Source organism: Salvelinus alpinus, chromosome 24 (genome assembly GCF_045679555.1).
Source record: "Salvelinus alpinus chromosome 24, SLU_Salpinus.1, whole genome shotgun sequence".
NCBI lineage: Eukaryota > Metazoa > Chordata > Actinopteri > Salmoniformes > Salmonidae > Salvelinus > Salvelinus alpinus.
Genome location: NC_092109.1, coordinates 27,846,661 through 27,961,402, shown reverse-complemented (window position 1 = coordinate 27,961,402; position 114,742 = coordinate 27,846,661). Strand labels below are relative to the sequence as shown.

At 42.8% G+C, this 114,742-nt stretch overlaps 3 protein-coding genes across 4 annotated transcripts; 2 read left to right on the top strand and 1 right to left on the bottom strand.

The window, feature by feature from the left end:
* The first annotated feature begins 14,350 nt into the window (after positions 1-14,350).
* Positions 14,351-75,044, top strand: LOC139552476 (gamma-aminobutyric acid receptor subunit beta-4-like). Of its 2 annotated transcripts, XM_071364250.1 has the most exons (10): positions 14,352-15,526; positions 16,889-16,983; positions 48,560-48,627; positions 51,347-51,567; positions 59,451-59,533; positions 64,659-64,796; positions 66,047-66,199; positions 66,603-66,859; positions 67,463-67,552; positions 67,902-75,044. In XM_071364250.1, exons 1-10 carry the CDS (start codon positions 15,447-15,449, stop codon positions 68,253-68,255), a joined length of 1,539 nt encoding a protein of 512 aa, XP_071220351.1. In that variant the 5' UTR covers positions 14,352-15,446; the 3' UTR covers positions 68,256-75,044. The 2 variants fall into 2 exon arrangements, with proteins under 2 accessions (XP_071220352.1, XP_071220351.1); XM_071364251.1 differs by lacking the exon at positions 67,463-67,552 and having other exon boundaries at positions 14,351-15,526.
* Positions 75,045-82,260: 7,216 nt separating this feature from the next.
* On the top strand, positions 82,261-86,464 carry LOC139552475 (V-set and immunoglobulin domain-containing protein 1-like). Its single transcript, XM_071364249.1, has 7 exons — positions 82,261-82,503; positions 82,700-82,863; positions 84,091-84,298; positions 85,221-85,379; positions 85,471-85,587; positions 85,679-85,814; positions 85,915-86,464. The coding sequence occupies exons 1-7, from the start codon at positions 82,461-82,463 to the stop codon at positions 86,063-86,065; spliced, it is 978 nt and encodes a 325-aa protein (XP_071220350.1). The 5' UTR covers positions 82,261-82,460; the 3' UTR covers positions 86,066-86,464.
* A 4,141-nt stretch (positions 86,465-90,605) lies between these two features.
* On the bottom strand, positions 90,606-92,373 carry gpr34l (G protein-coupled receptor 34 like). The gene is made up of 2 exons (XM_071364248.1): positions 92,137-92,373; positions 90,606-91,881 (listed from the first exon to the last, which is right to left on the bottom strand). Exon 2 carries the CDS (start codon positions 91,792-91,794, stop codon positions 90,796-90,798), a length of 999 nt encoding a protein of 332 aa, XP_071220349.1. The 5' UTR covers positions 91,795-91,881; positions 92,137-92,373; the 3' UTR covers positions 90,606-90,795.
* Between the last annotated feature and the right edge of the window lie 22,369 nt (positions 92,374-114,742).

The window sequence follows — 114,742 nt, the reverse complement described above, 5'->3', positions numbered from 1 at the left end:
AACATATACATGATCAAATACAAATCCTAGAATCAACTATTAAAGACTACCAGAACCCACTGGATTCTCCAATTACCTTGAATGAGTTACAGGACAAAATAAAAACCCTCCAACCCAAAAAGGCCTGTGGTGTTGATGGTATCCTTAATGAAATGATCAAATATACAGACAACAAATTCCAATTGGCTATACTAAAACTCTTTAACATCGTCCTTAGCTCTGGCATCTTCCCCAATATTTGGAACCAAGGACTGATCACCCCAATCCACAAAAGTGGAGACAAATTTGACCCCAATAACTACCGTGGAATATGCGTCAACAGTAACCTTGGGAAAATCCTCTGCATTATCATTAACAGCAGACTCGTACATTTCCTCAATGAAAACAATGTACTGAGCAAATGTCAAATTGGCTTTTTACCAAATTACCGTACAACAGACCATGTATTCACCCTACACACCCTAATTGACAACCAAACAAACCAAAACAAAGGCAAAGTCTTCTCATGCTTTGTTGATTTCAAAAAAGCCTTCGACTCAATTTGGCATGAGGGTCTGCTATACAAATTGATGGAAAGTGGTGTTGGGGGTAAAACATACGACATTATAAAATCCATGTACACAAACAACAAGTGTGCGGTTAAAATTGGCAAAAAACACACACATTTCTTCACACAGGGTCGTGGGGTGAGACAGGGATGCAGCTTAAGCCCCACCCTCTTCAACATATATATCAACGAATTGGCGCGGGCACTAGAACAGTCTGCAGCACCCGGTCTCACCCTACTAGAATCCGAAGTCAAATGTCTACTGTTTGCTGATGATCTGGTGCTTCTGTCACCAACCAAGGAGGGCCTACAGCAGCACCTAGATCTTCTGCACAGATTCTGTCAGACCTGGGCCCTGACAGTAAATCTCAGTAAGACCAAAATAATGGTGTTCCAAAAAAGGTCCAGTCACCAGGACCACAAATTCCATCTAGACACCGTTGCCCTAGAGCACACAAAAAACTATACATACCTCGGCCTAAACATCAGCACCACAGGTAACTTCCACAAAGCTGTGAACGATCTGAGAGACAAGGCAAGAAGGGCCTTCTATGCCATCAAAAGGAACATAAATTTCAACATACCAATTAGGATCTGGCTAAAAATACTTGAATCAGTCATAGAGCCCATTGCCCTTTATGGTTGTGAGGTCTGGGGTCCGCTCACCAACCAAGATTTCACAAAATGGGACAAACACCAAATTGAGACTCTGCATGCAGAATTCTGCAAAAATATCCTCCGTGTACAACGTAGAACACCAAATAATGCATGCAGAGCAGAATTAGGCCTATACCCACTAATTATCAAAATCCAGAAAAGAGCCGTTAAATTCTACAAACACCTAAAAGGAAGCGATTCCCAAACCTTCCATAACAAAGCCATCACCTACAGAGAGATGAACCTGGAGAAGAGTCCCCTAAGCAAGCTGGTCCTAGGGCTCTGTTCACAAACACAAACACACCCCACAGAGCCCCAGGACAACAGCACAATTAGACCCAACCAAATCATGAGAAAACAAAAAGATAATTACTTGACACATTGGAAAGAATTAACAAAAAAACAGAGCAAACTAGAATGCTATTTGGCCCTAAACAGAGAGTACACAGTGGCAGAATACCTGACCACTGTGACTGACCCAAACTTAAGGAAAGCTTTGACTATGTACAGACTCAGTGAGCATAGCCTTGCTATTGAGAAAGGCCGCCGTAGGCAGACATGGCTCTCAAGAGAAGACAGGCTATGTGCACACTGCCCACAAAATGAGGTGGAAACTGAGCTGCACTTCCTAACCTCCTGCCCAATGTATGACCATATTAGAGAGACATATTTCCCTCAGATTACACAGATCCACAAAGAATTTGAAAACAAATCCAATTTTGATAAACTCCCATATCTACTCGGAGAAATTCCACAGTGTGCCATCACAGCAGCAAGATTTGTGACCTGTTGCCACAAGAAAAGGGCAACCAGTGAAGAACAAACACCATTGTAAATACAACCCATATTTATGCTTATTTATTTTAACTTGTGTGCTTTAACCATTTGTACATTGTTACAACACTGTGTATATATAATATAACATTTGTAATGTCTTTATTGTTTTGAAACTTCTGTATGTGTAATGTTTACTGTTAATTTGTATTGTTTATTTCACTTTTGTATAATATCTACCTCACTTGCTTTGGCAATGTTAACACATGTTTCCCATGCCAATAAAGCCCCTTGAATTGAATTGAATTGAATTGAGAGAGAGAGAGAGAGAGAGAGAGAGAGAGAGAGAGAGAGAGAGAGAGAGAGAGAGAGGGAGAGAAAAATATTTCCACAGAAATCACAGGCACCCACGCAGATAGGTATGTACCCCCACACACACACACATACACACCTGTCACTTCACTGATGATTGTGCAGCAGTCCACTGCCTGTTCATCTGGGTCAATAGCCAGTCAGGTGTGTGTGTGTGTGTGTGTGTGTGTGTGTGTGTGTGTGTGTGTGTGTGTGTGTGTGTGTGTGTGTGTGTGTGTGTGTGTGTGTGTGTGTGTGTGTGTGTGTGTGTGTGTGTGTGTGTGTGTGTGTGTGTGTGTGTGTGTGTGTGTGTGTGTGTGTGTGTGTGTGTGTGTGTGTGTGTGTACACATGAGATTTGGCGCTTGAGCCTGTGAAGTAACTTAACATTACTTGACTTTGTACTTATACCATTGTGCAAAAAATGTGCTCCATCGACACCACGTTGACTTTTCTGAACATGGTTAAATAATGATGGACCATTGCAAAGATTTTCCTTCTGTTTGCCCTTTACAAACACTTAATTATTTATGTATTTGAGTTAATGGGTATCATGTCTGTATAATGAAAGGTTAATACATTGATAGGTAACGGGTTGAGTAAAGGGAAGACCCCACAGACATACCATTCTGCACGTTTGCATTGTCTTACTCATTCTCTGTCACTAACAAGAATCAAGTGTTAGGCTGTCCCAGCTCATTTCTGGAGTAGGTCACATGTCACGTGATGCTGTGAGATGTGCAGTGTCCTGGCACAGAAGACAGCTGAGTGTTTGAGGCCAGGTAGTGAGTTGCTTGGAGAGAGCTGGGCCTGTGGTCAGGCAGGTATGGTACAGGTAGACTAAATGGTGTCTGGAGGGAGCTGGGCCTGTGGTCAGGCAGGTATGGTACAGGTAGACTAAATGGTGTCTGGAGGGAGCTGGGCCTGTGGTCAGGCAGGTATGGTACAGGTAGACTAAATGGTGTCTGGAGGGAGCTGGGCCTGTGGTCAGGCAGGTATGGTACAGGTAGACTAAATGGTGTCTGGAGGGAGCTGGGCCTGTGGTCAGGCAGGTATGGTACAGGTAGACTAAATGGTGTCTGGAGAGAGCTGGGCCTGTGGTCAGGCAGGTATGGTACAGGTAGACTAAATGGTGTCTGGAGGGAGCTGGGCCTGTGGTCAGGCAGGTATGGTACAGGTAGACTTAAAGTTAGATAGCATGGTAGTTGAATCAATTAATGAGTTAGATAGCATGGTAGTTGAATCAATTAATGAGTGAGATGGCATGGTAGTTGAATAAATGTATGAGTTATATAGAATGGTAGTTGAATAAATTAATGAGTTAGATAGCATGGTAGTTCAACAAACTAATGAGTGAGATAGCATGGTAGTTGAACAAATTAAGTAGATAGCATGGTAGTTGAATAAATGAATGAGTTAGATAGCATGGTAGTTGAATAAATGAATGAGTTAGATAGCATGGTAGTTGAATAAATTAATGAGTTAGATAGCATGGTAGTTGAATAAATGAATGAGTTAGATAGCATGGTAGTTGAATAAATGAATGAGTTAGATAGCATGGTAGTTGAATAAATTAATGAGTTAGATAGCCTGTTAGTTGAATAAATTAATGATTTAGATAGCATGGTAGTTTAATAAATTAATGAGTTAGATAGCATGGTAGTTGAATAAATTAATGAGTTAGATAGCATGGTAGTTGAATAAATTAATGAGTTAGATAGCCTGTTAGTTGAACAAACGAATGAGTTAGATAGCATGGTAATTGAACAAACGAATGAGTTAGTTACCATGGTAGTTGAATCAATTAATGAGTTAGATAGCCTGTTAATTGAACAAATTAATGAGTTAGATAGCATGGTAATTGAACAAATTAATGAGTTAGATAGCATGGTAATTGAACAAACGAATGAGTTAGTTACCATGGTAGTTGAATCAATTAATGAGTTAGATAGCCTGTTAATTGAACAAATTAATGAGTTAGATAGCATGGTAATTGAACAAACGAATGAGTTAGTTACCATGGTAGTTGAATCAATTAATGAGTTAGATAGCATGGTAATTGAACAAACGAATGAGTTAGTTACCATGGTAGTTGCACAAACTAATGCGGTGAGATCTGAAGGCCTCATAACGCATGATTGGCTGCACCCAGCGTTTTTATTTGTTGTTCTTGTCACGTTCTGACCATAGTTCTTTTGTGTTTTCTTTGTTTTAGTGTTGGTCAGGACGTGAGCTTAGTGGGCATTCTATGTTGTGTGTCTAGTTTTCCCGTTACTATGTTTGGCCTGATATGGTTCTCAATCAGTGGCAGGTGTTAGTCATTGTCTCTGATTGGGAACCATATTTAGGTAGCCTGTTTTGTGTTGGGTTTTGTGGGTGGTTGTCTTCTGTCTTCGTGTGTCTGCACCAGACAGAACTGTTTCGGTTTTTCACATTTGTTGATTTGTATTTTGTAGTGTTCACGTTTATTGTCTACATTAAACATGATGAACACTAACCACGCTGCGCTTTGGTACTCTCCTTCGTCCACAGAAGAAAGCCGTTACAGTTCTCCCTGGCGATTTCGTTCATTACCCTTTCTGTTCATGCTTTGTCAAAACTTGCTGATCCATTTGGTTCCGATCTACTGTATTTTCTTTAAACTGCCCCTTAAAACTTCTTATGGCTGCAATCCCGTTAACGGGATGATATGACAACAGCCAGTGAAAGTGCAGGGCGCCAAATTCAAACAACAGAAATCTCATAATTAAAATTCCTCAAACATACATGTATTTTATACCATTTTAAAGGTAATCTTGTTGTTAATCCCACCAAAGTGTCCGATTTCAAATAGGCTTTACAGCGAAAGCACCACAAACGATTATGTTAGGTCACCGCAAAATCACAGAAAAACACAGCAATTTTTCAGCCAAAGACAGGAGTCACAAAAAGCAGAAATAGAGATAAAATGAATCACTAACCTTTGATGATCTTCATCAGATGACACTCATAGGACTTCATGTTACACAATACATATATGTTTTGTTCGATAAAGTTAATATTTATATCCAAAAACCTCAGTTTACATTGGCGCTATGTTCAGAAATGCCTCTAAAATATACGGAGAAATTGCAGAGAGCCACGTCAAATAACATAAATACTCATCATAAACTTTGATGAAAGATACATGTTTTACATAGAATTAAAGATACACTTGTTCTTAATGCAACCGCTGTGTCATATTTCAAAAAACTTTACGGAAAAAGCAAACCATGCAATAATCTGAGACGGCGCTCAGAATCTTTTTTTTAATTATCCGCCATGTTGGAGTCAACAGAAATCAGAAATAACATTATAAATATTCCCTTACCTTTGATGATCTTCATCAGAATGCACTCCCAGGAATCCTAGTTCCACAATAACTGTTTGTTTTGTTCGATAATGTCCATTATTTATGTCCGAGTAGCTACTTTTGTTAGCGCGTTTAGTACACAAATCTAAACGCTCGTGCAGGTCCAGCCGAACGTCGGACAAAAACTTCAATAAGTTATATTACAGGTCGAAGAAACTTGTCAAACTAAGTATAGAATCAATCTTTAGGATGTTGTTATGATAAATATTCAATAACGTTCCAACCGGAGAATACCTTTGTCTGTAGAGAAGCAATGGAACGCAGGTCGCTATCATGTGAAATGCGCGTGACCAGGACCTGGCTCTCTGCCAGACCACTGACTCAAACAGCTCCCATCCGGCTCCACATCACAGTAGAAGCCTCATTCAAGGTTCTACAGACTGTTGACATCTTGTGGAAGCCGTAGGAAGTGCAAACAGATCCATATCCCACTGTGTATTCAATAGGGGCTGGGTTGAAAATCGACCAACCTCAGATTTCCCACTTCCTGTTTGGATTTCTTCTCAGGTTTTTGCCTGCCATATGAGTTCTGTTATACTCACAGACATCATTCAAACAGTTTTAGAAACTTCAGAGTGTTTTCTATCCAATACTACTACTAATAATATGCATATATTAGCAACTGGGACTGAGGAGCAGGCCGTTTACTCTGGGCACCTTTCATCCAAGCTACTCAATACTGCCCCTGCAGTATCTCTCTCTCTCTCTCTCTCTCTCTCTCTCTCTCTCTCTCTCTCTCTCTCTCTCTCTCTCTCTCTCTCTCTCTCTCTCTCTCTCTCTCTCTCTCTCTCTCTCTCTCTCTCTCTCTCTCTCTCTCTCTCTCTCTCTCTCTCTCTCTCTCTCTCTCTCTCTCTCCAACATTAGCCTAACATAATGACAGTAACAGCGTACCGACAATAACTATATGCAATCCAATGATGTGGCCTAAATGGCTGTGTTAAATGTTTGTCAACGCAACTTTTAATGGAAGTGGATCTACGTGGATGGGAACCCCCAAAACGAGTGACATTGTTTGGCTCATTAAGACTATTCACAGTACTGTACATGACACTTTATTTATTATATTTATTTATATCACCTATATTTAACCAGGTAGGCAAGTTGAGAACAAGTTCTCATTTACAATTGCGACCTGGCCAAGATAAAGCAAAGCAGTTCGACACATACAACAACACAGAGTTACACATGGAGTAAAACAAACATACAGTCAATAATACAGTAGAAAAATAAGTATATTTACAATGTGAGCAAATGAGGTGAGATAAGGGTAAATACAATATAGCAAGTAAAACACTGGAATGGTAGATTTGCAGTGGAGGAATGTGCAAAGTAGAAATAGAAATAATGGGGTGCAAAGGAGCAAAATAAATAAATACAGTAAGGCGGCCAAAGGAGGAATTGGCTTTGGGGGTGACCAGAGAGATATACCTGCTGGAGCGCGTGCTACAGGTGGGTGCTGCTATGGTGACCAGCGAGCTGAGATAAGGGGGGACTTTACCTAGCAGGGTCTTGTAGATGACCTGGAGCCAGTGGGTTTGGCGACGAGTATGAAGCGAGGGCCAGCCAACGAGAGTATACAGGTCGCAGTGGTGGGTAGTATATGGGGCTTTGGTGACAAAACGGATGGCACTGTGATAGACTGCATCCAATTTATTGAGTAGGGTATTGGAGGCTATTTTGTAAATGACATCGCCAAAGTCGAGGATTGGTAGGATGGTCAGTTTTACAAGGGTATGTTTGGCAGCATGAGTGAAGGATGCTTTGTTGCGAAATAGGAAGCCAATTCTAGATTTAACTTTGGATTGGAGATGTTTGATGTGAGTCTGGAAGGAGAGTTTACAGTCTAACCAGACACCTAGGTATTTGTAGTTGTCCACATATTCTAAGTCAGAACCGTCCAGGGTAGTGATGCTGGACGGGCGGGCAGGTGCAGGCAGCGATCGGTTGAAGAGCATGCATTTAGTTTTACTTGTATTTAAGAGCGGTTGGAGGCCACGGAAGGAGAGTTGTATGGCATTGATGCTCGTCTGGAGGGTTGTTAACACAGTGTCCAAAGAAGGGCCAGAAGTATACAGAATGGTGTCGTCTGCGTAAAGGTGGATCAGAGACTCACTGTCACACCCTGACCTTAGAGATCCTTATTATTCTCTATGTTTGGTTAGGTCAGGGTGTGACTCGGGTGGGAAAGTCTATGTTTTCTATTTCTTTGTTTTTGGCCGAGTGTGGTTCCCAATCAGAGGCAGCTGTCTATCGTTGTCTCTGATTGGGGATCATATACTGTATAAGTTGTCATTTTCCTTTTGGGTTTTGTGGGATCTTGTTTTCTGTTTAGTGTCTGTTCCTGACAGAGCTGTTCGCTTTCGTTTTTTGTCTTTGATATTTTGTTTTGGTGTCATCAATAAAAAGACGATGTACGCCTACCACGCTGCGCCTTGGTCCACTCTTCATTCTACAAACGAGAGCCGTAACACTCACCAACAGCAAGAGCGACATCATTGCTGTATACAGAGAAGAGAGTCGGCCCAAGAATTGAACCCTGTGGCACCCCCATAGAGACTGCCAGAGGCCCGGACAGCAGGCCCTCTGATTTGACACACTGAACTCTATCAGAGAAGTAGTTGGTGAACCAGGCGAGACAGTCATTTGAGAAGCTAAGGCTATTAAGTCTGCCGATAAGAATACGGTGATTGACAGAGTCAAAAGCCTGTCCAAGTAGCATCTCATAGCATGTATTAAATAACACTGTTAAAATATAGTGTGGAAATGTGTCACTGTGGTCATTTATTTTGAATTGTAATGTTATTATTCAGAATCAGTCCTCTCAAGGCATTTCATTTTGCAGCAGTCAAAGTACATACAGACAAGATCAAGTCTAAAGTAATTTCTCTCTATCATTTTGCTTCAGTTCCTCTTTATTCGCACTACACATTTTGCCGTACCATTGCATTTATAGCTCTCAAACAAATTACCTGATTCTAAACCTCTTCTAAGCAAGTTTTAAGGTCACAGTGAACAATGAACTCCCCTTTAGAGCAGAACCCTATGGGGGGATTCAGCTGGCTGTGGCTGTCACAGGGTTGGCCTACAGTACAACACATTGTTTATTACTGGCCTTTACGATGTCTGTTCTGTCTAAATAAAGTGAACTGAACCCCTCATGTCCCATCAGGCCTTGCAACAGGGACCAGGGAGAGACTAGCGGGGTCAGTGAGTGCATGTGGAAACTCATCAGTGAGATAATACCCTGAGCAGAAAGCCCAGAGCATACATCAATTATACAACCATTGATTTTCACATTACTCTCTTTCTTCCGCCCAGGCGCTAGTTGTCAGGTGTGACTTGAGAAAAAGCTGTGTTTTTCAATCCCTGTTTCAATCCCTGTTGCTCCATAGAGGTCTACTGGAACTCTCTGTTCCTTATGGAGGGGAGAAAACTGTAAGACAAATGACGGTCTAACCCTGGAGAGATGGACTAGAGCCCTTTACACAACAATGTGACCTTGCCTATCCCTCTATTGGGCCAATGTCACCCTGCCTATCCCGCTATCGGGCCAATGTAACCCTGCCTATTCCTCTATCGGGCCAATGTCACCCTGCCTATCACTCTATCAGGTCAATGTCACCCTGCCTATCCCGCTATCGGGCCAATGTAACCCTGCCTATTCCTCTATCAGGTCAATGTCACCCTGCCTATTGCTCTATCAGGTCAATGTCACCCTGACTATCCCTCTATGTATCCCTCTATCGGGCCAATGTCACCCTGCCTATCCCTCTATAGGGCAAATGTGGAATCACAGGAATCATTGAGTGGCTTGAAAGAGAAGATGAACAAAAGTTTATCTGTGCTGTTTGTTGGAAAGAGAAGAAAATTATAGCTTTTTAGCTAATCAAAGACAGTCTGTAGAAATGCCCCCTATTTTTATCAAGCATGATCAAGGAATGAGATGGAGTGGCATGTAGATGTTGCCTAGTTTAAAGGCACAGTGCAGTCAAAATTCGGTTATGCCTGTGTTATGTATCATACTATACAGTGTCATTTCCTCATAGTTGCTGGTTGAAAATACAATTTAGTTTACACAGGACCTTCTAATCAGCAGGTTTTGCATGGGTGGTGTTTTGGCTTGCCAGGTGACATACCACCAGGCGGTATAAGTTAATAGACCAATAACAAAGAGATAACATCTAGTTTTCAGGTTACTATCCATGTCACGTTCTGACCATAGTTCTTTTGTGTTTTCGTTGTTTTAGTGTTGGTCAGGACATGAGCTGAGTGGGCATTCTATGTTGTCTGTTTCTATGTGGGGTTTCTTGTTTGGCCTGATATGGTTCTCAATCAGAGACAGGTGTTTTGCGTTGTCTCTGATTGGGAACCATATTTAGGTAGCCTGTTTTGTGTTGGGGTCTTCTGTCTTTGTGTCTATGCACCAGATAGGACTGTTTCGGTTTTTTCACATTTGTTGTTTTGTAATTTTGTAGTGTTCACGTTTATCGTCTTTATTAAAACATGTTGATCACTAACCGCGCTGCGCTTTGGTCCTCTACTTCGTCCACAGAAGAAAGCCGTTACAATCCCTCCCGTTATTCCCCTCCAATTAGGTCACTCACTCAAACCACACCCAGAGAGTCCTAGCAAAATTCTTAATGAGTGTCACGTAGAGTAGGCCAGAAGGCTAAACTGGAAAACCTAACCTCTATCAAAATAAAAAGATGGCGGAGCCACAAAAGTTATTCTGTGCAAAGGTGTTTATTTACAAAGTGATTCCGGAACAAGAACAACAGTACTGCCATCAAACGTCTACCTTATGGGACAGCTTAAAACAATGCTGCCCCATCCACAGCTTGATCCAAAATGCCTCTCTCATGAACTGAAAGAGAGGCTCCTTTTGTAGGGCTAGCCCCTCCCCTCAGAACAATTACTACCCTAATTAATTAAGCAATTACCTAGTCAAACCTACATTTTCCATTAACTAAACATACTAAAGGATATACATTGCAACACGTTTTTAAACAATATCACAACATAACATTTACAACATTACATCACTACTGACAGTGTCTTTCAATATGCCCATTTACATTAATGAGCCATTTGGGACAGGCACTATAAAGTCAGCCCAATTCCCTTAGCTCGGGTCCTTTTCCAGCATACCCGGAAGCTACCGAGATGGAGAGAGAGAGGAACAGAACAAACAAAACAAAGCGCTCATCCACAACATTGATAAGTATAAAAAATATTGCATATCTTAAATATGAACACTGACAAGTGTGAAATGTATGTACTAAGACAGAAGTTAATTTGTGTGTCGACCCACATTGTTAACTTATCTTATAACGGAGCAGGGAGGAGTGATGAATGTGTGCGTGTGTTAAAGAACCAAATGCTGCCCGCGGCCAGTGACGGACTTCTATGTCACAATGAGAAATTGTTTTTACTAGAAAGCAATTTTTCTTGCAATTTGACCATTTTAATGTAAAACTATTACAGTAACGTACTTCATTGTTACCCAGAAACGATTTGATATTGACATGAAAACGGCTGCATTGGGCCTTTAAAAAATTATGGAGGAAATGTATTCCCTATTCTTTACAATTCAAAATATTAACGTTGGAAAGCAATATGGAAGACACAGGTGAGAAAACAGATCAAAGTTCATGGGAAGCCTTCCCCTTCGTTCTTCTTGCTTCTTCCTTCCTGATTAGGCGTTCCTATATTTATTTCCAGGGATTCTTGGGATGGGCTTAGACGTCGCTGTCCATTATCTTGTGGTGCTGAACTTTGAGAGCCCTATTGTGGCGCTGTCCATGGTGCTGAATCTCTGATCGCCGCAATAAATTGTTTGTTCCCTTCAGCACCATCGGACCTTTTTCTCTTGTGACAACGTCACCACCGCTAATCCCACAGAAACATTGCAATTTAATAGTTTATAGATGAACACACCACAGTAAAGAAGATGTTGAGAGAGAAGTGCAACGTGGTTTTATGTATGTCATTATGCCTAGGCAAAATTTTAAGTGCAATTAGTAAAACAGAGAGAGGAACATTACGTTCATTCCTCTCTCCACGGGGTGGTAAAAGCAGAAAACCGCCCATAATCTACTTACAGTAGTTAGGTGATTCCACAGCTTCAATATTTCATTAAGATGTTGTTTGTGTTGTTTTGGTATGATTTGAATGTTTGGAACAGATGAGAAAAAGAGAGAGCAAGTAACTGGAAGGCCGCAATGCATTAAGAATGTGATACTATTTATATCGGAGGACTGGGGTGACCCAGTAACTCACATGCCTTATGCAACATGTGAGAGAAGGAGAAAAAGAGCAGAGAGCATACATATCTCGAGGCTTGGATGGCCCTACCAGGTGCTGTGGTCAGGTGACCCCGGAGCCCAGGGTTCCAGCCTGCGTGGATGGGCTTGCGGGAAAAGACAAGTGGACAGAAGCGTTGATTTTGTGTCCCCCAGAGACGTTGCCCAGGGGGATCCGTCTGCCACATTGTGTGAGATGCTCTCTCGCTCTTTCAACATACTAGCGCTCCAGCGATGCTGACCCTCAACCTTCCTCTGCCACAGCACACAACCCAGCCTGCTGAAGACCTGTTAAGGGTTGTCTGAAAGGACATAAAAAGAAAATCAATTGAAATTAATTAAAAATAGTTATTTTCCACCTTTTCATATTTTTTGTTGGTTCAGGAACAATATAATTTTCAAATAACTAATCATCTCCTTGCAAGATATCATGGAATAGTGTGTAACAAAGTGACAAGAATATTTTATTTTTAACGCATATAGTCTACTATATGCCAACCCTAACCATATACCAGCACATACAGTAATAAGAAACTCAAAGGCCTAAATGTAATAAAACACTTGTTGAAAATGTTTGACATAAAAAATTTTGAGATTCAACAACCAAAATGTGTGATGTTTACAGTGAAAGTGAAAGTGTGTTGCCAACAATGCATTTCAGTGATGCATGCCTAAACAGCAGATTTGGCTTTGTTCATTGGGTCAGGAAAAATAAGTACCTTGCCTTCTTTCGCTCTCTCTCTCTTTTTTCTTCAAGAGTGCCTCTTAAGTTGATATTTTTACAATCATATAGGAAAATGAATGAATTAAATGGAATTATAAACAATATACATATTCAACATCTTGGTCTCTTCAAGACTGTATAGCTGAATTAAATTGTTCATGCAACAAATATAATTTACTTTTAAAATGTAAATGTAGGGGCTGAAATTAAAAGTTACTGAAATGTTTCCAGATATATTGCCATGGATTAAGGCGGCCTAAGTGTATAAAGGCTTGCTGCTAATTAAGATCTGCGTCAGCTATTGACACATCTGACAATGCGCCGTCCACCACAGGAGGCTGCTGAGGGGAGGACGGCTCATAATAATGTCCGAAACGGAGCAAATGGAATGGCATCAAACACCTGGAAACCATGTGTTTGATGTATTTGATACCCTTCCACCTATTCCGCTCCAGTCATTAGCACAAGCTCGTTCTCCCTAATGAAGGTGCCACCAGCCTCCTGTGCTGTCCACTGATATTGTTTAGCTGTTTTAACATTTGTACTTTATCATCTCAAATCAAGTTGATGATGCCGAGAAAGCCCAAATAGTTGCTGTTTGACCTCAATATCAATCAATCCATCACCACTGACAGAGTGTCTCGCCAGCACAGAGGTTCAATACAAACTCTTGTCCTACTTGGTGTGCACATAAGTTACAGTACGTTTGTTCTATTATTTGTGTTCTATTTCAAAGCTCCCCTCATGTATTACACCATGTTACTGTCATGATGATGATGAGGTGAGATGGGGAGTTACAAACTGTTTGGTAGCCATAACAGGGGAGGCCAACTAGTTTCATTATTGTGCAGTCAAATAACAAGTATGTCTCTGTTAAAACACTGACAAAACACAAAAGTGTGGTGAGGTTTGAAAACAAGCTGAGACAGAAAGGTGACTGAAACTGTAGCCATCGCAGTGTGTTCAGTCATCTGTAAAATGCAGGGGAGGACAAATAAGTGAATTACTGTGCAGTGGGAAAACAAGTTTGTCTCTGTTAAAACACTGACAAAGATAACAAGATGTAATTAAATGAAAACATCATTCATAAGGTATTCCTGACCCATCACATCACTGAACCCTAATTGTTAGTTCAGAAATATGTTAACATTTGGAAGTATGGTTCACACATGGTTCATACATCAGTCAGTCTCCCCCTCTGTCCCAGAGACCACACAGTAGTGGCAGAGGTCCTTTAAATGAGCCTTTGCACATAGCCTTCAAAACACCACAACTGCATCAGTGGTTGCTGGGTTGCTTAGCAACTGGACAGCACATAAGATCCCTGCAGAAAGCCTACTCTTCTGTATAAAATACATATCGTCTGATTGTAGCATGTGATGTGCATATGAGTAATGATATGATTATCATTCAAATAAATACTTTATAAAATTGTTTCATGCTATTAAAAGTATTGATGCTCAAGTGGCTGCACGAGTGTGTATGTGTGTGTGTTTCCTTCAGTGAGTAGCCTATGAGTGTTGCTGTGTGTTCAAATATGTGGTAAAGTGGTATAAATGCATGAAAACGCATCGGGACACACTCGCAGCATTCTAATGGGTTGCAGGGGGAATATAATCATATGGGCATCAAATCTCTTCATTCATTGGCGATTCAGTGGATAGGCTGCTGCTGAAATTTCTCCTTCGATTTCAGATTTGTTTAATTCATTAAACATGAGCATTTTATAGAATGCATTAGGCAGAACTTATTTCCCACGAAATAGTGTAGGCTACAAGGGAATTTCAACACTTGTTTTCACCAACAATGCTCTTGCGGGTGTTTCTCGATCTGTGTCATTATTTGCTCAGCGCTTCGAGGAGAAGATGAGCGAAACATGTTAAGGTATTCAATCGAGAGATAAGGTTGGAGAACGGAGATGACTGGGATTTTCAATAGGTTATCCTTTTTGACATTAAATCCGATGTTGTGATACATGCATTGGCCGATATATATGACGGGTCATCCATATTTCTCTGGATCTAATTTTTTCACCAGAGGGGTGATATAGCCTGCTCTGACGTCTGCATTAGATATTGCCCAGTGCATTTTTTTCTTCAGTGACTTTGAGTTGAGAGAAGCAACTCTACATCATCATCAACAAAAAGGGAATGAAGATTTCATTTGTCATTTTTTTACCCTCCGCTGCCCCTCACCCCCCAACGTTTACAGCTAAAACAAATCCTTAAACACATCATAGCCTATATTGTGGAACAATCTATAGAGCCGGAGCACCGCTGGAACCATGTTTATTCCGCAGGTTTGGACTGGGAAATTGCAACTAGCAATTTAATCAACAAGGCGCTACTGTTCTTTATAAATCGTCTCTCATTTTTGTCGGACTTTTTAGTTTTTAAGGAAAACGACTTGTTATCACTTTTTGAAAGTCTTCTGTAGGCAGTTTTGAGCAAGATGTCGGATCTTCTGGTGTTGGTTGAGGGGGTCTGTGACCTGCACGGATTTCCATAGCTTGGGAAAACAGCTGGGACCAATTACGAGGTTTAAACACACGCATGTTTTTTTATAAAGCCATTACATGACCAAATGTATCATATTTTTTTTTTCAGCAATTTCTTTGAATTGCTTTTTTAAAACTTTATTTTCACAATTTTCTTTGGACCACAGGCGGTTGGATTATTGAAACTATATAAGGATTTGTGGAAATGTTGGGTCCTCAAGAAGATAAATTATGTGGAATTTTCTCTACTTTGGCGGCTCTGTCCTTCGTTTGCTTTGCTCAAAGGTAAGAGAGCATTCCAAGATGTATTTCCATAAGAGCAAAGGCTTATCATAAAGCTGCCGTATAGGAAGCTAAAAACACACTGTAACCAGTTTTTCTCGGCACCGACATTAAGGCGACATTACTCATATTGCACTTATACGAAACCCTTTTCTGCGGCGCACACGTCTGTGTGTGGGAGCAAGGGATGCGCGTGCATGCTGTCTATTGTAAAATGCACTCCTTGATCCAAATTGTAAATAGCGGCTAATTGGCTAGGGCGAGTATCAATCCTATTAAATAGATAGTCATACTGAACATACCCGATAATTAGGCAGTATTAAGGCTGGGTCCATTAAATTAGCCATATCATTGATCAATCAGCATGACTAGCTGTTTAATGGATGTTGCCAGAGGAATGTAAGCCACGTCCTTACCTTCATTTAAGACATGGATATTAACTATAGACTGTATAGGCCTACTACCGATTCATAATTGATCAGGAGGAGAAAATCAAACCAAAACGCCTGTCAGTCATTTAAAGTAGGTCATCATCACTTCTAAATTAGATTAAACCTTTTAAATGCAATATTCACACTACTCTTCAGTCCTTCAATATTGCGTATTTTGAGCACCTGTAACCGCCCTAGGGGAGATGCTGAAGTAGGCTTAACTATAGATGGACGATTTCTTGACCAATATAGGCTTTGTCATGTTCAGTGTAAATGAAGACATCATGTAGGCCGATAAAAATAAGGTTTATATTCACCACGTTACCATGGTATATTCCCAGCTGGGCTACAATGCATTATTTTTAAAGAGACTGACAACATTCTCCCGCTAATCAAGTAGAGGGGGCCCCAAACTGGGTCTTCCATTTTGCCATTTCGATTTCATAGAGGCCTTTCGTGACAGGAAATATACGGGAAGTTCGCAAATTACACTTCACACGCGCATACAAGCATCGACAAATCTACTCTTTGATTTCATACTTGTTATTGCCTCATGAACCATGTGGTTAATTACATTGTTATTCATTGTTAACAACTAACATATCAGGCCGTTCGTTTAATTAGAGCTATTATCTCAAAATACTTATTTTTTCTCATGGTCCTACTGACACTGCCATGCATTTAGATCGGATAGAGGTGAATAAGAGTGGAATCTTTAGCATGCCAGGTGTAGCCGAATTCAGATCCCCTCAAGACAACAGGCTTACCAATTAGAAATGTTGAAATCATCTTTTAGGTTTGGTATTGAATATTGAGCACGTTGAAGGCTGCAAGTGTATTTTGAACATATTCAAAAGTAGGCTAACTGAGCTTCAAGTTGAGTTTCCACTCAAGGCTCCTGACAGGGTCTTAAAACCGTGATGTCTTTCCTCAGCACCTCCACTGGACAAACTGGAATATCTGTGGCCAAGGCCACCGTGGACAAGTTGCTGAAGGGGTATGACATCCGTCTAAGGCCTGATTTTGGAGGTATGTGAGATATACTGTACCTGTGCTGTGCTTGAAACTGAAACCCCACTCCCCCTTCATCAACAATGTAGGCTATTGGGTCCTTATTTTCCTGAATCCAGTTGAAATGTTAGCCTTTGGAACAGCAAAGGCAGATGCTTTGAGGTGACTGCAACCATCTCATTGCTATGCATCTATTCATCACCACATATGGAAGATGGATACTTCTCTAGAAGTGGGGCACACGCATAGAGAACCAGTCTAACACTATGTTTCTTGGCATGGAGCTATATTGAAGGATTGTGAACCAAGGGTTGAAAATGTACACAAAGTCTTTGGAATAGAAAATTACAACAAACTTCAGAAAGAGGCTTTGATGCAGCTTGTGCCAAAAGCAATTAATAGTAGGGTCTAGTATACTGTTAGAGAGTAGTATACTAGTATACTGTTAACCATAGAGTACAACATAATGGGTTGAAACACTAGTTTCTCTCTCTCTCTCTCCCTCTCTCTCTCACTCGCTCGCTCGCTCCCACTGTCTCTCTCGTTCTCTCTCTCTCTCGTTCTCTCTCTCTCTCTCTCTCTCTCTCTCTCACTCTCTCATTTAGCCTGCTGGTCATTAGTGGGAGCAGAACCTTTGAATGATGCTTTGCTTAATGGTCTACACTTGAGATCACCATAAAAACAGTGCAGGAAGCTTTTTTTCGTCCAGCTCTATCCCTGCTTTGCAGCCCTAGTCAGTTCCTATTGCTCCTCCACACTGCAGCACACTAAGTTGTTAGTCTGAGCGTCCCGGGCAGGCAGTGGCAGCGCCTCTTCCTCCAGCCACGGCTGCCTCGGGCCAGGGAGCTGTAGTCCATCACATCCTGATAACTCCATCATCAGTCAGCCACTTCTCTCCTGACACAACTGCTGATCAACTTCAGCTCCGGAGAGCCAAAAGAACTTGGCCTGCCTTCTAACTGGTGCCCCATGCTGGACTCTGACAGTGTGGCTATTGTGCTGTAAGTCTGAACCAGAATAGAGAACTCCCAGTCCGAACCAGAACAGAGAACTCCCAGCCCAAACCAGAATAGAGGAAATTGGCTTAGAACACTATCCTTGTTGAGGATAGAGGCTGTAGTTTAAATGGTTGCCCAGGGTGCTGCCGTGGGAACCAGTTGATGTGTGGTGGCCTTAACTCTGGTAGCTCCGCATGAAAAGCCCAGGCGGCACTCACTCCACACAGCCCCCTGTCCTCTCTCCTCTTCATTGATCTCTGAGCCAAACTGGAATTCAACTGACAGAGCCTTAAAATGGTCAACACAACCCAACGCCAGGCTTTCACACACTATCCCCCCAACAACCACCTCCCTCCACTACTCAGGGGGATCATATCAATGGGATTTCATTCTCTATGCTTTTGTTTAAGGACAAACTAGTAAACCATTACGTTGTAGCGTGAATGACAACTGTAGGGCTGAAGGGCTACTGTGACTTTTCTCTACCCGTATCTGGGTCCAATTTTGCAGTTTATTTACATACAGTACGATTAGCAAGGTAAGCTAAATGGTGAGACCACAGTATGCTAAGATAGTATTGTGACACAGCCTAGAAAAATCATACGGATGATATTGTACGTCTGTAATGAAACAATAAAGACGTAGCTTTTCCAACTCACTGTACTCTCCTCTGATATGTTCCTGTAGTATTCAGTGTTGGGTTAGCTGCCGATGGTGATGCCTTGTATTTCTCTCCTCTGACTTCCTGAGTGGCGCAGCTGTCTAAGGCACTACATCACAGTGCTAGAGGTGTCACTACAGACCTTGGTTCATTCCCAGGCTGTGTCACAACCGGCCGTGATCGGGAGTCCCATAGGGCGGCGCACAATTGGCCCAGCGGGTTTGTCCGCTGTAGGTCATCATTGTAAATAAGAATTTGTTCTTAACTCTACTTAATCACCCTCCCGGATCCGGGATCCTCCTCATCAGAAACACTGACTAGCATAGCCTAGCCTAGCACCACAGGGAATATCATATAATATAATTTCATGAAATCACAAGTCCAATACAGCAAATGAAAGATAAACATCTTGTGAATCCAGCCAACATGTCCGATTTTTAAAATGTTTTACAGCGAAAACACAACATATATTTATGTTAGCTCACCACAATAGCGCAACACACAACTCCATTTTGTCACCGCAAAGATAGCTTTCACAAAACCCACAAATAGAGATAAAATTAATCACTAACCTTTGAACAACTTCATCAGATGACAGTCTTATAACATCATGTTATACAATACATTTATGTTTTGTTCGAAAATGTGCATATTTATAGCTACAAATCCTGGTTTTACATTGGTGCCATGATCATAAATGGCACCAAAACAGCCAGAATAATTATAGAGCAACGTGAAATACATAAATACTCATCATAAAACTTTTATGAAAAATACATGTTGTACAGCAAATGAAAGATAAACATCTTGTGAATCCAGCCAATATTTCCGATTTTTTAAAGTGTTTTACAGCGAAAACACAACATATATTTATGTTAGCTCACCACAATAGCCCAAAACACAACGCCATTTTTTCACCGTAAAGATAGCTTTCACAAAACCCACAAATAGAGATAAAATTAATCACTAACCTTTGAACAACTTCATCAGATGACAGTCTTATGACATCATGTTATACAATACATTTATGTTTTGTTCGAAAATTTGCATATTTATAGCTACAAATCTGGGTTTACAACGCAGCCATCGTCACAAATAGCACCAAATTGTCCGGAGAAATTTTACACAGCCACGTAATCTAACCAAAAAACTAATCATAAACTTTGCTGAAAAATACATGTTGTACAGCAAATGAAAGATACACTGGTTCTTAATGCAACCGCTGTGTTAGATTTAAAAAAATAACTTTAGTACAAATCACAGCATGCAATAATCTGAGACAGCACTCAGCCATTCTCCGCCATGTTGGAGTCAACATATTCCACAAAAATACGAAATAACATCATAAATATTCTCTTACCTTTGATGATCTTTCATCAGAATGCAGTGCAAGGAGTCCTAGTTCCACAATAAATCGTTGTTTTGTTTTAGAATGTCCATTTCTTCTGTCGAATTAGCAACTTTGGCTAGCATAATGGTGCTCACGTGTCCATGAACGCTTGGCGCATGGAACGAAAAATTCCAAAAGTCATAATAAAAGTCGAATAAACTGGTCAAACTCAGTTGAAAATCCATCTTTATGATGTTTTTCTCATATGTATCCAATAACGTCCCAGACGGAGCATTTCTTCTTGTCTACCTAACGCATTGCAGAAAATGATATGGTGCTCCCAGGTGCGCAGCAAAATACTGCCAATATGGCGGACCTGTCACTCCAAAAGCTCTCATTCGGTCCCACATCAGGCTAGACACCTCATTCAACATTCTACTGCCTGTTGACATCTAGTGGAAGGCGTATGAAGTGCATACATATCCATAAATACAAGGCAATTGAATAGGCGAGGCCTGTCACAGAGACCCATTTCAGAATTTTCACTTCCTGTTTGGAACTTTGCCTTCCAAATGAGTTCTGTTTTACTCACAGATATAATTCAAACAGTTTTAGAAACTTCAGAGTGTTTTCTACCCAATAGTAATAATAATATGCATATCGTATGATCTAGAACAGAGTACGAGGCCGTTTAATTTGGGCACTATTTTTTCCCAAAGTGAAAAGGGCGCCCCCTATTTGCAAGAGGTTTTAACTGACTTGCCTAGTTAAATAAATAAAACAATTGTACTCCTTTATTTTTTTGTGTAGATGATTGGCTTTGGCTCTTACTTCTCAACAAATAGCCCATGGATGTCGTGTACTGTCTGACTGAGAAAGAGCCTTTGCTAAGAATCGAAACCACCCTGGTGCTCTGTTGAATCTGATTATGCATTGAGGTAACTAGACAGACAAACAGCACAGGAAAATAATACATTAAAGTGCTTGATGATGAGGATGGCTATGGTGGTAAGGTCAGTGGTTGGTTTATAGATGGCATTAAATTCATTGTATTGCTATATTTCTGTAATATTTTCTTGATTTGGCTTTGGCTAATGTTACTTGACAATAGGAAGAAATATGTAGAGAAATAAATGAAATAAAGCGATAGAGAGAGAGAGTTTATGATGGTAATCATCTCTTGTCTCTGTCCCTTCTTAGAGTAGAAAGTGAAGTGCATTTTAGAAATGTTGTTTATTTGTGTTGTTTCAAGCCTCTTCATTGCCTTTTTAAAATGCTACCGAGTCCATGGGCTATTTGTTTTCACTCAACCGTAAATGCTGTTGTGTAGTCAATATGCAAATGTAGGCCATTGTCAACTGCTGTTTTACATTTAGACAAGAATCTCTTAAATCATAAAGTACACTGCCATCTCTAATTGAACACATGTTTTTATGCACTTATGGACAGATATTGTATGGATTTATATAAAATTCTCACCATAAAAATTAAATGGAATCAGCTATTGTCTCAGCGATGCTGCCACTAAAGTGATTACCTTCTATAAAGGCTTGATTTACAACCTCTATTATCATGTCAGCTTTCAACAACCTTGATTTTTATGAGATTGTGGTTTGTCATTTGGAGCCAGGCCTTTCAACAAAGACAGGCCCATGTGACCCCACACACGGGCGGTCTCATGATGACAGAGACCATTTAAGGTCATCTCATACAGAACATGTCCCAAAGTTTAATTAGTCAAACTGAAAAGGGAAGCAGTTGCCTGGATACGCAACATGTCACACCCAAGGCCAGGATACACAAAGTGGAATTTTCACCCTTTTAGTTTTGTGGTTTGATAATAGGGTCTGTGAGAAAGATGTGGTGTGGTTTCAACAGTGACTAATGTGTTGCACTTTAATTTGTTTTAATTTCAACGATGTGAGGACACGTCACCATCCCTCTGTCACTGTAGGGAAGTCACAGCGCTGGGAGCATGTGGACACTACTAAAGCCCCTCCCACATAAATGCAGGCACGCTCTCTCTCTCTCTCTCTCTCTCTCTCTCTCTCTCTCTCTCTCTCTCTCTCTCTCTCTCTCTCTCTCTCTCTCTCTCTCTCTCTCTCTCTCTTTCTCTCTCTCTCTCTCTTTCATTCTCTCTCTCTCATTCTCTCTCTCTCATTCTCTCTCTCCCTCTTACCCTCTTTCTCTCTCTCTCTCGCTCTCTCTCTCTCTCTCTCTCTCTCTCTCTCTCTCTCTCTCTCTCTCTCTCTCTCTCTCTCTCTCTCTCTCTCTCTCTCTCTCTCTCTCTCTCTCTCTCTCTCTCTCCCTCTTTCCCTCTTTCTCTCTCTCTCTCTCTCTCTCTCTGCATGCTGGGAGTGTTTGGTGCATGCTGGGAATTGAATGATTGATTGAGTGAGTGCGTGTGTTGTGTAGAGTATAGGATATTCAGAACTTTCCTTCGGTTTTTTCTTTCTTGGTGGCATTCTTTGGTTTCTTCTGTGCATGATTAAGATTATTATATATTTTTTTTTTGTTGTGTGGTAGAATTAAGTATTTAGGTTTTTTCGTATCGAAATTACCTTGATTTTGGCGGGGATGGCTTCCACAATTGGAATGCCGTCCCTGTCACTTCGGCACGGCTTTAGGTGTGGAGCGCCTTGTTGATCGTATGGTTGAGCAGGGCGTACTTCTTAAGGGAATGTTTATTCAAGTTACCCCGCTTTTTTCTCCGTCAACAAGGGTAACGATTTCAAATGTACCACCGTTTATTCCAAATGAGCTATTGGAGCGCGAGTTATTGCGCTTTGGGAAGTTTGCAAGCTCAATTAAGGTTGTTCCGTTGGGTTGCAAACATCCGGCGTTGAAACAGGTTATGTCGTTTCGGCGACAGGTGTTTATGTTTTTGGACTCACCGGAGCAGACTTTAGAGATATCGTTTAAAGTCAAGTATGACAATAGAATGTATATGGCGTATGCTAGTACGGGTAGTCAACGGTGTTTTGAGTGTGGGGATGTTGGCCATAAGCGACATGCTTGCCCGAAAAGGGAGAAGGCAGAGGGAGGGGCGCAGGTGGTCATCGTAACGCCTGGGCCCACTGATGTAGGGAGAGGTGGGCTGACAGTGGTTGAGCAGCCACAAGCACCTGTTGCCGAGGAACAAGTTATCCGTGTTGAAGAGCCAGTTCCTCAGACTGGTGAGGAGGTGCCCAGTACGAGTACTGGGGCACAGGAGGGGGTTCATATGGAGTTAATCTCAAAGGTAGTGGAGGAGATGCCCACTACGAGTAATGGAGTACAGGAGGGGGTTCATGTGGAGCTAATCTCACAGGTAGTGGAGGAGATGCCCACTACGAGTAATGGAGTACAGGAGGGGGTTCATGTGGAGCTAGACTCCAAGGGAGTGGAGGAGATGCCCACTACGAGTAATGGAGTACAGGAGGGGTTTCATGTGGAGTTAGGCTCCCAGGTAGTAGAGGAAATGCCCACTACGAGTAATGGGGTACAGGAGGGGGTTCATGTGGAGCTGGGCTCTCATGTAGTGGAGGAGATGCCCACCACGGGTAATGGGGTTCAGGTGGGGCTAGTCTCCCAGGTAGTGGAGGAGATGCCTGGTACGAGTGATGGGGTGCAAGTGGGGAGTGTTGAAAGGGATGTGGTAGAGGGGAGTCAGTGGTCTGTGGCCTCAGCTGAGGAGGATCAGGAGAAGGATATGGATATCTCTTCTGATATGACAGCAGCTGGTGAGGACTCAATTTATGATCTAGAGGAGGTAAATGGGTTTCTGGATCAGACTTTTGGGAAATCTGTAAAATTGGCAGAATATTTTGATGTTGATAAGTTTGTGAGGTCAGCTGTGATGTTACAGAAGACGGTGGGGTTAGACCAGTTGAGTGAGAAGAAGCGGTTTCGCTTGAGGAAATTTGTTACTGCTGTTACAGCAGCAAAAGGTGGTGGGAAACGTGGTCAGGTTAATAAGAAAATATTTAAATAATGATGATGATCATGCTTCATAGGGTGTCTTTTTTCTCTTTGGTTTCTCTGTGGTATCTTCTGCTTTTCCTTTCTCTTTTCTACATGGAGGTACTAAGGGTGGGCTCTCTCAATATTAATGGGGGAAGGGACAGAAATAAGAGGGCTTGGGTTTTAGAAGAAATAAAACAGAAAAGGCTTAATGTAGTTTTCCTTCAGGAGACACATAGTGATGAGGATAATGAGGTTGACTGGGGAATGTGGTGGGAGGGGCAGCATATACTCAGTCATGGTACTAATTTCAGTGCTGGGGTGGCCATCTTGTTTTCCTCAGGTTTAGGGGTGACTGTGATATCTACAACAGAGATTGTCAAGGGTCGGGTTTTATTGGTCAAGGTGGATGTTATGGGGTTTTTGTTTGTTTTTTTGAATGTTTATGCTCCTAATGAGGGTACCGAGCGTCTTGTTGTGTTTGATAAAATAAAAGAAACCTTAAGACAGTGTGACCAAGAGGGGTGTATGGTTGTAGGGGGGGACTGGAACTGTACTGTGGATTTTACTGTTGATCGCAACGCTGAAGAACCTCACCTGCGGTCAGCCACTTTCCTGTCTGGCTTACTAACTGAGTTAGAGCTTTCTGATGTGTGGAGAGTAAGGAATGCAAAAGTTAGGCAATACACATGGTTGAAAGTGAATGAAGGTCGTGTCAGTGCAGCAAGGTTAGATAGGTTGTACGTATCTGATCAATACTGTAGTAGGGTTGGAAGGTGTGCCATTACTCCTGTGGGTTTCTCTGATCATCACATTATAACTGTTGATATTCATTTGTCCTGTCCACGAAGGTCATCACCTTACTGGTATTTTAATGTTAAATTGTTACATGATGTCAAGTTTTGTGAAAGGTTTTTGTTGTTTTGGGAAAAATGGAGGGTTACAAAAGGGAATTTTGAGTCCTTGAGACAATGGTGGGATGTTGGGAAGGCCCAAATACGAGTATTTTGTCAACAGTATACTGCTTTGTCTCAAATTGAAGTTAAAGAGACTATCAATGCCCTTGAACAGGACATCAAATCAATTGAATTGAAGCTGCTCACTCAGAATGACCCTGGACTAGTCATGAACTTACAGGACAAGAGACATGAACTGAGGTCGTTTCTGCATGAAAGAGTGAAAGGTGCCTTGATTAGGTCTCGTTTCGCTTCCCTCAAGGATATGGATGCTCCTAGTGCCTTTTTTTTTAACCTTGGACAGTCGACATTACAACGTAAACAGATGGTCTGCCTTCGTCTCCCTGATGGGAAGGTGACCACGGATGACAGTGAAATGCGTCAACATGCCGTGGATTTCTACTCTGCCCTCTATAAGGCGGAGGATTGTGACTCTCTGTGTACTGAACAGTTGTTACATGGTCTTCCTAAATTGGGACCTGAACAGAGAGTCGCATTGGACTCTGACATTACACTGCAAGAGCTGTCCACAGCAGTTATGCAGCTCTCAACAGGCCGAGCCCCTGGCATTGATGGTTTACCATCTGAGTTCTATAAGCACTTTTGGGGGTCTATTGGGGAGGATTTTTATGAAGTGGTGTGTGAATCTTTTCATGAGGGTTCTCTTCCTGTATCCTGTCAACGTGCGGTGCTTTCACTGTTGCCAAAAAAGGGGGATTTGGCTCTCATAAAAAATTGGAGACCTGTTGCTTTGCTGTGTGCAGAATATAAAATAGTTTCAAAATGTCTCTCAAACAGGTTGAAAGAGTATCTGGGATTGTTGGTCCACAAGGACCAGTCCTACTGTGTACCTGATCGCTCAATTGTTGACAACTTGTTTCTGATAAGAGATGTTCTAGACATTTGTAAACTGTCTGATGTAAATGTGGGTTTACTTTCTTTGGATCAGGAGAAGGCTTTTGACCGAGTGGACCACCAGTATTTGTTCAAAACGATGAAAGCCTTTGGGTTTGGGGATGTTTTTTTGTCTTGGATGAATTGAATGCCCAATTTCAGGGCAGTTATATAGTCTGGCGATTGAATCAATGCTTTGTTTTTTAAGAGCGAAGCTTACTGGTTTCTCTGTGCCAGGTGTAATGAAGGGTCCCACGATAGCACTGTCTGCGTATGCAGATGATGTGACAGTTTTTATTACAGGGGCTGAGGATGTTAAGGTTCTCTCAGACGCTTTAATGGTGTATGAGGGTGCCTCCTCAGCTAGAGTCAATTGGGGAAAGAGTGAAGCGCTGTGGGCAGGTCAGCTTCAGATAGGGTCCGCTCCACGGTTACCAGGGGGGCTTCAGTGGGGCAGAGATGGGATGAAGACATTGGGTGTTTTTCTAGGCTCTGATGTCTTTCAGAAAAAGAACTGGGAGGGTGTAGTGGAGAAAGTGTGTGCCAGACTGTCAAGATGGAAATGGGTGCTACCCCAGTTGTCTTATAGGGGAAGGGTACTGGTAATTAATAATCTTGCTGCCTCTACCCTGTGGCACAGACTAATGATTTTGCAGCCACCAAAGGGTCTGATACAAGAGCTTCAGAGGACCCTTGTCAATTTCTTCTGGTCTGGACAACACTGGATCAAAGCTGCAGCTTTGTACCTGCCACTGCACGAGGGGGGGCAAGGCCTGGTGGACATTTCCTCTAGGATCATGGCTTTCCGGCTTCAAGCAGCCCAGAGACTGTTGTACAGTGACGGTTCTAGCTGGGTCGACACAGCCTACGCACTGATGAGGAGAGCAGGCTGTTTGGGCTTAGACAAGCACCTTTTCCTCTTAAAGCTGGAGGGGGGTGAGTTGAATGGCCTGACTCCATTCTATGAGTCTGTTATGCAGGCTTGGAGGATTCTGGTCAAGTCCCGTAAGGCCGGCACGCTACCAGGGATGTGGCTTTTTGAAGAGCCTCTTTTTTATAACACTGCCATCCAGTCCAGTGCTCTGGGTTCAGCCAGCCTGCGTTCATGCCTGTTAGGTGTCGGGTGCACCAAGCTGGGTCATCTGATGCAGAGCAGGAGCAGATCGTTGGAGGAGCTGGGAGAAAGAGCGGGGATCCGATCATCTCGCCTACTGAGGAAGGTCGTCGCTGAGGTCTGTGACTCCTTGCCAGTTCTTCATCGTCAGTATGTGACTGACATTTCCAATTCTGATCGGTGGAAGGAGGGTCTGGATTATGTGTTCCCTGCACTGATTGTTAGTGCTGCGGTGGGGGCATTTGAGGAGGACGTGGGGATGCTGCTTTCCTTCGATACCCCGGAGCTGGGGGATTTCAAGGAGGTGGGAAAGAAGGCCGTGTACAGAATATGTGTAAAGGTGTCCCATGCCTCTTCCCTGGAAGGGGTAAAATCGACGAGGTGGGCGGGTGTGCTTGGTCCAGGTGCTTCCCCAAAAGGCTGTTGGCGATCATTATACAAACTGCCAATTGATAAGAGGACAGCTGACCTCCAATGGAGGATCATACATGGAGCTATAGCCACCAACATGCATCTGGTACACCTGGACCCTACTGTTGGGGAGGGGTGTCCATTCTGTGCAGAGTCTGAAACTCTGGCACACCTGTTTTTACTGTGTCCCAGGTTGGTCGGGATGATTGACCTGATCACTGACTGGTTCTCAACGTTGGGAGAGGTTTTCTCTTCCCAACTGTATATATTTGGGCCAAAGTACAGGTTCAGTCAAAAGGGTGTCGTTGTGTTGCTTAATTTTGTGTTAGGGGCAGCAAAATTAGCGATATGGAAGACCCGAAAGAACAGTATTCGGGGACAAGGGTCTGTGGATGTGGTGGGAATGCTGGAGGGAATGGTGGCAGCGAGACTAAGGGTTGAGTTTGCCTATTATAAACTTGTCAACAATATTGATCTGTTTTTGAGTATATGGGGTATTCAGAGGCTGTTGTGTTTAGTTACTGTGGAGGAGGAGTTGGAGTTGTGTTATTAATTGATGTGTAACTGTGGTTTTGTATGAGTATTTATTGTGTGGTGGGCTCCCAGACCCAATAAAGATTATTTCAAACTCAAACTCTCTCTCTCTCTCTCTCCCTCTCCCTCTCCCTCTCCCTCTCTCTCTCTCTCTCTCTCTCTCTCTCTCTCTCTCTCTCTCTCTCTCTCTCTCTCTCTCTCTCTCTCTCTCTCTCTCTCTCTCCTCTCTCTCTCTCTCTCTCTCTCTCTCTCTCTCTCTCTCTCTCTCTCTCTCTCTCTCTCTCTCTCTCTCTCTCTCTCTCTCTCTCTCTCTCTCTCTCTCTCTCTCTCTCTCTCTCTCTCTCTCTCTCTCTCTCTCTCTCTCTCTCTCTCTCTCTCTCTCTCTCTCTCTCACACACACAGAACTAACAGTCTAATTCTAACCCTTTTCATCCCCATCTTAGTCACCATACCGTCTTGTTCCCTCTCTCACATAAATACATGCATGCATACACACTCCCTCATACTGTCACGTTCCTGACCTGTTTTCTGTTGTTTTGTATGTGTGTGATGGTCAGGGCGTGAGTTTTGGGTGGGCAGTCTATGTTTGCTGTTTCTATGTTGGTTTTGGGTTGCCTGGTATGGCTCTTAATTAGAGGCAGGTGTTTTGCGTTTTCCTCTAATTGAGAGTCATATTAAGGTAGGTTGTTCTCACTGTTTGTTTGTGGGTGATTGTCGCTGTGTCTGTGTATTTTGCACCACACGGTACTGTCTCGTCTCGTTCGTTCGGTCGTTCCTGTTTATGTGTTCCTCGTTTCATGTAAGTTCATAGTTTAGGTCTGTCTAGTTCGTTTTGTTATTTTGTTAATCATTCAAGTGTATTTCGTTTCGTGTTTTTCCGTCTTGTCAAATAAACATTATGTATTCATCACCCGCTGCGCCTTGGTCTACTCACTCACCGAGGGACGGCCGTTACACATACACACTCTTGACCACTCTCTCCGTCACACACACGTCACTCATGCAGGGAAGCACACACATGCATACACGTATGCACACATGCACACAGACACACGCACATGCACGCACGCACACTCACGTACACACACACAAGCAAGCTCTGACTGAAGGAGAGGCTGCCTATCTCTTTGCATCAGAGGATCATTTTGTACTGAGATCTCTATCCTAGTCGGCTACCACCAAGATTAGAATCTAAAGTGTACATCCCAGATGGCTATATCTCACTTTTCAGTCAACCTTAATCAGGGAGATAGAATGCTACTGTAGCTGCTGAAGTACAGTACATGTTGTCTTTTGGTGGTTTTAAAATATGTTATGATAAGACACAATGCAAGTTCAATACTGTTAGGCAGCCATGACTTCTGACAAACCATTAGGCCTGTAGTATTTTTTAAATGCTGTGATCTTCATTGAAGATAAAATAAAATAATCATTCAAAGTCCATCCAAATTCGAAGCTTGACATTGTCTCATAGTCAATTATAACATGATGACCACTTATTAGTTCATTATAATCATTTTGTCTTAAAAAACATTTCAAACAAGGTTGTCCAGTCTGCCAAACCATCATGTGATCACAGTGGTCAGGTGGTCATATCAGGAAATAAGTGCTGAATAATTAATGCGATGGTTAAATAGGGAGAGCCCATAGAAATGACACCATGAACTGAAAACCGCTAATTACATTATCTTTGAGCTGCTCACCATTGGGAGTTTTAAGTGGCCTCAACGGACTGTGTGAAATCTAATAAAAACCAGTGGTCTGTAAATGTACCAGTAAGTGTTTTTCTCTATGTTAGCTACATCCTCTACCATTTGAGCGCCATTGGCAGTTACTTTTAAAAGCTTTGTCGAGTAATTTATAGGCAAATTTGTTTTAAAAGGGGGAATTATCGCAATTGTATCTCACTCTGTCTACATGTCCATCTTCAATATCATTACATGTAGACAGCCTTCTGTGTAACTGTATGTTGGAATGGATATGGTATTTCTCTACTGTAGCATGTTTTGTCAACTTGATTCTGCTGCAGGGTTTAGCTGGAGGTTGTTGAACAGCTTAGTCTGTTGTAGTAATATGTGTGTGTTCATAGAAATGTGTTGTCGTACTATACTTCATGCTTCCATATACTGTAGATAACTGTGTACTATTATCTCAAGGTTGAATTAAGAACTTAAACAAGGTGGGCCTTACGCATCTGATTTATATGGCAATTTCCATTGCAGGACCTATATATAAGTGGAATGGACCTGCGTGTCTCAGACAAATGGCAGCCTGAGGGGAGCGGAACTCGTTAGAGATGTGATTTAACAGCCCTAGCCACAGACAGGGGCGGCCAGTCCACAGAACAACACTGACCCAGGGCTTCTGGGTCCTCCTGGTGCCTTCCCACCATGCATCTGTAACACATATGAGACACCATTATAAAGCACATGGATGTATTCGTATTGTATTCATATTTATTGTGCATTATACATGCCAAATGCAACCGATATAGCATTTATATTATACAATGTAACAAAATGGAGGGTATTGTGTAATGTTGTCATAGTCAGGGAGATGACTGCTCCAATGAGCCCTGTTTTGTAGTATGAGGGCATCACACATTGTTCTCTATCCTCTGGTGATTGTTGTTTCGTGGGTTGACTAAACCACAATACCTGTTCTCCCAATACTATACTTCCAAGAAGTAATTTTCTTTATCACTTTGCTAAATGCTAGTTGACCTCTCAGTGAATACTTGATTTTGTTAAAGACCATGCTGCTATGCTGCCACACATGGATATTGTGGGTTGCTTTGAGATAAATTGTTTCTCTCATGTTGTGTTATCTCTTTCTGTTGTGAATCTCTGTTTAGACTGCTAGTTTGTTCTCTACAGCTGTGTAATGATGCTGTTGGATGTCCTGGCTGCTGCTCTCTCCTTTCTGTGGGCCGTGTTGGTGCTTGGCTGTGGATGGGGGGCGGGGAGACCGGAGCATGGCTCTGCCTCTTGTCTCTCCCACCGTCATTGATTTTGGTAGGTGTGCAGTGCTCTGGATCTTACAGTGGGGAATTCAGTGTAATGATCTCTCACAAGAGTCGCAAAACAAAAAGCGAAGCCCCGGCCGAGTCAGTGCCAAGCGGCGAGAGTGCCCAGCTTAGCAGTCCCCTTCGTCCCACACCCCTCCCCCCAAGAGAACGTACTTTAAATCTAGCTGTCATCACCGCTCGTCCAGGCTTCCACCGCTAACAAAGCTTGAAATGGAGGTGACATATCACTGGTGCTGTGAACATGCCCCTCTCACCCCTGGGCCCAGAGCTAGGTGTGTGTGTGTGTGTGTGTGTGTGTGTGTGTGTGTGTGTGTGTGTGTGTGTGTGTGTGTGTGTGTGTGTGTGTGTGTGTGTGTGTGTGTGTGTGTGTGTGTGTGTGTGTGTGTGTGTGTGTGTGTGTGTGTGTGTGTGTGTGTGTGTGTGTTGGTGGGGGAGGTAGGTAGGTTACCTTCATATATGAGAGCAGACATTGGAATTAAAGTTATATAAAATGGAGTAGCATTGTCTTTAGACAAATAATGACAATATGGCATGAAAGACTGTGATATTTAGTAGAAGTTCAGTACAGGCCCAAGGGGGTTACTATGTCGTATTTGTCAGCATGCCCATCCTTAGTTTTCATCCCTACAACTGAAAGGTTGTGGGGATGACACGCTCTCTTCTTGTGTAGGTGCCTCTGTTGCCCTGCTGGCCCTCTTGTGGAGCCAGATTCACAAACTGCCATGTGACAAACCTTCTTTGATGACTCCCCTAAGCCTGTACTGGGGGTTGGTCTAAGTCTACTGTAAAACTCCTGTTCTGGGGGGTGGTCCCAGTCTACTGTAAAGCTCCTGTCCTGGGGGTTGGTCTCAGTCTACTGTAGAGCTCCTGTCCTGGGGGGTGGTCCCAGTCTACTGTAAAGCTCCTGTCCTGGGGGTGGTCCCAGTCTACTGTAAAGCTCTTGTCCTGGGGGTTGGTCCCAGTCTACTGTAAAGCTCCTGCCCTGGGGGGTGGTCCCAGTCTACTGTAAAGCTCCTGCCCTGGGGGGTGGTCCCAGTCTACTGTAAAGCTCCTGCCCTGGGAGGTGGTCTCAGTCTACTGTAAAGCTCCTGAATTGGGGGTTGGTCCCAGTCTACTATAAAGCTTCTGTCCTGGGGGTTGGTCCCAGTCTACTGTAAAGCTCCTGAATTGGGGATTGGTCTCAGTCTACCGTAAAGCTCCTGAATTGGGGGTTGGTCTCAGTCTACTATAAAGCTTCTGTCCTGGGGGTTGGTCCCAGTCTACTGTAAAGCTCCTGAATTGGGGGTTGGTCCCAGTCTACTGTAAAGCTCCTGTCCTGGGGGTTGGTCCCAGTCTACTGTAAAGCTCCTGCCCTGGGGGTTGGTCTAAGTCTATTGTAAAACTCCTGTTCTGGGGGGTGGTCCCAGTCTACTGTAAAGCTCCTGTCCTGGGGGTTGGTCTCAGTCTACTGTAAAGCTCCTGTCCTGGGGGGTGGTCCCAGTCTACTGTAAAGCTCCTGTCCTGGGGGTGGTCCCAGTCTACTGTAAAGCTCTTGTCCTGGGGGTTGGTCCCAGTCTACTGTAAAGCTCCTGCCCTGGGGGGTGGTCCCAGTCTACTGTAAAGCTCCTGTCCTGGGGGTTGGTCCCAGTCTACTGTAAAGCTCCTGAATTGGGGGTTGGTCTCAGTCTACTATAAAGCTTCTGTCCTGGGGGTTGGTCCCAGTCTACTGTAAAGCTCCTGAATTGGGGGTTGGTCCCAGTCTACTGTAAAGCTCCTGTCCTGGGGGTTGGTCCCAGTCTACTGTAAAGCTCCTGCCCTGGGGGGTGGTCTCAGTCTACTGTAAAGCTCCTGAATTGGGGGTTGGTCTCAGTCTACTATAAAGCTTCTGTCCTGGGGGTTGGTCCCAGTCTACTGTAAAGCTCCTGTCCTGGGAGTGGTCCCAGTCTATTGTAAAGCTCCTGTCCTGGGGCTTGGTCCCAGTCTACTGTAAAGCTCCTGTCCTGGGGGTTGGTCTCAGTCTTCTGTAAAGCTCCTATCCTGGGGGTTGGTCTCAGTCTACTGTAAAGCTCCAGTCCTGGGGGGTGGTCCCAGTCTACTGTAAAGCGCCTGTCCTGGGGGTTGGTCTCAGTCTACTGTAAAGCTCCTGAATTGGGGGTTGGTCCCAGTCTACTGTAAAGCTCCTGTCCTGGGGGTTGGTCTCAGTCTACTGTAAAGCTCCTGTCCTGGGGGGTGGTCCCAGTCTACTGTAAAGCTCCTGTCCTGGGGGTGGTCCCAGTCTACTGTAAAGCTCTTGTCCTGGGGGTTGGTCCCAGTCTACTGTAAAGCTCCTGCCCTGGGGGGTGGTCCCAGTCTACTGTAAAGCTCCTGTCCTGGGGGTTGGTCCCAGTCTACTGTAAAGCTCCTGAATTGGGGGTTGGTCTCAGTCTACTATAAAGCTTCTGTACTGGGGGTTGGTCCCAGTCTACTGTAAAGCTCCTGAATTGGGGGTTGGTCCCAGTCTACTGTAAAGCTCCTGTCCTGGGGGTTGGTCCCAGTCTACTGTAAAGCTCCTGCCCTGGGGGGTGGTCTCAGTCTACTGTAAAGCTCCTGAATTGGGGGTTGGTCTCAGTCTACTATAAAGCTTCTGTCCTGGGGGTTGGTCCCAGTCTACTGTAAAGCTCCTGTCCTGGGAGTGGTCCCAGTCTATTGTAAAGCTCCTGTCCTGGGGCTTGGTCCCAGTCTACTGTAAAGCTCCTGTCCTGGGGGTTGGTCTCAGTCTTCTGTAAAGCTCCTATCCTGGGGGTTGGTCTCAGTCTACTGTAAAGCTCCAGTCCTGGGGGGTGGTCCCAGTCTACTGTAAAGCGCCTGTCCTGGGGGTTGGTCTCAGTCTACTGTAAAGCTCCTGAATTGGGGGTTGGTCCCAGTCTACTGTAAAGCTCCTGTCCTGGGGGTTGGTCCCAGTCTACTGTAAAGCTCCTGAATTGGGGGTTGGTCCCAGTCTGCTGTAAAGCTCCTGCCCTGGGGGGTGGTCCCAGTCTACTGTAAAGCTCCTGAATTGGGGGGTAGTCCCAGTCTACTGTAAAGCTCCTGAATTGGGGGTTGGTCCAGTCTACTGTAAAGCTCCTGTCCTGGGGGTTGGTCTCAGTCTACTGTAAAGCTCCTGAATTGGGAGTTGGTCCCAGTCTACTGTAAAGCTCCTGTCCTGGGGGTTGGTCCCAGTCTACTGTAAAGCTCCTGCCCTGGGAGGTGGTCTCAGTCTACTGTAAAGCTCCTGAATTGGGGGTTGGTCCCAGTCTACTGTAAAGCTCCTGAATTGGGGGTTGGTCCCAGTCTACTGTAAAGCTCCTGTCCTGGGGGTTGGTCCCAGTCTACTGTAAAGCTCCTGCCCTGGGGGGTGGTCTCAGTCTACTGTAAAGCTCCTGAATTGGGGGTTGGTCTCAGTCTACTATAAAGCTTCTGTCCTGGGGGTTGGTCCCAGTCTACTGTAAAGCTCCTGTCCTGGGAGTGGTCCCAGTCTATTGTAAAGCTCCTGTCCTGGGGCTTGGTCCCAGTCTACTGTAAAGCTCCTATCCTGGGGGTTGGTCTCAGTCTACTGTAAAGCTCCAGTCCTGGGGGGTGGTCTCAGTCTACTGTAAAGCTCCAGTCCTGGGGGGTGGTCCCAGTCTACTGTAAAGCGCCTGTCCTGGGGGTTGGTCTCAGTCTACTGTAAAGCTCCTGAATTGGGGGTTGGTCCCAGTCTACTGTAAAGCTCCTGCCCTGGGGGGTGGTCCCAGTCTACTGTAAAGCTCCTGCCCTGGGGGGTGGTCCCAGTCTACTGTAAAGCTCCTGCCCTGGGAGGTGGTCTCAGTCTACTGTAAAGCTCCTGAATTGGGGGTTGGTCCCAGTCTACTATAAAGCTTCTGTCCTGGGGGTTGGTCCCAGTCTACTGTAAAGCTCCTGAATTGGGGATTGGTCTCAGTCTACCGTAAAGCTCCTGAATTGGGGGTTGGTCTCAGTCTACTATAAAGCTTCTGTCCTGGGGGTTGGTCCCAGTCTACTGTAAAGCTCCTGAATTGGGGGTTGGTCCCAGTCTACTGTAAAGCTCCTGTCCTGGGGGTTGGTCCCAGTCTACTGTAAAGCTCCTGCCATGGGGGTTGGTCTAAGTCTATTGTAAAACTCCTGTTCTGGGGGGTGGTCCCAGTCTACTGTAAAGCTCCTGTCCTGGGGGTTGGTCTCAGTCTACTGTAAAGCTCCTGTCCTGGGGGGTGGTCCCAGTCTACTGTAAAGCTCCTGTCCTGGGGGTGGTCCCAGTCTACTGTAAAGCTCTTGTCCTGGGGGTTGGTCCCAGTCTACTGTAAAGCTCCTGCCCTGGGGGGTGGTCCCAGTCTACTGTAAAGCTCCTGTCCTGGGGGTTGGTCCCAGTCTACTGTAAAGCTCCTGAATTGGGGGTTGGTCTCAGTCTACTATAAAGCTTCTGTCCTGGGGGTTGGTCCCAGTCTACTGTAAAGCTCCTGAATTGGGGGTTGGTCCCAGTCTACTGTAAAGCTCCTGTCCTGGGGGTTGGTCCCAGTCTACTGTAAAGCTCCTGCCCTGGGGGGTGGTCTCAGTCTACTGTAAAGCTCCTGAATTGGGGGTTGGTCTCAGTCTACTATAAAGCTTCTGTCCTGGGGGTTGGTCCCAGTCTACTGTAAAGCTCCTGTCCTGGGAGTGGTCCCAGTCTATTGTAAAGCTCCTGTCCTGGGGCTTGGTCCCAGTCTACTGTAAAGCTCCTGTCCTGGGGGTTGGTCTCAGTCTTCTGTAAAGCTCCTATCCTGGGGGTTGGTCTCAGTCTACTGTAAAGCTCCAGTCCTGGGGGGTGGTCCCAGTCTACTGTAAAGCGCCTGTCCTGGGGGTTGGTCTCAGTCTACTGTAAAGCTCCTGAATTGGGGGTTGGTCCCAGTCTACTGTAAAGCTCCTGTCCTGGGGGTTGGTCCCAGTCTACTGTAAAGCTCCTGAATTGGGGGTTGGTCCCAGTCTGCTGTAAAGCTCCTGCCCTGGGGGGTGGTCCCAGTCTACTGTAAAGCTCCTGAATTGGGGGGTAGTCCCAGTCTACTGTAAAGCTCCTGAATTGGGGGTTGGTCCAGTCTACTGTAAAGCTCCTGTCCTGGGGGTTGGTCTCAGTCTACTGTAAAGCTCCTGAATTGGGAGTTGGTCCCAGTCTACTGTAAAGCTCCTGTCCTGGGGGTTGGTCCCAGTCTACTGTAAAGCTCCTGCCCTGGGAGGTGGTCTCAGTCTACTATAAAGCTTCTGTCCTGGGGGTTGGTCCCAGTCTACTGTAAAGGTCCTGTCCTGGGAGTGGTCCCAGTCTATTGTAAAGCTCCTGTCCTGGGGCTTGGTCCCAGTCTACTGTAAAGCTCCTATCCTGGGGGTTGGTCTCAGTCTACTGTAAAGCTCCAGTCCTGGGGGGTGGTCTCAGTCTACTGTAAAGCTCCAGTCCTGGGGGGTGGTCCCAGTCTACTGTAAAGCGCCTGTCCTGGGGGTTGGTCTCAGTCTACTGTAAAGCTCCTGAATTGGGGGTTGGTCCCAGTCTACTGTAAAGCTCCTGTCCTGGGGGTTGGTCCCAGTCTACTGTAAAGCTCCTGAATTGGGGGTTGGTCCCAGTCTGCTGTAAAGCTCCTGCCCTGGGGGGTGGTCCCAGTCTACTGTAAAGCTCCTGAATTGGGGGGTAGTCCCAGTCTACTGTAAAGCTCCTGAATTGGGGGTTGGTCCAGTCTACTGTAAAGCTCCTGTCCTGGGGCTTGGTCCCAGTCTACTGTAAAGCTCCTATCCTGGGGGTTGGTCTCAGTCTACTGTAAAGCTCCAGTCCTGGGGGGTGGTCTCAGTCTACTGTAAAGCTCCAGTCCTGGGGGGTGGTCCCAGTCTACTGTAAAGCGCCTGTCCTGGGGGTTGGTCTCAGTCTACTGTAAAGCTCCTGAATTGGGGGTTGGTCCCAGTCTACTGTAAAGCTCCTGTCCTGGGGGTTGGTCCCAGTCTACTGTAAAGCTCCTGAATTGGGGGTTGGTCCCAGTCTGCTGTAAAGCTCCTGCCCTGGGGGGTGGTCCCAGTCTACTGTAAAGCTCCTGAATTGGGGGGTAGTCCCAGTCTACTGTAAAGCTCCTGAATTGGGGGTTGGTCCAGTCTACTGTAAAGCTCCTGTCCTGGGGGTTGGTCTCAGTCTACTGTAAAGCTCCTGAATTGGGAGTTGGTCCCAGTCTACTGTAAAGCTCCTGAATTGGGGGTTGGTCTCAGTCTACTGTAAAGCTCCTGAATTGGGGGTTGGTCTCAGTCTACTGTAAAGCTCCTGAATTGTGGGTTGGTCTCAGTCTACTGTAAAGCTCCTGAATTGTGGGTTGGTCTCAGTCTACTGTAAAGTTCCTGAATTGTGGGTTGGTCTCAGTCTACTGTAAAGCTCCTGGCCATTAGTTTTATTGGTTCCAGTCCAAGGACCAGTTCCATGATCCTGTACAGTGTGGAGCGCAGTGAGGGCCTCCAGCCATGTGGAGTAGGAGTCTGAGACGCATCATTCAGCCATAACCATAAGCACCTGGGCTCCCACTATGGGTGACCCAGGCACACACTCCAACACTGTCAGTGCCAGTTCACCCCTCGGCCATGGCATCAGAGCACGGCCACCAGTCAGTCCCCCTCCTCCACACGCAACCCTCTTTTTACTGATCTCATTCCCCATTTAGCACAAATGAGTCCCAGCTGCAGCCTGATCTCATTTGTAATGGCAGAGCAGTAAATGTAGTAATGAAACAGCACAGTCATTGCAGTGACATTGATGCTCAGTACAGTACAGTATTTATGTACATCTCACTGACCGAATGCAAAAGTTGTTTATGAGATTCAATCGTGTCTTCCATCTGAGAAGGTGAGGCCTAGCTATCATAATAGCTGCTGTTCATCTTCTTTGCTATATTATCTGTAACAGTATCCAATAAAACACGCCCCCTCAAGTCTGTTTATGAAAGCAGAATGGCTCCCACAGAACATTTATTCTTTACATATAGTGTGTAGAGAGAGTTATTCCCGTGCTTTGCAGTGTGTTCATTATAAACATGACTCGTATTTAATGCATACGAGCCCATCCGTACGAACTTCATATATCGGCAACAGCCCTTAAATGTTTTTTACAGATTTTCCCATGATGATCCGATCTAAATTTCACCCAACACCTCTAGCATGTTGGAGGCAATCTGTTCTTGGTGTGTCTCCACATGTTAAATGATGGGCCGACTGTAACAGTGCAGAATGAATTCCCATTCAGCACAAAACAGGAGTGAGTTGTCAGAACAGCAGGATGGACGTTTGTGTGTGCAGGATTGATATCTATCCTGATGACGAGAGAACAGCAAATTATTTATTGCAGAGGGAGTAGAAGGTGAAAAGGGGTGTGGGGGGCATTGATGGGGGGCATGGGTGGGGAGCAGGGATGTGGCCAGGGTGTGGGGGGCAGGGATGGGGGGCAGGGTGTGAGGGAAGGCATGCAGGCGATCAGAGTTGCTTCATCTTCAAATTCAGCAACTTTGAACTGGAGAGAGGAAAAAAAGCGCTGATGGAAATTACATCCAAATGCATCCCAGCGTACTGCGAACTACAGAAACCAAAAGTCGCACACTGTCAAGGCATCTTGCACGCAGGGCATTTTTCCCCTTTTCGCCTCCCCTCCTCATGCCCCCAGTGACGCCCTTTTTGCACCCCCAGTGATTGATGGGAGATGTGTACTTGAGCGGGCCGGGAGGGACCGGCCAAGGGCGGGATGCGGCTATCCAATTGTTTAGATAGATAAACAAGGAAAGAAATGTCATTTACGGCACCCAGAGATTGATGCCACCAGCCCCAATGCCAGGAAGCATGTTTAAAAGCCCATCTCATTACTGAAACTCAGCTTTCTGGAGTCATTGGATAGTTTTGTTGGATGGGGCCGGTGTCCTTCTGCATGCTCTGTCCCTCTTTCTCTCTCTCCCTCTCTCTTTCTCATGTACTCTGTCTTCACTGTGCCCTCTATGTCTGACGTCACTATATAACTAGTGGAATGATCTCCCTTCATCCATCCACGATCATGTCAACTCAGAAGGCTATTTCATTAGCATTAGTTACGTTAATTGTATGTCTGATCTCTGTGGCTCTGATGAGACAATGTAGTATTTTGGTTTACTAATGCAGTCATTGGTCTGCTTTCCCAGACCCAGATTAAAGTACAGATGCAGGATCTTAATTTGGCCTGTTTCACACAGCAGGAAAATAATACTGCAGCAACAGGAAATGTGAATTATTGTGTGGATTATTATTAATGGACATTTTAGTAGAGGTTGATACATTTTTGGTTTTTAGGCAAATCAAGTCTGAAATTTGTAAGTAGAAATTACAAGCTTTAGAAACCTTGAAAGCACTACAAGTTTGCATTTCCTGCTGTGCAGGACATTTCCTGAAACAACAGGGTAATCTAATTAAGATCCTACACCTGTAGCTTGCAGATCAGGGGCTTCTCAACGACAGGTGTGTTGGTGATGGAGGTTCTATTACCATAAGTGGTTGAGGAAAGCAATGAATGTATGAGGGAGAGTCATTTGAAGACATGCTTTCCAGCGTGTAAATAGGAATACATTGAGAACTCCACTTATGTAGCACAGTTGTCAATACTAATACACCTCTGCTTTCACTACTGCATCGACTGTCACTACTGCTACTACTAATAATATTAACCAATATATCATGGTAATAAGCACAATGAAAAAAGACGATGTGGACTAATTATATAGGATTCCGTTGTTCGTCTCCACAGTGGTCTTGATAGTGTGGCTGTTTCTGATGACTATTAAAGCGTAACGAGCCAAACCTTAATTATGACTCATAGCTTCCAGCTACACATGTTGGAAATGTCAACAATCTATTGATGATGACAAATATCAGGTATGATGGATATTCAATCCCTTGGCCTATGTCTCGGGAAGAGTATGCATCAGTGGAGGCTGCTGAGGGGAGGATGGCTAATAATAATGGCTGGAATGGAGTCAATAGAATGGCATCAAACTCATCAAACACGTGGTTTCCATGTGGTTGATACCTTTCCATTGACTCCATTCCAGCCATTATTATGAGCCATTCCTCCCCTCAGCAGCCTCCACTGGTATGCATGTTGGCACACAACTTTAAAGTCATACATTTGATGCATAAAAAGCATTGCATGGCAACACAGCATGGAGGTTTATTGGTTTATTGTCTCAAGAAGGAGCTTTTATGACAGCAGTGGCCATTGAACACAAAAGTGAGTGCAAATTCAACACAATGTATGTAAAGCACCATGCTTCCCTTGTAATGTTATAGTGAGAATGCTTCGCAGTTGCCATGGAACCCTCTGTTGCTAAGCAATGAGTCAATTATTCGTTTTTTATATCAGAGGCAGAGTGGTATTTTTTGTGCAATGGCGTTATCCAGCAAATGTGTTTTCAGTGTTCAATTGACTGCATTCATGGAATAACATGATCGACACAAACCTCACAAGTAATGCAATTACACCAGAGTAACATGAAATGGGCACAAAGCCAAAGTGCAACAACATCAACATCCTGATCATCTCGAAAGACTACTACTGCAGACACCACCTGACAAATAGCAGTGAGATGACACCTTTCAAAGTAATCCCCTATGTATAGTTGTATTCCTTGTAAGGCATAATACAACACAGTCCTTTTCTGGTGATCAACAGCAAAACAGATGGTAGAAAGGTAGAAGCCAGTAGAAGGCACTTCATGGTGTGTACTGTATGTGTACTGTATGTGTACTGTATGTGTACTGTATGTGTATGTACCCATGGACTCCTGACTTTGTGGGGGTGCCAACAGTAATTATTGATATATTTTTAACCATTTCCTTCAATTCTACACTGTTTCTTCACACGGAATTTATATTTATGGTTTTGCAACAATCATTTTTGCACAGAAGGCCAGAAAAAAATTGCACATTTATCTATATGCCAACAGTGCGCCACAATGCCTAATTTATCATAACCATTACAGATAACAAATCCTAATTGCTAAATTGCCCCATATACGGTATATTCACTCCCCCAAAAAATTGTGCAATTTAAGATTGATTCATTGAAACTGTAATATCAACTGGTGATATTATGGAACACAGTCTTCAAACAGGCAGTGGATCTTGCTTAAAGCCCATGTCTGTGCAATGGCATAGCCTTGTTTTGTTCATTTTGCAGACAAGACGCTCTTATTTCCTGAGCCCCTATCGCAGTCAAGACACTCCTATTTTATATTAAAAAACATGATGTAATATAACAGAATAAAATATAACAAAATATTTCAACGTTGCTAGTGGCGAGTGATGCGCATCTCGCGAGTCTGGAACAGTTATTCTCAGAATGATCATTTGAAACGTGGCTCAATTTGGCGAGTTGAAAGACAATTTTTTCAGGGTTATTTTCCATATACAGACGTTTCATTTAATTTATTCTGCCTATTCTTTGGAATTGTGTAAATGGAGAATTCCACATTGGACACTGCATGATGATGAATTATGGCCACAACATCTATTTGGTGACTAGGCCTAGGCTTCATGATTCTAATGAAAATAAGCTCTTTGTCTTTATCAAACAAATGTTTTTTCATATATTCAGTGAACTTTTCAAACTGCTAGTGTCTATGTTTAGGAGGGTTATAGCCTAGCCCTAGGCTAACCAATTCTAAATGGCACTAGCAGTTCGCAAAGTAGCCTAAGCGGAAAATAGACGGGATCCAATAATTCCCTACTTCGATCAACCAGTCCATTTTGCATTTGTCATGAACTGTCGTCATTTGGCAAGGAATGTAGTTGTGTGTCCCATCAGTCAGATATGTTTTTCTAGGCATTTATTTCTGTAGGCCTAATGGGAGCTTGTGTATCCCATCAGTCAGATATGTTTCTATAAGCATTTATTTCTGTAGGCCTAATGGGAGCTTGTGTGTCCCATCAGTCAGATATGTTTATATAGGCATTTATTTCTGTAGGCCTAATGGGAGCTTGTGTGTCCCATCAGTCAGATATGTTTCTATAGGCATTTATTTCTGTAGGCCTAATGGGAGCTTGTGTGTCCCATCAGTCAGATATGTTTCTATAGGCATTTATTTCTGTAGGCCTAATGGGAGCTTGTGTGTCCCATCAGTCAGATATGTTTTTATAGGCATTTATTTCTGTAGGCCTAATGGGAGCTTGTGTATCCCATCAGTCAGATATGTTTCTATAAGCATTTATTTCTGTAGGCCTAATGGGAGCTTGTGTGTCCCATCAGTCAGATATGTTTCTATAAGCATTTATTTCTGTAGGCCTAATGGGAGCTTGTGTATCCCATCAGTCAGATATGTTTTTATAGGCATTTATTTCTGTAGGCCTAATGGGAGCTTGTGTGCGCACTCATTGTAGAGGGAGCGGTCAGAATGCAATTGAGTGAGTGAGACACAGAGGAGAAAGGGAATTTAGGGAGCAGTACTGCTTGACGCTTGGCTTGGTTTCTTTTTTGTTGTTTCCCCGCAAATGCACATATCGACCTACAAATGTAGTCAAAGCAAATTAACGTTGTGAGCGTATTCAGGGCGTAGTGGGAGGTGTGGGCTTTGTACTGACACGTTTAGGTCCTGACGTTCTAATTTCTTATCACCAACATGCATTCCAGCTTCACCACTGGCCCCAGCCTACTTAGATAATTAGGATCATAAATCTTACCTGAGCTACTGCGAAACCAGCACTTTTTCTAGCATGCAGATATACTGTACCTACTGCAAGTGATTCCTTCTCCGTCCCCAACCTCCTACTGTTATGCAATTTGAGATCATTATTATCGTCTTTACCTGTATGACAGAAAACACTGCCGCATCAGGGATAAAAACATACTGTGAAGGGATTGTTGGCCCTGAAGAGGGAGCCAGTCTAAACGGCCCCATCCACCTGAGGTATTCCAGGGACGGAGCCCTCTGTTTAACCCTTTACACTCCTACCCATATTCAGGTTGAAAATTTTAGATTTGGGCACTGATAATATCCTAAATTGGAACGTTGTGGCTGTACAGTATCATCCTATACATGACGTCAGAGCTCTGGCTCTGCGCTTCACAGCTCTGTATGGATATTGACTGACAGCTGTTAAAGAGTAGTAATTAAAGAGTAATTAAGTAATTAAAGAGCAGCAGTAAAATAATAATAGCGAGACTGTATACAGGGGGGTACCGGTACAGAGTCAATGTGGGGGGGGGGGGGGGGGCACCGGTTAGTTGAGGTAATATGTACATGTTGGTAGAGTTATTAAAGTGACTTAGCTCGTCATGTTGGCAATAGAACAAGCTTTCAAATCATGCCCACCTGACCCAGATTGCGATTTATAATGGAGCGTTTTTGGATTGTGTAAACAACAACAGTAATTGTGTGATGGCGGGGATGTGTTCCAAATTTAACAACTACAAGTGTGCTTGCTCTAGTTTCTCAACAGCACAGCTAGGAAAGCTCAAAAAACCACTTTATAGTTGAAGACTCTTCTTTTAGTCGAAAAAGTGCATTGAAATTACTTAGGAACTGTGTGGCCACAATCCATTTTATTTGTCACCTACCCCATATTTTCTAGGAATAGTCTCATTAAGTTACCGAACGTAAGTTACCGAGAGTCTTTTGAGATTTTGTTATCAGAAAATGTGGCAAAATGTATCCCACATGTAAAATGAAAATCAAATCAACAGTGTAATGTTTGGATTCAGTCTTGTGTCAGGTGAACTGTTGTGTCCTCACCTTTAGTCTAAAACTTTTCCCATTATCTCCAAACTCTTTCCTTTCAATTGCTACCGTGGTTTTGCATATGTTTTGCACATTTCTTCCATAAGAAACATTTCAATTTAGTCCTATCCATATAGGTCAATTCCCACGAGAGTAAAGGGTTAATAAAGCCCAGGCACTCCATGGTGCCACCTGCTTCACCTTTGGCATTTAAATATGGACAAAGATGATGGGGCCATCAGGCTGCTGAGTGTAAAAATGTAGGAAAATAACTGAGGTTTTGAGGAAGCAGTGGATCTGCTCAGAGAAGCCCAAGAGCACAACCTAAGTAGAGAGTGTAGAGGCAAAATGTCAAACAGAGAAAGGCAGAGAGGTGTGAGGAATCTGTGTGCTATGGCTTGGAGTGGTCTACAATGCAGCAGCTCCATTGACAAACAAACAGGTTTTTCTCATTCACTGGTGCTGTCCATAGATGATTCCTGTTCAGGGGCAGACACAGGAATTGAGTGCTAATATTTTCTTCCTGTTTTATCATTGTATGTTAGTGAACTGCAGATGCGTTATAGAAATATTTTTGAAAGTACTCATGCTTTTTTTAATGTTGCTGACAGGATTGGTAAATATTTTAATGTTGTTGTCTGTGTCTGCCTTCACATCGATACTAACCTCAGTGCTGACGAATTTAAACTGAGTTACAGGCTGTGCACTTACTATGCTTCTTGCCATAGGGACCCCACCCACCTATGCCAATAGCTGCATCAGATACTCACAGCCACTATCAAAGACTCTGGGATAAACAACTGTAAACCACGGATTAAAAATATCCATTGTTCTTCTGTTCAAAATTTAAATTAAGACTATGGCCAAGTGGTAGAATTTGTTTGGTTCCTCAGAGGGCTGTGCCCTCCTTGGCAGGGGGAATGTGCTGAGATCAGAGGGGAGAGAGGAGACTGGCAGACAATCAAAGATCAGGAGATGAAGTGCCTGGATGCTGGACGCGGAGTTGGATTCAAGCCTGACTTTTTTAAAGGCTCTTTTCTATACTCCACATTCCTTTAATGTGCCACGTCAATACCCGGCAAGTTATGAGACTCAGCTGGAAGTAGTCCCTACTCTGGGAGATCAGGTCAGAGTTTGATGTCGGCGAACAGCATCAGGTCACAGCAGTCAGTGGCTTAGATGCGGCTTATTGGGAAAGCAGTGGAAAGTGCTGACACACTCTGATGGGATAATTGCTAATAGTAGTTTGGGTTTGGCTCTGGACATTGTTATATCCCCATTTCACTCACACACACACATTAGCACACACAGACACACAAGCACGCACAAATGGATGCGCACACCCACACACTAACACATAATTATCTGATTTAATATCCTGCTTGTTCTATTTTAAGATACCACATTTTCTGAAATGTGTTCCAATGAGAACACGTGAATTGATAAAAGCAGACATATCTGAGCCTCTCGGGCTGCTGTTGCTGAAGCGATATTTCCTTACAGCTCGCAAAAGTGCATCTGCAGGTAAGTGCTTTTATTTTGAGAAAGCCACGGTGGCAAAGTGGATCCCTCTGTTTCATTGAAGCAGGGTACAACATATGCAGTAAGAGAGAGAGATCCTGGTGCTTTCTGTTTACAACCAGCGAACGAATGTACTTTGACATCTCTGGGGAAAATTGTTACTGGTTGCCTTCACAAAGCGCAATGGAAAATGGCCCCACATTTTCAGATTTTTTTTTCTCAGAAAGAGATGGGTCAGGGAATATGACAAAGCTGCAGGGCATTGAAGAGAGATGTGGACTGCCTTGTCATGGCAGCTGGAGTTGGAGGAGAGGGGGAAAGAAAATAGGATTACAAAAAAAGAGGAGAGATGTGCACTCTAAGTCAAGTGCTGTGCTGGTTAATATTTCAGTGCCAGTATTTTGAGAAACATGGTAATTGTCGGATTGTTCCATAGTAGGCTGGACCGGGAGTCATCTGCAGATTATTTGAAGGAAGGAAAGAGAGTACACATAAACAACAATAAGGGATTTTACACAGACTCTGAAAATCACTGTTTTCAAGATTAATTTCACTCCCTTGAAAAATGAGCACAAATTGAAAGGCAATGAATTGAATGGCATTCTGACATGCAGTTACAGTAGCCATATTTTTAGGTACATCTTTCCCACAGTCCTCTCTCTGTTTCTTTGTCTGTGTGTTGTTTCTCTGGAGGGAAGATGGAACACCTTGTGCTGGATGGGTCTCCTTTGCCTGGCGTAGTTTGAGAGATTATTTTGTTAAATGCCCAACATTGCAGCACTTGTCCTGTTGTGTGTAAACCCCCTCTGAAATATTAATGCAACTAAAAAAACATTGCTGTTGGTGGCAAGCCAGCCATTTCAAAAGCCTGCAGGGAGCTTGTTTCTCATAAGCAAATCTGTGACTGTGAGCAAAACACACCTGATGAAGTAGACAATGCCCAGGTAACTGTTCAAGCAACTCTCCCAAGCACTGGTCTGTGGGAAAAAATTATTTTATCAAAGAATGAATTTACTGGACCATATTGGCTACTTTGGAAGCTCTAACGATAACGAAGACCATTGAAACAGATGTTGAAGTAAAAAAAAAATGCTTCAATTGATTGTTTAGGTCCTTACTGTAACAGCTTATCTGCCTATTTGTAAATGCACGGTACATGACATGTACATAGCTACACACACTAGCTGTAGGCCTCTTTTACTTACATCACTTTTAGCTCAAGGAAATAGTAGTTTACCTAAATCATACTGTTGTAATAACTTGCATTGAACCCAGTGGTTGAGATGGCTCTTCCCAGGCCACTACTAGAAAAAAGGGGAAGCTTTGGAGAAGTTCCGCAACAAAAGGTTGGATGTTACTCTCAGCTTTTTCCGTGTGCATCTGGTCAATGTTTTTGTGCTTACACTTCATTTCTCCTTCACCTGATCATCATGATTCAGTGGTCTGCTAATTAGGAAATGGCTAATGAATTCATTTTGAGGGTGACACATTTCCCTTGTGCAGAGATTTAGGATTTTTTTTACAGATCAAGGAGTGAACATTTGGGGTGAGGGGAGGGGGGTGTCCTTGCTTTGACCCATAAAGTTGGCGCTGCATGAATTATCGGCAGATGTCATGAACGTGAAAAACCTACAGTATGAAATAGCCCAACTTCTAGAACGTTTAAAATGCCTTTTTTATTTACATTTTTTACATGTGTAGGCCTATCCATTTTCATGGTTACAGATTTAGCTACATTCTGTTTCTAACACCAACTTACTGTATGCAGATAAACTGTATCCTCATGTATGTTCATTGATTAAGCAGATGCTCCTATCCAGAGATATTCACAAGTGAAGTGACATTCAGAATATATTTTTAGTGTCAGTACTGTCAGTATGTTTCTGCAGTTTTCCAAAACAATTGCCTGCACATGCCCACATCTTCTAGACAGAGAGCTCTTAAAGTACAATTTAGTCATTGAGCAGGCACACTTATCCAGAGAAATTAGGGTTAAGTGCCTTGCTTAAGCATACATTGACAGACTTTTCACCTAGTCAGCTCGGGGATTCGAACCAGCGACCTTTTGGCCCAAAGCTCTTAACCGCTAGGCTATCTGCCACCTGTGGCACATTGACCATGGCACTATTTCAGCATCACTCTTTGACACAACCTATGAACCTTTTAGATGGTGCATAAACAGTATATGGACAGGTGAATTTATGTTAAATATGCACACATTTTCAAATCAATTATTAATTGAACACAAGATTATACACAAGATGCGCACTCTTCTCGCGCCCTGCAGTCACATGTTCAGCACAGCACTTCTTAAAACCAAAGATTCAACATTAGCTTTGACGAATACACAATGACAACTGCTATTTCTTATGGGAGCAAAGGTCTCTCAACCGGTTTCTTCTAATATCCTTGATTTTAACGAAGGTTAACGCACTCCCCGGGGCAAGGCTCTGTACAGGGCTGACTAACTCCTCACTACTAAGACAAAGGCCAAATTGAGTAAATGAGTCATACACAGTAGTTGAGTATACAGTATATGTGGATAATTGTAAGCCTTGTTTTTTGACCTGCCATTTACTATGACTAGGCCCACAGGTGCACGCACATAATGCCGTTTTAATTTGTTATTTTAACCGACTCAACACAGATCTACAGTCCGTTATAGAATCCAGGCCACTTTATACTGAAGGCCAGTTATATCTGAATGTAACTAAAACTGAAGTAACATTTCCTTTAATTATTCTCTTTGACATTGCTGAATATCAACACACTTTGACATCCCTTTCACTTTAATGTTTCAGTTTCTTGTAAGGAGAAAGCGGTAGGATGAGATAATACGATTACATGATTTGAGGGGGCGAGAATATTGAGCGTGAAATTAGCATGGTGTACCTGAATGTCATATAGATTCAAATTTTATGAAGATTAAAGAAAGATTTAGTCCGATTTGATATGGCTGTTTAAACACAGTGACCCTAAAGAGACACTCTTTCCTCCCAAAAAATGGATGTTACAATTAATTTGCCTCCTCTGCATTTTAGACTTTTTGTGCCACTTTATTCTGCCACCCTTTTGGTCACTTTGCACATACTGTATGAGAAAGGTAAATGGGTTCAAGGTTTAAGTAATGCTGGTCTGTTTCCTTCATGTTTTCCTCCTGTGTCTCCTCTTGTCTATCTCGCTACCATCAATGGCCTACTCCTGCTCATATGAGGCTTGTTCCCACAGTTTTCAGAGAATGTTTGATTCAGTGATACTCTCTCCCACATCAGAAATGTCCAGTTCTAGTTTAATGCATAATGCATCCCAAAAAAATTGTTATATCATGGTACATGCAGTAATATCATGATAATTCACTGAGATAGCCCACCATGTGAAGAGAATTTGTTTTCCTACGTTATTTTTTAAAACAGATGCCAAAAGTGTATTTCTGGCTCAGTGTAAATAATCTGTGTAAGTTTGTGTGTGACTGCACGGCCTCCTGTGTTCCCTCAGGTGCCCCAGTCATCGTAGGAATGAGCATCAACATCGCTAGCATTGACTCCATCTCAGAGGTGAACATGGTGAGTTACAAAACCCCTTCTCTTACAGTAGCACTGTCTATACAGTACATCGACTCAATGTGTCAATTCTTATTTATAAGGGTACTGTAATGAATACTCAGGGAGAAAGAGGTGTAGATTGACACGCAGAGCGCGGCAGATGTTTATTAAGCCTTCGCAGAAGGCAGGAATCGTGGTCACAGGCAGGCAATGGTCAAACACAGGTAGGCAGTCAAAAACAAACAATACCTCACAACCATATAAGCAGAAAGAACTGAACTAAATAGGGAGCTGATGAGACCAGGTGAGAAACGAACACAGGTGAAATAAATGAACAAAAATGAAAGACAGGGCTACGTTCAAGAACACAAAGAAAAAGGACACAAGGTTGACAAAGAAAAGAAAAGCTGAACCTTACAGGTACCTAGTTACAAACACTCAAATTGAACTAATTAAATGACCCTTGGACCCTTCTTGATTTCTTGATTATTCACAAAATAATATAATAATATAATCTGACCACATGAAGATGATCTAACAATGTGCAAGAGACTATAGTCGAGTTATAGTAATATCAAGAAATCAAGAAAGGATCCAAGGGTCTTTGAGTGTTTGCAACACAATACCATTTCAATCAGTCATATTTGCCCTTGCCAACATTAGATAACCATAGACATGTTGTGCATCTGTTTTGCTTGATTATATTATGCGTTAACTTGTGTTCATTAGAGAGCGGTGAGAAATCAGGCACAGTCTTGTACATCCTTAAAGAAGACAATATGGCTGGTGTCTCAGCAATGACATCATTCTGTCGCTCTCCTCTCCCTTGTATTTAAAAAATATATAATTGTATTTAGTGGGGCACAGTCACACTCAGAGTTCACTCCACCCACAAGCCAGAAGAGCTTTGCTGTTGGGTTTGTTCTCCCTACAACATTGCCATTTGGGGTCACTAGAGGATTTTCATCCAGTTTCAAGAGACAGCAGATATCATGTTTAATTTGTTAGAGGTAGTCACTAATGTATCTAGCTGTTTTCTTTATTTTTAAGCACATGCAAGTGAGGCCCTTTGATTTATTAATCTTGATTTTTTTTTATTTTGTACTCCTGTGTTTTTAAAGACACAGCTAGTTTTAGCTTATGTTGTATGTTATTTTGGTTTCCCTGGACATTTGAGAAGGCAGCATCAAGTGCAAAGCTGAAAGGTTGAACAAACTTCTGGTGAACAAAGACAGAGTGAAAACAATATGACATTTCTCAACTTGGAAAACTCTTGATAATCTCAACATGTGTGTTATGTCTAACACCATAACTTGTCTATTTTAGCTGTTCATTTTTGTACTTTGTCAGCAAGCCAACATAGTCATAGCAAAAGAATAACAAATTCCACCCCAAAAAATTGCAATCAGACAAAAGCCATGTAAAAACAAATATTTCATTAAAAAAAACATTTCATTTAATTATATTTTTTCAGGATGCTGCAAATATATATATTTTTATGGAAAATATGGACTAGCCTTTTCATAGGGTAAGACTGAGAGAATGTAGGTCATGTCCATCTGAATAACCACTCAGATTAGCTCTCAGTCCGCTTATAATATGTGACGTACATTATGGTTCACTTGTATTTTAAGACAATTATATTGAGATTTCGGGACACTGAGGTTCCCAGAATAATTGGCAGCATTTATCATGCAAAATTCAGAAGGACTGTACTGTCATCGGAGGACGTATTAATCTTAACTTGGCCTTTAAATCACTTCCCTGTAAGTCTTTCCTTTCATTATGGTTCCATTGTATCCTAGAAAATCACTGTTAGCGCTTTCTGATATTCTGTGCACATAATGATTATGATAATACATGTAATGGTAGTATGTGTATGGTGTTGGATAGGGCAAGTACAGTAGAGGTAACTTGTACTTTCCATAGTTGGAGCTTGGAGTTGGATAGGGCAAGTACAGTAGAGGTAACTTGTACTTTCCATAGTTGGAGCTTAGAGTTGGATAGGGCAAGTACAGTAGAGGTAACTTGTACTTTCCATAGTTGGAGCTTGGAGTTGGATAGGGCAAGTACAGTAGAGGTAACTTGTACTTTCCATAGTTGGAGCTTGGAGTTGGATAGGGCAAGTACAGTAGAGGTAACTTGTACTTTCCATAGTTGGAGCTTGGAGTTGGATAGGGCAAGTACAGTAGAGGTAACTTGTACTTCCCATAGTTGGAGCTTAGAGTTGGATAGGGCAAGTACAGTAGAGGTAACTTGTACTTTCCATAGTTGGAGCTTGGAGTTGGATAGGGCAAGTACAGTAGAGGTAACTTGTACTTTCCATAGTTGGAGCTTGGAGTTGGATAGGGCAAGTACAGTAGGTGTAACTTGTACTTTCCATAGTTGGAGCTTGGAGTTGGATAGGGCAAGTACAGTAGGTGTAACTTGTACTTCCCATAGTTGGAGCTTGGAGTTGGATAGGGCAAGTACAGCAGGTGTAACTTGGACTTCCCATAGTTGGAGCTTGGAGTTGGATAGGGCAAGTACAGTAGGTGTAACTTGTACTTCCCATAGTTGGAGCTTGGAGTTGGATAGGGCAAGTACAGTAGGTGTAACTTGGACTTCCCATAGTTGGAGCTTGGAGTTGGATAGGGCAAGTACAGTAGGGGTAACTTGTACTTCGCATAGTTTGAGTTTTTTTTCATGCATAACAACTAGTTCTTCTCAATCTGACAGTGCTGTCTCCCCTTTTTCACAGGATTATACCATCACAATGTATTTCCAGCAAAGTTGGCGAGACAAGCGTTTGGCATACGCTGAGCTGCCCCTCAACCTGACTCTGGATAACCGCGTGGCGGACCAGCTGTGGCTCCCAGACACCTACTTCCTTAACGACAAGAAGTCCTTTCTGCATGGCGTGACAGTAAAGAACCGTATGATTCGACTGCATCCTGATGGCACCGTGTTATATGGACTCAGGTAAAGCTAACTTTCATTGGAATTCTACTGTACCTAAAGTGGTTAAAGCCTGGCCTGTAAGACAGAACTGGAAGATACCTTGGGAACAGTGAGGCATGGGAGGAAATAGGTCTGTGTCTAAATAGTATCACGACCCTCCCGCCTTTTAACGTTCCTTCCTTCCTTCCCAGAAATAAACAGTCTAGAGAATCACAGATGAAAACACAACCAACTTGAATTATTTTGCTGAATTGCTGAAGCCAGAATTCAATTTTAAGTAGTTATAGCCTGCCTTGACAATGACATGACATGCTAATACCTGACATACTGTATACAGTCAGGTCCATAAAGATGAGCAAAAAATACTGTATAAAATAAATTATACAAATACTGAGCTATATTGTATGCTCAAAGAATTGGGATATTATATTATTTTATACTAATACAATTGCTCAGAGAAAGGGATTTTGTTTAACAAGTAATACAAAAAAATCTAAAAAAGATAAGGGGCAAAATGATTGCTACCCGTTTACAGTACTCTAGCGTTCTTCCCTTGTGAGGATAACGACACTGAGCCTTTTTCTAAAATGTTTTGGGAGATTGGAGAACACGTTGGGAGGGATCTCAGACCATTCTGCCATTTTTTGAGCATACAATATTGCTCAGTATTTGTATACTTTATTCTTTACAGTCTTTTTTGCACATCTTTATCAAGGGTGTCAATAATTATGGACCTGACTGTACATATGGTGCACATGTTTGGGTTTTTAAATCAATGAATTTCCATTAAGTCTATTTCTGGTGCATCATTTGTCTCTGGTGAATGGTGGCCTTGGAGGACAAGACAGAGAGTCAGTGCTCTTTGGGTTATGTAATGCTGATGTTTGTTGATTTGTTCCACAGGGCAGTCCCATTTTGAAATGTTTCAACGCTAAAATCAAATTCAGCTGCAAATGTTAATTATAGGAAGCTTACAGCTAAATGCACAGATGCTGCTGAAATGGCAACATGACTATGTTATGCCACTGCTATTACCTCATTCCACTCCACAATCAGTGGAGATGGCATTTGGCTCTTATCATGGGCTTTCCTTATTGTCTAGAATATTAAATATATCTTAGATAAGCCTCTGGAAAAGGATTTTGCTATTTTCAAGAATGGGGGACTTTGCACATGCCCATTGATATGAAATATAATGAGTGTCTGTAAGATATGACAGTCGTCTCCATTCCCACATGAACAAATACTTTAGCATACAATGGTATAAATACTCTAGTATTCACTGTAGTGTTTTTGCAGACTTTACTAAAGTCCGCAAAAACACTGTAGTGGATACTTTTGTATTTACTGTAGTATAGTGTAGTATTTACAGTTAACTATTGTATAAATACTGTAGTAACAGAAAATGGTAGTATATATTGTAGTAATTAATATAGTGTATATGCGGAATGTACTATACTATAGTATTTACTGTAGTGTTTTTGCGGACTGTGGTATAATATTGGATTTACTGTAGTCTTTTGGCAGACATCACTGTAGTATTTGCTATAGTGTTTTAGTTATATTATCTTTGACATAGAAGTGGAGGCTTTCTCCTTGAGGAAACTTACTGAAGAAATACTAAAAGAGCAAATTTTCCATAACCTGTAGGTAGGAAGGTAGGTAGGTAGGACTGGGGTCTGAACGGATAGTTCAGAGCTTCTGCTCTTTTCTATAACCTGTAACAAACACAATCTATACTTGGCATGTAGGATTCTCACTTATGTGTGGCACAAATTGGTATATTGGGGAGTGGGATGGGCGGGCTATATGCAAATTAAATACTGTAGTATATACAGTGTCTTCAGAAAGTATTCACACCCCTTGATTTATTCCCAAAAAATGTGTGTTACAAGGTGGGATGAAAATGTATTTAATAGTAATTCTCTGTCAATGATCTACACAAAATACTCTGTACTGCCAAAGTGGAAGAAGAATTCTAACATAAAATTTTAATAAAAACACTAATATAAACACTAATATATCTTGATTACATATGTATTCACTCCCTGAGTCAAAACATGTTAGAATCACCTTTGGCAGCGATTACAGCTGTGAGTCTATCTGGGTAAATCTTTAAGAGCTTTGCGCCCCTGGATTGTACAATATTTGCACATTATTCTTTTAAAAATTCTTCATGCTCTGTCAAGTTGGTTGTTTACCATAAATTTTCAAGACGATTTAAGTCAAACTGCAACTAGGCCACTCAGGAACATTCAATGACATCTTGGTAAGCAACAGTGTATATTTAGCCTTGTGTTTTAGGTTATTGTCCTGCTGAAAGTTGAATTTGTCTCCCAGTGTCTGTAGGAAAGCAGAGTGAACCAGGCGTTTCCTCTAGGATTGTGCCTGTGCTTAGCTCTATTCTGTTTATTTTTAGCCCCCCAATAACTCCCTAGTCCTTGCCGATGACAAGCATACCCATTACATGATGCAGCCATCACCATTCTTAAAAATATGACGAGTGGTGCTCAGTGATATATTGTGCTGGATTTGCCCCAAACATAATGCTTTGTAATCAGGACATAAACTTTTCACTACATAAAGTTAATTTCTTTGCCATAACTTTTTGCAGTTTTACTTTTGTGCCTTATTGCAAACAGGATGCATGTTTTGGAATATTTCCTTATTTTCAATCTGTCATTCAGGCTAGAATTGTGGAGTAACTACAGTGTTGTTGATCCATCATCAGTTTTCTCCTATCACAGCCATTAAACTCTGTAACTGATTTAAAGTCACCATTGGCCTCATTCATGGAGAAATCCCTGAGTGGTTTAATTTCTCTCCGGCAAGTTAGGAAGGACGCCTGTATATTTGTAGTGACTGGGTGTATTGATTGTATGAATACACCATCCAAAGTTGAATTAATGACTTCACCATATTCAATGTCTGCTTTTTTTACCCATCTACCAAAAGGTTCTTTGCAAGGCATTGGAAAACCTCCCTGGTCTTTGTGGTTGAATCTGTGTTTGAAATTCACTGCTCGACTGAGTGACCTTGCAGACAATTGTATGTGTGGGGTACAGAGATGAGGTAGTCATTCAAAAATCATGTTAAACACTGTTGCTGCACACAGACCATGCAATTTATTATTGACTCGTTAAGCACATTTTAACTCCTGAACTTATTTAGGCTTGCCATAACAAAGAGGTTGAATACTTATTGACTCAAGACATTTCCGCTTATCATTTTTTATGAATTTGTAAAAAAAATATATATATATAAAATATTAAAATATAATTCCACTTTGGCATTATTGGGTATTGTGTGTAGCCCAGTGACAATTTAAATCTAAATTGAATTAATTCTAAATTCAGACTGTAGCACAACAAAATGTGGAAAAAGTCAAGGGGTGTGAATACTTTCTGAAGGCGCTGTACTATAGTAATTACTGTCGTGTTTTTGCGGAGTATAGTGTTTTTGCAGACATTTCTGTATTATTTACTGTACTGTTTTTGTGGTCTGTAGTATATTGTAGTGTTTACTATAGTATTCTTCAGTTTACTACATAATTCTATAGTAAGTACTGTTTGTATTCTATATACACTGCTCAAAAAAATAAAGGGAACACTTAAACAACACAATGTAACTCCAAGTCAATCACACTTCTGTGAAATCAAACTGTCCACTTAGGAAGCAACACTGATTGACAATAAATTTCACATGCTGTTGTGCAAATGGAATAGACAAAAGGTGGAAATTATAGGCAATTAGCAAGACACCCCCAATAAAGGAGTGGTTCTGCAGGTGGTGACCACAGACCACTTCTCAGTTCCTATGCTTCCTGGCTGATGTTTTGGTCACTTTTGAATGCTGGCGGTGCTTTCACTCTAGTGGTAGCATGAGACGGAGTCTACAACCCACACAAGTGGCTCAGGTAGTGCAGCTCATCCAGGATGGCACATCAGTGCGAGCTGTGGCAAGAAGGTTTGCTGTGTCTGCCAGCGTAGTGTCCAGAGCATGGAGGCGCTACCAGGAGACAGGCCAGTACATCAGGAGACGTGGAGGAGGCCGTAGGAGGGCAACAACCCAGCAGCAGGACCGCTACCTCCGCCTTTGTGCAAGGAGGAGCACTGCCAGAGCCCTGCAAAATGACCTCCAGCAGGCCACAAATGTGCATGTGTCTGCTCAAACGGTCAGAAACAGATTCCATGAGGGTGGTATGAGGGCCCGACATCCACAGGTGGGGGTTGTGCTTACAGCCCAACACCGTGCAGGACGTTTGGCATTTGCCAGAGAACACCAAGATTGGCAAATTCGCCACTGGCGCCCTGTGCTCTTCACAGATGAAAGCAGGTTCACACTGAGCACATGAGCACATGTGACAGACGTGACAGAGTCTGGAGACGCCGTGGAGAACGTTCTGCTGCCTGCAACATCCTCCAGCATGACCGGTTTGGCGGTGGGTCAGTCATGGTGTGGGGTGGCATTTCTTTGTGGGGCCGCACAGCCCTCCATGTGCTCGCCAGAGGTAGCCTGACTGCCATTAGGTACCGAGATGAGATCCTTAGACCCCTTGTGAGACCATATGCTGACACATGCACATTTGTGGCCTGCTGGAGGTCATTTTGCAGGGCTCTGGCAGTGCTCCTCCTTGCACAAAGGTGGAGGTAGCGGTCCTGCTGCTGGGTTGTTGCCCTCCTACGGCCTCCTCCACGTCTCCTGATGTACTGGCCTGTCTCCTGGTAGCGCCTCCATGCTCTGGACACTACGCTGGCAGACACAGCAAACCTTCTTGCCACAGCTCGCACTGATGTGCCATCCTGGATGAGCTGCACTACCTGAGCCACTTGTGTGGGTTGTAGACTCCGTCTCATGCTACCACTAGAGTGAAAGCACCGCCAGCATTCAAAAGTGACCAAAACATCAGCCAGGAAGCATAGGAACTGAGAAGTGGTCTGTGGTCACCACCTGCAGAACCACTCCTTTATTGGGGGTGTCTTGCTAATTGCCTATAATTTCCACCTTTTGTCTATTCCATTTGCACAACAGCATGTGAAATTTATTGTCAATCAGTGTTGCTTCCTAAGTGGACAGTTTGATTTCACAGAAGTGTGATTGACTTGGAGTTACATTGTGTTGTTTAAGTGTTTCCTTTATTTTTTTGAGCAGTGTATATAAAACTGTAGTATTTTTTAATGTGCGGACTTTCGTATTAATGAGAGAGTTTGATGATGTTTGGAAGTGAGAGGGGGAACTAATGGGCTGGTAAATGCTTACTTAATATGTCTCTTGGTGGAATCAGCTGTGGGTGCAGGGGAGGGAGGGGTGGAGGGGTGGAGGTGGTAGCAGCTTCTCCTGCTGCCCAGAGGGAGTTGGTGAAAAGGTGGAGGAATGAATTGAGGACAGAATCATAAAGTGAGGACAAAATCCTGTGTAGAGTACAGAGGGACTGTAGGGCAGTGCTATTCAAAGCTGGGGTCATGGGGAATTGCAAGTGGGATTGCCAATTTTTTTAATTCAAATCAACAAAATAAAGGGGGTGGGGTGGGGAGGTATTAAGAGTACAGATTATTTTATGGGACTATATACAAACTTTTTGAGAAAGATAATTTGAAAAATAAAATGTTATTGAGTAAATGTATTTATTGGTTCTCTTAATTTTGATAAAAGAGATGAACATGTAATGAATTGAAGGTTATTTGTTAATGTGAAAATATAATTTTACTGATTTTAAGATTGTGCCATTAGATTTGGGGTGAGGTGAGCCTCTATGACTTATCGTAAAGACCATGACCCCTTTACCATTCACAGGAAGACATAAAAATTCATACTTTCCTGTTAATTTGATTGATTGACATGTGAGCTTCTCTTACAGTATAAGCCTGGAGTGTTTTCAGCAGGCATGACACAGGGACACAACATTGTTTTTATTGTCCAACAGAACGAACGTAGTAGTCACTATTGTACTGCACGAGACAAACAAATATAGCACACCACTTATTCCTGGCTATTTTGTTTTGCTGGGATGTGAGGAGGAGGAGGAGGTGGCGCACTTCCCATCCAGAATTCTGTGCCCCAGAAAAAGGCAACAAAAAACCTTCTAATCCCTTATCACCACAATGTCCCAGTTTCATCAATGAACCAGCCCAGACAGTGAGTCTGCAGTGAGGTTCTCGCAGGGACCCACCCAGATGACTGGGGGGCTGCTGGGGGGAGAGGAGCATCTTGGGGCCCTTTCAAAGCAACACAGCAGCCGGAGCCCCAGGGGTCACAGGCTTTGTTTCTTCACCCAACATGTTGCAGCTTTGCTTTTCAGGAGTCATGTACAGTAAAGCTGTGAGATAGAAAACAATATGCAGTGCAGAGTGAAATGCCCTTCGTCTATGATATAGCCGGAGGGGAGTGATGATGAGGTTATGGTGTGTTGGGCCTTGGGGAGAGTCAGAATACCTTTGCTACGGCATCATGCCTTAACACAACAAAGTGAAGATAGTCAAAAAGTACGTCGTCACAAAAGGTGACTTACTGTATGGAACTGTGTTCTGTTTTCATCATGGTTGTATAGCCGCTGCAGAAAACACTCCACATTGTTTTTCTTTTGCACTCTATACACTTGTGTTTGACAGTAGTTGTAGTGGCTTGTATTAGCCTGCACACTATAAACCTCTTGCTATATGCAGAATCGTCCAGCAACCTGGAAGACAGCATGGACTTAGGCATCTTAAATTATGGATCCCAAATGTAAAACAGGCTGTTGTAAAGGGTGAACTTCCCCACCACTCTCTCTCGCCTCCTAAAACACACAAACACACAAACTGTGTACCTATCAAACTCTCTCTGTGAATGGGCAGTCCATCTGACACATAGGGGTGATGAGTTGTAACTCAGTTACTTTTTCCATTCAGGCAAACCAGTGAGCTCCGTATTTCATTTAAACCAGAAGCCTGAAAACAGGCGAAAGCTGGTATGATTTAACAGAGCAGATGTAATTATTAAAATGTGCTGCACTGGTAAATATATCATACACAAATCATCTGTAACCCGTGGGATTTTCCTAGGCTTCTGGATTTATTGGAATTGAATTTAATGAATATATTTATATATAGCAGTCAATCACAATTTAGTGTGAGAATAAAGCCCATACTCAATGCACAGGTGCTAACATTTTGCTAAATTTTTCAACTGATTCAATGTATCCCAAGGGAATAAAACAAGCTTGCTATATTTGACTTTCTGCATTTGGTTGTTGGCTTTGGGGCTTGATTGAATTAGATGTTTACATGAAACACTTAGGATGTACCTATGGTTTTGTTTGAAGTTAGTGGTTTAACAGTTTGAATTCATTCATGGTGTTTCTTCTATGGGTGGAAGTGTAAATATGAAGCTAATATCTCCAGTGCATGAGGTTGCTGTCACAACATAGATTAGGGCTGTCATAAGACCTCTGTGAGCACAAAAATGCTACTCACTGAGACACATTCGTTTTGTATTACAACTTCTCTCTATTTGGAATCCACTTGCCTCAGTCAGAACACATTCCCAACAACCTCACCTTCTGCTATTTCATTCATTTAAAATTCATAAAGAGCTGACCACAGCTATTATGGAAGGTCTCAAACAGTTGGCCAGATTATGAGAAATGAACCCACATGTATCTTTCTCTCCTTCTCCCTTCTTTTCTCATCCCTCGCTCCTAAGAAATAGACCTTGGACAGGTCTGTATGCAACACTAGACTGCCAATGATTGCATTTCCTTTTTTATTTTTTTCAATACGAGACAACTGCCTAACATTACTCATTTAAAGATTCACATCGTGCAGTCAAGGCTAAGCTACAATTTCTTAAAGGTTACCAAGGTAACAGCGGTTCTCTCTACCCCCTTTTCTCTCACACTCTATGTCTCTGCTCTCCTTTTCTTCCAGAATAACCACCACAGCAGCTTGCATGATGGACTTGAGGAGGTACCCGCTCGACGAACAGAACTGCACCCTGGAAATCGAAAGCTGTAGGTGGACTTAATACAAACGTCTTCACCCCCATTCCTCCCCACTCTGGCTAAGTAACACCCCCTCCCCCTCTCACAACTGCCTGCCTGGGCTGGTAGGTAGGGACAGTGGGAATCTCGTTCATCCATTCATGCGCGTCACTAATTAGATGACGAGGCATTTGGCTACCTTAAGAGAGTCATAGTTAGGGACAGCCCATGATCCCAGACAGTTAGTGTTTTTTAAAATTCATCTCAAGTCTCTCTATACATTTAAAATAAAAGCCAACCTTTAGACCTGTCATACGGTACTGTATGTCTCTAGTAGCCTATTGAATTTCATGTTGTTTACTTCATGTTGTTTCTGTCAATATTTACAAAACATATTTGGAATTTAACCTTTTGCAGTATGGTTTGCATGAGTGTAATTCACATATTTTCTGAAACGAGAAGTCTTACAATGCATTTTAACTGCATTATAATGTGTTATGCCTGCAGGCTTGAGGTGTTAATGAGAGATGAAACCCAAGTAATTCGACCAAAATTCTCCATACAGTCTAACTTCACCCTCTAGCTTAGACTCCCTGGTGATTCTGATGTAGCTTAGACTCCCGGGTGATTCTGATGTAGCTTAGACTCCCGGGTGATTCTGATGTAGCTTAGACTCCCGGGTGATTCTGATGTAGCTTTGACTCCCGGGTGATTCTGATGTAGCTTAGACTCCCTGGTGATTCTGATGAAGCTTAGACTCCCTTGTCATTCTGATGTAGCTTAGACTCCCTGGTGATTCTGATGTAGCTTAGACTCCCAGGTCATTCTGATGTTTCTTTGACTCCCGGGTGATTCTGATGTAGCTTTGACTCCCTGGTCATTCTGATGTTTCTTTGACTCCCGGGTGATTCTGATGTAGCTCAGACTCCCGGTTGATTCTGATGTAGCTTAGACTCCTGGGTCATTCTGATGTAGCTTAGACTCCCTGGTGATTCTGACGTAGCTTAGACTCGCTGGTGATTCTGATGTAGCTTTGACTCCCAGGTGATTCTGATGTAGCTTTTCTTGTGTAGTTTTCATTCAATAGAGTTTTCAGTACAATTATCTTAAGCCATCCCTTTAAATACGGTGTACCTTTAATTAGAATTTTGTCAACAAACTCACTAGAATACACCTAATATGATCCACTAATGCTAGCGACCCTCAGGAACAACGACACAGACATGCCAGAGGAAAGAAAGGTAAACGGAATGGAATGATACAAAATGTAGGCAACAAATTGAAGGAAACTATCACAAAAGTGACAGTTATAAATGTATGTGGGTATTACTTACGGTGACTCCCGATAGTGGCTGATATTAAACATGATACAAATTGTACAGAAGCCTGTAGCTTGGGTTTCCAAATTTCATCAACGCAAATTATGAGGGCATACAATTAAAATTCAGGATAACGGTACAGCTGTTTATAGCCTACTTCACTGTGGTAAAGGGTCCACAATACATGCCATGTTGATATGATTTTCAGTATGCTTCTAAATATGTGGTACATTCAATTGATTGGACATGATTTGGAAAGTACCACATTTGACAGTGCATGTCAGAGCAAAAACCAAGCCATGAGGTTGAAGGAATTGTCCGTAGAGCTCAGAGACAGGATTGTGTCGAGGCACAGATCTGGGGAATGGTACCAAAAAATGTCTGCAGCATTGAAGGTCCCCAAGATTGAAGGTCCCCAAGCTTCCTAGAGCTTCCTAGAGCTGGCCGCCCGAGCAATCGGGGGAGAATGGCCTTGGTCAGGGAGGTGACCAAAAATCCGATGGTCACTCTGATAGAGCTCTAGAGTTCCTCTGTGAAGATGGGAGAAACTTTCAGAAGGACAACCATCTCTGCAGCTCTCCACCAATCAGACCGTTATTGTAGAGTGGCCAGACGGAAGCCACTCCTCAGTAAAAGGCACATGACAGCCCACTTGGAGTTTGTCAAAAGGCACCTAAAGACTCTCAGACCATGAGAAACAAGATTCTCTGAATGCCAAGCATCACGTCTGGAGGAAACCTGGCACCATCCCTATGGTGAAGCATGGTGGTGGCAGCATCATGCTGTGGGGATGTTTCTCAGTGGCAGGGACTGGGAGACTAGTCAGGATCGAGGCAAAGATGAAAGGAGCAAAGCACAGAGAGATCTTTGATGAAAACCTGCTCCAGAGTGCTCAGGCCCTCAGACTGGGACGAAGGTTCACCTTCCAACAGAACAACGACCCTAAGCGCACAGCCAAGACAATGCAGGAGTGGCTTCAGGACAAGTCTCTGAATGTCCTTGAGTGGCCTAACTTGAACCCGATCGAACATCTCTGGAGATACCTGAGAATAGCTGTGCAGCAACACTCCCAATCCAACCTGACAGAGCTTGACACGATGTGCAGAGAAAAATGGGAGAAACTCCCCAAATACAGGTATGCAAAGCTTATAGCGTCATACTCAAGAAGACTCGATGCTGTAATCGCTGCCTAAGGTGCTTGAACAAAGTACTGAGTAAAGGATCTGAATTCTTATTTAAATGTGGTATTTACCTTTTTTATTGGTAATAAATGTGCAAACATTTCTAAAAACCTATTTTGCTGCTTTGCCATTACGGAGTATTGTGTGTAGATTGATGAGGGGGGAAAACGATTTAAGCAAATTTAAGAATAACGCTGTAACATAACAAAATGTGGAATAAGTCAAGGGGTCTGAATACTTCCGAAGGCACTGTAAATCTATCTCATACTTCTCACTTTGATTCCACTGGCATTGTGATGGAGCCCTGGAGACACTGGTGGACTCTTCAGGCCCCCCCCCCCCCATGCTCCGTTCGAGGCATAATAAATCAAATAAACCCACGTCAAAGTCTGTCTCTTTAAGCTAGAGGTATCTGTTTTGCATGGGCTGTGTCTCAATCAACCACATCCACAAATGTCAGCCTTCCACATCTCCGGTGGAAGGTGGAAGAGCTACAACGGTGTTTGTCATACCAGGAGACATCTCAAAAATCAGTCTTCTCATGGTAACATCTTGTCACGTTCTGACCTTAGTTTCTTTTTTATGTCTTTGTGTTAGGTTGGTCAGGGCGTGCGTTGGGGTGGGCAGTCTATGTTCTTTTTTCTAGGTTGTTTGTTTTCTATGTGTTTGGCCTGGTGTGGTTCCCAATCAGAGGCAGCTGTTTATCGTTGTCTCTGATTGGGAGCCATATTTAGGTAGCCTGTTTTCCATTGTGTGTTGTGGGTGGTTATTTTCCATTTCAGTGTTTGCACCATACGGGACTGTTTCGGTTGTTTGTTCGTGTTTTTGTTATTTTGTTCTGTGTTCATTTGATTTTATTAAAAATCTAATTATGGACACTTACCACGCTGCACATTGGTCCGATCCTTGGTACTCCTCCTCAGACGAAGAGGAAATCCGTTACACATGTGTAGCGTCCAAACGGTCTTGAAATTAAAATGACCACTATGGAAAGATGGGACTCTCATGGACACGATGGAGGTAATCCGTTACTGGGCCAAAAAATGAATGGAAGTGAATAGGATATTTTCACGTCAAAATTCTACAGGTAATTCCACAGTAAAAAAATAAAACATAAAAATCTGAGTTTTTTTATATCTCTCAGAAATAGGACACACACTTCAAAACATACTTCCTTTTGATTAAATGTTTTACTGTCTGTTTTTCAATGGATTCATCTGTTATTCAGTGTGTTTCTATGGGCTAATGAAAAACTCAAACAGGAAGTACCAGTGACTTACTCAATACGAAAGTGGACCGATAAAGCGAATGCCTAGCTACAGGATTGTTTTGCTTGCACAAACTGGAATATGTTCTGTGATTCATCCGATGGTATTGAGGAGTTTACCACATTAACAAGTGCTTCGACGACGTCGTCCCCACAGTGACCGTACATACACATCCCAACCAGAAGCCATGGATTACAGGCAACATCCGCACTGTGCTAAAGAGCTGCCGCTTTCAAGGAGTGGGACACTAATCCGGACGATTATAAGAAATCCCGCTACGGCCTCTGACAAACCATCAAACAGGAAAAGCATCAATACATGACTAAGATCGAATCCTACTACACCAGCTCTGACACTCATTGGATGTGGCAGGGCTTGCAAACTATCACGGATTAGGGAAACCCAGCCGCGAGCTGCCCACTGATGAGAGCCGCAAACGAATACATCACCATTGTTAAATTTGCCGACGACACGACGGTGTGTAGGCCTGATCACCAACGACAATAATACCGCCTACAGGGAGGAAGTCAGAGACCTAGGAGTGTGGTGCCAGGACAACAACCTCTACCTCAACGTCAGCAAGACAAAAGAGCTGATCGTGGATTATAGGAAACGGAGACTGCTGAACAGTTAATCAAATGGCTACCCTGACTATTTGCATTGACCCCCTTTTTATTTGCACTGACTCTCTTGCACCAGCTCTATGCACAATCACAGGACTACCCACACACTCACAACATATTACACTAACACTCCAACACACACATACTCACACACACACACACACACACACATACACTACATATGCTCACACAAAACACACACACACATGCACATTGACGCCACAGACAAACACACTCACACATAGACACACTTTCCCACTCTTTCACACTGTTCACATACGCTGCTGCTACTCTGTTTATTATCTATCCTGATTACCTAGTCACTTTTACCCCTACCTACATGTGCATATTATCTCAATTACCTCAACTACCTTGTAACCCTGCACATTGACTCGGTACCGGTACTCCTTGTATGTAGCCCTGTGTTTGTTATTTTATTGTGTTACTATTTCATTTTTTAGCAAATTATTCTTGCTTTTCAACTCTGCATTGTTGGGAACGGGCTCATAAGTAAGCATTTCAAAGTAAAGTCTATACCTGTTCTATTCGGCACATGTGACAAATAAATGTTGATTTGATTTGTTGTCATACAGTTTAGCTAAGTGGGTGACCATGTTATATACAGTACCAAGGGACTGAAGGCCTATTCTCCTCTGCTTTGGTCCATTCTGCTTCCCTAATGTCAAAGGTGAGATATTCTACCAGTACTGAACCTGTTCATTCTCCTCAAATCCCCTCCACCCATTCTCTGTAACCTGAGACAGATGGGTACACCACAGATGACATTGTTTTCTACTGGCACGGAGGTGACACTGCGGTGACGGGGGTGGATAAGCTGGAGCTTCCTCAGTTCTCCATCGTAGCACTTCGCCTGGTGTCCAGGGAGGTCAGGTTTACCACAGGTAAGGCCTCCACACCTCATATCTGTGCTGAAGGGGTAGTAATGCCATAAGAATACATTCTAAGAAATATGCAGAAATACATTTTGATGGTCCTGTATGTACATGTTAGTTATTTTTCAACTTAACAATGATAGAATGTAGGCTTGCTTGTAGGATTAGTTAAACTGTCAGTCCAGTTCCACTCACTGTTTTGTGTTATTAATGTTATTCCAATGGGTAGCACTTCCAACTAGCTGCTTAACAGTTCAGAGAACGTTTCCTGCAGAATATTTAAAGTAATCTCCATGTGACAGTTAACTTGAGTTCATTTAGTAGTCTAGTCTTTAAGTAGTCTTGCCCTTGTGTGTGCACTTGTTTATTTATATTCACGAGGTATAGCAGAAAGGAATAAAATATGTATGCCCGGATATTGATTCATTAAAAGATTTACCAGACCAGGGAGATGAAAGGGTCATTTTTCATTGTGTGTAGCACACAGTCGATTGCCTTTTAAATTAAAACCATCATGACTATCTTAGGCCCTTTCTCTCATTTTGATAAAGTGGTCATACAAACTCCCTTGAGGGAATTAGTTATGCATTCATAGCGGTAAACATTTCTCTCTAGCTGAAGTAGGGGAAAGTCAAAGCCACAGGGGAATCTATCTTTCTCATTAACATCTTGTTGTTGAGCTTGTTTGAATAATCAATACATTCAATGCAACCAATTAATGTCTCATCATAACGAGCTGACATTTTTCTCTGCAACATGCATTAATGTTAAGCGCCATAGGTTCACCCCACCAGCTACATCACAGTCTCATGTGGGTTCCTCCTCCTCACTTAAGTAGTGAGAAGACGTGCTCTCCAATTACGGGCCTTTTTAAATCCCCTTTTGGTGATATTTAGAGGACAGAGAAAGTGCTAAACAGAGAAAAACACAGCAGCTCTCCATGACAATTCTCAGAGGGATGCTGGAGCTGCCTGCTGAGATGGGGGGCTTGCAGAAAAATCTGCTGTGCTTGCGACTTTCTGCCATGTTTAATTGGAATCGAACTTGTCCCTGGAAAGGAATCCATTGCTTTGGGGAAATGAAGTGCTCAGTCTGAACGAATGGAGAAATGACTACCCCGCGCATTGTCAAAGTGCAGACTTAGGAACTCATAAATTGTGCCAGCGGTTCTTCCTTTTCTGCACTGATGTGTTTCCTCTGCCCCTCTCAATCCCTCCATCACTCCATCCTCTCTCCTTCTCTCTTGTTCTCTGTGAAAGGTTCCTATCCCAGGCTATCGTTGAGTTTCAGGATTAAAAGGAACATAGGCTACTTCATCCTGCAGACATACATGCCCTCCATCCTGATCACCATCCTCTCCTGGGTCTCCTTCTGGATCAACTACGATGCCTCTGCAGCTCGGGTGGCCCTGGGTAAGACTCCATCTCCACGGCAGTGTTTCAGCAACACAATTTATTCTCAGTGAACACAGTGGGCAAGGTTGTCTTCAACTTTTCTCACAAGTTTGCTCTAACATGTTGCCTTACAAAATGCTACGCAAAGCACAATTTTGAATCGCCATAAACAGATTAGTGACCATCTCCCACTTACAAAAAGGAGCCATTACTACCACTCATAGTTTGCACTTTCCATTGAAAACAGAAAGCTATAAATCTACCCAGCAGGAGCAACTTGTCAAACAACGTTTAGAGGCGCACAAACTTCCCACTCAAAATCATTACCTTGCACTTTGGACCAAATATTTTACTTTAATGGTGATGACTACTAATCTATATCTAATAATAATCTATTTATGTTTGTGTTTGCAATTTCCAGGTGTTACAACGGTGCTCACCATGACAACCATTAACACCCACCTTAGGGAGACCCTCCCAAAGATCCCGTACGTGAAAGCCATCGACGTCTACCTCATGGGCTGTTTTGTGTTTGTGTTCCTGGCCCTGCTCGAATATGCCTTCGTAAACTACGTGTTCTTTGGCCGGGGCCCCCAGCAACAGAAGAAAATCCACGAGCGGCTGAACAAAACCAACAACGAGCGCCCGCGATACGAAGAGAAGCGCCTGAGGGAACAGGTTTGCATCTTCAGCTTCCTTTTTCTCTCTGCATCAGAATCAGAATCCTAGCGTAAAACAATCCCGAGCACAGACATCACAAGACTGCAAAATACGCATTCCTTTATGTTGGTTTGACGTAAGACATACTTTCACAAACCTGAAGATGCTACTCCACCAGATACATATACAACAGCCATCCTCCATTGCTTTTTCTCCAGCACTGACTCTTTGATTTTAATGAACATAGTTTTTTTGGCATTGAGATATACTGTAGCTGTTCATTTAACTACATTCCCATTCTCCTCTCAGGTTGTTGTCTTTGTTTTGGCTGTTGATTTGATTCAGTCTGTGCTGTCCTGGGAGTTGCATCTTCACCAACATTCACCCACTTTTGACAAATTTGAATGGGTATGCAGGCAGAAACATTAGTATTCAGAGGGAAATGCTAAAACGGCCCGACTGAATGAAGCCCCTTGTCTCTGTGTCTGAAATATGACATGCCATGCTTATGCAAAGTTGTTCTTGTTAACCTTATGTTTATGCATTCTGTATTTTTAAGATGTGCTTAATTGTCAGTGTTTTATAGGCGTTTAATGTTGAATAATTGTTTTTCATTGCAAGGACTCCATCGCCACGCCGTTTCAAACCAACACCCTCAGGTCATATACACAGAGAAGAAATCTGTACCTCGAGGAGCAAAGAAAAGTTGGGGTACATGCATTTAGAAATCATATGAGCTGTGGGACTGCAGTCTAATAGAGGTCTGATAAAATGGTTGATAGAGTGATGGCAATTAATTTGTGTCAATTTACTCTCAGTGAAAAAGCACCGTAAGGCATCAGCTATAAGGGAGAAAATGGGAAAAGTGCATAAATTCAGAATTCTTTAAAGAGGCATGAAAAGATTACATTTCCTTCCACATCATCATTACATTTGCTTTAGCTTGAAAATTGGAAATGAAAATGAAATGGGTGGGTGTAGATTATTATTAGGGCAGTTTGGGGTAATGTCACCGTGTTCTGCTTCTCCTTGACATTTTTTCTCCCCTCTGTCCTCCAAGGTGGACGCTTATGGGAACATCCTGCTCACCACATTGGAGATGAATAATGAGGTGATGCCGTCAGATGTGGGAAGTAGTGTCAGTGACTCCCGGAATTCAGTGATGTCATTCGACAGCTCCGGGGTCCAGTTCAGGAAGCCCATGGCTCCCCGCGATGGCTTCAGCCACCACTCACTGGACCGCAGCGCCATGCGCAGCAGGGCCAACTGTCGGCTACGACGGCGCTCCTCCAAGCTCAAGCTGAAAATCCCTAATCTGGCAGATGTCAGCACCATTGACAAATGGTCCCGGGTCCTTTTCCCCATCATGTTTGGATTTTTCAACCTAATCTACTGGTTGTACTATGTGAATTGATGTGCATCCCACTAGGAATCATGGGCCATATTTTGAGAGCACATTAAATTGGCTTTGATACAGTTGAAAATATGTATACACATGTACAAGTTGATACATATGTATATGCATATTTCTATATATTATATTTCTATATACACGTGTGTGTGTGTAAATCTGAAGGACGTTTCTCCTGTATAAAGCATTAGAATGACTTGAATGTTTAAGAATAATTGCGAGAGAAACATTTCAAGCCTTTGAAATTTCTCCTGAAACAAACAAACAAACTAACTAACTAACAACCATCAAATCCCTTTGGGGGATTTTGGAACTAAAGACTGCATGATATTTTTGCTAAAAAGAAAGCGAAAGCTCTTGAGAGAAGAGATGTCTCAGAGTCTCATTGGCTTTTTATTGATACTCTGTAATCAGCGTCCTCTACTGCAGCTCATCAAATCAGAGGTGGATTGTGTGTTCAGGCATCGGCAGAGTCCCTTATATCCAGCTTTAACCCCCATCTCCCATGGATAACATGCAGGAATTCACCAGTTCTACTCTGTACAGCAACCTTGTTTGGATTATGTGTCGTTCCTTGGATTTTTTCGAGTGACATTGTTCTCTTTATGGGACATCAGCTCTGGTACAATGCTGGTCTACATTGGGGCCCATCAGGATGGGATGTTAGATCACTGTGTTCCTGTCCAGAGTCAGTGCAAACTTATCTTCATTTCTCTTCTCATGTTTGTTTTTAGAGCAGTTCTTTGGGGTGTTTTCATTATGGTTACAAAGATGATGATTATTGTAAAAAAAAATTTTACTTGGAAATATTGTGTTTTTGGGAGAGTGTCACTTGTTCTAGAGTTAGTGCATTATTATAAAAATAGTCACAGGTATGAATTACTCATTTTGTTTGAGAAATAGACATATACAGTAAATTTTGTCATCCAGTATCCTCAAGGACATAGTTGGCAAATATAATTGTACTCTTTCTTTAACTTCCTGTGCTTGATTCCTCTGTAGATACAGTATTCATTGCCTCATATCCAGCTTTGTGTTCTGTGAGGAAGGAAGGACAACTATAGTGAATTATTTAAAGTTATTCCACTATAAAGATGTGAGAGAACAAATATTGTGCATTAAAAAGAGATATTGCCATTGTTTATTTGTTTGATATTGAAATCAACATTTCATCGCATTGTGTGACCTGTTGTTGTACTATTCTCTCACTGTAAAAAATAATAATAATTCACCCTTAGAATGTTGGGTACTGATATTATAGTTCCTATGAAACATGCCTGTCTTAAATTCAAATTTACTCTATTTATTTAAGGGTTGTAGCAGAGGGGCGGGATTAGAAAAAAACTCAACCTCTCACACTCAGTACCTCTGAAAACACTGCAGACCCACCCACCCTTCAAATGTCACGGAGGATCAAACCCAGAAGATCAGAAACATCATTAGAATCTGAAGAAAGGGGTTTAAGTTTCTAGAGGCAAGACAAGATGTGTGATAAATAGCCATGAACTAAAGAGACAACCAAAAAGGCCTATAATCCCCATTTTCTTTTTTGATTTTGCTCTTAAAGTCACTAATTTCCATTGGCTCAGATCTACTAACCAATGATATGTCCACTGCAGGGTTGATGCCATGTTGATCCAAACTGTACCTTTACAGGAGAAAAACAATACCTTTTTTTTCGTTATTTGGTTCTGTCTAGAGTGAAGAGGAGAGCAAATGCATTCATACATTAAAACAGGCATTTACAGACTATCTCCATGTTCAAACTAGTATCGCTTTGATTCAACAATGCAATGAGGTGCAGTGCATTTGATATTCATGCTAGGGAATGACAAATTCCTTTAAGATTCCTCCAAGATATAAATGAGAGAGCAGAAGACACATTTCCGTTGTTGGCTGTAACTATGGACATTAAAGTTGTATTGTAAACGTGGTTATGACTGAAACATCTAGAGCATTGTTAAATCAGAACCTACTGGGTTTGCATGATAATCAAATGGCACTGGATGACCGAGGGAAGCAAAGTCACAGATCAGATACAGAGGTAGCCAAAAAAAAGAGATGGGGGGTCCTTTGGACATTCCAGAGGATAGGAGAGGAGAAAATGTTGAGAGCATCACAGTTACTGCCTTGCACATTGCAGTGACTAATCTCCTCAGAGCTCACTGATGGGCTCCCCTAAGTTCCAAGAGCTTCTCTCTCCAACGTCTCCATCCCCTGGCCGGGCTGGCACCAGACAGGCAGGATACGGACCTCTAATTGGGAGCGCCAAGCCCCATGGAAGGCTAGCACAGGACAGGATGCACCATGTGGCCGAGAGAGAGAGAGAGATGCAGAAAATACAGAAAAAGAGAGAGAGCGTACAGATGTAGGATCTTCATTTGAGTCTGTTTGCTACAGCAGGAAAATAATCCTGCAGCAACAGGAAATGTGAATTATAATGTGGATTATAATTCATGGACATTTTTGTAGGAGTTGATACATTTTTCAGAAGGGAAAATCAAGTCTGAAATTTCTAAATGGAAATTACAAACTTCAGGAGCCTTTTTAAACCTCAAATACACTACAAGCACTGCAGGAAAGTTCTCCTGCAACAAAGTGATCAAATTAAGATCCTATATCTGTAGTATGGAGCAGAGACGAGATCTTGGATCTTGGATATTGAAATTTTTCACCCCAGTAAGTTGGATGCATAGAATTAGGAATTATAAAACTTTAATAGGATCTATATGGTTGGATGCCACTCCAATATTCTACCTGTCACAGTGGTAGTTGTGCCACCGATGACGATTAGCCTCTGCAACACATTTGAGAGAAAGAAACCAGAGTTTGCACTAAATCTCACCTGCAGTGCCAGGTTATACTTCAGCAGAAAATGAAGCAGTACAGGGACTAAAGGTTAAAAAGGGGAGTTTCTGTTTAATCTGAAGCAGAATCAGTGGATGATACTAATCTTTAGGGGGCCGAAGTATGACGTCACTCGCCGTTACTCAGGAACCTGGCGTCAGATTTGAAGGAGCTTCTGCACCCTATTGATCTATGTCAGATTAGTCTACATAACACTTCATAAACATGACATAACTGTTGTTGTAACCATACATCTCCTTTTGGCAAACGACCCCTGTGGTGTCACATATAAGGATGTAGGTTTGATAGTGTAATTAGGATTCCCATGAATGGTTTTAACATGGATTGTGTCATGGTTAAGATGGCATTATATGGGCTTTAGCCTTCAGAATTCAGAATGAACCCAGTGCCATGTTGCATTTACTGTAAGATATTGTTCACTTTGTCCTTAATTTCTCATTGGAGACATCGAATGATCTGATCATATCGTCAGAGTAGCCTCAGATGTCCAAACAGATCTTAGACAGAAAGCATCTAGATCTGGCACCATCTTGCGGTTTTTGTTATTTTGTTATTGTCCACAGCCTGTAGATAAAATGTTGAGCTCTATTGATTTTCATCTCTCAGTGGTCAATACGAGCACTACACATTTTTCCCACCTATGGTGTGTTAAGGGCTGGATAGATGGAGCCCACTGAATATCAAACGTCATGTTATACTGGACACAAATATAAACCCAACATGCAACAATTTCTAAGATTTTACTGAGTTACATTCATATAAGGAAATCAGTCAATTGAAATAAATGCATTAGGCCCTAATCTATCTCCTGGAAATACAGATATACATCTGTTAGTCACAGATACCTTAAAAAAGGATCTCGTCACGTTAACTCTGTGCATTCAAATTGCCATCTATAAAATGCAATTGTGTTCATTGTCCATAGCTTATGCCTGGCCATACTATAACCCCACCACCACTATGGGGCACTCTGTTCACAATGTTAACATCAGCAAACCGCTCGCCCGAACAACGCCATACACGTGGTCTGCATTTGTGAGGCCAGCTGGACCTACTGCCAAATTCTCTAAAACAACGTTGGAGGCGGCTTATAGTAGAGAAATGAACATTAAATTATCTGCCAACAGCTCTGGTGGACATTCCTGCAGGCAGCATGCCAAATGCATGCTCCCTCAAAACTTGAGACATCTGTGGCATTGTGTTGTGTAACAAAACTGCACATTTTAGAGTGTCCTTTTATTGTCCCCAGCACAAGGTGCACCTGTGTAATGATCATGCTGTTAAATCAGCATCTTGATATGCTACACCTGTCAGGTGGATGGATTATCTTGGCAAAAAAGAAATGCTCACTAAAAGGGATGTAAACAAATTTGTGCACAACATTTGAGAGAAATACATTTTTTGTACGTATGAAACATTTCTGGAATTTTTTATTTCAGTTCATGAAATGTGTTATTTCAGCTCATGAAACATGGGACAAACACTTTATTTGTTACATTTATATTTTTGTTCAGTGTAGATAAACCTCCCCACCCCCAATTGGCCAAGTAAGTCTTGAGCAAAATAACAAATCAACCTGGCCTACATTGCCTCAAGATGGAGTTCACCAAAACATTTTGTGAAAATGTTCAATGGCAATACAATGAATACAATTATTTAAAGTGCCAAACAAGTCTTACAAAAGCATACTATACAAAGCTTTGAAAAACAAAAAGAAAATACATAAAGCTATCCAACTCAACAAACAATTTAGGGGAAGATGTACTAGCTTAGCATTTGCATTTAAACAGCATAGTGAACATATCAAGTAAAAGTAGAAGATTTTGCCCTTTTGATTGGAAATAATCCAAATAATCCATTTGATCTGAATTTCACTTAAATGCACTAGATAGCTCATGCATTTCTTTTTTTTCACACATAATGACAGATATTCTTTCCTGTAACATACAGTAAAACATAACTTCCTTAATTTTACAAAAAAGAACTAATGATTGGTCCGTATGGAAACCCTTGCATGCTTGCAGTAAATATCCTCATTACATTGAACTCACACCTACTATATATGGAAATGTAAACCACGTTCATGTTTTTTGACAGCTGTGAGGAAACACATTTTTCATGTGATGATTTATTTTGGTTATGCCACATCTATTTTGTTGACACATTAATGTACAAGGAGTAGTGGAGGTAAAAAGAAACTGTTGAACTCATTCCAATGGGAATTTTCTTGCCTCTTGTGTATATGTGTAATTACACGTGAATTGTACTGTAAATATGTTATCTTTCGCTTAATATTTCTTAATGCATGAAAAAAAAACAGGGAAGTTCATAATAGCAGCTAGCTTCACTGCTAATGGCATGGACAGCTTCTATAGCATTGGCATATTTCTGCAAACAAAACCTAAAAAAATTACATTTTAAGAAGAGAATATAAAGGTTTTGTTTTGCATGACCTAAGTTTGGAAAGGTTTATTTTCATATTTTTCTATTCCACACTATTCATCAGTTTCATTCTCACAGCCAGGAAAGGAAGGACCCAGTGTTTACATGCTCTAGTTGCACTTGTTTTACAGCCAGCTTGACAAAACACTGTAAAGCAAACTATACATTCAATAAAACTGGAGAAAAACGAAAAAATAGAATGTACATTATATGATTCATGGTTAACATGAATAATATGTACCTATCTATCCTTTTTACTTAATGTGTAGCACATACAATTTGGAATCGATACACCAAGTACAAACTGTAGTTTTATCAAGTTTAGCTTTAGCACTAACATCAATCACCCTCCAGCTACAAAGGATGTAAAGGAAGCTCACCAGTAGCATCTGAATTGAAGCCATGGGATTGCATGCTGAGTGTGTATTCCCAGCCGTTTCTCTTAAATGAGTTGCCTCTGGACTGGGGGGTTCTGGTCTGCTGCTGATTATGATGATACTTGCAGGAGGTTGTGCTGAGTCCCAATTATACATCAGTATAACTCCCTCTTTCAAGGAGATTTTACCAGTGAAAACATACTTGCAAAACAAAAAGCTAGAGAAAAAATTCTGTAAAAATTGGCTAAACAAATTTAAAGGCCAACGACCCTGATCTATTTTAAAGATTTTAATCAGTATTATTATTGTTATTTTTTATATATCTTTTTTTGTAATTGGCTGTATTTTGTTGCATTTTGTTATGGATTGTTATTATTACTGTAGTTGTGGTTTTCTCATAAAAAGGAAATGTATTTCTACTTGCAACCTGCCCTGGAAGTAAAATGCATTTAGTTTTTGTACTGTAATTGTTTTGTTCTCATTGAGCGCTTTATTTTGGTCAGTTATCTAATGAGGTGTTTTATTTCATTTGGGGTATGAGTTTTCTATCAACATTTCTATAATATGAAGTCGTATTTCCTTTTTTTGTCTATGCCAATTAATGTTATAGTGTCAATCAGCTTTTTTAGGTGTTTGAGCGAAATGTGTTTTTTTTTACAAATACAAGGTGTTAAAGTATGTGGTATAAAAAGGGTTATCATTCAAACAACTGACTTTTGACTAATAAAGGCTTATACACTAAAGAATGACAATGTCTTTTCGTTTGCCCTTTGAGGACTAATATCTATTGTTGAATTTACATTTTGATGAATTTATTTTATTGTGTTAGTCCCCAAAAGGTAAACAAAATACTCAGTTGAAAAAAAATCTATGTAGTAAGTTCTTTACCGTTGCAATTCCAAGCTGTCGTGGGAGGTTTCACCTATTTGTTGGTGTGTTGCTTTCACATAAGGGCTGTTGGGATATGAAGACAGACTTGAGTACAAGTAAAAGAAAAGACAAGAGAGACTTCTTGTGCCAGATTTTAATTAGATTACAACCGACACAAATAATGAGAGGATACCTCCATTCATGGCCTATTTCCTGAATAAAGACACAAAGTGACTCCTGCTGAGAAGTGTAATGTTTGCCCCTTATTCAACTCAAGCCATAGCACTGCTTAACCCTCATACCCAATGTTGGCCAAACATCAAACTCTGTGTGAAGAGAGGTGGAGACTTTTTTAAGGTTGACACCTAGCACTAACTGTTGTCTACGATCCTTAAGATCATTTTGTGTTCTCTGGTTCATTTTCCAAATCAAGTTTTATTTGTCACATGCGCCGAATACAACAGGTATAGTAGACCTTACAGTGAAATGCTTACTTACATGTCCTTAACCAACAATGCTTTAAGAAGTTAAGAAGAAAAATATAAAAAATAAATAATATAAAATAAAAGTTACAAATAATTAAACAGCAGCAAAGTCCTGTTCCCTGTATTGGTGTATCTGGAGTGGTGAAGATATTTGGAGAGATTGTTGAGGACAAAGAGCATGTGGCCAGTGTCATCTATCTGGTCTTGTGAAGCTAGCACATTGATACTTACATGAGTCAAAGATTCTCATTCACAAACACACAGAGCCTCTAAACTTTGAAAATGGCCCCAGTAGAGGAGAAGCACTCAGAGGATTGGAGTGCATTGCTCTGTTAAGAATATGGATGCAGAGCCATTGAACTAGATCGACAAAATGTGCCCTCCATTTCCATGTTCTATTGTCAGCACTCCATATAAAAACATCAAATATTGAAAGGGTGCATTAACATGGGCCAGAAATTGATGACTGCTCCACTGAGGGGGAAAAAGCAGAAAAGGGTCAGAAAGCAGAGGATGCTTTAGCTTCATGGCTTACACTTTCTACTGCAGTGATGTATTTTGATCTATTGTGTCATAACCAAAGCTAACCATAACCCTGCACGGTCTGTGGTCGAGTGGTAATATCCTATTTTTACAAAAGTATATGTAAAAAACTCTTGTTCTACCATTGGTGGACACACATACACAGAGCATACAAAACATTAAGAACACCAGTTCTTTCCATGACACAGACTGACCAGGTGAATCCAGGTGAAAAGCTATGATCCCTTGTTGATGTCACTTGTCAAATCCACTTCAATCAGTGTAGATGAAGGGGAGGAGACGGGTTAAAGAAGGATTTTTAAGCCTTGAGACAATTGTGACATGGGTTGTGTATGTGTGCCATTCAGAGGGTGAATGGGCAAGACAACAAAATGTAAGTGCCTTTGAATGGGTTATGGTAGTAGGTGCCAGACGCACCGGTTTGTGTCAAGAAGTGCAACGCTGCTGGGTTTTTCACGCTCAACAGTTTCTCATGTGTATAAAGAATGGTCCACCACCCAAAGGACATCCAGCCAACTTGACACTACTGTTGGTAGCATTGGAATTGACATGGGCCAGCATCCCTGTGGAATGCTTTCAACACCTTATAGACTCCATGCCCCGACGAATGCAACTCAATATTAGGAAGGTGTTCCTAATGTTTGGTATACTCAGTGTTAGTTGTATACATGATGATGATATCATGACAATGGATTAAAAACTGTGGTCATCATTGGCCTGACACTATCATGCGATCATATGTGATGAATGGAGCTGTTTGCTTAAAATGTAAAGCTGGGGCGGACTGGCCATCTGGCATTTCGGACAAATGCCAAATGGGCTGGTCTGTTTTTAGCCCAGTGGGCCTGTCAAACGTTGTTTTCTTCCCCGCAAAATTATAATAATCTGTCTGATGATGTGGGCTTTGAGGAGTATTGAGGTGTCGAGGCCTCAACAAAAAAAATGGTCCGGTGTGTTAGAAATGCCAGGGCCGAGTTTTGGTCCCAGTCTACCCCTGATGTAAAGCACACCTGCATTGTTGTAAAGCACAAAGCACAAGGCAAGTAGTCCTCACAATTTGCTTGAAAAAGCCACCGAGCATCATCTATTCAAATGTCTCATGGAGACAGATCTTTGCTATCCTTTTGAGTTGACTTAAAAATAGACTTGGAAAACTGCTCCAGGGAATGACATATCTTGTTAGAGGCCAGAAATATTCAAGACTTCCAAAGGACTCATCATGCTTCTCTGGAATGTGCTATAGTAGTGGGAGCGAAAATTACGACTTCATATCTACAGTCGTATCCCCAACTCCCAATTATTGATAACACACGTTGGTAACTATGGTCTTTCAAATAACCTTCGTATAAAATTAGAGATCAAAATGTTCTCAGTAAAAACCTATTTTCTAACTTGTGACTTTATGAATACATGTCCTTGTTGCTTTTTCCTTTGGAGAATCAGTGTTCTGATTTTGGCCGTGGTGTATCTTGTCTCTCAGAGGGAGAGGTCACTTCACTCAGGGATGTCCATCCATTTTGAAATGTTTTGCCTTTGGAGTTCCTGTGTTGGGGTTGAGCAGAGAGAGTAGAGAAATGAGGGGGAGTGGAGACTGAATATGTCTAATAAAATATTAAGACACAGCTCTTTTATCCAATACAATGTGACCATCGCTGCACTGTTGGATCTATGTGTTTCTCTTCCCATTTCCCTAGCTCTCTCTCTCTCTTCCTCTCTCTCTATTTCTCTATATCTCTCTCCTTTTCTCATGCTCCCTTCCTTATTTATTCAGCATATACAAAGAGACCTCTACAAATACACTTGGAATAGCAGAGATGGGAAAAAGACTAGAAAGGCTGACTCTGTCTCTGTTTATGTTCCTCTTATTTTATCTTGCTTCAAACTAAATAACTACAACAATCCCAGTAGAACAGTATTGCACCCTGCAGATGACAGCAATGCAGGACGATGTTTCAGTGGCATTTGGCTTTCAGTAGGGGGGGAGGGGGGGGGGGGGGGGTCCTGAAGGTTTATTTTTAACAATCTAGTGAGAGTTTGTACATGGTTGTGTGTAGTTGTGTGTTGTCACAAATGTGAATTTGCAATGTGTCTCGTCTCTATTTTGTGTCGATGGTATTTTCAGTGGCTGTGGGAACAGTGTGAAGTCATGCTAAATGTCTGGCCTGTTTTCCCCAGGCTGCTGGGAAGATGGGAGGAGGGGCAAGGAGTGAGCCATGTTGAGGACAGAGAGGCGCTCTTGTCTCTGTTGTCATCGCTTGCTTCAAGCTCCCCGCACCTCCATCTCCCAAATGGCCTTCCCTCTCACTCATCATCCAGCAGCTAACACTGCTCTCTGCTGGCAGATTATCTAACTACACCGCCGCTAAATCAAATCTCTTACCAGCCGCTCTGGATGAACAACAACAGCAGCCAAAATCAACGTCTTTGTTACCTAATCAAATCTAATATGAGATGATTATAAGTAATTACGGGCAGACCTGCACACTGTGTCCTCCAGGCTACTATTCTCATCAAAGCACAGTAAGAGTCAGGCCCTTCTGCTCTCTGCGTTTCAGGGAGCCAGCATAGTTTATCATATCACTAAACATTGACACTTAGTTGATTGGGATCATAAAAATCAATGAGTGCAAGAGAGCAGTTTCAAATATGAACAGAGGCCACGTTGGAATTTAAGACCACGTCACGACTCCTGAAAGAGTTAAGGGCCTCTTTTTATGGCGTGATTAATGGACAGAGAGAGAGAGGAGAGGTCACAAGCAGAGTTTTAATAGATAGCTTTATTAAACTAGTTAAATATGCTGCATCAGCCAAACAGGGCCTCTCCCAGCGTTTCTTGGGGTGTAGGACCAGCGTGCAGGGGTCTTCCTCTGGATCCACATTGGCTGGTACCACTGGTAAGGACATCTTCACAGCCAGGCTCGGCATGACAGTAGGACTGCCGCTGTAACCACTCAGACTGGTTACCAAGTAGTAAATATTACCACAGTCTTTCTCCGCTTCCATCACTGATTGGGCAAAGCCACGGGCTCTCTTCAGGATTCGGTGACTGAAACACATAGCTAGTTTGATCTGCTATACCTTATTTGGTATGTTATTTACATGAAGCTCTGTCATATTTGTGTGGCTAAACTAAGTATCTGTGAGGAGTTTTTCATGTGAGGCTGTTGTCTTTGGAATGTTTCCTCTTCATTATCATACTCATCGTGGCGTCTTTTGATTGATGACCTGTCAATCACCTTATACCCAGGCACGAATGCATAGGAGAGGTTATTGATTCCCTGGACGGGATGGGAGGGCTCTGCAGGTAACATGGTAACTGGGCCCAGTATTCTCTGGCTGGGAGGCCCCAGAAGTTTCTAGCTGAGAGGGGCCTGCAGTCTCTAGCTGGTAAGGCCCTGCAACCTCTGTGGGGAAATTGTGAGTACCAACTCAGAGTATGCAAATTCCTTGCATTTGAGAATTTGGGATTCTCTCAGATTCCATTGGATTCCTGACCATGGTCTGAAAAGACAAAGAACGATGATAAGAACAGAGAAGTCAGAACACAGATGGGGCAAAACATTTTTGAAGGATGCAGCTCTGAGTTCTTTGATTTTATTGGTGACAAACAGTTCTTGTAATTATAACAGGGATCCAGTCTTTGTTGGGCATTAAAAAGTGACCTCCAACAAGAACATTAAACAACAACAACAACATTCTCTTCGTTCCTCACTCTCTCCATGCCTTTGCAGGTAATCATACTGTATGGCACATTCAGTGCAAAGCAACGTGTATGCATACTCCTGAGTTTCAGTTTGCATAGACTAGAGGAGGAGCTAGCAGGGACACACCAGTAAGGCCCTTGAGATGTCAATGATTAACCTTTTTGTTTTCTTTTCGTTCAGCGTACCTACTGTGTGTGTTTAGTCATGCTGTTTGATAAGGTTTCATTCACGATGGTCAAAATCCATTTTCATACAACCCAGCAGAACTGTAACATGGTAACATAGTAACATAGTAACATGGTAACTGTAACATAGTAAAATGGTAACATGGTAACTGTAGCATGGTAACTGTAACATAGTAACATGGTAACATGGTAACTGTAACATAGTAACATGGAAACATGATAACTGTAACACAGTAACATGGTAACATGGTAACATGGTAACATGGTAACTGTAACACAGTAACATGGTAACATGGTAACTGTAACATGGTAACATGGTAACATGGTAACTGTAACATAGTAGCATGGTAACATGGTAACATGATAACTGTAACATAGTAACATGGTAACATGGTAACTGTAACATGGTAACATGGTAACATGGTAACATGGTAACTGTAACATAGTAACATGGTAACATGGTAACATGGTAACTGTAACATAGTAACATGGTAACATGGTAACATGGTAACTGTAACATAGTAACATGGTAACATGGTAACATGGTAACTGTAACACAGTAACATGGTAACATGGTAACTGTAACATGGTAACATGGTAACATGGTAACTGTAACATAGTAACATGGTAACATGGTAACATGGTAACATGATAACTGTAACATAGTAACATGGTAACATAGTAACATGGTAACTGTAACACAGTAACACGGTAACATGGTAACTGTAACATGGTAACATGGTAACATGGTAACTGTAACATAGTAACATGGTAACATGATAACTGTAACATAGTAACATGGTAACTGTAATATAGTAACATGGTAACCTTAACATAGTAACATGGTAACGTGGTAACTGTAACATAGTAACATGTTAACATGGTAACATGGTAACTGTAACATAGTAACATGGTAACTGTAACATGGTAACTGTAACATGGTAACATGGTAACATGGTAACATGGTAACATGGTAACATGGTAACTGTAACATAGTAACATGGTAACTGTGACACAGTAACATGGTAACAAGGTAACTGTAACATAGTAACATGGTAACATAGTAACATGGTAACTGTAACATAGTAACATGGTAACTGTAACATAGTAACATGGTAACTGTAACATAGTAACATGGTAACTGTGACACAGTAACATGGTAACAAGGTAACTGTAACATAGTAACATGGTAACATAGTAACATGGTAACTGTAACATAGTAACATGGTAACATAGTAACATGGTAACTGTGACACAGTAACATGGTAACAAGGTAACTGTAACATAGTAACATGGTAACATAGTAACATGGTAACTGTAACATAGTAACATGGTAACTGTAACATAGTAACATGGTAACAAGGTAACTGTAATATTGTAACATGGTAACATAGTAACATGGTAACTGTAACATAGTAACATGGTAACTGTAACATGGTAACATGGTAACAGTAACATAGTAACATGGTAACATGGTAACTGTAACATAGTAACATGGTAACATGGTAACTGTAACATAGTAACATGGTAACATGGTAACTGTAACATGGACACGCTTTGCTCTAACATTTCTGGTGCTGTTTATGATGATCCTTTTCATACATCCTGATGATGGTCATGGTATGACACCTTGGCAGACGTATATGAGCTCTGTGCCTAATGAGCTGATTCCCTCCCACTCCCTCCATTCTTCACATCACCCTCTACATCCCCCTTCCCCTTTTTCACTGCTGATCAACATTTTCCACATCGTTCATTTCTTATGTCACTTTATTATAATTATTCACAATTAACCCTTTGGGGTTCCATGTAGAACCCTCTGTATGAAGGGTTCTTTATGGATCCCAAAACGGTACTACCTAGAACCAAAAAGGGTTCTCCTATGGGGACAGCTGAATAACCCTTTTAGGTTCTAGGTAGCACCTTTTTTTCTAAGAGTGTACCGCCGTGTCGAGCTCTTAGCATGAGCAGAGTGACGGGCGAAACTGGCATTAATAACTCAGTGCCAACGGCAGGGAGTAAACTCCCCAGAGATAAGCAGCGTATTGTAGTGCTCTGGCTCACTCCCTCTCAGGGCAGGAGATAAAGGCCAGGTGGAGATTACATTACATTAATTCCTTTGTCAGAAGCCCTGACCCAGAATGACTTACAAGGTACATTTAGAGCATAGAAGAGGGAGAGATGAGCATCAGCCCAAGTACTGAATAATTGTCAATGTCACTGTCAATAACTAGTGGGCCACTGCAATAAGGTTAACAGACTAAAAGGAGAAAACAGAACAAATATATACTGTACTGTGTAGAGTACAACTGATAATGTAAAGTGCAGAAACATACACTTAATTGTGTCCTATATTCTTTAGCACGGACATCATGGCCTCCCTGTAAGTCTAAAGATTGAAGCAGGAACAAATGGCGCTAATTTGGAAATGCAAATCCACAGTTTGAAAAATAACAGTCGGAGAGTATTCCCACCCAGTCTAGGTGATATGGCAAACAAGGCTGTGCACACACCTTGAACACCCCCATGATGTCTACAGGCACAAGATTTGCTTGTACACTACCACAGAGTCCCCACAAGCTTGTACAGTACGCTCTACCTAGGCGTTGCCCATTACAACTTAGTTGATAGGTAAGAACTGGGAAAGGTGAGGGATTTTGAGGTAGTGTGAGCAATACTGATCTTGACTGGCTTATTGAAGGAGACAGAAATAAGCGCCAACATTTCTTTTAAAATGTCCTCCACACTGAAAATGGTGCTGCTGCTCGGCATGATGGGTGAGTTACATGTTCATGTATTATGAAATAAATAACAATAATGATATTTCAGTAATGTGAAAGGATTTGGTACCCATATCTCTTGCTCTTACAAATGGGACTCTGGGCAAGTTTTAGATTGTTTGGGGTCTGATATTAAAGAATAACATTCAAACTGAATAAAAGTACATAAATATATTTATTAACCCTTTTTTAGGTTGTGGGCATTTGATCACAGTGACGGTTCCCCAGAAGTTTGAGAACGTGACAAAGGGTGAAAGTGCTCTTCTCCAGTGCACCTTTGTTACCACTGAGCAGAAAACCAGTGACCTCATCATCCAGTGGAATTTTGTTTCCAAAACCTCCATGGTGCCACAGCAGGTACGTAGACTGATGTTACTTTGTGGTCTTATGTTGCCACATTGTCACACTCCCTGTGCAGTGTGGGTTCTTCAAAGTGTTTTCCTATGGGGACAGCCAAAGAAACCTTTAAGATATAACATTTTTTTCTAAGAGAAGAGGATTGGTGCTTCGGTATTTTAATAAAAGGCAGGTAGGCTACTAGTTCAATATGGCGGTAGCTCTTGAGTTCCCATTTTGTGAAACACCCTGTTAAGACAACAAAGAGCCCAGTCACCAGAGCACCAGTGGCTCCCTGCCCTCCAAACACACACTACTAGTGAATTATTCGATATGGTGTCAAATAAGGGTTCTTTGGCTTGTAACCATAGCATAACCCTTTTTGGTGGTATATGGAATATTTTTTGGAAGGTTCTATAAAGAACCATGCTTATAAGTTTTTAAATGGAACATGTATGGTGCTATAAATAACTATTTCCTAAGGTTCTACAAAGAACCTTTAAAAAAAGGTTATATATATCCCCAAAAAAGGCTTCTGCTATGGTTACAACCCTTTTTGAGGCTATATAGAACCCTTTTTTAAGGTACTTTATGGAACCTTTATGGAGAATGGTTCTATAAATAACTTTTCTCAATGTCAATTGTTCTTTGTAGGACCATAAAGGCTTTTTAGTTGTGGTTTAAAAGCCATATTATATTGTTAAATAGGTTTTATTATTGTGTTCATTAACTAATTGAATCAGGTGTGCTAGCTCTGGAACAGCTGGAGGTCCCTGAGTAGAAAATGTAGAACTACTGACTTAATCTACCATTCTCAATTCACACATGACCATACATGAGTCTTTTAATAGACACTGTTACTGACCATAGTCACAAAGTGTAGTAGCGTAACACAGCAGATTAGATAAACTGGTTGCACAAAAAGAGCTGAGCTCAAACCACGCCCCAAAATCTTCTAATGAGCCACAGCCCCTACATTTTAATTATCACAAAAAGAGGAAATAACCCTTTTTTGAACTGCAAAGAACCATTGAAGGGCTCAAAGTATGTTCAGTATGGTTCCACATAGAACCATCACCCTTCTCAAAGAACCCTTGAGGAACCCTCATTTTTTTGTGTGCAGAAGCCGTCTCTGAAATATCAACACGAAATCTGTCAATCAGTGCACAAATTGTTGTGTTTCTGGTAAGAAGTGGTTTTCCAGTGGATTTATGTAGGCTCTAAGACATTCTTGCTGTTACTTTTTAGGTGTATTACTCTCAGTCAGGAGAGGACGTGATTTCCAAACCATATGAAGGCAGGTTGAAGCCTTCCATCTCTCCAGCTTCTACCAACAATGCCTCAATAACAATAAGCAACATGAAAGTGTCCGATGCAGGGGCCTACACCTGCGAAGTCCGCAACTTCCCTGATGTCAGTGGGAAGACTGAGGCAACTATCATTGTCAACATTCTTGGTAAGTTCTGTTTTAGGTAAGTCACATATAATAATTGAATAGTAACGTATATCCTTCTTCCTATGTTAGTGTCAACACAACACACAACCAGACCTATGAAGCAGTGATCCTGTTTTTCCTAATCTGAGTTTTGTGATCAGTGAATTACATGCCGCCTGTGATTCCATTCATTCACAGAGTTACCAGGACAACCTTGCTGGCCTCAGTATCCACAGTAGTTTCCATGGGAACTGGAGCAGACTAGTATCTTCATTGTCAGTGTCAGAAATTAGAACAGAAACACCTCCCGACATGTCTCGTACTCCTCAGGAATAGAATGGAGAAACACATGACTCTATTTTCGATTTAATTAATGATTCCCAGTTCGATAAAGTAGAGGGGTTGTAGTGAAGCATTATGGGGAAGGTAGTACACTGTATTCAGTCCTAACATGGAAATGGTATTTTCTTTTTTATTGTTTATACATTTGATTGTACCAATTCACAATGGCTGCTCATCTTACAAATAATATACTTGCCTATAATTGGTCATGTCTGTTGTATAAATGTGTAATTTTAGTCACCGTAAACACTGCAAGTACCATGATGTACAACGTCACCATTGTAACCATAGCAAAGCATGAGAGACACTCAGGGGGATGACATTATCTTTGCTAGACTGCTCATGTTTGATTGAATATATCACTGTAATGACTGGTATCAAGCGCTGGCATTCAGTGTTCTGCATTCCAACGTCAAACGTACCTACTACTAGACCAAATAGCTAGCTACTGGTCCAGGGCAAGTGTTGATTTTTTATGTCTAACTTGGCTGTACCCTTTGGAAACTTTCTCTGATTACCGGTAGTTGGATCAACTGGGTCCAGATTGCAGCATATTACATAAAGTTAACACATGCTCTCTCTCTATCACATGGTCTGTAAGAGATGCCCTCTGTGCCGTTCTGTGCTGTCCATGGTGATGTGGAGTCTGGTCACCTGGTTACCCTCACCTGCCACAGTGAGCAGGGAAGCCCCACCCCCTCCTATACCTGGACAAGACTGGACCAGGACAAGACCAAGAAACCTGTGCTGGGGTACACCGGTGGGTTGTTATACTGTTCCTCCATTCTCCATCACTCCTTTGTGCTCTGATTCATTTTTGCTAGACTTTTATTCTTTCTTTTTCTTTTCAGATCCGAAAATAGGATCCTTGTATATTAGAAACATATCCCAGTTTGAGTTTGGAGAGTACCAGTGCAGTGCCTCTAATGATGTGGGATCTGCCACTTGCACTATGGAGCTCAATCATGGTACGGGTAACATATGTGATGTTGTTTTTCCTTGTTTATATGATCTGCACACTGCTGTAACTAATCTTACCAATAACCCGCACTTTAACAGAGCTAGGTGACGGGGCCATTGCTGGTGCAGTCATTGGAGCACTTCTTGGAGCTCTCCTAATCATCCTTATTGTCTTGTACATGACACACTCCATGAAGAAGCAGAAATACAAGGATACCAAGGAAACAGAGATGCAGTGAGTGGTTATGATTTGGGCTGCACTATGAACTCATTGACAATAATACAATTGAAATGTGTGGTGCAGTGTTTCACCTATAATTCCTCTCTCCCTCCAGGGCCAAACCTGAGAGTTCGACCACGGTGGCGTATGAAGGCGTCCCTACCATGGGGAGCAGCCACCAGGCCTCTGTAACCTCCGGAGGGGTTCCCATGGCAACATACAGCAACGTCCATGCTGACGCTGATGGAGAAGAGGCCGAGGCTTAGGAGAACCCTGACACACACGTCTGGGGTGACATCACTGATCTGAAAAACACTGCTGCACTGAAGGTTACCAATGCCTGTGTGTTTGGAGAGTGCATCCATAGAATTTTTTTTTTCTGAGTTTGTGTTTTTGTATCATGTGTGTTTTATTGACACATTTAAATAATGCTTCGTATTTGTTTTGTCATTTTAAGAAACTTAAAGTTATTGTATTCCGAATATCTTTATTTCACACGCAAAAAATACTAATCACTCTACAGCCTGATTAATTATAATATGTGGTAATCCATCCATTCCCTGACTAGATTTCATGATCTAATGCCAATTGCATATTCATTGTGACATTCTAACCAATGATGACTCATCCCGGTTTTCTGGAAAAAATAAATAATTTTGCATAAACTGTTTCATTACTAATGTGGATATTCACATGCTTTGGAATGACATGGGGTAAATCCTGAGCCTGAGGAGAGTTCTATACTGTATGTTTGGGCTGTAAGGACTGTGATGACTCCCTGAGTCCCTGTGGACTTTCCAGGCACCCTGAGGAGAGCAACATGAGATGAGCACAGCCAATCAGAGGTGGACTCCGCCATTTGACGTTAACGCCTCGCTGCTGTCTCCAATAAATACATTTCTAAGAAATAGAATGGAATATAAGACTAGTGCTCTTTGTTAATGTTGGGTTAACCCTTTTTTTCATTTTAGGGAGATGGAGAGAGCTGTGTGAGTGCGGAGTCCATCTGATCCCGAAGTACGATTCAGATAAGCATGAAAACAGAGAAGGTTAGTGGGCCTATGTCTCTGGTGTGGACAGATTAATACTCCAGACAATTGGCCCGAACAGAAATGAAAAAAATGGTGGTAAAATATTATGCCACATGCTGATTCAAAGACAGTATGAATGACCAGTAGGGGGAGCTGAAAGTCCAGAACTGGTGTTACTGTTAACAAAAACACAGGAAACAACCAAGATTAGTGCTGTGTCTGATTAAACAGAAGATAAGAACGGGTTTTAATTTACAGGTTATATTATATACAAATGACAGAAAATAAGATTGTTATTAGATATTGTACTCCAAAGTCAACTCATCCGAAATGCAAATATCCTAAATATGCACCAATCAGTATTTATCCAAGATTTGAAATGTCTTTGTTCTCTGTAATGAAAAGCTGCTGATCATCTGGCAGAGATATCATCAATGTGAATGTCTGGCTTTGAACAGCGGGTATATCACTCTTTCCTCTGCTCCTCCATTTCAACTAATAAGTCTCTGTGATCAATCTATGCTGTCAGTCGAAGCCGAGCCTTTTGAGCAGTAGGTAATAAAACAAACTAATTCAACCCATAATTGACTTGATAAATCAGTGAATAACGGAGTGATCCTAACAGTGATTGGATAGGACTACTTAAAACGTAGATAATGTAATGCCTCTACTATACAGACTACTCACATACTTACTTAAATTGATCAGTACTGTCTTATCATTTAATATCAATGTACTTTAATATAAATGTTTTGAAAGCAAGAGAACAATGATTCCATAATAATTACAGAATCTCAAAGTGTTTTCTGAGGAGATAATCCATCATGAACATCAAATTAAGTTTAATTCCAAAACACTATATAGTCATTTTCAGGATTGTTGGAAAATTAGCTTTTATTGTTTAAAGAAATTCTGAAAGAGATTGGTGTGTTTTTTCCCTATCTAGTCATTACATGGGGTTGTTCAATGACAGATATGTATTTGTTTTAAATCTGTCACTTGATGGTTCCATTTCAGAGCGACAAATAATTATAATAGAAAAATGCTATATGTCCACCTCACTGTCAGAGAAATAAGTAGTACTGCTAGGTTTTACACAGTCAAATGTAACAAATAACAACTTTTTTAAAGAAATATACAAATTATACACAACATTAAAATGATGATATACAATACTATGAGATGTGTATGTAAAACGTTTATTTTTCCTTCTCTTTTCCCACTAGCACTGACTTTGATGATAAATATTTGTTGAGGGAAAATGAACTTGATACGATTGTGATGTTGTTGTCTTACCTAGCTTTCTTAAGATGAATGCACTCATTGTAAATCGCTTTGGAGAAGGGCATCTGCTAAGTTACTAGAATGTAGATTTAATTTTAGTAATTTAGTAGATGCTCTTATCCACAGCGACTTACAGTGAATGCATTCATCTTAAGATAGCTAGATGAGACAACCACATATCACAATCAAATATTCATGATACAAACATTCCATTACAGCTAAACAATGGATATATAGCGTTTTGGGGGGGGGAATGTTTTCATACATACAAAAAATCTGAGAACGGTAATATTTTACACAGACATGAAGGTACCCCTAAGCAATCATTCTGATGAAAAAACACAAACGTGAGAAATTGGTGGATATAGAGTTTTGGAAAAAAAATCCTCAAATGAAAGCAACGTTGGTGAACTTAACTAATGCAATTGTAAAAGACAAATAACTCCACATATAAACTTCACGGCTCTCTATCGTGTGAAAATATAAATGTACTGATCCCATGTCAGATTTTTTTTTTTTTTTTAAAGAGCACAAGACTGACACAAGCCTTTGTCAGTGTACTTCATTTAATGAATACGTTTGCCCGACAGCATAGGGTCGGAAAATAAATATGGTGAGTATGTAGGTCATTTACATGAAATGAAACAGCATACTCATCTTGGGGAATCCTTGTGCGTAAGACATTTAAAAGGTCATGTTGTACATTGCCCTTTTAACCATGAGAACCTAAGGTCACCCTCCATAAGGGTGAGTAACATACTCAAACAAAACAAAATGCACAAATTCTCATTAAAAAAACATTCTTACTGGACCAAAAATTATACTAAGTCCAGTAAGAACTTGATAACAAGAGTTCATATTTATATACAGTGGGGAGAACAAGTATTTGATACACTGCCGATTTTGCAGGTTTTCCTACTTACAAAGCATGTAGAGGTCTGTAATTTTTATCATAGGTACACTTCAACTATGAGAGACGGAATCTAAAACAAAAATCCAGAAAATCACATTGTATGATTTTTAATTAATTAATTTGCATTTTATTGCATGACATAAGTATTTGATACATCAGAAAAGCTGAACTTAATATTTGGTACAGAAACCTTTGTTTGCAATTACAGAGATCATACGTTTCCTGTAGTTCTTGACTAGGTTTGCACACACTGCAGCAGGGATTTTGGCCCACTCCTCCATACAGACTTTCTCCAGGTCCTTCAGGTTTCGGGGCTGTCGCTGGGCAATACGGACTTTCAGCTCCCTCCAAAGATATTCTATTGGGTTCAGGTCTGGAGACTGGCTAGGCCACTCCAAGACCTTGAGATGCTTCTTACAGAGCCACTCCTTAGTTGCCCTGGCTGTGTGTTTCGGGTCGTTGTCTTGCTGGAAGACCCAGCCACGACCCATCTTCAATGCTCTTACTGAGGGAAGGAGGTTGTTGGCCAAGATCTCGCGATACATGGCCCCATCCATCCTCCCCTCAATACGGTGCAGTCGTCCTGTCCCCTTTGCAGAAAAGCATCCCCAAAGAATGATGTTTCCACCTCCATGCTTCACGGTTGGGATGGTGTTCTTAGAGTTGTACTCATCCTTCTTCTTCCTCCAAACACGGCGAGTGGAGTTTAGACCAAAAAGCTCTATTTTTGTCTCATCAGACCACATGACCTTCTCCCATTCCTCCTCTGGATCATCCAGATGGTCATTGGCAAACTTCAGACGGGCCTGGACATGCGCTGGCTTGAGCAGGGGGACCTTGCGTGCGCTGCAGGATTTTAATCCATGACGGCGTAGTGTGTTACTAATGGTTTTCTTTGAGACTGTGGTCCCAGCTCTCTTCAGGTCATTGACCAGGTCCTGCCGTGTAGTTCTGGGCTGATCCCTCACCTTCCTCATGATCATTGATGCCCCACGAGGTGAGATCTTGCATGGAGCCCCAGACCGAGGGTGATTGACCGTCAACTTCAACTTCTTCCATTTTCTAATAATTGCGCCAACAGTTGTTGCCTTCTCACCAAGCTGCTTGCCTATTGTCCTGTAGCCCATCCCAGCCTTGTGCAGGTCTACAATTTTATCCCTGATGTCCTTACACAGCTCTCTGGTCTTGGCCATTGTGGAGAGGTTGGAGTCTGTTTGATTGAGTGTGTGGACAGGTGTCTTTTATACAGGTAACGAGTTCAAACAGGTGCAGTTAATACAGGTAATGAGTGGAGAACAGGAGGGCTTCTTAAAGAAAAACTAACAGGTCTGTGAGAGCCGGAATTCTTACTGGTTGGTAGGTGATCAAATACTTATGTCATGCAATAAAATGCAAATAATTTCCTTAAAAATCATACAATGTGATTTCCTGGATTTTTGTTTTAGATTCCGTCTCTCACCGTTGAAGTGTACCTATGATAAAAATTACAGACCTCTACATGCTTTGTAAGTAGGAAAACCTGCAAAATCGGCAGTGTATCAAATACTTGTTCTCCCCACTGTATATATATATATATATATATATATATATATTTCATAATGTACATCCAATAATATCCTTCTATACTTATTTTATAGAGTCAATAGTATTAACAGTATTAACACGTATTATACATGATCTTTTTCAGTTAATCCAACTTTGTTTAATGTCCATTATCCAAATTAATTTGTGCAAAATGTTAAAACTCCCTGCCTTAGATGCTGTAGCTCTATATCTCTGTAATAGATCGGTTAATACTGATGCGTCTGCGGTTAACAGCGTACATGGTCTTGAACTGCCCCTGCAGGGCAAAGAGGATGGTCCTCCTGTAGGTACAGGACATGAAGTAGTAGATGATGGGGTCCAGACAGCTGTTGAGGGCAGACAGGAGCAGAGTGAGCTCGTTGAGGATGTGGAGAATCTGCTTACTGCCCAGGGCCTGGATCACATCCATCTGGGCCAGCACGTAGGGCACTCTCACCAGGTGGTATGGCAGGAAGCAGAGAGTGAAGATTACCGGCACCACAAAGGTCTTCAGGATCACCCTGCTCTTCCTCCGCTGGGCCTTGGGGTCCCGGTTGCCTAAGGACATGTTCCTCAGCTTGGTGGTTATCCGAGCGTAGAAGCAGATAAAGAGGAGGAAGACAGCATAAAAGAAGGCCACCACGGTGAGGTTGGCCGTGCCCCCCAGGAGTCCTTTGTGGTGGAAGTGGAAGCAGATCCTATCACAAGGGTGCTCCTTGTCTTTCTTTAGGGAAAAAAGAGACATGGCCAGGACCAGAACTGCCCACACGGATAAGGATGCCCGGTGGCTCCACCGCACCTTGTGGATTCTCAGGACCCACACAGGCTTGATGATCTTCAGGTAGCGATCCAAACTGATCAGGCTGAGGAACAGGATGCTGGCATACATGTTGACGTAGAAGAAGACGCCCAGTACCTTGCAGAGGTAAAAGGGTCCCGGGCTGTTGTGGTAGTAGACCCGCAGGGGAAGACACATCACCAGCAGGAAGTCAGCCATGGCCAGGTGGTTCATGTACACAGCCATGGACGAGTCAGAGTGTTTCCTCAGGAAGAACACAAATATGGTCATGATGTTGCTGACCAGGCCGAAGAAGCAGATTATTGAGTAGAGAATTGGTAAGGCAGGAGAGAGGATGCTGTCATGGACCTCACAGGAGGTGCCGTTCACATCAAGCCCACTGGAGTTGTCTCCTAGTTGCCTCATCGTCCCACTAACAGGGTGGTATTCAATCTAGTCCCACTGGCCGAGACACAAGCTGAATCACAAGGACGACGCACTCTGATCAATCACCTAAAGAAAGGCAAAGCTGTAATTAAAACCCATGCATTTCAAGGACATAATTTTATAAACACCATGCATACATGGATTTTCTTTCAATGGAAGGAAACAAATGTTGATCAAATCATTTGATCAAATCAAATTTTAAAAATGTTAAAATTGATGAAAGTTGCAATATTTGTATAATATATGCTGTGTTGATTGAAGTCTGAAATAAACTATTATCAAGCCATGTTATTACAACAAGAAATTTAAGCGAGAACTTACCTGGGTAGCTGCTCTGCCCTCCGCTCCGCTCCACTCTCAGTCTCAGACTGAAATGAATGAGTTCCTGTCCATGAGCAGTGCTTTCGACAGAACTAAGTCCCATCAAGAAAATACTGAAGTAAGTCAACCATCAAATATCCCCTGTCGCGGTAGCTTCTGTGGCTTCCTCTATCGCACAGCTTTCAGCAAAGGGAAAATGACACAGACGTTTCTGAGTGCCCTGTCTTGACGTGGACAAGCTAGATGTGGAGGAGTAATAACATTGTCTTGACATCATTGTTTTGGGGACTATAAGAGGTTATGATATTCTGCTCCTGGGTCTATGGAGTACAATCATTTTGCAGCAGATTCCTTTGCTTGTCATATGTGAATATGATTATTAAATAATATTACACATTATTGGAATACAGGTTATGTTTCACCAAGGGAAATACTACATTTACAGAAGTATTACAAGGTGCAACGATTTACCATAATCAATTTACCTCTGCTGAGAACACTATGGTTCATATTCCATCAGCACAACTACCTCTTGTTATGTAACTTATTCATAAAGAACAGTGATTTTATATGTTGTTGAGGAACACAAGAAGAGCATACTGGAAGTTCTAACTTCTGCTCAAGAAATGATTGGACTATCATATGTCATATTTAAATCTCCACAGGACTGGCCACCCCTCAGAGCCTGGTTCTTCTCTAAGTTTCTTCCTAGTTTCCTGCCTTCTATGGAGTTTTTCCTAGACACTGTGCTTCCGCATCTGCATTGCTTGCTCTGGGATTTTATGCTGGGTATCTGATGTAAAAAAGGGTTTATAAAATGTAGAACAATTTTGAAAGAGTTGGGCCTCACAATTCAAAGATTGTGTCAGCTTTCTCAAATACTGTGACATGATGATTTGATATCTGCCTTATTCAGACAATAGTATGTCCTATCAAGCATCACTAACAATGAATGACCAATGGCACACAACTATTTATGAATAGGAGGAACAAGAATATTACTTCCTATGCTTATTAAATACTAAAATAGTCTCAATAGTAAATCTGATCATGTAAGGGGAAGTTGGAGATTTGTGTGAATATTTGGATGCTTCAAGTGACTTCCTACTTCATGAACACTTCATCAAGATATCACGGGAGACTAAACTATGACTCTTCGGTGTCTTGTTACAGGATGTAGCAGCATGTTGTGTTCTAGATACAGAGTCTCACTTCCCGTCAAGACAAAACCTCAGACCCTTCACCACACTAACCTGATAGAAGATATAGCTGGACCTGCAGTGACCATCCTATGTTGCCTAGTTAAGTAAAGGTTAAATAAAAAATATATCCGGCTAGAAGGGGTACAGCTTTCATCAGATTAACGTCAAAAGCTGATTTTTTTGTGCATTTTAGCTAACCATAACCCTAACACCTTTCCTAACGTTAACATAGTTATCCTAACCTGCTATGTTCATTTTCCTAACCTGCTGAGTAAGTTCTCCTAATCTGCTATGAAATGTCAAATCTGACAAAAGCTGTATCCCATCTAGTCAAATTTCTATAGCAGTGTTTCCCAACTCCGATCCATGACTACCCCCAACAGTACATTTTTTGTTGTGGCCCCGAACAAGCACACCTGATTCTACTTGTTGACAACTAATCATCAAGCCCTTGACATGTTGAATCAGGTGCTGTTGTCCGGGGCTACAACAAAAATGTGTGCTGTTGGGGGTACTGGAGTTGGAACATACTGTCTTATAGGATCCAAGGTGATGTCCACATGCTGCCATCCCTCCAGTGTAGTCTGATTAATCAGGCTGTAATACACAATTAATTGGTTTATACAGCCTGAAACTAATGCCTCCAGAATTGTGTAAATGTTCCTTAAAAGCCAGAATGTTGAATAAAATTACATTTAAAATGACTCTACCGCTTGTCTGTGCGGTTTGTACTTCAGCTGATTAGTCAGACGACCTCTAGAGTAGCTACTGACCCGAGTGGAGCAGCAGTCCAGGGCACTGCATCTCAGTGCAAGAGGTGTCACTACAGTCCCTGGTTTGAATCCAGGCTGTATCACATCTGGCTGTGATTGTAAATACCATAGGGGGGTGCACAATTGGCCGAGTTTGGCTGGGGTAGGCCATCATTGTAAATAAGAATTTGTTCTTAACTGACTTGCTAGTTAAACAAATAAAAAATACAGACAGAAGGCAGAGAGCTAACAACCTTTGTGGTGGGCTTGATTCTACTGACGGTGCATCACTTTACGTGCTGGTTCATGACAGACAGATTTCCTGTTCAAGAGGATGGAAGTTTTCAGGGTTTTTTCATTTGTGGTATAGCAGCTTGAACCTTATACTGGATTAGCAAACCACATATTGAAAAACAAACATGTAGAACAGGAAAGTACATGCCCTAGCAGTCTGCAAAAGCACACAAAAAACGAAACATTAACAACAGCCCACTTTTTGTTATCTTTAAGTCTGGTTTCAACACCCTCACCGCCCACATGCTAAAACTCCCCGAGTCACCTACCGCCAAATTCAGTCATCAGATAAGTTTATGTTATCTATAGTGCCTTGCAACTTTCCTTCTCAGTGTACTTACAAGAGGTGAAACTACTTCATAAACCAGTATGTTTTCAGCAGTTTCCCTTCTCAGTTGTCTTCTGGAATTTCGGAAGCATACTTTAGGCATCTGGAAGCATTTATCATTTGTCATCTGATAGAATGGACTGTGGCCAGGGAAGTAGCTAAATTGGGTGGGGGGACCTCAGTCGGCAACTCAACAACTGTTGAAAGCTAGAATAGTATAATATACCAAATGCAAGTTCTAAACATGGTTGCGCATCAGCAGTTTTCCTCTTGTAATATATCAGTCACTGACAGTCATTCAATTAGTCAATCAGTTAAAGGTAGACTCAGCGATATTACGTAGATGCTTAGATGAAGCGAACCCCTGCTCATACACAGATACTGTGTGTGACAGTGTGAGAGTGAAGTCTTGCATCTCGCTCATCTCAATATCTGCGGTCCTGCTCGTTGCAATGTCATTTCTCTGAGTCTACATTTAAACATTTTTAGATTGGTAAATTAGCCTAGTTAGTCTAGCCAACTATCTAAACTTGTAGTAATCATGGTCGAATTACCGATCAGGCACACAGGGCAGGTGCCCAGCAGACCCCGATTGATTTTGTTAGTCACTCTCACTCAGATATCATATTAACATGACATAAGTGACGGCAAAATGTGTAGAATTGCAAGGAATTCGCTGTAAAACTGCAACAAAAAAAGTTATCCAAAGCAAACATACCTCACTAAAACTCAGACCCTGGCTACAGCCCTACGACTGTGGCTGGGGATTCAACCTGTTTACACCTGGGTCTGCACTAACACACCTACAGAGGATGGCATTGGGACTGTTTGAGTGGTACCAAATAAATACACTGTCTATTATTATTACCAGTCTCCCCTGTGTCACTCTGTGGGACATGTAGTGTAGAGGCCTCCAATCTTTTTAAGATACACCTACCCGAGGTAGAACAAAACACAAGCATGTTTTTTCACATCTCTAATGTCTCCCATGTATGAAATAAATGGTTGTGTAAAAATATTTTACTGCAAAAGTGGTTAAATTGATAGATATTGTGACACACCCCCTAAACTAAAAAAAACAGAATAATGCCTGGCTGGAGGTGGGATGGGCCACATAAAGAAGTGTAACCCAATATTGAAGCTCTGATGTTGCTAGACTTTGAAATACAAGTAGTCAGTTGTCTGCACTACATACACAAACAAACATCGTCAGGATATCTTAATGCATCTTGGAATTACAGTCCTGGAGACACAGAGATACAATAGGCAGAAATATCAACTATGAATATTTATGATGAATGTAAGCTTAACTTTTTGGTGGCTAATTAATAGGCAGGTCAGATTTGCTATCTTTCAGTGCTGTTTGGTCCTGCCTGACAAAAATACACTGTATTTTGATGTTGCGGCTATTGTAATCGGGTCTAAGGAAAACAAGTGGGCTCAGACATCGTAATTACCTTTTTGGGGCTCCAAGGTTCTTTGAAGGATTTTCTATCTTTAGCCGCTACTCCTGTAATTTAGTCAGGGGGCCAGCACAGATTATCTTTGGGGCCACCCTGCCTCAAATCCAATATGGCATCTAAAATGCAATATGGCTGCCATAATACCATTTGATGGAAGTCAAATAACATATAAATATGAATTTTATTGATGAATTGTGTACAACCCTCATGCCCTTAAAGACTGTTTTGTAAATACAATATGGCCAACATAATTACACTCAGACACCTTCGCCTGCATATAAATTGCCCTGGTTTATTTAGTATTGTCACGACTTCCGCCGAAGTCGGCTCCTCTCCTTGTTCGGGCGGCGTTCGGCGGTCGGCGTCACCGGCTTTCTAGCCTGCGCCGCTCTATTTTTCATGTATCCATTTGTTTTGTCTTGTTCCCTGCACACCTGGTTTTCATCCCCCAATCAATTCATATGTATTTATTCCTCTGTTCCCCATCATGTCTTTGTGTAGGAGTATTTGTGTTACGTGTATTTTGATATTGTGGATATTGTTACGCACATTACTTGTTGTCTATGTTCCGTGTTTTAGGCACATTTTATGTTATTTTGTGCTGTCATTTTGACCGGAATAAAAAGTGTGCCTGTTCACTACACGTTGCTCTCCTGCACCTGACTTCGCCTCCGATACACACTCCTAACAGAATCCTACACCTAACCATGGAGTCAGCAGGAGCAGGTACCCCGGTCAGAGGAGTCGAGGAACGCGTCCAGGAACACGCGGCTATGCTACATCATCTCGGTACCATGATGGATCGTGTTGTCCAGACCATGGACCGCTGGGAGAGACAGGAAGTCTCAGGCGCATTCATTGCGCCTCGACCAGCTCAACCGGGGTTATCTCTACAGGGCCCTCATCGACCACTATCGATGCAGCTTACGTGAGGACGTCCGACGGGATTTGATCTGCAGGGATGCCACCACCACCTTTGACCAACTGGTGGATATGTCCATCCGGTTGGATAACCTGCTAGTCATCCGTGGACGTCCTGAGGGGGCTCTGTCGGTTCCATCTCCCAGCACTCCCGCTCCAGTGCCCATGGAGTTGGGAGGGGCTGCACGTAGGGAGGCTGGAGGAGGGGCCGTCACGTGCACCATCTGTGGCCGCAGAGGGCACACTGCCAGTCGGTGCCGGGTTGGTCCCTCTGGGAGTCGAGGCAGCAGGCAGGGCACTCTGACGTCACCCCATGTGAGTACGCACCACTCTCATCCAGAGTCCTCTATTGTCCACCTGTTTGTACCTGTTTGTTTCCCTGAGTTCTCCCCGCATTCCCAGCATAAGGCGCTCGTCGATTCAGGCGCAGCTGGGAATTTTATTGACAGAGCGTTAGCACTTAGTTTAGGGATCCCCATTATTCCTGTGGATAGACCTTTTCCGGTTCACACTCTGGATAGTCGACCATTAGGGTCAGGGCTAATCAGGGAGGCCACCATCTCTCTGGCCATGGAGACGCAGGGGGTTCACGATGAGAGAATCAGTCTCTTTCTCATTGACTCTCCTGCGTTTCCCGTGGAACTAGGCCTTCCCTGGTTGGCTTGTCATAACCCCACCATTTCCTGGCAACAGAGGGCTCTCACGGGGTGGTCGCGAGAGTGCTCGGGGAGGTGTATAGGGGTTTCCGTTGGTGCTATCACGGTGGAAAGTCCAGACCAGGTCTCCACCGTGCGCATTCCCCCAGAATATGCCGATTTGGCTCTCGCCTTCTGTAAGAAGAAGGTGACTCAATTACCACCCCATCGACGGGGGGATTGTGCAATAAATCTCCTGGTAGACGCTGCACTTTCCAGGAGTCACGTGTGTCCCCTGTCACAAGCGGAGACGGTGGCTACGGAGACATATGTCTCCGAATCCCTGCGTCAGGGGTACATTCGGTCCTCCACTTCACCCGCCTCCTCGAGTTTCTTTTTTGTGAAGAAGAAGGATGGAGGTCTGCACCCGTGCATTGATTATAGAGGTCTCAATCAAATCACGGTGAGGTACAGTTACCCGCTACCTCTTATCGCCACGGCGATTGAGTCAATGCATGGGGCGCGCTTCTTCACTAAACTGGATCTCAGGAGTGTGTACAATCTGGTGCGTATCCGAGAGGGAGACGAGTGTAAGACGGCATTTAGTACCACCTCAGGGTATTATGAGTACCTCGTCATGCTGTACGGGTTGATGAATGTTCCATCAGTCTTCCAATCCTTTGTAGACGAGATTTTCAGGTACCTGCATGGGCGTGGTGTAGTGGTGTATATCGATGACATTCTGATATACTCCTCTACATACGCCGAGCATGTGTCCTTGGTGCGCAAGGTACTTGGACGACTGTTGGAGCATGACCTGTACGTCAAGGCTGAGAAATGCCTGTTCTTCCAGCAGTCCGTCTCCTTCCTAGGGTATCGCATTTCCACATCAGTGGTGGAGATGGAGAGTGAACACATTGCAGCTGTGCGTAATTGGCCGACTCCCACCACGGTAAAGGAGGTGCAGCGATTTTTATGGTTTACCAATTACTACCGGAGACCTCACTGCTGAAAAGGGGTCCTGTACGTCTGCAGTGGTCGGTTGAGGCCGGACAGGGCTTTTGGGCAGCTGAGAGCTCTGTTTACCTCGGCTCCCGTGCTGGCCCATCCGGATCCCTCTTTGGCATTCATAGTGGAGGTGGACGCGTCAGAGGCTGGGATCGGAGCCGTGCTCTCTCAGCGCTCGGGCACGCCACCGAAGCTCCGCCCCTGTGCTTTCTTCTCGAAGAAGCTCAGCCCGGCGGAGCGGAACTATGATGTGGGGGACCGGGAGCTGTTGGCTGTGGTTAAGGTTTTGAAGGCGTGGAGACTTTGGCTTGAGGGGGCTAAACACCCTTTCCTCATCTGGACTGACCACCGCAACCTGGAGTACATCCAGGCAGCTAGGAGACTGAATCATCGTCAGGCAAGGTGGGCCATGTTCTTTACTCGTTTTGTGTTTACCCTGTCCTACAGACCAGGTTCCCAGAATGTTAAGGCAGACGCACTGTCCCGGCTGTATGACACAGAGGAGCGGCCCATGGATCAGACTCCCATTCTCCCGGCCTCCTGCCTGGTAGCGCCGGTCGTGTGGGAGCTGGACACGGACATTGAGCGGGCGTTGCATACTGAACCCGCTCCACTCCAGTGTCCCGTCGGACTTCAGTACGTTCCGTCTGCTGTCCGTGACCAGTTGATCTATTGGGCCCACATATCACCCTGCTCTGGTCATCTGGGGATCGGTCGGACGGTGCGCTGTCTGTCTGGGAAGTACTGGTGGCCCACCTTGGCCCGGGACATGAGGGTTTATATTATGGTCACCTCCAGCAGGCCGCGCTGCACCAAAAGACCAGCGCGGACCGTCACCGCAGTGAGGCCCCGGTGTTCGCACTGGGGGACAGGGTCTGGCTCTCGACACGAAACCTGCCCCTTCGCCTGCCCTGCCGGAAGCTGGGCCCGCGGTTTGTGGGGCCATTCAAAGACTTGAGGAGAGTGAACGAGGTATGTTACAGGTTACAGCTTCCCCCCGGTTACCATATTAACCCCTCGTTCCATGTGTCTCTCCTCAGGCCGGTGGTGGCTGGTCCGCTCCAGGAGTCTGAGATACGGAAGGTTCCTCCGCCCCCTCTGGACATCGAGGGGGCCCCGGCGTACTCCGTCTGTTCCATCCTGGATTCAAGGCGTCGGGCGGGGGGCCTTCAGTACCTCGTGGAGTGGGAGGGGTACGGTCCGGAGGAGAGGTGCTGGGTTCTGGTGGCTGATGTATTAGACCCTGAACTACTGCGTGAGTTCCACCGTCGCCGGCCGGATCGCCCTGCGCCTCGCCCTCTGGGTCGTCCCCGAGGCCGGTGTCGACGCACCGCTGGAGCCGCACGTCAGGGGGGAGGTACTGTCACGACTTCCGCCGAAGTCTGCTCCTCTCCTTGTTCGGGCGGCGTTCATCGCCGCTCCATTTTTCATGTATCCATTTGTTTTGTCTTGTTCCCTGCACACCTGGTTTTCATTCCCCAATCAATTCATATGCATTTATTCCTCTGTTCCCCATCATGTCTTTGTGTAGGATTGTTTGTGTTTTGTGTATTTCGATATTGTGGATATTGTCACGCGCATTACTTTTTGTCTATGTTCCGTGTTTTGGGCACATTTTTATGCTATTTTGTGCTGTCATTTTGACCGGAATAAAAAGTGCGCCTGTTCACTATACTCTGCTCTCCTGCACCTGACTTCGCCTCCGATACACACTCCAAACAAGTATTGTGTTATTGTGTCTTTAAACGGGTATGCTACGGCTCTTGGTATAACTAGAACTATGAGTGGCACTGCCATGCCTCTGTTTTGTTTGAATAGCTGAAACCAGCTAGCTGTTCAATGTGCATTCATGTATTTCACAACACATGCACATAGTAGTGTAACCAAGTTACAGGAAACCAACCTGTAATACAACAGCCAGCAACTCTAGTAGCGTATATGTACAGCTTTAACATGTTTCCTCTTTTCCCTACTGAAATTAAGTGTGCAAGGTTGATTCAAAGTCATTCAGGTGAGGAGACAAAGTAGTCGGTAGTGGTTGTAGTTCTGGGGCCTGACCAGCTTGCACAGCTAACTGGTGATTATGGGCAAGCTGCAGTGACAAAGCCAGTATCCTTCCTGTATGACTGGCAGGGTATTCAGGGTGATCAGTTTCCATTTCTACAGGCACTCAGATGCAGCTTGCATGCCAACGAGACCCACTAACCAACTGGAATGTTAGCTCAGCCTGAATGATGCAGGGGATACTCCAGTATTGGAATGGTTAGTTGTTTGGTTGTGAAGGATAGTCTGTAAAAGGGTTGTCACAAACAGACCGGCCCTTAGATCTTCATAATGTGGAACGCTGTTTGGGTCGTTCCGTGTCAAAAAAGATACACGTGTCAAATAACCCTATGTGACATGTCAAATAAGCTTGTTGGCCAATCAGGACCTGAATATGACTGCACGTCACATAATAATTTAACGCGATCATTATTTTTGTACGTAGTTATTACACATTGAGTACACTATCACTCGTATTTCATATGTCACAACGATTAATCGATACGTATGCTATGATGCTGGTAAAGTTGTCTCGTGCACCTACAGTGCTGGTCATAAAAAAAAGCTAGCTAGCTCAATGATACAAACAATGTTCTTCCCCAAAAACATAGCAAAACGACATAATCTGTTTCAGTAGCTATAGTTAGCTAGCTAACTATATTGCTAGGTGTCATCATCTAAAATAACCCTAATTTATAAGACAGTTCTTATTTGATTAATGGTGGTCGGACCCATCTATGTGAAGCTAGCCACAATAAGGATTAGCCACAATAGTGGACTTTGTGGTTAGCCTTCAATTTTTTATTTATTTATCCTTTATTTAACTAGGCAAGTCAGTTAAGAACAAATTCTTATTTACAATGACGGCCTACCCCGGCCAAACCCAGACGATGCTGGGCCAATTTATGGGACTCAATCACGGCCGGATGTGATACAGCCTGGATTCAAACCAGGCACTATAGTGACGCCTCTTGCACTGAGATGCAGTGCCTTCTACCGCTGCGCCACTCTATGCCATAATTGAATAGATTTTGCTAAACGAGGTTGAAATGTTGTTATATAAAATCAACAGCGGGGGGGTATGCCTTATGATTAACGAGAAGTGGTGTGATCATCATAACAACACACAGGAACTCAAGTCATTCTGTTCACCTGATCTAGAACTCCTCACAATCAAATGTCGACCGCATTATCTACCAAGGGAATTCTCTTCAATCATAATCACAGCCGTATATATTCCCCCCCAAGCAGACACATCGATGGCCCTGAACGAACTTTATCTGACTCTTTGTAAACTGGAAACCACACACCCTGAGGCTGCATTCATCGTAGCTGGGGATTTTAACAAGGCTAATCTAAAAACAAAACTCCCTAAATTCTATCAGCATATCGATTGTGCTACCAGGGCTGGAAAAACCCTAGACCATTGTTATACTAATTTCCGCGACGCTTATAAGGCCCTCCCCCGCCCCCCTTTCGGAAAAGCTGACCACGACTCCATTTTGTTGATTCCAGCCTACAAACAGAAACTCAAACAACAAGCTCCCGCGCTCAGGTCTGTTCAACGCTGGTCCGACCAATCTGAATCCACGCTTCAAGACTGCTTCGATCACGCGGATTGGAATATGTTCCGCATCGCGTCCAACAACAATATTGACGAATATGCTGATTCGGTGAGCGAGTTCATTAGGAAGTGCATTGACGATGTCGTACCCACAGCAACGATAAAAACATTCCCAAACCAGAAACCGTGGATTGACGGCAGCATTCGCGTGAAACTGAAAGCGCGAACCACTGCTTTTAACCAGGGCAAGGTGACCGGAAGCATGACCGAATACAAACAGTGTAGCTATTCTCTCCGCAAGGCAATCAAACAGGCTAAGTCTCAGTACAGAGACAAAATCGAGTCGCAATTCAACAGCTCAGACACAAGAGGTATGTGGCAGGGTCTACAGTCAATCACGGATTACAAAAAGAAAACCAACCCCGTCGCGGACCAGGATGTCTTGCTCCCAGACAGGCTAAACAACTTTTTTGCCCGCTTTGAGGACAATACAGTGCCACTGACACGGCCCCCTACCAAAACCTGCGGGCTCTCCTTCACTGCAGCCGAGGTGAGTAAAACATTTAAACGTGTTAACCCTCGCAAGGCTGCAGGCCCAGACGGCATTCCCAGCCGCGTCCTCAGAGCATGCGCAGACCAGCTGGCTGGTGTGTTTACGGACATATTCAATCAATCCTTATCCCAGTCTGCTGTTCCCACATGCTTCAAGAGGGCCACCATTGTTCCTGTTCCCAAGAAAGCTAAGGTAACTGAGCTAAACGACTACCGCCCCGTAGCACTCACTTCCGTCATCATGAAGTGCTTTGAGAGACTAGTCAAGGACCATATCACCTCCACCCTACCGGACACCCTAGACCCACTCCAATTTGCTTACCGACCCAATAGGTCCACAGACGACGCAATCGCAACCACACTGCACACTGCCCTAACCCATCTGGACAAGAGGAATACCCATGTGAGAATGCTGTTCATTGATTACAGCTCAGCATTTAACACCATAGTACCCTCCAAACTCGTCATCAAGCTCGAGACCCTGGGTCTCGACCCCGCCCTGTGCAACTGGGTCCTGGACTTCCTGACGGGCCGCCCCCAGGTGGTGAGGGTAGGTAACAACATCTCCACCCCGCTGATCCTCAACACTGGGGCCCCACAAGGGTGCGTTCTGAGCCCTCTCCTGTACTCCCTGTTCACCCACGACTGCGTGGCCATGCACGCCTCCAACTCAATCATCAAGTTTGCGGATGACACTACAGTGGTAGGCTTGATTACCAACAACGACGAGACGGCCTACAGGGAGGAGGTGAGGGCCCTCGGAGTGTGGTGTCAGGAAAATAACCTCACACTCAACGTCAACAAAACAAAGGAGATGATTGTGGACTTCAGGAAACAGCAGAGGGAGCACCCCCCTATCCACATCGACGGGTCAGTAGTGGAGAAGGTGGAAAGTTTTAAGTTCCTCGGTGTACACATCACGGACAAACTGAATTGGTCCACCCACACAGACAGCGTTGTGAAGAAGGCGCAGCAGCACCTCTTCAACCTCAGGAGGCTGAAGAAATTCGGCTTGTCACCAAAAGCACTCACAAACTTCTACAGATGCACAATCGAGAGCATCCTGTCGGGCTGTATCACCGCCTGGTACGGCAACTGCTCCGCCCACAACCGTAAGGCTCTCCAGAGGGTAGTGAGGTCTGCAGAACGCATCACCAGGGGCAAACTACCTGCCCTCCAGGACACCTACACCACCCGATGTCACAGGAAGGCCATAAAGATCATCAAGGACAACAACCACCCAAGCCACTGCCTGTTCACCCCGCTATCATCCAGAAGGCGAGGTCAGTACAGGTGCATCAAAGCAGGGACCGAGAGACTGAAAAACAGCTTCTATCTCAAGGCCATCAGACTGTTAAACAGCCACCACTAACATTTAGCGGCCGCTGCCAACATACTGACTCAACTCCAGCCACTTTAAAAATGGGAATTGATGGAAATTATGTAAAAATGTACCACTAGCCACTTTAAACAATGCCACTTAATACAATGTTTACATACCCTACATTACCCATCTCATATGTATATACTGTACTCTATATCATCTACTGCATCTTGCCATCTTTATGTAATACATGTACCACTAGCCACTTTAAACTATGCCACTTTATGTTTACATACCCTACAGTACTCATCTCATATGTATATACCGTACTCTATACCATCTACTGCATCTGCCATGCCGTTCTGTACCACCACTCATTCATATATCTTTATGTACATATTCTTTATCCCTTTACACTTGTGTGTGTGTGTAAGGTAGTAGTTGTGGAATTGTTAGGTTAGATTACTGTTGGTTATTACTGCATTGTCGGAACTAGAAGCACAAGCATTTCGCTACACTCGCATTAACATCTGCTAACCATGTGTATGTGACTAATAAAATTTGATTTGATTTGATTTGATTTGAAAAGACAATAATTTGTTAATTTGACAAAATCTGTTGAAATCACACTGGATGTATTTGACTTTAGAATTGCATTGGGGGCATACTAATTTCACTGTGCAGCCTTACCTATGAAATATGGATCAATGACATGGGGTATCAGTCTACTCAGTGACACCCAGAGAACATTAGTGTTGTAGCTCTTATTGCGGGACTCTGAAACAACTGTGAATTGAGACACATTTATTGTCAACCTACTATGTGTATTGACCACTATTCACGAGAAAAAACAATACTGCGTGGATGTTTTGGAGTCTGATAACTCTTGAGGAGAACGATGGGAAAAAATATATTTGGTATTGAGTAGACTGATACCCCATTTCATTGATCCCCAATCCTTAGGTAAAGCTGTACAGTGCAATATGAATGTCAATACACACAATAGGCTGACTGGGGAGGTGATATTTGCGTAAACTCTTCACAGTTGTGTTCTGTGGGTGTCACCGAGTAGACTGATACTGTTGATAAAACATGTTTACTGGAGAACTGAGACGAAGTAGAGACTCTGGACAGGGTGGATGAGGTTTAATTAAATGCAATTTATTCAGAGGTAAAGATATCTGAAATAGCGTGCACGGACCCTTTCATCAAGCTCAAAATGGAACTCTCCGAAAGAAGCCCAGATAACAGAGTGCATATACATTTTATACAGTACAGAAAGTAGGTTGAGTCTGGAAGTTCTGGTCCTCTGGTTGGTTCTGATGAGTTGGGCGAGGTCTCCTTCAGGCCAGTATCACTGTCCCATTGGCTCTGAGTAGAGTTCTTTGTCTTCAGAAATGTTCAGCTAAAACAGGAGATTAGGTGTGTGCGTAGATGTTCCTATTTTGACATTTCTGTGTGTCTCTGTAAAATGTTCAGACTGAAGAGGAGTTTTTGTGTGTGCGTAGATGTTCCTGTCTTATCTGTGTTTATGAAAGGTTTACGTCAGCCCTCTGTCCTTGGGTATGTGTGTGTCTCAGTTTCTCGTGATATTCAGTGCCAGGCACCCCTTTTCTTATCAGTCTTTATGAAAAGGCCTGTGTCAGCCATCTGTCTCTGGGTGTGTGTGGGTCTCCGTATCTGCTATGAGTTTGTGAGAAACCCTGTTTGGAAAGAAGTTAGTTATAACAATGTATTAGCAAATATGCTTGTGTTATAATAAATGATATTTATTACAATACCCCATTTCATTATTTCACATTCCAACCTTGTTTAACATTATCTAGTCTAAATATGGCACGATTCCACCAATTGTACCCTTCCGCATCACTTTCAAAGAGTTCCTTTTATTTTGAAGGCAAACCGCAAATTCCACTATTGTGCCTAATCCTTATTGTGGCTAGCTTCACAACACATTACCCGGTCCGGTCGTGCCTCACTAGCTAGATGAAGCTAGCTGGCTGCTTATAACGTTAGCTTTGGGCAACAGGGTTAAGTAGCTGGCTAGCTATTTATTTTCATGAACTGAAGTTCAATGTCAATAAGCGAACAACAAGTGGCTACCTAGCCAATACTACGCACAAGGATTCCTAAATCATTGCTAAGAATAATGAAAATGACTGCAGTTTCAACTGGTCATTGTTTTCAGGCTGGTAGTATTGGTGCTAGCTAGGTACCAAGCTAAAGCTAGCTACCTACCCCAGAAGTTGCGGTCGAACAAATAATGTTGTATTTCCAATGATCGTCGTGACCAGTGTGTGCTTGCTTGCAGACTTTTTTTGTACAGCTTTGACAGTGCTACTGATAGTAGTGGTGGCGTTTGGCTTGCACGTGCAAATTCGGCACACAACATTCTATAATAGAATTGTGTTTTTTGACGTGTCAAATGAAAAGCTTATTTAACACGTCAAATAGTGTTATTTGACATGTATCTTTTTTGACTGGCAAATACCAAACGGCGTTCCATATTCCAACACCTAATTGACCTGTGGTTGGAGTTTTTAGTGTTGAATGTTGCAAAAAGTCCTGCCATTACTCACATTCTAAATATTCCTTTGGAAGTCGGGTAGGATGATTATGATGACAATATTTACTGTGGTTAGTTGGCTGTGGTCGGGCAGGAGATAAGGAGAGTGACAGAACCAGTAAGGGCAAGCTCAGGTTAACTAGAGATTACTGAGATCGTAGGTCATAGAGTACGACTAAGAAGCATTGTGAGGGTCGTAGCACAGCTCCACACACATACATTTGAAGATGATCCCTGGGCTTTGACAGTAAAGGGGTTGCAGAAGTGGTGGAGCCTATCAAGCAGCCACCATACATGGTCACATACAGCATCTTTGTTTATGTTTGTGTCATGCCCTGATCTGTTTCACCTGTCCTTGTGCTTGTTTCCACTCCAGGTGTCGCCCATCTTCCCCACTTATCCCCTGGGTATTTATACCTGTGTTTTCTGTCTGTGTGCGAATTCGTCTTGTTTGTTCAAGTCAACCAGCTCCTGTTTTTCCCCAGTCTCTCTTTTTCTCCTTCTGGTTTTGACCTTTGCCTGTCCTGACTCTGAGCCCGCCTGCCTGACCACTTTGCCTGACCCTGAGCCTGCCTGCCTGTACCTTTGCCGCTACTCTTGATTATCGACCCCTGCCTGTCTTGACCTGTCGTTTCCCTGCCCCTGTTGTTGCAATAAACATTGTTACTTCAACACAGTCTACACTTGGGTCTTACCTGAAACCTGATAGTACGAATTGGCCATGACTGACCCAGCAGACTTGGACCAGCTCCGCAATGCCATCTCCTCCCAAGGAGCCATCATTAGTAGACACGAGGAGTTTCTTCGCGGTTTGATGGAAGGGTTCCAGGACATGGCTGAACATCACGACCTAGCATTGGCCACATTGCGGGAGCAATTCCGTGGGTTGCCTACCAGACAGCCTACCACGACGGTAACCTCTCAGCCCCTCAGTAACCCGACTGCTAGCAGCGCCGTGACCCCGGTTTCCCGGGAACCCCGCTTACCTCCCCCGGAGCGCTACGATGGAGATTCCAGAACCTGCCGGGCCTTTATCTCCCAGTGCTCCCTCGTTTTCGAGCTGCAGCCTTCTTCGTTCCCCTCGGACCACTCAAAGATTGCGTACAATATTACGCTGATGTCCGGGAGGGCAATCACCAGGGCATGGCGGTGTGGGAGCAACAATGCACCGTCTGCCTCAGTCTGGAGCCTGGGATTTGTGGCGGAGGTGAGAAAAGTTTTTGAGGCTCCGGTGTCCGGGAGAGAGGCTGCCCAGAAGTTACTCCAGCTTCGGCAGGACGCCCTCAGTGTGGCAGACTATGCGGTGGAGTTCTGCACGCTAGCAGCGGAGGGTATCTGAAACCCGGAAGTGCTGTTCGACACGTTCCTGCGCGGATTATCAGAGAAGATAAAGGATGAGCTGGCAGCCCGAGAACTACCGTCGGATCTCGACTCACTCATCGGTTTAAACCATCCGGATCGATGGTCGGCTATGGGAACGTAGGAGGGAGAAGAGTTCCGATTGCAGTCCCAATCGCTCACTCAGGGATCCCACCTTGCATCTGATGAACTCCGGATGTCCCTAGCATCTACATCCTCGAGAGGATCCGAGCTTACCTGAGTCCCTCCAAGAGCCTCCGGAGACTGCCGATTCACCTCTTCCTGAGCCGATGCAGCTCGGCAGGGCTAGGCTGTATCCAGCCTAACACGTACGCAGACTTGAGACCCAGAGTTAGTTGTCTGTATTGCGGTACTGCCGGTTATTATGTGTCTACCTGTCCCTTCAAGAGACCTAGCTCATTCGTTGGAGTGAGTACTCTGGTGGGCCTTTTAAGATCATTTTTTGTCTCCCCTTGCTCGCCCCCCTCTCTGTGCCATCCTGCGGTGGGGCGACCAGTCCAAGTCTCTCCAGGTACTCTTCGACTCGGGGGCCGATGTGAGTCTCATGGACGTTACCCTGGCATCCGAGCTGGGCATCCCCACTCAACCCCTCTCCATTCCCATGGGTGTTAGAGTGCTGGACGGGCGCTCTATAGGCCGGGTCACCCACCAGACCACCCCCGTCAACCTACGAGTGTCGGGAAACCACAGCAAGACGATCCAATTCCTGCAGGTTGAGACTCCGCAGGTTCCCGTGGTATTGGGATTCTCTTGGCTCCAGCAACACAATCCCTCCATTGACTGGGATACTGGTGCCACTGTGGGCTGGAGCCCGTCCTGCCACACTCATTGCCTGATGTCAGCTCTGCCTGCCCCAGGACGTCTTCCTGGGGGCTTGGAAATTGCCAGCGTTCTGGAGAGGTTCCAACCAACTCAATGCACCATAGTAAACGTCAATCAGGAACTCTGCCTGGGCAGTCCCAGCAGTTGTCTTATATATGGCTATACACAGACAAGTTATATTTGCATGATTTACGATAATTAATTCATCATTACCGTTTTGTTTCATTCATGTGACAGACCAATACTGGTTCATAACATGTGACAGACCAATAGGCTTCTCTTTAAGCTGAGACCTTGAAACTGAGATATCGTTCGTTCACAAAACAAGGTCTAGGCGTACTGCCAAATTGCAGCTACTGGTAGTGAGGATTTGTACAGTCAGCCACTTGCATGAACACAAAAATTGGTTTATAGAACAGCACATGAATAGAACACAGAAATTAGTTATAAAAAAAGCACAAACATTAAAATTCCATTACAACAGTTTCCCAGACCAATGCATAAGTCACCACAGCCATGCGAATCCAGTTCAGGTGTCACATGTGCTGGCCAGCCATGGTTGGTAGCACATAAGGGCAATTCACTTTCCAGATGGCATTTTGGTCGGTTGAATGGCCAACTGATGGTCCAGTTGCATGGTGTCTCTTTCTGTAGTAACTGCCAGAGGGGAGTACTGATGGTGGAGTGGGGCTTTCAATGTCAGTTCTGGGAGATTCAGGATGAGATTGACATTGGAGACGTGTGTTGGTTCACTATGATGAACACCGGCCTTATGATCTTGTGGTTGCATCCTCCCCATACACCATAACGTCACCAAATCAACATGTACGGCAACTCCAAGGCAGACTGGAGAGGTGCAATTCCTATGACATGTGATGACCCAGTAAATTGATGGTTGTGTTACACCATAATGTCACCAAGTCAACATACAGCAACTCCAGGACAGACTCCCAGGATGGTGGACAAGATTTTTAAACTGTTTTAAAAATGTGCCAGCTCAACCCAAGCAGAAGAGTGCACCGGAACATCCCAATGTGCATCACAAATTCAGTGAGGCAGCGGAAGGTCATGTTGGATTCAGGCAGCTGTTTTGGACTAGCATTGAGTCAAAGCTTAAGGAGACACAAGTTATACCACAGTCAGTATACCGCAAGTTGTAGAGCTAGGGAGAGGGTGTCCAGAGTTCTCTTTCCTTTGGTTGGAGCCTCCGAGTTGCCTCATTGATCCTAAAAGAGGCTTGTGACTTGGAATACTAGGTGTTTAAATGCCAAGCTGTCTGCTGCCTTTTCTATATTCAGATAATCCCAGCTAACATCAAACGTTCCCACAACTTTAGAGAAGGCTCCCATTAGGTCATTAACTAATGTTTTCATAGGAGTGTTCCTGTGATGTGCGAGGAATGTTTCCAAGAGACCATTCCCTTAATGTCAAATAGAACTTACCCAGAATGTGGTTACCATGTTCTCAAAATTTAAGATATGAATGTTTTAGACACATTTCATGGGAATGTTGCAAGAACATTAATGTGTCCAGTTTTCTGAGGGTTAGAATATTCCATCAACTTCCCACCAAATGTACACTGATCACTGATTTAATATACTCATTTCAGCAATTTAAGGCCTTTCTGTATAGTTGTCTTATGTTGGTGGGGCATGTTAACCTGTTTTAATGACAGTACTGAATCACTATGATCAATAAAATCATTTTTCTTCAGTGTACGTCTAACAGAGCTGAGATTTACTTAAAAGTGCATTCACCCTTTTTCTTAAGCCTATCAAGTAGTTTCATCTACATAAGTGCCTATGGAGGAGGGGTTCAGGTTTCTTCTGGACAGTGCCTAACTATTCTGGCCCAATAAGCAAATGCCTTAAAAATATATTTTATTGGGACCGTGGTTGGGGCATTTGAAATTGGTGCTGGTGGTCTGGGTTCAAGACCCAGTAGGATAGTCACCCTACTCTGCCCTTGACCAGCACAAAAACATTCTGTGGCATTCTGCATTATCATCGAATAGCCCCCGCAATATGCAACTTTTCAGGGAAGGTAGGAACCAATATACACAGGCAGTTAGGAAAGCAAAGGCTAGCTTTTTCAAACAGAAATTTGCATCCTGTAGCACAAACTCCAAAATGTTCTGGGACACTGTAAAGTCCATGGAGAATAAGAGCACCTCCTCCCAGCTGCCCACTGCACTGAGGCTAGGAAACACTGTCACCACCGATAAATCTGCGATAATTGAGAATTTAAATAAGCATTTTTCTACGGCTGGCCATGCTTTCCACCTGGCTACCCCTACCCCGGTCAACAGCCCTGCACCCCCCACAGCAACTTGCCCAAGCCTCCCCCATTTATCCTTCACCCAAATCCAGACAGCTGATGTTCTGAAAGAGCTGCAAAATCTGGAACCCTACAAATCAGCCGGGCTAGACAATCTGGACCCTCTCTTTCTAAAATTATCCGCCAAAATTGTTGCAACCCCTACTACTAGCCTGTTCAACCTCTCTTTCGTATAGTCTGAGATCCCCAAATATTGGAAAGCTGCCACAGTCATCCCCCTCTTCAAAGGGGTAGACACTCTAGACCCAAACTGCTACAGACCTATATCTATCCTACCCTGCATTTCTAAGGTCTTTGAAAGCCAAGTTACCAAACAGATCACCGACCATTTCGATTCCCACCGTACCCTCTCCGCTATGCAATCTGTTTTCCGAGCTGGTCATGGGTGCACCTCAGCCACGCTCAAGGTCCTAAACAATATCATAACCGTCATCGATAAGAGACAATACTGTGCAGCTGTATTCATCGAATTGGCAAAGGCTTTCAACTCTGTCAATCACCACATTCTTATCAGCAGACTCAACAGCCTTGGTTTCTCAAATGACTGCATCGCTTGGTTCACCAACTACTTCTCAGACAGAGTTCAGTGTGTCAATTCGGAGGGCATGTTGTCCGGACCTCTGGCAGTCTATGGGGGTGCCACAGTGTTCAATCCTCAGGCCGACTCTTTTCTCTGTATACATCAATGATGTCGCTCTTGCTGCTGGTGATTCTCTGATCCACCTCTACGCAGATGACACCATTCTGTATACTTCTGGCCCTTTTTTGGACACTGTGTTAACTAACCTCCAAACGAGCTTCAATGCCATACAACTCTCCTTTCCTCATGGCCTCCAACTGCTCTTAAATGCAAGTAAAACTAAATGCATGCTCTTCAACCGATCGCTGCCCACACCTGCCCGCCCGTCCAGCATCACTACTCTGGACGGTTCTGACTTAGAATATGTAGACAACTACAAATACCTAGGTGTCTGGTTAGACTGTAAACTCCCCTTCCAGACTCACATTAAGAATCTCCAATCCAAAATTAAATCTAGAATCGGCTTCCTATTTCGCAACAAAGCATCCTTCACTCATGCTGCCAAACATACCCTCGTAAAACTGACTATCCTACCGATCCTTGACTTCAGCGATGTCATTTACAAAATAGCCTCCAACACTCTACTCAGCAAATTGGATGAAGTCTGTCACAGTGCCATCCGTTTTGTCACCAAAGCCCCATATACTACCCACGACTGAGACCTGTATGCTCTCGTTGACTGACCCTCGCTTCATATTCGTCGCCATCTCAGCTCACTGGTCACCATAGCAGCTCCCACCCGTAGCACGCGCTCCAGCGGGTATATTTCACTGGTCATCCCCAAAGCCAATTCCTCTTTCGGCCGCCTTTCCTTCCAGTTCTCTGCTGCCAATGACTGGAACGAATTGCAAAAATCACTGAAACTGAAGACTCATATCTCCCTCACTAGCTTTAAGCACCAGCTGTCAGAGCAGCTCACATATCACTGCACCTGTACATAGCCCATCTGTAAATAGCCCATCCAACTACCTCATCCCCATACTGTTATTTATTTGACTGTAAATAGACTATTTCTATGTTATTATTGACTGTATGTTTGTTTATTGTTTTTGTGTAACTCTGTGTTGTTGTTTGTGTCGCACTGCTTTGCTTTATCTTGGCCAGGTTGCAGTTGTAAATGAGAACTTGTTCTCAACTAGCCTACCTGGTTAAATACAGGTGAAAAACAAAATTTAAAATCTCACATTCTTAGCAATATATAGTAATGCCCTTATTTGGCAACAGTTACAACATGCCTATCTGATCTAATTCAAATGAGTTTGTTCTACATTGTATATGTGGTGTAGATTTTAAAAAAGACAAAAGAGTTCTCTTTGAGATGCTCAGCTATATAGAATGAATAAATACTGATCATTTATGAGGTGGAAATGTAGTTATAATTCATGCTCAAGGGGAAATCCTACCGATTCCCGTCTTTCAATAAGAAACTCATTTTAATTTGATCCGATAGGTGTGTTGCAAATGTTGCCAAATAATGACACTAAAATATTTTGTTAAGTGTGAGAGTAGGGTGATTCCCCTAGCGCAGAGTTCCCCAACTGGTGACCCGAGGGCCAAATTTGGGCTGTGGGTCATTAAGTTTTCTGAGCCCCCCCAAAAAAAGTGTTTACTATTTATATTTTATTGTTGGACATACAATACTTTAAAAACAACAGCAAATCAGCTCCAAGTGATTTTAATTTTAGAAATCTGTTACAAAGTATTCCCACGCACTGAGTATACCAAACATTAGGACACCCCCCCCTTTTGCCCTCAGAACAGACTCAATTTGTCGGGGATGGACTCTACAAAGTGTTCCACAGGGATGCTGGCCCATGCTCCAATGCTTCCCACAGTTGTGTCAAGTGGGCAGGATGTCCTTTGGGCGGTGGACCATTCTTGATACACATGGTAAACAGAGTGAAAAATCCAGCAGCATTGCAGTTCTTGCCACAGCCAACCAGGCATTGTACTGCACGTTTTGAGTTTAGGGGGTGTGTCACAATATCTATAAATTTAACCACTTTTTCAGTAAAATATTTTTCCACAACCATCCATTTTATAAAGAAGAGACATTACAGATGTTAAAAAATCATGGTTGTGTTTTGTTTTACCTTGACTAGGGGTATATCAAAAACGAAAGGCCTTTTTTAGGATTGGCCACTAGCCTATTTTATGTGGTGGTCACTGTGGCAAGGGCTGACCATGGATGCATTAACATAATTAAACCACAGGATGGCAGACAAGGGTTAATTACCAAGAGCAATCGGATATGAAATAATGTGACAGGGCTTTTCTCAAATCAAAATCGAATCCAATTTTATATGTCACGAGCTTCGTGAACAACAGGTGTAGACTAACAATGAAATGCTTACTTCTCAACAATGCAGAGAGAAAAAATTATAAATAATATAATAATAATAACACTAGGAGTAACGATAACTTGGCTATATACACAGGGTACCAGTACTGAGTCGATGTGCAGGGGTATGATGTAATTGAGGTAGATATGTACATATAGGTAGGGATAAAGTGACTCGGCAACAGGATAGATAATTAACAGTAGCAGTAGCGTGTGTGAGGAGTCAAAAGAGTTAGTGCAAAAAGGGTCAGTGCAGGTAATTGGTTAACTATTTAGCAGTCTTATGGCTTGGAGGTAGAAACTGATCAGGGTTATGTTGGTTCCAGACATGGTGCATAGATACCGCTTGCTGTGTGGTAACAGAGAGAACAGTCTATCACTTAGGTGGCTGGAATCTTTGACAATTTATAGGGCCTTTCTCTGACACAGCCTGGTATAGAGGATCTGGGAGGCAGGGTGCTCTGACCAATGATGTAATGGGCCGTACTTACTAC

Bases quoted from the DNA above. Each gene is read 5' to 3' on its own strand.
- LOC139552476 (XM_071364250.1), top strand. From the start codon at position 15,447: ATGTTGGGTCCTCAAGAAGATAAATTATGTGGAATTTTCTCTACTTTG. The intron at 16,984-48,559 runs GTATGTGAGATA...GTGTTCCCTCAG, and splicing joins TCTAAGGCCTGATTTTGGAG to GTGCCCCAGTCATCGTAGGA. The intron at 67,553-67,901 runs GTACATGCATTT...CTGTCCTCCAAG, and splicing joins AGGAGCAAAGAAAAGTTGGG to GTGGACGCTTATGGGAACAT.
- LOC139552475 (XM_071364249.1), top strand. From the start codon at position 82,461: ATGTCCTCCACACTGAAAATGGTGCTGCTGCTCGGCATGATGG. The intron at 84,299-85,220 runs GTAAGTTCTGTT...ATGGTCTGTAAG, and splicing joins TATCATTGTCAACATTCTTG to AGATGCCCTCTGTGCCGTTC. The intron at 85,588-85,678 runs GTACGGGTAACA...GCACTTTAACAG, and splicing joins CACTATGGAGCTCAATCATG to AGCTAGGTGACGGGGCCATT.
- gpr34l (XM_071364248.1), bottom strand. From the start codon at position 91,794: ATGAGGCAACTAGGAGACAACTCCAGTGGGCTTGATGTGAACGGCACC.